This window comes from Manis javanica, chromosome 5 (assembly GCF_040802235.1).
Source record: "Manis javanica isolate MJ-LG chromosome 5, MJ_LKY, whole genome shotgun sequence".
NCBI lineage: Eukaryota > Metazoa > Chordata > Mammalia > Pholidota > Manidae > Manis > Manis javanica.
In genome coordinates this window covers 48,303,878-48,423,949 of record NC_133160.1, presented here as the reverse complement: position 1 = coordinate 48,423,949, position 120,072 = coordinate 48,303,878, and the positions used below count along the sequence as shown (strand labels likewise).

The window sequence follows — 120,072 nt, the reverse complement described above, 5'->3', positions numbered from 1 at the left end:
GAATGAAAGAATATTGAGAGAACTGTGTGACCAATCCAAACGGAACAATATTTGCATTATAGGGATACCGGAAGAAGAAGAGAGAAAGGGATAGACAGTGTCTTTGAGGAGGTAGTTGTTGAAAACTTCCCCAATCTGGGAAAGGAGATGGTCTCTCAGGCCATGGAGATCCACAGATTTCCCAACACAAGGGACCCAAGGAAGACAACACCAAGACACATAGTAATTAAAATGGAAAAGATTAAGGATAAGGACAGACTGTTAAAAGCAGCCAGAGACAGAAATAAGATCACCTACAAAGGAAACCCCATCAGGCTAACATCAGACTTCTCAGCAGAAACCTTACAGGCCAGAAGGGAGTGGCATGATGTATTTAATACCATGAAGCAGAAGGGCCTGGAACCAAGATTACTTTATCTGGCAAGATTATCATTTAAATTTGAAGGAGGGATTAAACAATTTCCAGATAAGCAAAAGCTGAGAGAACTTACCTCCCACAAACCATCTCTACAGTCTATTTTGGAGGGACTGCTAAAGATGGAAGTGTTCCTAAGATTGAATAGTTGTCACCAGAGGTAATAAAACCACAGTAAAGGAAGTAGAACAATGAATTACTAAGCAAATGGAAAATTAAATTAACTATCCCCAAAGTCAATCAAGGGATAGACAAAAAGTACAGAATATGATACCTAATATATAAAGAATGGAGGAGGAAGAAAAAGGAGAAATAGAAAAGAACCTTTATATTGTGTTTGTAACAGCATACTAAGTGAGTTAAGTTAGACTCTTAGATAGTAAGGAAATTAACCTTGAACCTTTGGTAACCACGAATCTTAAGCCTGCAATGGCAATAAGTACATACCTTAGATATTCACCCTAAATGTAAATGGACTGAATGCACCAATCAAAAGACAGAGTCACTGAATGGATAAAAAAACAAGACCCATCTATATGCTGCTTACAAGAGACTCACCTCAAACCCAAAGACATGCACAGACTAAAAGTCAGGGATGGAAAAAGATATTTCATGCAAACAACAGGGAGTAAAAAGCAGGTGTTGCAGTACTAATATCAGACAAAATAGACTTCAAAACAAAGAAAGTAACAAAAGATAAAGAAGGATATTACATAATGATAAAGGGCTCAGTCCAACAAGAGGATATAACCATTAGAAATATATATGCACCCAATACGGGAGCACCAGCATATGTGAAACACATACTCACAGAACTAAAAGAGGAAATAGAATGCAATGCATTCATTTTAGGAGACTTCAACACACCATTCACTCCAAAGGACAGATCCACCAGACAGAAAATAAGTAAGGACACAGAGGCACTGAACAACACACTAGAACAGATGGACCTAATAGACATCTATAGGCCTCTACATCCAAATGCAACAGGATACATATTCTTCTCAAATGCACATGGAACATTCTCCAGAATAGACCACATACTAGGCCACAAAAAGAGCCTCAGTAAATTCCAAAAGACTGAAATTCTACCAACCAACTTTTCAGACCACAAAGGGATAAAACTAGAACTAAATTGTACAAAGAAAGCAAAAAGGCCCACAAACACATGGAGTCTTAACAACATGCTCCTAAATAACCAATGAATCAATGACCAAATTAAAATGGAGATCCAGCAATATATGGAAACAAATGACAACAACAACACAAAGCCCCAACGTCTGTGGGATGCAATGAAAGCAGTCTTAAGAGGAAAGTATATAGCAATCAAGGCATATTTAAAGAAGGAAGAACAAACCCAAATGAATAGTCTAACATCACAATTATCAAAATAGGAAAAGGAAGAACAAATGAGGCCTAAAGTCAGCAGGAGGGACATAATAAAGATCAGAGAAGAAATAAATAACATTGAGACGAATAAAACAATAGGAAAAAATCAATGAAATCAAGAGCTGGTTCTTTGAGAAAATAAAATAGATAAGCCTCTAGCCAGACTTATTAATAGAAAAAGAGAATCAACACACATCAACAGAAACGAGAAAGGAAACATCATGATGGACCCCACAGAAATACAAAGAATTATTAGAGACTAGTATGAAAACCTATATGCTAACAAGCTGGAAAACCTAGAAGACATGGACAACTTCCTAGAAAAATACAACCTTCCAAGACTGACCAAGGAAGAAACACAAAATCTAAGCAAACCAATTATCAGCAAAGAAATTGAAGTGGTAATCAAAAAACTACCCAAGAACAAAACCCCCAGGGTAGATGGATTTACCTCAGAATTTTATCACACATACAGAGAAGACATAATACCCATTCTCCTTAAAATTTTCCAAAAAATAGAAGAGGAGGGAATACTCCCAAACTCATTCTATGAAGACAACATCACCCTAATAACAAAACCAGGCAAAGACCCCACCAAAAAAGAAAACTACAGACCAATATCCCTGATGAATGTAGATGCAAAAATACTCAACAAAATATTAGCAAACCGAATTCAAAAATACATCAAAAGGATCATACACCATGATCAAGTGGGATTCATCCCAGGGATGCAAGGATGGTACAACATTCGAAAATCCATCAACATCATCCACCATATAAACAAAAAGGACAAAAACCACATGATCATCTCCATAGATGCTGAAAAAGCATTCGCTGAAATTCAACATCCATTCATGATAAAAACTCTCAACAAAATGGGTATAGAGAGCAATTACCTCAACATAATAAAGGTCATATACGATAAACCCACAGCCAACATCATACTGAACAGCGAGAAGCTGTAAGGTTTTCCTCCGAGATTGGAAACAAGACAGGAATGCCCACTCTTCCTACTGTTATTCATTCCTACTGTTATTCAACATAGTACTGGAGGTCCTGGCCACGGCAATTAGACAAAACAAAGAAATACAAGGAATCCAAATTGATAAAGAAGAAGTTAAACTGTCACTATGTGCAGATGACATGATATTGTACATAAAAAACCCTAAAGACTCCACTCCAAAACTACTAGAACTGATATCGGAATACAGCAATGTTGCAGGATACAAAATTAACACACAGAAATCTGTGGCTTTCCTATACACTAAGAGTGAACCAATAGAAAGAGAAATCAGGAAAACAATTCCATTCACAATGGCATCAAAAAGAATAAAATACCTAGGAATAAACCTAACCAAGGAAGTGAGAGACATATACTCTGAAAACTATAAGACACTCTTAAGAGAAATTAAAGAGGTCACTAACAAATGGAAACTCATCCCATGCTCTTGGCTAGGAAGAATTAATATCGTCAAAATGGCCATCCTGCCCAAAGCAATATACAGAGTCGATGCAATCCCTATCAAATTACCAACAGCTTTCTTCAATGAACTGGAACAAATAGTTCAAAAATCATATATATGGAAACACCAAAGACCCCGAATAGCCAAAGCAATCTTGAGAAGGAAGAATAAAGTGGGGGGGATCTCACTCCCCAACTTCAAGCTCTACTACAAAGCCACAGTAATCAAGACAGTTTGGTACTGGCACAAGAACAGAGCCACAGACCAGTGGAACAGAATAGAGACTCCAGACATTAACCCAAACATATATACTCAATTAATATATGATAAAGGAGCCATGGACATACAATGGGGAAATGACAGTCTCTTCAACAGATGGTGCTGGCAAAACTGGACAGCTACACGTAAGAGAATGAAACTGGATCACTGTCTAACCCCATACACAAAAGTAAACTCAGAATGGATCAAAGGCCTGAATGTAAGTCATGAAACCATAAAACTCTTATAAAAAAACATAGGCAAAAAATCTCTTGGACCTAAACATGAGCAACTTCTTCATGAACATATCTCCCCGAGCAAGGGAAATAAACGCAAAAATGAACAAGTGGGACTATTATCAAGCTGAAAAGCTTCTGTACAGTAAAGGACACTATCAATAGAACAAAAAGGTACCCTACAGTATGGGAGAATATATTCATAAATGAGAGATCTCATAAAGGGTTGACATCCAAAATATATAAAGAGCTCATGCACCTCAACAAACATAAAGCAAATAATCCAATTAAAAAATGGGCAGAGGAGCTGAACAGACAGTTCCCTAAAGAAGAAATTCAGATGGCCAACAGACACATGAAAAGATGCTTCACATTGCTAGTCATCAGAGAAATGTAAATTAAAACCACAATGAGGTATCACCTCACAGCAGTAAGGATTGCCATCATCCAAAAGACAAACAACCACAAATGTTGGTGAGGTTGTGGAGAAAGGGGAACCCTCCTACACTGCTGGTGGGAATGTAAATTAGTTCAACCATTGTGGAAAGCAGTATGGAGGTTCCTCAAAAAGCTCAAAATAGAAATACCATTTGACCCAGGAATTCTACTCCTAGGAATTTACCCTAAGAATGCAGCAGCCCAGTTTGAAAAAGACAGATGCACCCCTATGTTTATCACAGCACTATTTACAATAGCCAAGAAATGGAAGCAACCTTAGGTCCATCAGTAGGTGAATGGATAAAGATGTGGTACATATACATAACGTAAGAAAAGAAATCTTACCATTTGCAACAACATGGATGGAGCTAGAAGGTATTATGCTCAGTGAAATAAGCCACGTGGAGAAAGACAAGTACCAAATGATTTCACTCATATGTGGAGTGTAAGAACAAAGAAAAGCTGAAGGAACAAAACAGCAGCAGAATCACAGAAACCCAAGAATGGACTAACAGTTACCAAAGGGAAAGGGACTGGGGAGGATGGGTGGGAAGGGAGGGATAAGGGCAGGGAAAAAGAAAGGGGGCTTATGATTAGCACGTGTAATGTGGAGAGGGGCACGGGGAGGGCTGTGCAACACAGAGAAGACAAGTAGTGATTCTACAGCATCTTACTACGCTGATGGACCGTGTCTGTAATGGGGTCTGTGGGGGGTACTTGGTGAAGGGGGGAGTCTAGGAAACACAATGTTCTTCATGTATTTGTAGATTAATGGTAACAAAATGAATTTTAAAAAAAGGGATAGACCACTCTGGCCTTGGTAAGAATCCCTTTATGGATTGCCAAAGGTAAGTGGGGGTAGTTTCTGGGACTCAGCTAGGCTGACATGCTAGTGTCCCTTCAGCCCATGTTTGTAGCCTGCTCAGTTATGTTGCCTGTGTGGTACCTATGCACAAGTAGCCACTGCATGAATCCCCTTCCCCATCCCTAACCCTGGAGTAATACTGCTTTTAAGTGATGGGAACACCATCCAGTTAAGGGGACAAGCACTCATTTGGTCTCAGAAATGTCCCTTGTATGGCACGGTATGGAATTTAACAGGTTAGAATTTGTAACTTACGCTCAAATTTGTTGAATTACCACCTACAGCAAAACCACATTTCTGTTAAAATCACCTGTAAGAAAGATTTTTCCTTACTTTTTTTTCAAACTTGGTGTGACACATTTTAGTAAAACCAAAGGCAGCAGAGCCCTCTGGAGTTTGGGCTGAGTGTGTTTCCCACATTGGGAAGGTCTGCAACACCTCCTCACCAGTCTTCCCTGATGCTCTGGAGCAGGCCTAGCCCCAGGGCACTTTGCTTATCATGGATTCAGGACCAACATCATAGGGGAGCCTGCCTTTCTTTCCCAAAGGAAGGCTGTACTTGTAATGAGAAGCAGGCATCACCCCACAGATCCCTCTGTAGTGAGTCTTGTGCGGGGCCTTTGGAGTTCTGTTCTTGGGCAACAGAAATGGGCAGAGCTGGAGAAGAAGTGTCTGTGTGGCATATTTTAATGTTACTCTGAAGAAATGTGCACTTCGTGCAGCCCACGACACCAGCCACCATGGATTTCTGCGTGAGCAGAGGCCAGTGTGACTCATCACGGGGCCCTTTGGGTCTCAGTAAATGTGCGATTATAAGTAGAGCAATCCTAGAACTGTAGACCCTGAGTTTAATGTCATCATCCATGAAATTAAGGAAGTTATACTATTTCTACAGAACCTACATCCTAATAATGCAAGTAAACTTAGACTGACAAAACTATTTTTACTAGCAAACATTTATTAACACGTTAAACAGTTTTTTGTAGAATTTCAAAAGAAATTCAAGACATAAATCTTCGAATAGGTAACAAAATAATCTATTTAAATTCCTTATTAAAATGACTTTATTCTTTGAAATAGTACATCAGCTGGGCAGGTTCATTCTATTATCAATAATAAAGTGGTTGTGTGAAGCCTCTATTTTGTTCTTTGTAAACACAACTAGGATCTGTTGTCACAACTAAATTTGAAGTAATTCAGTACTGCTTTCTTCAGTTACAAGTGTGAAACATGTTAGCAGCACCTAAAAACCATATAGGAGCTTTAGCATTTACTTTTAACATGTTACCAGTTAGAACAAAATCAGTGGTAGGAATAGATCCTCCCTCTTAAAAGTTTCTGGCATATGTCTTCATCCTGTAAGTTACAGATAAAGTACCTACCTTTCTCTAGGAAAATGAAAGTGTTTCACAGCAAGTTTAATAAATTAACAACTAGTGAACAAAAATTCCTCATGTTTCTCTTTATAAATTAATGGGTTTAGGGTCACACATGAGTCAAAGCACTTTGCATGGTGCGACATAACCAAGCCACGGAAGCCAAGAATCAGGCTTGGCAAACACAGCAGGATTATCTTTTCATTGCAAATTCATTTTGAGCACAAGGCAGCCCAAGGAGCAGTTAGAGCAGGCTGTTGGTTCTTCAGTCCCCTCTTGAACATAATCAAAGATAAGTATGCCATGGCTCTTGGTCCCTTCTGCTATATCCCCATGTGCTCCCAAGAAATTAGTATGAGTCAGTTACTTGTTTCCCATCTTGATGTGAAATGAGAAATTCTGGGTTTCTAAAAATTATAGGATTTGAAAAAGTCTAGCAAAAATACTCATAATCTGTGTTCTAACATTACCTACCTCATTGTTACTTGTGAATAAAATGACAATGTTTCAAGTGTTCTAAAGCCTCCTAATTTTTCACACCTCTGTAAAAACTATGCTGTTTACAGCTAGAATCTTTGGTAGACCAGCTTTTTACCTCATCGGATTTTAGAAATGAAACCTAACAGCCACATTTTATTTCAGAAGTTAGGACAAATTTGCTAGCTGCCTATATGCAGTGTGAATAGAGATTATATAGGAAGGTATTTTGCAAAATGGTAAATTTGTCATTCCTGTTTTAGTGCCTAAATTGGGAAGGAGGAGAATTCAATAATTCCATTTCTTTCTGAACCTTGGGAGGGTTCCCTGAGCAAATCTAATTTGCCTCAATTTGAGAGGAAAATGGCTGACAACACATGGTCTCAGCTTTATTTCAGCTCAATAGAAAAATAGCTTCAAAGTATCAAGAGAACTAAAACCACACAGAATCCTAAGATGGCTGAGAGACCAGGGAGACTGTTAACAGTGACTTCATGAGCTGGGTCAGTGTTCTGTCTAATACAGTTAAGCTAAGCAGTTGTCCAGTCTAAACAAGGTAATCAAGCATTAGAATGATGAACATAACACATACAGCCTACACCAAAATTCAGTGAGGTTATGTTAACTGCTTATTGGTAAAATGTAGCCGAGACCATGCAGATCAGGATTTTTGAGGAAAGGCTTTAAAAATGCTTTGAAAGAAATGTGCAAGTTAGCAGAAATTGAGGAAAATCCTCAGAAGCCATTCTTGCCCACTTTGTTGCCCAGAGACAACTTCCTCTTAGCCCCTAACATTCTCACACAGCTGTCACACATGAAAACAGAGGGACTTGCTTGGCAGGTAACTTCAAGCTCTTACTCCGTGTTGGTTAAGGACTGAAGCTGCGGGGACATGGAGTCAGCCTGTGGGGTCAGCTCACTCAGCTCGCTGATAGCAGTGGCCAGCAGTGTGTCCTGGGACACCACAGAGGCATCTGACTTACGGACTGTGTCTGCAGAACTGTTCTCGTGCATGGCAGGTATTCTGCCTTGGACTGTGGCCAGGCTGTGAAAATGGCCACTTTCTGCAAAAGACAGCAATTTATCTGAAAGTTTAGATGATGCATATTCTTCATCAGGCTGTTCAGTCTTGTGCCCTTCATCATTCTTGGGTGAGCCATCTACAATAACAAGGAAAGACTTCCATGGAGTATTCTTATCATGTATCTACAAATCAAACACAAAACAAGGGTCACTGCATGTGTGTCTGAACAAGTACTTGTAAACCTCCCAAATCATGGGCTACCTGAGTACATCTTTTAAAACAAGTTTTCTTCAACTTGTATTAGTTTCTACTGTAGCAGAACACCCTTTAACTAATGATCAGATATCCTTCTATAGCCACCACCACTCCCATGAAGTATTTATCATGGCTCTTCTGTTCTGGGCCTTGAGACTGGATTCTTCCCTGCATTCGTGTTGTGAATATACTCATTGCGGGAAAACCTGACAAGAGGGACCCAACTTCTGTAACCACCTCACAGGAGGCTGATGGGCATGTTTGACTAGGGTCACATACCCAGGGACCAGCAACATGTCACTGTTAAACCACCACTGCTTACTGAGGTGTGCCGCCGCAGAGTGGATTTGTCCGTGAACGTTCGTCCGCACGCGTTGCACATGAATGGCTTCTCTCCTGTGTGGATCCGATGGTGGCGCTGGAGCGCGTTGAGCTGGGTGAACTGCTTACCACACTGGTCACAACAGTAGGGACGCTCCCCTGAGACAGGAAGAGAAGAAATACTGGCTGATCTCTTCAGCTGACTGTACTGAATTCTGATGCCTCACCGGAACGGTGTTGTCTGTAAGCCACTGCATTTGCACCATAAGGAAGGCCATGTTGGGAACAACTTGAAGGTCAACTGCCAGGCCCAGATTTATACCTACACCACCCGCTTATGGCCCACAGCAAGAAGGGCCAATGCCAAAGCTGGTGTTCCACCTATAGCAACTTCACCTCTTCTCCACAGTAATGGAATATGAAACTCCAGTTCTCATAGTAACTGAATTTGCATGTGTGTGTGTATGTACATGGTAGTAACATGGTAGTTATCTAACCTGAAACTAAAATGTTCAGATATCCACGTATATATTCAAACATACCTTTTAGAGCCTTTTCAAAAACTCAAGAATTGAAAAGGCTATTTTGACACAGTAAAGCTAAGTTCCAAATAATTTTCTAGTAGATCTAAAACCTTTAAGAAATCTTTCTTGCCACACTGAACTCCATTCTCTGGTGACATTGCAGCCATACCTGTATGGACTTTAATATGCTGATAAAGTGAATTCCGCTGGGCAAAAGTCCTGAAACAAATTTCACATTTAAAAGGTTTGGATCCAGTATGGATTCTATTGTGGTGTTTTAGATACTCCTTAGAAGCAAAACTCTTGCCACATGTTTCACACATAAAAGGTCTTTCACCTACATGAAAAGATGAAACAAAGTTAGCAACTGAGCTCCTCAAAAGTGCCTTGGCGGGTAGGTAGTGTTACATTCTCTACTTAAAACTATCATATGACATCTAGTCACCTGAGGTGCTTGCTACCTGCTGAAAGATGATAGAAAATATCCTTGGAAATCCCAAGAAGGATTCTACTGGACAAAAGAGCATTCAGCCAGCTCGTATGTTAGAAATTGAGTCATTCTGAAACAAAATAATTTTCTAACTTGTTTGGAGGAATTGTTGGATTTCTTTAAATGAAGCACTTCAGTGAAACTTTATGAGAATAAAAGTCCTTGAAAGGGAATGTATACTGAATGCACATATATGCCTGTTCTAAATCAGCAACTCCCAGTCAGTTTGGGTCAGATTACAGGACAAAGATATGTTCACTTCATGTCTGTAGTTTGAGTCCTTTAATCCCACAAGTCAGACTCATGTGATTGTTAGGTATGCCCTTGATTTCACAAATATCAAAATAATACTGGCTCTAATAAAATCTGGGTATGTTAATACTGTCATCAAATGACCTTAAAAACTTAATTTCATCCTTTAATGTGACCTGAATTCTGATGCCTCGCTCCATCCCCAGTCTTCCATTTGACACCACTTCTCATTTTACAGTCTGGTAATTCACACTGTTAAATGCCTCATCTCTGTCTTGCCTGCATTTGAACTTGGTGTTCATATGACACTGCTCAGAAGTATAATTTTTTAAATGCAAGCAAATAATGAGGTGGGCTAGAATATAACTAGCATACAACAGATTCTGTATCGGGTTACTGTGCTGAATCAAAATAAAGCCAACCTAAATTTTCTCCCTCACATAATCAGCACAAAATTTTGCAAAACAGTAGAGATAATTCCACCTAATACATGTAACAATTCATTTCCTTCTACTCTTATGTGCAGGTTGTCAATATAGTTGTCAATTAATCGTGCATTATTCAAGTCGACAGCCAAGCCCAGGTGTTTTTCATGACATTCAGAGCCATGGCGTGGCTGCGTCATGAGCCGAGACACAGAGCATTTATTAGCTTACTGAACCACTTCCTTGTGGTTGGACAATCTGGTTGTTTCCAATGCTCTGTTATTAGAAATAGCAAAAAAGGGGAATAATAGCATATAGCTTTTCCCATATCATATCAGAACAATTTCTTTAGGACAGGTTCCTGGAAATGCAATATGGGGCTAAAACGACAGGAACTGTTTCACACCTCCTGATACATGAGACTCAGTGGAGCCTAGGGTGCAAAGGCCGTCACCTCAATACAGCACTGGAGGCACCGGGTATATCTTTTTATTCATTTTTGCTCATTTACTAGATGGGAAAGCTATAACATGACTTTGGTCTCCACCACTGTGGTAGATGCCAACTTCTAAATTAATAAATTGCAGGTTCCTTCTACACCTAAAAAAGACATTCAATCACAACAGCATGAGTATTTACCTGTGTGACACCTTTTATGATAAATCAGCATGTGGTTCTGAGTGAATCTTGCACCACATTCATCACAGACAAAAGGTTTTTCCCCTGTATGAATTCTGAAAGTACAACATTCAGATGATAACTCAGGATGTATTTCAAATCTCACTTTCAATAAAATTTTCACTCTAGTCTGAAAAAATAGTTTACTCCAAGAGATCTAATGACAACAGCTGAAGTGAAAGGAAAAGAGACCAATAATCTCCACCCCCAAATCCGCTTCTACACCAGACCATGAGACAGGCACATCTCCCCACAGGACACTGAGGGTCCACCCACATCTGCCCTCTGGTGTACACTGTATGGCATGTGCAGGCAGACACCACCATGCCTTTGCACATTTTTGAAAACACTAAATAGCACCATGCAGTATTTGTAAAGCTTCCCCATTCTGAAAATCTACCACAAACACCTTAGGAACTATTGCTGACAAAGTACTACATGATTGAAAATGTTACCATCATTATCTAATACTACATAACCATAGTCTCAACAATTCTCAAAATGCTGAAGCCTGGTTTCTGAGGAGTGTGCATAAGCTGTAACTGCATGAGGGTGAAGCAACCATCAACCACGATTTACGGAGCACTTGATAAGCCAACGCTGTAAACTCACTATATGTGAGCAGGTGATGAGCGTGCTGCCACCCAGAGACTGGTTCCATTTGAGGGTCGAGAACAGTATAAAAATGCTTGTCTGGATTTCAGGCATAAATACCAAGCACTGAAAGGACACTTACTTAAAACCTGAATGTCACCTGCCTATGGTTCAAAAGTTTATTAAAAGAAATGTCCTAATTCTGGAGTTTATACTAACCTATGGCACACTATCCAAGCCCAGAGAATGAACAGAGAGAATGAGAGAAGTGTCCTAGAGCCCTAAATATCATCTCACTGAGGTCATTAATAGACTGCGAGACCTAGATGGTTGTAGGTCCAAGTTATAAACAAAGAATCAGGAAAAGGTAGATGCAGTTAAGGAGCCTCAACTTAAGGATGGTGCAAAATGGAAGCACCAGGGGCTGTTCTGGGAGGGGACAGCCTAGGGCCTGGTTGCCCAGCCCTCTGCCCAGGCACTGGGCATGGTATAGGCATCCTCCTTGGCCTGAGGCTGCAGGACCATCACAGGACTCCCAGAGCAGAAGAGCAGCATCACAGTAGCAGGACCCAGAAACAATTCAAGGATGGCTTGCAGTAGCCTCCTGCCTGCTAGGGGGACACAGTAACCAGTGAAGCACAGAGAGAGGCCACCGCGTGGGTCCAGGCCCTAGAGCAGCAGTTCTCCCTGGCATTTCAGGAGGGAAACGCACCTCATGTGGGTCTTCAGAGCTGAGGGCTGTGAGAAGCGGGCCTGGCACTCAGTGCAGCTGTAGGGCCGGTGACCCGTGTGTGTGCGCTCGTGCAGGCGCAACGCTGTCTTGGAGCTCAGGCCCTTGCCGCACTGCTGGCATTGGTGCCGCTCGCTGCCCCCTTCGTGGACCTGCACCACGTGCCGCTTCACATCCTTTTTCCTCTTGAACTTCTTCCCACACAGTTCACATGGGAAGTGGCGCTCGCTGCTATGCACGTGGCGCTGGTGGCTCTTAAGGTTGCAGCGGTTGGCGAAGGTCTGGCCACAGGTGTCGCAGCGGTGAACCACCTCAGTGACCACCCCGTGGTGGTGCCTGATGTGCTTTAGGAAGCTCTTCTCATACAGAAAGGCTTTCTCACAGACAGTGCACTTGAAGTTGCTCTTCCTCTCCTCTGCCTCCTCATCCTCCCCAGGCACTGCTTTCTGCAGAACCTCCTCCAGCTCTGTCCTAGTGCTGCCATCCTCACTTTTTGTGATTGGCTCCATCTCTGTGCCTGCAGGCTCCAGGCTGGGCTCCTGGGGACCCCAGTGGTCCACCACATCATCCTCGGCACTTTTCTGCTGTTCTCGGAGTCTTCTTGTGTATTTCTTCTTAGGGATCTCCACAAATACCTTTCTTCCAGCCAGCCTTCCACTAGCTCTTCTGATTTTAGGGTAGGGTGGCTTGACTACATCTTTTTTCTTGTCTGGTTTCTCCTTGGACTTCCTGGGGGGCGTATCTGGCAATATGCCATTGCTGATTCTCCCCATCAGGGGATCTGAGGAGTCTGCAAGGCCATTGGCGAGAGGCCTGTCCACAGCACCTGCTCTGGCAATAGGAGCAATGGTGACTTGGGAGCTACTGCTCCCTTCTGCCTCCTGAGACTCAGAGAAATTCTGCAACTCCAAAAGTACTGACTCCAACATCTGTTTCTTTAACTGAAAACACGTTTCCGATAAGTCCAAACATTTTAGTTTTTCAGCCATTTCCAGCATTCGCTGCACCCGGTCTTCTTCCACCTGGACCTTTGCGGTATACACAAACTCGAGAAATGAAGCAAAGTCAACAACTTGCACTTCATTCAAGTAGACGTTAGTCCTCGTACCATCCACAGTCTCCTCATTAAGGAACATCTCCTTGAAAAACTTGCTAGTGGCTGCCAGGACTGCCTTATGGGCCATGAATTCTTCACGGACTCCCTGGTACTCCACACTGACAGTCACGTCACACAGGTGACCAAGAAGACGCAGTTGGTGCATTTCATGCAGAAGGTTAAACGGTGAGGATTTGGATTCTAGCAGAACTGCACCACTTTCCATGTTTCTTCTTTCCGAAAGCAGCTTTGAAAACACAAACTAGAATTATTCATGCATGAAAAACCCCTGAAGTAAAAGGATTAAAAATTATGATGATTACTTCAGTTCTTTAGGGGATATAAACTGATGAATAACCTAAACATTACTTTTCCCATAAAGATTCAAATTAAAAAAAGATTCAAATCACACTTCACTTCTTAGAAGTTTTTCTGAAGTCCTTATGCATATTCACAATATTTTCATGAAAAACAAATGTCACTGAAGTTTTCTGTGATGATAAATATACATGGTTAAAGTTATGATTAATGAAATGCATTAAACAGTAATTACTTATCTAGGTCATTTTCTAATTTGCTTAAAGACACAGACCATAGAACTGTCATAGAATTTATAGCAACAATAACATCTCGTTCTTTGATCTGGAAACCAAATAATTGAAGCAAAACACATGGCTGGCCCTGGGTGCAAGCCTTAGAGAGTCTGCCTTTCAAACACAACTGAGGAGCTGTTTTTCCATGAGGAAAAGTTCATGGAAAGTTCACCATCTAGGGCCATTTCTAACACCCTTAAACGCCTCACCGTTTGAATCGCCATCACACTACTGGATTAATCCAAGTCCCACAGCTTTTATAAGTAATTTCTCTGTAGAAGGCTGACAGTGAGGCTTCAGTGAGTGCAAACATTTCAAGTGCCTACTGCATTGCCTGACACTTGTCAGCTAGTTGTTACTTGGCCTAGGGGCTATGATTATCCCCATCTCATAGATAAGGACTAACATAGTCAATGGGACCTGATCCTGAGCCTGGTGGGATCCAGGGAATGTGCTCAGCACACCCCTCACCTCAGCCAAATGTAAAGAGCTGCCCTCACTCCCCAGATCTTCCCACAGAGTGGACACTGCAGACCAGCCCCGTCCTGAGCTCTCCTCTCGTTGGCTTCCATGGCACTTCACACCATCTTGGGTCACTTCTTTTCTACTGGCTCTACACTCTCCTCAGACTCCCTAAGTACGTGCTTTCTCCTCCCATGAACCCCAACCATCTGCTCTTCAATCTACCTTTCTTTTCCAAGTTGACTTGCTTCCTAAAACTAACCCACCCATCCAAAGGTCTCCCCAGAGTCTGCATGTCTAGAGCACAGCTCTTCCTCACCATCCATAGAACCCCAGTCTCACCCATCTGTACTTCTGGGGTACCATCAGTGATACTGCTTTCTGTACCTGGGGCTACAACTGGCTCCCCACAACCACAGAGCCCCCAGACGAGAAAACATTGCCATCTGAATCCAGAGTTCAATAGCAAAAACCTTATCTACGAGGCCTAAGCGGCGTCCGCTAGCGGCGACGACACGTCGACTGAACTTACCAGGCGGCCTGAGGACACACGCTGTGGGGGTTGGGGTGGGCCCTGAAAGTGGGCGGCGGCTGATGCGGCCCCAGCCCCGTGAAGGCTGCAGATGGCGCTCGGCCCCAGCGTGTACTCACCAGCCCCCACCCCCAGACCGCCGCCCGCCGGCCCTCGCAGCCGTGCGGACTTGCACGCGGCTTCAATGCTTCCAGAGTCAACCCGCACAGTGGGGTCACTTCCCATCCCGCCCGAGCCCGGAGAGGGAAGGCGCGCGTCATGGCGACAGGAAGCGTGCGGCCGGGTGACAGCTGCATTCTCCTAACTGGCTGGCACCTTGGCCACACCGCGGCGCGGGGCATCGCCCACCGTCCGCCGTCCTCCGCGGGCTCTCTACCCTGCGGGGTGCGGCCTCCAACCGGGCCTGCGCCGAGCCGGCCTAGCGCTCCGACGGCGCCACGCCCAGGCCCCAGCCACGAAACCACCGCTTGCGGACGCGGGTGCAGGCTGGGCCGCCCGCGTGATCGGGCCTGGCCCTCCGGCCCCGGCTGCCCCCGGCTCATGCAACCCCGGGGCCCGCCGCTCCCCCGGAGGCGCCGTACGGACACACGGAGGCAGCGGCTGCAGCGAGGGCCTCGCCCGCGGACCGCGCACTCACCTCCCAACCGGCACCACAACCGCGCGTTCGCCGGACCTGACCCACGGGGACCGATGGCCGGCTAGGCGGGGCAGGAGCCGGCGGAGGCGCCGTCGATTGGCCGGACAGGACTCGTTCCGCCCCCAGAGGCCCCGCCCCCAGCGGCGCCTCGGGGGCCGGTTGCACCCGCACGTCTGACTGCGGAGGCCATTCAGGCAGAGCCAGGTGATCCCACGGAGGTTGGGACTGCACGCCCCGCCGGCGTTGCAGGATTGCGTCATCCGCCGCGAGCCAGAGGCTGCGCTTGCGCAGGAGACAGCGGCGCGGTTCTACTACTCGCCGTGGCACGGCAGGGGCGGAGCTGACCTGTCCTGGAGGTCACGTGTGCGGCCGTCGCGCTGTCACGTCCGGCTGGCCCGCCGCTGAGAGGGGCGGGTGAATCTGCGACGTGGGGTGCACTCTGACCGGGTGCTGGCGCCGGCGGACAAAGCGGTCCACCTGTGGCGGTCCCGGCCTGTTCCGGAGCTCCCAACCCCCGGGGCTAGCCTGTTCGTTCCGGAGCTTCCGGAAGGCCCGCGGCCCTTTCCTGGGAAACACTTGGCCCTCCGGTCCGAGTCCTCGGCTACTTGTGACCGTGACCGTCGGCCCCGCCGCGGCCATAGCTCTGCGAGGGCGGCGCTGCCCGACCGCCTGCAGCGCGCTTAGCTTCGTCATGCCTACAGGCTGCGCTCATGATATTCGGAGGGAAAGGCAAACACATTTAAAATAAGCTTAATTATATCTGTAAGATACTTTCTTCTTCCCCTTTTTCTTTGAGCATTTACTTTAGAAAACTGGTCTTTGTGCTTTATCCTCTTTCTGAAATGTGCGTAAATCCTGTTTAAGACGAGGTGGGCCTTGTTTCAGCTCCTGGAACCTGTAAGTCTGTCTCCGGGTCTGGGAGCTCTTCAGAGTATCAGCCCCAGGGAGATGGCTCCTCTCTCCCAGTTTCCGGAGGACAGGAGACTAACTTCAGTAGATGCCTTGTTATTCCAAGTTTCAAAACTCTTCTCATAAAGATATGAAGTGTGTTTTTCCTCTGGATAAACCACATAGCTAACCTAGATGGTCATCCGGGTCTTCCAATTACCGGGTAGAGTTAGGATCAACTACTTAACATCTTTTTAGTACTTACATGTCCTCTTCCTGGCGTACTAGTTAACTGTGTACATTGAGAATATGTGTGTAATGGGTTGTACCTGGTTGGCTACGTGAAACGGTGAGATATATTTCCACCCATTGATTGTTATGTTCATGGATTTCTAGTTTAATACTAATAACACAAACTTTATTACCTTTGTGGAGAGGATATTGGGGTTGGGAGCTTTTGTTTTTAATTATATTTCCCCACCAGGAGCCAGCTTCTCTCACGTAGTAGGAGCGCAATCAGCATTTGAAAATGAATGGTAGGCGTCTTTGCTTAGGCACTCTTTCATTACAGATTCCAGAAAATTGGAATGAACACAGCTTTGTTTTTGTTTTTTTTTGAGAGGGCCTATCTCATATTTATTGATCAAATGGTTGTTAACAACAATAAAATTCTGTATAGGGGGGTCAGTGCTCAATGCACAATCATTAATCCATCTCAAGCCTAGTTCTCGTCAGTCTCCAATCTTCTGAAGCATAACGAACAAGGTCTTACATAGTGAACGAATTCTTTCATAGTGAATAAGTTCTTACATGGTGAACAGTACAAGGGCATTCATCACAGAAACTTTCGGTTTTGATCACGCATTATGAACTATAAACAATCAGGTCAAATATGAATATTCGTTTGATTTTTATACTTGATTTATATGTGGATCCCACATTTCTCCCTTTATTATTATTATTATTTTTGTTTTTAATAAACTGCTGAAGTGGTAGGTAGATGCAAGATAAAGGTAGAAAACATAGTTTAGTGTTGTAAGAGAGCAATTGTAGATGATCAGGTGTGTTCCTGTAGACTATGTGCTAATCCGAGCTAGACAAGGGCAATAAAACATCCATGGATGCAGAAGCTTTCTCTCAACACAGGCGGGGGTGAGGTTCTAAGCTTCACCACTGTTCCCCAATTTCTCACCTGATGGCCCCCCTGCGACTGTGCCTGTCTTAGCTTGTTCCTCCCTTGAGGAATCTTACCCATTTCTGGCTAACCAGTTATCTTCCGGGGCCATACAGGGAAATGTAAAGTTGGTGAGAGAGAAGCCATATTGTTTGAAAAGGTTAGCTTTTTACTTCTTTGCAGATTTATGCCCTGTGGCTTCTATGCCCAGCACTTGTCTCGAGGTATCTTTACCACCTGGAGGAATTATGATACTCGGTAAATTCGATATGAGGCACGAATTCTATTTAAGGGTTGTAATTAGGAAGGGATGAACACAGTTTTAACTTGCGGCCCCAAAAGGTCCATAATCATTTTCTTAATTTATGATTTTGTTTTGCATTACTAAAAGGTGATTTTCTTCCTCACTTAAGTGCTTGTTGGCCATCTGTATGTGTACTTTTGAGAAATTTCTTTAGATCCTTTGCCCATTTTTTGTTTTTTTTTCTTAACTGAGTTGTAAGAGCTCTTTTTATATTCCAGGTAAAAGCCCCTTATCAGATAATATAATTTGCAAATAGTTCTCCCATCCTGTAGGTAGTCTTTTCACATTGATGATGGTGTCTGTTGAAGCATAAGAGTTTTTAATTTTCATGAAATCCAACCTGTTCTTCTGTTACTTTGGGGAACTATTGTCTAATCCAAGGTGAAGGGCCCCCACCAGTAAGATGGCAAACTTCCGGCTTCTCTTCGGGGTCCTCAGTTCCCGCCGGCGCCACCTGAAGCTCAATCACCTCTCGCCCCCCTCCCAATCCCAGCACCTAGCCAATAGCCACCAGCCCCTTAGAAGTGACACCTCAATCAGCTCAAGCCCCTTCCTATATAACCCAGCACCTTTCCCTAATAAAGCGGAATTCTCCGGTGAATTGCTGCTATGTGTCGCTCCTTTCCTTTCATTGGTGCCGAAACCCGGGAGACGGGACACCCCACTGGGCCCCGTCTTCCCCCCGACACCAGCAGCAGCTTGCCGTCGTCCTCTTTTTCTGGCGCTGGCTCATCACACTCACCACTCCTCTCTGGCCTTTAGGTAAGTTTTCCCCCCCGAGTGGGCCACTCTTCCCCGAGCTATTGCAGTGCCATTGACGGTGATCCAGTCACCGTCAGGTCCAGTAAGGCCCTGACGCTCGGGGATGAGGAAGGAACTCTCCCCACCTCAGGCCTTCATGGCTGCGGCAGGCCCTCAGGTCCCCCCTCCAACAGCCATAAATGAGGTGACTCCTTTGCGGATGAGAATGCTCCCTTCCCCCTCCCTCCTGTTCCGTCCGCCGAAATCCATTCTGTCTGCCGAAAATATCTAGCACTAGGTACCTCGTGACTCCGGCAAACTGCCTTCTTAGGGAAGTCTGGGTGATGACCCACACTTCCTAAGAAATTCCGACTTGTATATGAGTTTCCGCAGACCACCAAGGATCACCGGGGACGCCCTTTGTCTCCTTGCGGTCTGCTTCCAGTCTGAGGATCTCCGTTCGTCTTCCCCTGTTTGTCTCCTTCTCTGTACTTTAGCCATGGGGGCCTCCTCATCCCTCCCTGAAAGTTCACCTCTTGAATGCCTGCTTAAGCATCTGGCTACCCTCTCCCTGACGCCTGATATAAAACCAAAACTTCTCCATAAATATTGCTCCCAAGATTGGCCGACATAACCCCTAGACAATAACAACCAATGGCCCGCAGGGGGAGCTCTTGATCCTAACATCACTCGCAATCTCTTTAACTAATGCCAGCGCCTGAAAAATTGGAAGGAGATTCCCTATATGGAAGCTTTCTGCCTCCTCCTCCCCCCACCCCCTCCCAAGTTCTCCTAGCCTGCAAGCCGTCTCTCTCCCCTCCCCACACTCCCAGTCCCTCTTCGATTATCTTTGACCGGGCTGACGAGCCTCCGCCATACAGGTTTACCCCTTTGGCCCCTCCACCGCCGGGGCTGCCTCTTTCCCCGCGGAAGCCTCCTGTCCTCTCCCTTCCCCTTCTTCTACAACAGCCCCTCCCCCTTCTTCTATCGCCACTTCTGCCTCCACACCCAGAGAAGCCTCCCATCCTCTCCCTTCCCCCTCCTCCCCTCCCTCCACCACCATCTCCTCCCCCACCTCCCCCCCTCCTCCTCCCTCCCCCCCTCCCCCCTCCCACAGATCGAGCCTGAGCCTTTCAGCCCCCCTCTAACTAAGTTCCAGGAGCCTCCTCCGTCTTTGCACCCTTAGACTCAGTCCCGAGGGCCTCCCAAAATTATCCTGGCTTTGCCGGCATCACCTGATTTCCCCGCACAGACTGAGCCAGAACCCTTCAGTCCCCCTCAGACTCGGTCCCGAGAGCCTCCCAAAATTATCGCCCCCCTCCGGGAAGTAGCACGATCCGAAGGCATGGTGCACGTTCACTTCCCTTTCTCCTTAAGAGATTTAGCCCAACTAGAGAAACGCCTAAGTTCCTTTTCCACTGATCCCACGACATACATCAGGGAGTTTCAATGGACCCTCCAGTCTTACAGCTTCACACATCATGACATTTTCATGCTCCTAGCCAATACTCTCCTCCCTGAAGAGTGTAGACGAGTTTGAGACTTCGCCCAAACGCACGCTACCAAAACCCACAGGATTGACCCCACCTATCCCCCTGGCCCCACTGCTGTCCCGGAACAAGACCCACACTGGGATTATAACACCACCATGGGTCTCTGCTCTCGAGATATTTTTGCCTCCTGCTTAATAGCAGGTCTGAAAAAGGCAGCTCGTAAAGTAGTCAATTTTCAAAAGCTCCAAGACATAATTCAAAAGAGAGACGAAACCCCCTCCGAGTTCTTAGACAGACTCACTCAAGCCCTATTACACTATACCAGCCTGGACCCAGAAACACCTGAAAGAAGACATGTCCTTAAGACATACTTCCTAGATCAAAGCTGCCCCGACATTAAAGCTAAACTCCAAAAGTTGGAACAGGGCCCCGCTACCCCACAGACTGAGATCCTAACAGTGGCCTTTAAAGTCTTCCATAACCGGGAGGAGGAGAAAGAACACCGTAAACAAAAGGCTGATCAGGCCAATTTCCAAATGTTGGCCCAGCTGATAAAACCACAACCTGGGCGCCCCTGTACAAACAAGCCCCCACCAGGAGCTTGTTTCAAGTGTGGAAAAGAGGGACATTGGTCAAGGGTGTGACCCTCCCCCAGATCTCATACCACCCCATGCCCCAGATGCCACAAAAAGGGCCACTGGGGGTCTGATTGCCCAACCATCCAAAGGGGAGGCTGGACGAACAACCCCCATCCTAAGCCCACCGAAGTGGGGCTGGCAGAAGAAGATTGATGGGGCCTGGGAGCTTCTCGCCCGACCATTTCCATCACCAAACAGGAGCCCAGGGTTACTTTAACAGTAGACGGTTGCCCCATCTCCTTCCTCATACATACAGGAGCCACCTTCTCAGTCTTGTGAGAATACTGGGGCCCTACCACGCCAGCCATTACTCCTATAGTCGGGGTAGGAGGTAAACAGATTTTCCCATTAACCCCCCCACCACCTTTTATGCACAATCCAAGACAATCCCATACCTTTCTCCCACTCCTTCTTTGTTATGCCCCAGTGTCCCATCCCTTTACTAGGACGAGACATCCTTTCCCTCCTCCACGTTTCCATAACTATATCCACTCCCACAGCCCCCAGTACTCCCTTTCTGATGGCCCTCATAGCCGATGACCCCCCTCTACCCAATGAAAGCTCCGGTTCCGCTCTCATACACCCTGTAAATCCCAAAGTTTGGGACATTATAAGCCCCTCCGTGGCTTTATGTCCTCCTGCCTCTATCAAATTACGTGACCCCTCTCAGTATATCTGTCAGGCCCAATATCCCCTAACCACTTCAGCCCTCATAAGCCTCCAACCCATCATTCAAGATTTCTTAAACAAAAATTACCTCCGACCCACTCACTCCCCATTTAATACCCCCATATTAGCTGTTAAAAAACCAATGGATCTTTCCGCCTCATCCAAGACCTTCGCCTCATCAACATAGCCGTTGTCCCTATCCATCCCTTAGTTCCAAATCCAAACAGCCTTTTATCGCAGATCCCTGCCTCGGCATCCCACTTCTCAGTCCTAGATCTCAAGGTCCCATTTTTCTATCCCTCTAGACCCCTGCTCCCAAGATTTTTTCATCTTCACCTGGACGGACCCATACACAAGACATTCTGAACAACTCACTTGGCCAAGATAGTCCCCATATTTTTAGACAGGTCCTAGCTCAGGAGCTCAAACAGTTTCATCATGATCACTCCAAGTCTACCTTATTACAATACAGACAATCTTCTACTCTGCAGTCCCTCGTGGGAGCAGTCTCAACTTGACACTGCCTCCCTACTTAACCTTCTAGCTTCCAGAATTTACTGAGTATCCCCCATCAAAGCTCAAATCTCTTCCCCTCCTGTCACTTACCTCAGATTCCTTCTATCTCAACAAAGAAAGTCCATTACCTTTGACAGAAAATGGCTCCTCTCTGACCTGCCCGTTCCCAAAACCAAGACGGAAATCCTTTCCTTTCTAGGCCTGGCTAGATATTTTAGAGCGTAGATCCCTAACTTCTCCCTGTTGGCAAGACCCCTATACGACCTCAGCAAGGGCCCCCCTAAAGAACCACTATCCTCATCACCCCGACACTCCTTCATTAAGCTCCGTCAAGCCCTTGTGGAAGCACCAGCTCTCCATCTTCCTGATTTGTCGAAGCCCTTCTCATTATACATTTATGAGAGGTCCAGTCAAGCTCTAGGAATCCTAGGCCAATATTATGGCCAATCCTTTGCCCCAGTAGCTTATCTCCAAGCAATTAGACCCCACAGTTCGGAGATGGGCCCCCTGCCTATGAGCATTAGCCATTAGACAGCTCTTGCAGAAGGAAGCTCATAAACTGACATTCAGGGCCCCCCTTACCATTCTGTCCCCACATCACCTAAAAGATCTCTTAACCTACAAAAGTTTACAGACTCTCCCTCCCTCCAGACTCCTGACCTTAGTGTCCTCTTTCCTCCAAAATCCCGTTCACCTCCTTTGCCATCCATACCCGAATCATGACTTTTTCCTCCTTTACCGCTCTCTCGCCTTTTTTTCCTCATTCCTATTGTCTTCCCCACCACCCCAGCCTCCTTTGTATGGCAATTCAAAGTCAGAGAGACTTACACACAGCATCAAACAAAAGTTACTGCCCTCATTGCCACACCAGACTGCCCTCTAAAAGGCTTCTCTGAGCCTTTATACCTCCACTTTCCTCCCTCCACCGAAGTGTTCCCTCTATGACCAAGAACAAGCCTATTGCAGGCAATGGCCAGACACTTACAGGAGATGTCCCTACTGGTCTTGTGCCATTCATTCACTACATGGGTAATTTCCAGTACCCACAGTATTACTCCTCCAACCATTTCATGAAATATCCCAATGGCTCATTCTCCTTATCAATCCCAGATCCCTGGGACTCTCGATAGGCTGCCAGAGTCACAGCCTCAGTTTACTACGGGGGGTCCTTGACCCCCCACGGTACCCTTCATATCTCTCGAAAGTATGTTCCCTCTCATTCCCAGATCTCTCAAGTTGCATCAGATATCGTACATTCCGAAAAAGTCATTATCCAAACTCTTGACGGCGCCTCTTCATCTTCTTATCCCCGCCCCTCTTCCCATTTCTCCTACTCTTCGTTACAGCTCATTCAGGACACCACCATCTTTCTCAACCACACCCTTAACACCGCCAATTGTTTCTTGTGTGCATCACTACAGCGCCCACTGCTGGCCGCCATGCCCCTTAATATTTCCAACTACTCCTTCCATGCAGAAAGACAACCCCTCTGCCCCCTGGCAGACATACCCCTATGGGAACCAGAATACGCAGATAATCTCACCATCCACCACTGTGTAGGCCCAACTCCAACCCCCTCCAGCGCACTTCACTGCCTCTCTATCTACACCCCTACCTCCAGCTCTAAGACTTTTACGCAACCGGAACACTTCTTTTAGTGTAATGGCAGTCTTTTCAACTCACTGCCTCTCAACTCCATTACACCCTGCATTCTCGTCACCCTAATCCCACAGCTTACACTTTACAGCATGGCAGAATTTCTTGAGCTCCAACCTCCCTTGCCCTCGTGCACAAAAAGAGCTGCTTTCCTTCCCATCATGGTTGGTATCTCTTTGATCACCTCAGCCATTGGGGCAGGGTTTTTGGGAGAAGCCTTGGGTCACTCTCTATGGGCAGTTAGAGATCTCAATGCCAAACTTGAGAGAGCCCTGACATCCACTGCTGATTCCCTAGCCTCTCTCCAAAGACAGGTCACTTCGCTAGCTAAAGTCACCCTTCAAAACCGGTGGGCCCTAGATCTGCTTACAGCCGAGAAGGGCGGCACCTGCGTCCTCCTCCAGGAAGAGTGCTGCTATTACATCAACGAATCCGGCATTGTAGAAAGTGATATCGCCAAACTCACTGACCTTGCCTCCAGCCTCCACTCTGCTTCCAATTCCAACCCATTCTCTTCAATACTAACAAACCCCCTCCTCACCTAGCTCTGGCCCATTACAGGCCCCATAATAATCATTCTTCTCGCCTGTCTCTTCTTACCCTGTATAATAAAGTTCATCAAATCCCAAGTCAGAAAAATCTCTAATCAAGCTTTCAACCAGTTTTTACTCAGGAACTACCAGCTTCTAGCCACAGAAGATCCCCTCACCCTCACGTGACCTCCTCACCACACGCTGAGATGGACCCCTCTCTCCACTGGAAACTGTTCCTGGAAAGAATGGCCGCAGACGCCTAGCTCCTGACACCCATATCCTCTTGGCACCATTGGAATCAACAGGTCCTCGACCTATGGTTACAGGGAACCTTCACTGATTTCCAACCTGAAGAAGTCCACATCTACTCGTCCTTACTGTAGAGAGTCCTATCAACCCTTTCCTCCCAATCCTCAAGCCCTCACTCCCTTCTCCGCCCCCGTTCAGCAGGAAGCAGCCAGAGAGAAAGCAACGTCCACAACCCCATAGAGGAGAAAGGGGGGAATGAAGGGCCCCCACCAGTAAGATGGCAAATTCTGGCTTCTCTTTGGGGTCCTCTGTTCCCGCCGGCGCCACCTGAAGCCCAATCACCCCTCGCTCCCCTCCCAATCCCAGCACCTAGCCAACAACCACCAGCCCCATAGAAGTGACACCTCAATCAATTCATGCCCCTTCCTATATAACCCAACACCTTTCCCTAATAAAGCGGAATTCTCCGGTGAATTGCTGCTGTGTGTTGCTCCTGTCCTTTCACAAGGTCATGATGATTTATGATCGTTTTCTTCTAAACGTTGTGTAGTTTTAGCTCTTACATTTAGGTCTTTGATCCATTTTGAGTTAATTTCTGTATATGGTATAAGGCAGGGGTTCTACTTCATTCTGTTGCATGTGATTATCCAGTTGTACCCACATCATATGTTGAAAAGACTGTACTTTCTCTATTAAACTTCTTTGGCCTCTGTCAGAAACCATTTGACCTTGTCTGTGAGCATTTACTTCTGGACTCAACTCTTTACAGTTTGATCCATTTAAGTATCCTTATGTCAGTACCATACTGTCTTAATTATCATGCATATCTTTCCTTTTTCACGGATAGGTTTTAAAGTTTTTGATAACCATTTGTGGGTAAATTTGCAATATTTCCAGAATATCTCACCTGGCTTTAGTACATCTGCATATCAGGAGGCATTCAGGGGTGGAGAGCCGTATGACTTTAGTTCATTTGCATATCCTCACGGGTGGAGAGAAGTTCATCTACATATCAATGGGTAATTACCTGGGTAAGGGAGAGCTTATCTGAACCTGAGAGGTTAGAGGGAGGTCCTTGCTTGCTTCTGCCGGAGCAGTAAAGAGAGACCGCCGCAGACTGCAGTTTGTAAGCAATAAATGGATTTTAAACTTTATTTCTCCCTTTGACTAATTTTGGTTTTAGAGGTATTTTGCCCTGGGATTTCCTCTCCCCGGACTCAACACTGTTTTTTTTTTGGAGCGGGGGGGGGGGGGTTCTTCTGATTGTAAACTAAGAAAATACTTCTAAATGTAAAGAAGAGATAATAGGGAGGAGGTAGAGAGATTATGCCCTGATAACTTACAGTGTCCAGAACAAGCTTCAGACTTAACTGAGATTTCTAGTGGCCAAAGAGAAAACGACTATGAATCTTTGTCTCCCAGGAAAAACAAAAAATGTCGTTTTCTCAGAGGAAGTCTCAAATACATTGTGGGCAAAATTTATCCCAAAGAGCATGCTTAAAATGAACTGACCTTCAGGTTCTCCTCTATCATCATTGACATCTTTTCTCTCTTCTTCAAATTCTGCGTGAAGTGAACTTCCTGTCTCCTCCCCACGGCCTGAACTCTGCTGGTGAGTGGGACAGTCACCCAGGACAGTGGCCGAGGTTTCTATCTTGTCCAGATTCATGTATTTTTCTGTAGGAAAACAAGATATAACTGCAGTGGATAAAAACTCATTTTGCAAGAACAGTGTGACTAAAAGAAATGTGGCAAATGTCAGCATGAGACACATTACAGAGCTTGTGCCCCTAGCTGGGGGGACTACGTGGGGAGGAAAGAACTCAAGGGGAAAGCAGGCTGATCAGATACTCATGGGTTCCATGTCAAAAATGCCACTAAACCATGTAATTTTGGAAAAACCCTCACCTAGTTTATCAATACATACCTCTCTAAAAGCTGCTAGACATAGTGGAGACCATGGAGACGGCCCACATCTCCAGTTAACCTCATCCTCTGTTTCCCCATGGTGGCCAACAAGCTAAAAGAAATGCTTTAGTGGGTGATGGTGCAGGCAGTTCTTGGTGGAGAGCCTCGAACACACAGAGATAGGCAGAAGTAGAGTATGCGATTTATAGACCTCCTGGGTGCAGAGCAAGTGATCTGGGATGGGCTCATGGCAGGATGTGGAGTGGCTGCTGAGTGATTTCTCAACCTGGATGGTGGTTACAAGAGTGTGTAAAGGAGTGCAGAGAGCATTAAGAGTCAGGAAAAAGAACTAATAAAACTTAGCTAAACCTTAACAGCAGACCATTCCGGAATAGTAAGAGATTCAATGTCTAAACTTAGAGAGAGACCAGATCAAAGGAAGAGAGAGCGAGAGGCCTGCCAAGGGCTATTTGAATCCTAGTTTACTAAATCCCCATGGTTTACAACCCTGATATCCACCCTGGCAGGGCCCTTGCTTATTTTTATACTGCTTCTCACTTTAGGTCTCTGTATCTTAAACCGGCTAATAGCCTTTGTTAGGGAAAGAGTGAGTGCTGTTCAGGTGCTAATGCTGAGACCGCAGTATCATTCACTCACACAGCAGGAAGAAACAAACATTCCATGATTGGAATGGTCAAAGGAAAGTGGGGAAATGTAGAATCTAAGCATTAGTAAGATTAGTAAATTAACATAAGCATAGCCATCTTAGAAACCTAGAAACCATTTTCTGAGAGTGTGACTCAGAGGAAAAAAAAAAAAAACAAAAAAAAACAAACCCTGGGCCTGGGTAAGGCCTTGAAAAACAAGTTAATCATGAGCACCGGGTGGTGGGCAGCTGTGACCCTTGGTCAGCTAACCTTGGTCAGTAAATCTTACATACCAAGCTTATCGTGCAGAACCTCCCTAACCATTGAGTAGTAGTCTTACCCTGCCCTTGCTTAACCCCAGGATATATGTCTTGCAAGAATAATGTATAGTTATAGAAAATTGCTATGAGTTAAGTGCTTTGAAATTGCTATATAAACCCTTGGCTCAGAGTGCTCGGGGTCCTTGTTGAGACCCGCTGCGTCGGGGCTGACTTGGACCCCAACTAGTTGGCTGAATAAAGACTTTGCTTGAATTTACATCTCTATGCCTGTGTAGTTTGTTCTCTGGGGAAGCCTCGGAAGCCTGCACCCTAACATTTGGGGGCTCGTCCGGGATTCGAGCGGCTTCCCTGAGAACAAAGGACAGCTGGAGGCAAGGTCTAATTGTCCGGACGGGGCAGTGTAATTCGAGGGTCGCCCCCTCGTGTCTGCATAAATCCATTATAAAGCGGGAGTCGCCATCCCGTGTATGGTCTCGGGTTAGTGGTCCCGAGTGAGGAAGTCCGGGCTGGTAGTCCCGGCCCCCAGGTTAGTGACCCTGGGTAAAAGTCCAGGTAACCAATCCTGGCCCTAGGGTCCGAGTGACTCGGCCTTAGGAAGGCAAATCCGATCGGCAGAAAACTGGCACCCGAGGAGGAAAAGATCGAGCTCGTCACCCTGCGGCAGTCCGAGTGGACGCCCTTCGGGAGAATTACGAGAGTTTTTGAGGACCCTGAAAGTGGTGAGTGTGGTGCGCACCAGAGTGAGAGAAGGACCGGTCCGAATGAGTGCAATCAGATGTGGTGTGTATGTTTGGTGTTATCATTGATTGTTTTACTGTGTTTTGGTTTTGGTTTATATTTCTTTTTGCACTTCTCATTTTAAGTTTCCTTGTTCTAAGGTTCTCCTGCTCTCTCCGTTCCTCCTTTCTGCCACTATATCATTCCCCGCGGGCACGGGTCGGGCAATTAAGAGCCATTAGGGCGCCCGCCGCTAGAAGACTCCCGTGACAGGATAAGGGGGTCACAGCCGCGAATCCCAGATAAATTCGCGTCCCCCGCGGAAGAAAAACTGTGCAACGACAGGCACTCGTTCACAAGCACATACAACAGTCATTTTGTTTGTCTGTTCCTCCTTTCTGCCACTACATCATTTCCTGCGGGCACGGGTCGGGCAATTAAGAGCCATTAGGGCGCCCGCCGCTAGAAGACTCCCGTGACAGGATAAGGGGGTCACAGCCGCGAATCCCAGATAAATTCGCGTCCCCCGCAGAAGAAAAACTGTGCAACGACAGGCACTCGTTTATAAGCACATACAACAGTCATTTTGTTTGAAGTGGCATCTTCATCCTTCGCCTTTGTCTCCCTCATATTCTTTTTCTTCTTCTTTCTCACCATGGGTCAGACTCAGGCTACTCCTAAGAGTCTGATCCTCTCCCATTTCCCCAAGGTCAAGGAACAGGCCTTAAGTATGAGCCTTGGCATCAAGAAGGGTAAGCTCGACACCTTTTGCTCAATCGAGTGGCCTTCCTTCGGAGTAGGCTGGCCGGCCCAGGGGTCTCTTTCTTTGGACCTTATTGGCAAGATCAAAGCCATTATCTCCCGGCCAGGTCCTGAGGGCCACCCTGACCAACTTCCCTATATTCTTGTCTGGGAAAATTTGGCCGAGAATCCCCCTTCCTGGTTGGAGCCCTTTTTGGTGGAGAAACCTCATACTGACCCACAAAAGACCTCCGTCCTAGTTGCCCAGGAAAAATCAAAGCCCTCTGATCGCAGGGCCAGAAATCCTGTGCGCCCAAGTGCGCCGCCTGTCCTCCCCGACAGTTCTCCTCTTTACCCCCTCCCGTCGATTGAGCAGCCACCCCCGTATGCAGAGGAGAGGGGTGAAGCTGCCGGGGGGATAGAAAATGCGGCTAGGGAACCCAGCGGGAACCAGGCGGCTGCAGCTTCCCCAGATTCTTCAGCAGAGGGAGGCGGGAGGCCGGAAAGAGCTTCCTCACACTCTCCCGCCCTGGCCCCACGCTGGGCGCCAGGTAGAACTGGAGGAATGCAGCTAAGGTCTAGAGGGGCCAGGGAACAAGAAGGGGAGGCTCCCTCCTCCACCTCAGAAGGAGCAGTGCCAGTTCTGCCTGTGCGTGCCATCGGTACCGGCATTGCTCAGCAATATCAATATTGGCCCTTTTCATCTAGTGACCTTTATAATTGGAGGACTCAGAATCCTCCCTTCTCAGAGGACCCCAAGTGTCTTATAGGTTTAGTGGAGTCCATTATGTTTACCCATCGTCCCACATGGGACGACTGCCAGCAATTACTCCGCACTCTCTTCACAACTGAAGAACGAGAGCGTATCCTCAATGAAGCCAGGAAAAATGTCCTCGGAGAAAATGGAAGACCCACTACCCTCCAGCCCATCATCGACGAGGCGTTCCCACTTATGCGCCCAGATTGGGACTTCGGAACTGCAGAAGGTAGGGAGCGTCTCCGGGTCTACCGCCAGACTCTGATGACCGGTCTCCGGGCGGCCGCCAGACGGCCCACTAACTTGGCTAAGGTAAAAACTATTGTTCAGGGGGAAATGGAAAGCCCAGCCGCGTATCTGGAAAGGCTGTTTGACGCTTACAGGCAGTACACCCCCATAAACCCGGAAGCAGAGGAACATAGGTCAGCTGTAGTCCTCTCATTCATCAACCAGGCAGCCCCCGATATCCGGAGAAAACTCCACAAGCGGGAGGACCTAGGGGAGATCTCTATTAGAGAGCTGCTGCAGCAGGCAGAGAAGGTCTTCAATGCTAGAGAAACTCCGGAAGATAGAGAAGAAAGGCTGAGGAAAGAGAAATGGGTAATGCAGGAGAAAAATAGGAAGGAAGACAGGGAATTTCAGAAAAGGGAGAACAAGAAGCAGAGGGAAGAGATGGCCAGGATATTCCTGGCCGGAGTGAAGGAAGGCCCTAGGCCACCTCAAGGAACAGGACCCCGTCAATCCCGACTAGGACAAGATCAGTGCGCCCTGTGTAAGAAATATGGACATTGGAAGAGGGAGTGCCCCCAAAGGAGGGAACAAGGGAGAGGGAACCCTGTTAAGACCCTGCACCTAGGAGAGGAGGATTGACGGAGACGGGGCTCGGCACCCCTCCCCGAGTCCTGGGTAACCCTGTGCGTGGAGGGGACTCCCATTGGGTTTATGGTAGATACTGGGGCACAGTATTCAGTTCTCAACCAGGCCCACGGCCCCCTAAACCCAGGACGCACAAGTATAGTCCAGGGAGCGACAGGGTCCAAGAAATGTGCCTGGACTACTAACAGAAAAGTGGACCTAGGAAGGCATCAGGTCTCTCACTCATTCCTGGTCGTACCCGAAAGCCCCGCACCGTTGCTGGGCAGAGACTTATTAACCAAGGTCGGGGCTCGCATTCATTTTGAACCTGAAGGGATAAAAATCATGGACAAAGAAGGGCAGCCCCTACAACCGGCGCATGTGTTAACTCTTTCCCTGGCCGATGAACATCGTCTGTTTCAGGCGGATCAAGAAAAGGGGGGCCAGGGAGAGATAGACTCTTGGGTACAGAAGTTCCCTTCCGCATGGGCTGAGACCGGAGGAATTGGTCTCGCTAAACACCTATCCCCGGTTGTTGTTCAACTCAAAGCCGCAGCTCTACCCATCCGGGTCCAGCAATATCCAAAGCCAGAACAGGCTAGGGAAGGGATAGCACCCCATATCCATAGACTGTTAGAGACAGGAATCCTTAAGACCTGCCAATCTGCATGGAATACGCCTCTGCTTCCAGTGAGGAAGCCTGGCAGTAAAGATTATAGGCCAGTGCAAGACTTGCGGAAAGTCAATGAGAGGGTAGAAGACATCCATCCTACAGTGCCCAACCCTTACACCTTACTCAGCCACCTGCCACCCACGCATGTGTGGTATACTACTCTGGACCTGAAAGATGCCTTCTTTAGTATTCCACTCTCTGAAGTTAGTCAGCCTTTGTTTGCCTTTGAGTGGCAAGAGCCAGGGGGAGGAAGAAAAGGGCAGCTTACCTGGACTAGACTGCCTCAGGGCTTCAAGAACTCTCCCACCTTATTCAATGAAGCCCTAAGCCAGGACTTGGAGCCCTTTCGCAGGAGCCACCCCCACGTGACGTTGTTGCAGTATGTAGATGACCTGTTGCTGGCCACAGAAACCCGTGAAGAGTGCGAAGAAGCCACGGGGAACTTGCTGGCTGAACTAGGTGAACTGGGATATCGAGCCAGCGCCAAGAAAGCCCACATCTGTCAGAGGTCAGTAGTCTACTTGGGGTACACAATATCTAATGGGGCCAGGTGGCTAACACAGGCCATGAAGCAAACTGTCCTGGCTATCCCCATCCCTTCCTCACCCCGGGGAGTGAGAGAATTTCTTGGCTCAGCCGGGTTTTGCAGGCTCTGGATTCCAGGGTACGCAGAAATAGCCCGACCACTATATGAAGCAACCAAAGAAGGGCCGGGCTGGCAATGGATGCAGGAACAACAAGAGGCGTTTGACAGACTAAAAGAAGCTCTCCTCCGGGCCCCCGCCCTATCTCTGCCAGACCCAGAAAAACCCTTTATCCTGTTTGTAGATGAAAAGAAGGGAGTAGCTAAAGGAGTTCTGGCTCAGCAGCTGGGCCCGTGGAAGAGACCTGTGGCTTATTTGTCCAAGCGGCTAGACCCAGTGGCCTCCGGGTGGCCACCTTGTCTGCGTATCCTAGCAGCCATCGCTCTACTGGTAAAAGAGGCAGACAAGCTGACTTTTGGCCAAAATCTGAGAATAACAGCCCCACATACCATGGAGGGGATCCTCAAGCATCCTCCAGGCAAATGGATGACGAACGCAAGACTCACCCACTATCAAGGGCTCCTACTAGATTCTCCCCGAATCACCTTCTCTGACCCGGTAACCCTAAATCCTGCCACCCTTCTGCCGGACCCAGATCTGACGACCCCCATCCATGACTGTAGAGATATCCTTTCCGAAATTATCCAGGTGCGAGCAGACCTGAAAGACACACCGTTACTGAACTGTGAGCTAAATTGGTATACGGATGGGAGCAGCTTTGTGCAGGAGGGGGTCAGGAGAGCAGGGGCAGCAGTAGTAACCCACGATGGGGAAGTTGTCTGGAGCACAGCTCTGCCCCCTGGCACCTCAGCACAGAAGGCGGAACTTATTGCTCTCGCTGAGGCCCTGGAAAGAGCAGAAGGAAAGCGGGCCAACATTTACACAGATAGCAGATACGCCTTTGGCACTGTCCATATCCATGGTGCCATCTACGGAGAAAGAGGATTCCGTTCCGCGGAAGGGAAGGGACTGAGGAATCTGCAAGAAGTCCAAAGACTATTAGCTGCTGTCGAAAAACCTAAAGCAGTAGCAGTTATACATGTACCGGGCCACCAATCAAAGAAGACACCCGAGGCCATCGGCAACAGCCATGCAGATGCAGAAGCTAAAAGGGCAGCCCTCTCGGACTCTCTTGTGCTTGCGGCCCTCGAAATACCCATACCTGAACTGCCCGCACTGCCGCCCAAACCTGAGTATTCCCCTCAAGATCTTGAATGGATTAGGAAACAAGTCCCGGGGGAAGTGTTTGGAGAGGGACATTGGGGTAGGGACCAGGAGGGTAGATTGATCTTGCCAGAAGCATTAGGACAGTACCTGCTTGCTAATCTGCATAAGTCCACCCATCTAGGTGGAAAAAAACTGCTCAGCCTTTTCCAGTCTGCGCAGTTGGTGTTTCCCCACCAGAATGAGGTGACTTGCCAGATCATGAAAGAATGCAGTAGCTGTGCAATGCTAAGACCAGCCCCAAGAGGGCTGCACCCAGCAGGTACCCGGGAAAGGGGGAGGGCTCCAGGGAGGAATTGGGAAATAGACTTCACCGAAATAAAACCAGGGAAGTATGGATACAGGTATTTGCTAGTTATGGTAGATACTTTTTCTGGGTGGGTGGAGGCCTTTCCAACCAAGCATGAGACTAGCCAGGTAGTAGCAAAAAGATTAATTGAAGAAATCATCCCCAGATATGGGGTCCCTGAAGCAATAGGTTCCGATAACGGCCCGGCTTTCATTAGCAAAGTCCTGCAAGGACTAGCCCTAGCTTTGGGAGTAGATTGGAAGTTACATTGTGCTTATAACCCACAAAGCTCTGGGCAGGTAGAGAGAATGAATCGGACCTTGAAAGAGACCCTTTCTAAATTGGTATTGGAGACTGGTGGGGACTGGGTGACTCTCCTTCCCTTAGCCATCTTCCGCGCTCGGAACTCCCCCTATGTACATGGTTTAACTCCATTTGAGATAATGTATGGGGCCCCTCCACCTATAACTCGACGAGTGCAGCTTCCCGATGCAGAGGACCCGGCCCCTGACTATCTGAATGTGTTGCAAGTTCTTGCTAAAGTGCAGCAAGAAATCTGGCCCCTGATCAGAGCATATTATGAGGGCGGGAAAATTCCGAGCCCGGAACATGGCATAGTCCCAGGGGATATAGTATGGGTCAAAAGACATCAAGTGAAGACTCTCGAGCCCAGGTGGAAAGGACCTTATGTTGTATTGTTTACCACCCCCACTGCTCTCAAGGTTGATGGTATCGCTCCCTGGGTACACCACACCCACGTTCGAAAAGTCCTGCCTCATAAAGACCCAGGGGTGTTGGCAGCCGCGCTCAGAAAATAGCGCCCCATGCAGGGCAGCCGGAAGGCCCCGAACTTCCTAATGACAAATCATCCCACACCACTAAACTACATGCTAATTGCGCCTTGGCATAAGGACCAATGAGACCCACCAAATGGTTATGCTAATAAGGCATATGGAGCCGCACCAACCAGGTCAGAGCATGAGAACTATATAAGCAAGCCTCTCCTTCCCCTCTGGGTCCTGCCCAACTCATTTGTTTCACAAAGAGCTGAAGAATAAAGCTTTCTGCAGAAGAATCCTGCTGTTGTTGCATGCTGTTCTTGCCGGCGAGGACAGGGCACGCGACAAGTGGTGCCGAATCCCGGGAACCAGAACATCACCGGCACAGGGAGGACCCTTCAGACATCTGGAGAGGATTCAGAACTGCAGGTCAGAAGAAAGCCCGGAGGGGTAAGTTCCGAGAGGCCCCTGCTTTTTAGGATGATGGTTGATGGTTCTCTGTAAATAAGGAGGCACCATGGGGAATGCACCGTCATTAGTCACGGCGCTGCAGACAGCTCTCAAAGAGCGAAACTTGAAGGTCTCCAGCAAAGTCTTAGGATCTTTTGTGAAGGAGATAGACCGTGTGGCCCCCTGGTTCATTTGTTCAGGGTCCCTCTCAATCCCGAGTTGGGACAAACTGGGGAAAGATCTTGATAGAGAGGAGGAGGAGGGTAGCCTGAGGGGAGGCACCAGGCCCCTCTGGAAACTGATTAGAGCTTGTCTGCAAGATGAGAGATGTGAAAAGGTAATAAAAGAAGGTCAGAGAGCATTGACAGATATCCAAGAGAGCATGTCAGAAACGGAACGGGAAACAGAGAGCGCGCGCGGCCGAAAAAAGGCCACAAAAACGAAGGTAAAGAAACCTCAGAGTGAGGGAGAAAGCCCGCCTAGGGCAAAAGCGAAAGAGCCCCGAGAAGCGAGTGACAATCGCCTCGGAGAAAATAGTAAATACCCCTGGAAAGAGTTGAGGGACCTCCAACTCTCCAATAGGGAATCTGAGGAGGAATTAACGTCCGCAGAGGAAGGGGAAGAAAATAAAACCGCAGAGTGTAGAAGTAAGGGAACCAGCAAAGTTGAAAAGCGGACCAAGGAAAAAATGAAAGCAGGGTGTCCCCCGACGCCCTTTGCCCCGCCACCTTACGTGAGTGGCGCACTCTCCTTTTGCCACCCAGATACTCTTCAGGCAATTAGACAAATGTTTCCTGTATTTGAGGATAACGGTGTACGCTCTCACCAGCCCCTGAGCCATAAACAAGTTAAGGAGTTAGCAGAATCCGTTCGGGCTTATGGAGTCAGTGCTAACTATACCATAGCACAAGTTGAGAGATTAACAGAGACAGCCATGACACCCGCAGACTGGCAATATGTAACTAAGGCATGCCTTTCTAGTATGGGGCAATACATAGAATGGAAGGCATTGTGGCATGATATCAGCATGACCCAGGCACGCGCAAACGCGGCCGAAGGACAGCCTGCATGGTCATATGATATGCTGACGGGCCAAGGACAGTGGGTAGCCGACCAGACCGCCTTCCCCTTACAGGTATATGCACAAATAAACATGTGCGCCGCCAAGGCATGGAAAGCCCTCACCAACAAAGGAGAAGTATCAGGCAATTTGACAAAAATTATTCAGGGGCTGAGTGAGCCATTTTCTGACTTTGTCGCTCGTATGATAGAGGCCGCAGGCAGAATATTTGGAGATCAGGAACAAGCAATGCCCCTAGTGGAGCAATTAGTGTTTGAACAATGTACCAAGGAATGCAGACAGGCGATAACACCCTGGAAACAAAAAGGGATACATGCCTGGTTGAAAGCCTGTAGAGGTATAGGCTGGGCCATTGTCTGTTTTCAGAATCTGTGGTAACCCCCATGCGCTCCAAGCCTCAAGGCAGTGCTGGATGACATGGGAAGCTTTCTCTCCTGACAATGGGGAGGCAAAGATGACTCCTGAACAAGTATCCACGGATACATGTACATATTTCAGTTTCCCAAAAGACGAAATATGCGTCACATCCATTTGCCAAACTTGTAAAGGCCTAATACCTCTGGGGTTGATCCCAACATGAGGTGTGGGAAGGAAGCTGCAGCAATGTTGGCAGCTAAGGACAATGTTCCTAGCTTCGGCCCTGGTTATGCTAAACCGCTTGCGCAGTGTTTCGGCAGTGACATGAAATTGTGTATGGAATTTTGAAGCTGTGGTGATAGGGTCTAGCAGGGGAAAAGCTATATTTCTGGTTGACGAGGCCTGTCGGTGGAATTGTTCCTGGGAGAGTGTACAAATGTGCCATTGATCCAGAGAACCATCTGGTGGATAGTCATGTTCTTATAGGACGGGCTCCCTTCCTTATTAGGCCCTTCAAATTTAGCTGACATAACGGGGAGGCTACTGGCCTCTAGAATTATGTCACTGAACCATCCGTATTTCCTCCGTTTCAGGGAGATACAGCCAGCTAGATTCTGAGTGGTGAAGCATAATGACCCATTAGTTACGAAGGATCGGTTTTCTCCCAGGGGAGCTACTAGGGTGTCTTTAACTAAGTAGGGCAAGTTCATACTAGTATTGGTAGTGAAAAAGCGCGGAAAAACGGCTGCATTGAAACGGACAGGCATAGGCTTAGGAAAGGCAGACAGGATTCCCCATCTCAATACTCCCTGAGTCGGGGTCTCCAGTGTCAGGAGCAGGGTCAGGAGGTACAGCGAAGTCATCTCCTTTGTTTAGGACTTTCCTCGTTAGGCGCTCCGGGATCCAGAAGGGATTTTCTTCACCCTGGGGGAAAACACACACAGCTCCCCTGGATCTGATTATGATTGGATCCGGGCCCTTCCATTGGTTAGATAACACGTCCTTCCATTTTACTAGTTCTTGTGGGTCTTTTGGCCACTGATTATGGCGATCCGCTGCTGTATGGCTTTGAGCATCCAGATTCAAAAAATTTATAGTGAAAAGTGCTAGGGCTATGGCAGTTTTTGGTGTGGGGGGTATATCTTCAATTCCCCCTTTTTGTTTAAGTAAATAGGATTTGAGCGTGCGGTTCGCGCGTTCCACAATCCCTTGACCCTGTGGGTTGTAGGGAAGGCCAGTGATATGTTTTATCCCCATGTGATGACAAAATTGAGCAAATTTTGTAGAGGTATAGGCTGGGCCATTGTCTGTTTTCAGAATCTGTGGTAACCCCCATGCGCTCCAAGCCTCAAGGCATGATGATGGACATGGGATACATCCCTGGCAAGGGGCTGGGGAAACACCAACAGGGACACATAGAGCCCATCCTGCCCAAAGTAAAGAATGACCGTCACGGCCTGGGTTTTTCATAGGGGCTATTGAAGATGCCATGCCCATACCTTGGCTCACAGAGGAGGCCGTATGGGTTCCTCAGTGGCCCCTATCCTCTGAAAAATTAGAAGCAGCTCATTGCTTAGTGCAAGAGCAGCTCCAAGTGGGACACCTAGAACCCTCTGTGTCCCCATGGAACACACCCATATTTGTAATCAGGAAAAGGTCAGGATCATGGAGGTTGCTTCATGATCTGAGAGCAGTAAATGCTCAAATGAGAATGCTTGGACCCGTACAACGGGGACTGCCACTCCTCTCTGCCTTACCCAAAGAATGGAAAGTGCTCATAATAGATATTAAAGATTGTTTCTTTTCTATACCTCTAAGCTCCAAGGACAGGGAAAGATTTGCTTTTACTTTGCCAGCTATTAACCATGAACAACCCGATGCCAGATTTCAGTGGAAGGTCCTCCCTCAAGGAATGGCAAATAGCCCCACCATATGTCAACTGTACGTTCAGCGAGCGCTAGACCCAATTCGTAAGACCTATCCCACGCTAAAGATCATCCATTACATGGATGACATCCTTCTTTGCTCCCCACAACCAGCGGAAATAGAAGAAGCATATATAGATCTCACTAGATCCCTAGAAAATTGGAGACTGAATATAGCAAGCGAGAAGGTCCAAAAATCTAGTGTTAGCAAATTCCTAGGAGCAACCATTTACACAGATGTAATTTGCCCCCAAAAGCTTGAGATAAGACATAATCAATTGCGAAATTTGAATGACTTCCAAAAACTCCTAGGGGATATTAATTGGTTGCGCCCATACTTAAAGATACCCACCACTGAATTGACTCCACTATTTAAAACCCTAGAAGGAGACCCACAACTAACGTCACCGCGCTCCCTCACACCTGAGGCATTACAAGCCATTCGCAAAGTAGAACAGGCTTTGATGACAGCACAATTAAATAGAGTGCAATCGAATGAACCCTTTGAGTTGTGTGTCCTTCCCACCCCAGAGCTGCCAACAGCAGTCTTATGGCAGCACGGCCCACTGATCTGGATTCATCCCCAAGCCTCTCAGGCTAGGACAATAGAGTACTATCCAGCAGCCGTGGCCAAACTTGCTTTGAGAGGAGTAAAAACCTCCATGACACATTTCGGAGAGGCTCCAGCTAAAATTATAACCCCTTACAGCGTAGAACAGATACAAGTATTATGTGCTATGAACGATGATTGGGCCATACTTGCTTACAGTTTCTCAGGAACCTTTGATAATCATTTCCCTAAACATCCCCTCATCAACTTCGCCAAAAATCATCTCCTAGTATTTCCTCGGGTCACTAGCCTAACCCCGCTGCCTCATGGAAAAACAGTTTACACGGACGGGTCTAAGACAGGCACAGGTGCCTATGTCCATGATGGCAAAGTTGTGACAAAAGGCTACACGCCTGACACTCCACAAATAGTGGAATGTCGCATAGTCTTAGAGGTCCTACAAATCTTTCCTGAACCTTTAAATATTGTGTCTGACTCCTGTTATGTAGTTAATGCAGTCAAATCTCTAGAAGTGGCCGGGCTAATCAAAGCGTCCAGCCCAGTAGCCACTTTGTTCAAACAGATACAATCAGCACTACTTCATAGGCAATCTCCTTTGTATATAACTCATATCAGAGCACATTCAGGCCTTCCCGGGCCTATGACCCAAGGCAACCACCTGGCAGACCTCGCAACCAGAAATATAGCTTTTCCCCTGCTAGACCCTATCACCACAGCTTCAAAATTCCATACACAATTTCATGTCACTGCCGAAACACTGCGCAAGCGGTTTAGCATAACCAGGGCCGAAGCTAGGAACATTGTCCTTAGCTGCCAACATTGCTGCAGCTTCCTTCCCACACCTCATGTTGGGATCAACCCCAGAGGTATTAGGCCTTTACAAGTTTGGCAAATGGATGTGACGCATATTTCGTCTTTTGGGAAACTGAAATATGTACATGTATCCGTGGATACTTGTTCAGGAGTCATCTTTGCCTCCCCATTGTCAGGAGAGAAAGCTTCCCATGTCATCCAGCACTGCCTTGAGGCTTGGAGCGCATGGGGGTTACCACAGATTCTGAAAACAGACAATGGCCCAGCCTATACCTCTACAAAATTTGCTCAATTTTGTCATCACATGGGGATAAAACATATCACTGGCCTTCCCTACAACCCACAGGGTCAAGGGATTGTGGAACGCGCGAACCGCACGCTCAAATCCTATTTACTTAAACAAAAAGGGGGAATTGAAGATATACCCCCCACACCAAAAACTGCCATAGCCCTAGCACTTTTCACTATAAATTTTTTGAATCTGGATGCTCAAAGCCATACAGCAGCGGATCGCCATAATCAGTGGCCAAAAGACCCACAAGAACTAGTAAAATGGAAGGACGTGTTATCTAACCAATGGAAGGGCCCGGATCCAATCATAATCAGATCCAGGGGAGCTGTGTGTGTTTTCCCCCAGGGTGAAGAAAATCCCTTCTGGATCCCGGAGCGCCTAACGAGGAAAGTCCTAAACAAAGGAGATGACTTCGCTGTACCTCCTGACCCTGCTCCTGACACTGGAGACCCCGACTCAGGGAGTATTGAGATGGGGAATCCTGTCTGCCTTTCCTAAGCCTATGCCTGTCCGTTTCAATGCAGCCGTTTTTCCGCGCTTTTTCACTACCAATACTAGTATGAACTTGCCCTACTTAGTTAAAGACACCCTAGTAGCTCCCCTGGGAGAAAACCGATCCTTCGTAACTAATGGGTCATTATGCTTCACCACTCAGAATCTAGCTGGCTGTATCTCCCTGAAACGGAGGAAATACGGATGGTTCAGTGACATAATTCTAGAGGCCAGTAGCCTCCCCGTTATGTCAGCTAAATTTGAAGGGCCTAATAAGGAAGGGAGCCCGTCCTATAAGAACATGACTATCCACCAGATGGTTCTCTGGATCAATGGCACATTTGTACACTCTCCCAGGAACAATTCCACCGACAGGCCTCGTCAACCCAAATATGCCTCCCATTGTGTGGGCGACTATGAGGGAGAGCTGTGGCCCTGGACTGACTGTCAGTCAACTGTAGTAACGTGGGCAACTGAGAGGCAGGAGTTTACCATCTCCCCAGATATGGAGGGACGGCCAGCCAATGAGGCTTGGTGGCCAGTAAAGGTGCTCGAAGGCGAGTTTCGTCAGCAGCTGAGCATGAACCCCTTCCATAAATGGATGCTGTGTGGAGTCAATGGCTCGTGTACCGACCTCTCCCCCTTTTCCGCCCTCCAGGGTGGGGGAATCGGTGTAAAAAATATCACCTTTTGGTGCGAGAATAACCACATGCGCGCACACTGGAACATGATCATGACCCATAACAACGAGAACTACACGTGTTCAGCAAAATCAGGTCCAGAGTCACCTAATTCCCTTTTTCCACCTTCTCCAGTATGCGTATACCCCCCATTTCTGTTTATCTTATCCAATAGTAGCTTTGACTCCTGCTCCAATGAAACCTGCTTTCTGTCTCAGTGTTGGGATGCGCGTAACTTTACCAATGCTTTGGTAGTCCGCATCCCCCGTTGGGTCCCTGTTCCCGTAGACGCCCCTAACACCATGACTCTGTTTCGAGAAAGGCGCGATTTCGGTGTTACAGCCGCCATAGTGCTCCTGATCTCCGCAACCGCGGTCGCAGCCACCGCCGCTGGTATAGCTTTAGACACCTCCATCAAATCGGCTACAGAGCTCAATAACCTTGCAGCCTCAGTAGCTTCTGCCCTGGACCAACAGTCCACACTTGATGGCAAACTGAAAGGAGGAATAATGATCCTCAATCAACGCATAGATCTCGTGGAGGAACAAATGGAGGTGCTCTGGCAAATGGCCCAATTGGGATGTGAGCGGAAATATCGTGCCCTCTGCATCACTAGCATTCAATATAAAAATTTTACACGGGCAGCTAATCTGTCACGAGACCTGTCCCAGTATCTTTCAGGAAACTGGTCCCAAGACTTCGATGGGACACTAGAAGAGCTGCGGCGAGAAATTATCCACATCAACTCCACCCGTCTAGATATCTCCGTAGCGGAAGGACTCTCTTCCTGGTTCCTCAGAGCTCTCTCCCACGTCAAGGAGTGGGCGGGCATGGCTGGGATGGGCGTGTTCCTGCTTGGAGGTCTCATGCTCTTACTCTGGTTGTTATGTAGACTCCGCAACCAACATAAGCAGGACAAGGTGATCCTTGCTCAAGCCCTAATGGCGATAGACATTGGCGCCTCTCCCCAAGTGTGGCTCAACATGCTTAAGAAGGAAGCTCGGCTTTAGCTTGAGGTAGCTCTTGCACCCTGAGCCCATGTGGCACTGCACCAGGCCCGAGTACCTCAATGCTTAATCACAGCTTTCTTTAAGAAGCTCATGGTGCAAGAGGGTTGAGAAAAAGGGTCCAAACCCTTTGTACCAAGCGGTCCCAACGCCAGCCAGAGGATGCGAGGCAAAGCACTGCAAGAGGTCTTGGACCCCTCTGAGAGGCATGCCTGACTGCATAGGGGTAGATGCCCAGAACCCCTCTCCAAAAAGGGGGCATCAGGAAGTATGATGGAGGTCAGGCCTCTGTCTCCGCCTCTGCTGGCAAGTTCCGCCTTGAGCTTCTGTTAGACAAAAAAGGGGGAGATGTTGGCAGCCGCGCTCAGAAAATAGCGCCCCATGCAGGGCAGCCGGAAGGCCCCGAACTTCCTAATGACAAATCATCCCACACCACTAAACTACATGCTAATTGCGCCTTGGCATAAGGACCAATGAGACCCACCAAATGGTTATGCTAATAAGGCATATGGAGCCGCACCAACCAGGTCAGAGCATGAGAACTATATAAGCAAGCCTCTCCTTCCCCTCTGGGTCCTGCCCAACTCATTTGTTTCACAAAGAGCTGAAGAATAAAGCTTTCTGCAGAAGAATCCTGCTGTTGTTGCATGCTGTTCTTGCCGGCGAGGACAGGGCACGCGACACAGGGGCCTGTAAGGAAAAGTGGAAGGTGCAGCAGCATCCTGCCAATCCCCTAAAACTACACTTAAGCCGAAGATGAAAGAGATCCTGCTAATAAGCTCCTTAGTATGGATCTTCACGAGAGCCACATCTGTGGGGATCAGAGGCACCAACCCCCATCAACCAAGGAACCTGACCTGGATGCTGATTGATAGTGACAATGGGGAAGTCATCAACTCCACACAACACAGTGCGCCAATCGGAACCTGGTGGCCTGACCTGTATTTCTGCTTTCGACAGATCAACCCCGTTTACCGATCCATCCCTCCAAATTTGGCTCGCTCCCATGGGTTTTATGCTTGCCCAGGAACAGGTAAAGGAAGGCACTGTGGGGGGGGGCATGACTTCTTTTGTGCCAGCTGGGACTGTGTAACCTCGAACGATGGGGATTGGAGATGGACAGTTACAAAAATCGATTCTGTCAAATTTACTTATGTCAACAAGGGCATCCCTCGTCACCAGCCTATGACCCTTTACAAAACCAAGGCTTGTGACAAAACGGACCAGGATTGGGTAAGAGTTCAATTCACCGAGACAGGCAAAAACACTGAGGTATCGCGCTGGATAAATGGACTAGCGTGGGGAATAGTGTATTATAAATATGGGGGGCATGCTGGCTCGACCCTCATCATTAAATTAACCGTGTCAACTCCCACCGCTGCCGTAGGTCCCAACTCGGTTATAAATCCCCAGAAACCTTCAATCCAGGACAAGGGCCTGAGCAAAAAGGATGAGAAAATGCCAACCAGAACGCTTGCTCCAGAGCCCACGGGAGGACCGAGTCCATCGACCTCTGGGTTATGGGCCCAGCACACCCCCTCCGGGTTAGATAATCCCATGTGGGAAATGGTGCAGGCAGTTGTAGAGACTCTTAACCACACCACTTCCTCCCTCACCGATCCCTGTTGGCTATGCTACCCAGGTTCACCCCCCTTCTATGAGGCAATTGGGATAAATGGCTCCTACACTATCAACAACTCCCATCCCACTTACTGGGACGGGAGACCGTGGGGACTTACAATCGCTCAAGTCTCAGTCGTTGGTACATGTGTAGGCACAGTCCCGACGACCCAGAGCCAGTTATGCTCCTCCTATAATAACACTACGTGGGAGCAGGGAAAGTGGATTATACCCTCCTCGGGCTGGTGGCTCTGCTCAAAGACAGGCCTCACTCCGGCCCTATCCACCTCTGTGTTCAATGCTAACAGTGAGTTTTGTGTGCTGGTGGCCCTTCTACCTCGCCTAATGTATCATTCTCATGAATCTCTCCTTTCTTATTGGGAAGAAAGGCTGAACCCCCACCGGAGCAAGAGGGAGGTTGTTACCGCCCTGACCATTGGAACCCTCTTCACCCTAGGGATGGCAGGGGCAAGCACGGGGGTTGCAGCCCTTGTAACTCGAGAAAAGGGGCTCACAGCCCTGAGGCTGGCAATCGACAGAGACCTAGAACAACTCCGACAGACAATATCAGACCTAGAGCAATCCCTCACCTCCTTGTCCGAGGTGGTCCTACAGAACCGAAGAGGCCTGGACCTCTTGTTCTTAAAGGAAGGTGGGTTATGCGCAGCCTTAAGAGAAGAGTGCTGTTTCTATGTAGACAAAACAGGTGCAGTCAGAGATTCCTTGGCCAAACTGAAAAAAGATTTAGAGAAGAGGCGTAAAGAATATGAAAGTAGCGAAGGCTGGTTTGAGTCTTGGTTCAAATACAAGCCTTGGTTTGCTACCCTTCTCTCGGCCGTTGCGGGGCCGCTCGTTATCCTGCTGTTGCTGTTTACGATTGGCCCGTGCATAATTAACAGGCTTGTTAAGTTTGTGCAGGAAAGAATTGACACTGTCCAACTCTTAGTCCTTCGTCAAAGGTATCAGGACCCAGATGCCGCTGTGGAAGATTCCACAGTCTAATCAAGAAAAGGGGGGAAATGTAAAGGAGTGCAGAGAGCATTAAGAGTCAGGAAAAAGAACTAATAAAACTTAGCTAAACCTTAACAGCAGACCATTCCGGAATAGTAAGAGATTCAATGTCTAAACTTAGAGAGAGACCAGATCAAAGGAAGAGAGAGCGAGAGGCCTGCCAAGGGCTATTTGAATCCTAGTTTACTAAATCCCCATGGTTTACAACCCTGATATCCACCCTGGCAGGGCCCTTGCTTATTTTTATACTGCTTCTCACTTTAGGTCTCTGTATCTTAAACCGGCTAATAGCCTTTGTTAGGGAAAGAGTGAGTGCTGTTCAGGTGCTAATGCTGAGACCGCAGTATCATTCACTCACACAGCAGGAAGAAACAAACATTCCATGATTGGAATGGTCAAAGGAAAGTGGGGAAATGTAGAATCTAAGCATTAGTAAGATTAGTAAATTAACATAAGCATAGCCATCTTAGAAACCTAGAAACCATTTTCTGAGAGTGTGACTCAGAGGAAAAAAAAAAAAAAAACAAAAAAAAACAAACCCTGGGCCTGGGTAAGGCCTTGAAAAACAAGTTAATCATGAGCACCGGGTGGTGGGCAGCTGTGACCCTTGGTCAGCTAACCTTGGTCAGTAAATCTTACATACCAAGCTTATCGTGCAGAACCTCCCTAACCATTGAGGAGTAGTCTTACCCTGCCCTTGCTTAACCCCAGGATATATGTCTTGCAAGAATAATGTATAGTTATAGAAAATTGCTATGAGTTAAGTGCTTTGAAATTGCTATATAAACCCTTGGCTCAGAGTGCTCGGGGTCCTTGTTGAGACCCGCTGCGTCGGGGCTGACTTGGACCCCAACTAGTTGGCTGAATAAAGACTTTGCTTGAATTTACATCTCTATGCCTGTGTAGTTTGTTCTCTGGGGAAGCCTCGGAAGCCTGCACCCTAACAAGTGCTACTAAGCTTAACATTTACTTAGTGTGACTTTCTGTATCTGTTTTATTTTTCAGTAAAAGGAAAAGAAAATTAGACATAGAAAACACACTATTATCCTCTACCAAAGGCATGTGTGCTCAGCAATTATACATGTCCTGTTGTTGACTACAGACCTGTGGTCAGATGACCAATTTTTCTTTGGTCTTTTGCTTCACACATTGTGATGACAGGGTCCCTGAAATCACTAGCCAGGCTCTTCAGTTCCATTGTAGCCCACTTTGCTGCTCTGAGCAAAGCAAAAGGAACGGCACGGGTCACCTTCAGGTGCTGACCCAGCCAGGAGCCATAGACCTTTCCCAATTTAGATCACAGAGATAAGATTTGAGGAATTCCAACAATACAGCCAAACTACAAAATAACTTGAAAACCTTCCTTCTATAAACACAGAAATGGAAGCTTAAATATTACAAATACCTTTTTGAATTGCATGGTCAGGTTGTAATTTGGGAAATACCTAGAGTTAAAAAATGAAGAGGTAGGCCGACATGAAGTGAGCGAGCTATGCTGCTCTGGGAGGGGGTTGTAGTTCTGGTCTTGATAATCTAGGAGCCTGGATTTCCATACTCACACACAGTCTGGAAAGTGAGACCACTGCAACCCTTGTGTAAATATGACACCCACAACCCAGTGAAAGAGTAGAGTAGAAGGAAATCTACCCACTAGCACTGAAAACTAATGAAGCTGTTAGGTCTACCCTGAAGACATAACTATGGGCCTGCCTGACATACCAAGTTGCTGTTCAAAATTACACTACCTATGAGACTTGTGACTCCTGAGCTGGATATATGACCATAAAACCTGGTTTCTGGCCAGAAACATCCCAGGGCGCCAGTAGAAGCAAATGCAGGACTGCTCTGGACTGGGGAGGGAGGTGCTCCTGGTTCAGGTTTCAAGGGGTCAGCTTAAGGGATAAAGCACAGCAAGAACAAGCTTCCACAAGTGAGTGGAAGCCAGCAGTGGAAGAAACAGCAGATTAGATCCCTAAGAATTTAAGTACAACTCTCAGATTATAAATAATCATGTTTACATTCTTTAAAACAAAGAACTTAAAACATATTGCAATAAGAATAAAGAGCAAGCAGGTATGAAAAAGCACTATTTAAAACTTCTGAAAGTTCAAATGTACTCATAAATTAAATGCTCCATTGATGAGTTAAGCAACGGGAGAGGCACAGCTAAAGAATTACTGGGTTGGAAATAGAACTGAGGAAATTCCCAAGAATGCAGTAGTAGAGACATAGGATGGAACATAAAAGAGGTTCAGAAAGGTGGAGGAGAGAATGAGAAAGTCTTCACTTAACAACAGTTCAGTGAAGTTCAGGATGGAAAAAAATAAACTGAAAGGCAATATTCAAAGAGATAGTGGCTGATAATTTTCCAGAATTGAATAAAGAAAAAATTCTCAGATTTTGGAATGATAGATAAAAATAAATTCACATCTAGACACATTGTAATGAGATTGCAGAACATAAGAACCAGAGAGATTTAAAATTATCCAGAGACAAACCAGAGAGAATTGATTAAAATTCTCTTAAAGAGAATAAAAGGAAATATGTGATCTATATATAAGATTTATGGGAGGCTCAACAGGTAAAAAAGAAAATACAGGCATCCATGAATTCAACAGCAGAAGTGCTGATGAGCAAAGAGCAGCCTTTGTTATAGAAATAATGGAAGATGAAATTACACAGGAAAACAAAATCCCCAATTTAAGAACTGACATTTCTCTTCCCCTCAATTTTCTAGCCTCCACGTGATGGTTAATTTGATGTTGACTCTCCACAGCTTTCTCCACAGGAGCTCTTGCAGCTGGGAAGCTGCCCCCATCTATCTTCTTTGTCCCTGGTCCACAGACCTAAGGCCCCACTGCCCTCACTACCTGTTGCTTTGTGGCACCCCCCAAGCCTGCCATCTGCTCTCATTTCATCACACAGATCTGGCAGGCCCTGGAACACATCTCCAGCCACCCCTCTCATTTGGTGCAATTTTCCTGGTTCAATCTGTGAAGCATAGACAAATTCCAGAAATGCGGCAAATTCTTCTTTGCACATGTCACCTGAAACAACCTCCCGGCTTGTGTGTGATGTGTCATCTCTGAGATGGTCCCTTGAAGCAATTGCCTTAAGCAGCTAAGATGTACTGTGACCAGATGCTCCCTGGATGCCCAGTGAGCAGGGTGGGGCATAACCAGGGCCTGCTAGCTGGTAGGGGCATCCAGGATGCTCACAGGCCTAAGGCCACTCTCCCTCTTGTGACCAGTTTGCTCTTTGCTGTCTGGTCAGGTAGGGAGGGAAAAGGAATAACCAGAACTGGAACAATTGAAAGTTACTTTTTTTTATATTAAGGTATCATTGGTATACACGCTTATGAAGGTTTCACATGAAAACCAATGTGGTTACTACATTGACACATATTAACAAGTCCCCCCATACCCCACTGAAGTCACTGTCTATCAGTGTAATAAGATGCCACAGTCACTACTTGTCTTCTCTGTGCTACACTGTCTTCCCTGTGACTGCGCCCCACACACCATTTGTAGTAATCACAATACCCTTCAATCTCTTTCTCTCTCTCTCTCCTTACCCACCCCCCCCACCCCTTCCGCTCCCCTTTGGTAACCACTAGTCCCTTCTTGGAGTCTATGAAGACTGCTGCTATTTTATTCCTTCACTTTTTCTTCATTGCTATCCTCCACAAATGAGGAAAATCATTTGGTATTTGTCTTTCTCTGCCTGGCTTATTTCACTGAGTGTAATACCCTCTAGCTCTATCCATGTTGCAAATGGTAGGATTTGTTTCTTATGGCTGAATAGTATTCCATTGTGTATATACACCACATCTTTATCCATTCATCTACTGATGGACACTTATGTTGCTTACATATCTTGGCTATTGTAAATAGTGCTGCGATAAACATAGGGGTGCATGTCTTTTTGAATCTGAGAACTTGTTTTCTTAGGGTAAATTCCTAGGAGTTGAATTCCTGGGTCAAATGGTATTTGTATTTTTAGTTTTTTGAGGAACCTCCATATTGCTTTCCACAATGGTTGAACTAATTTACATTCCCACCAGCAAAGTAGGAGGGTTCCCCTTTCTCTGCATCTTCACAAGAATTTGTTGTTCCTAGTCTTTTGGATGTTGGCCATCCTGACTGGTCTGAGGTGATATCTCATTGTGGTTTTAATTTGCATTTCCCTGATAATTAGCAATGTGGAGCATCTTTTCATGTGCCTATTGGCCATCTGAATTTCTTCTTTTGAGAATTGTCTGTTTAGATCCTCCTCCCATTTTTTAATCGGGTTATTTGCTTTTTAGGTGTTGAGGCATGTGAGTTCTTCATGTATTTTGGATGTTAACAACTTATCTAAAAAAAGTCATTTACAAATATATTCTCTCATACTGTAGGATGCCTTTTTGTTCTGCTAATGGTGTCCTTTGCTGTACAGAAGCTTTTTAGCTTGATGTAGTCCCATTTGTTCATTTTTGCTTTTGTTTCCCTTGCCTGAGGAGATGTGCTCAGGAAAAAGTTGCTCATGTTTATATTCAAGAGGTTTTTGCCTATGTTGTCTTCTGCTGGGAGCCATGCTTCTCAAGCTGTGTAGCAAAGCTCAGGCTGGAGGAAGACCCCCACAAATCAGGGGTCTTCGCAGCTGGCTCCCTCTATTACCCACCTTGATTTTGTTATTTTCCATTATACTATTGGCTTTGTTTTTACTTGCATTGTTGCCAAAGACTAAGCTAACCTTTGCTAAGCAGCACGGAAAAGATGAGAACATAAACTTCCCAAAAGCTTTTCAGGACAGTGCTCCTGAAGAATAGAACATGCAGGGGCCAAATGGTGATCTTAGCATAAAGTACTGAAACCTGCTGTTAGTTAAACATTGACCACCCCTTGTTTATACTAGTGAAACTAGTGATGGAAAGTTTTCTACAAATCAAGTTATGAGAGAATATTGAATAGAATAACCCTGCTGACAGGGTTTTCTTCCCTCTACTACTTCTATAGTTTGTTTTTCTTCTTTCCTAGTCACAGCCCTTTACTAGAATTTGTGCCTCATACGTGAAATTACCAAGTACCATATTCCAGGAAGTAAAGATACCTCAAAACAAGTGCTGGGCATAGAAGCTATGGAGCATAAATCTGCAAAGAAGTGAAAAACTAACCTTTTCAAAGAATATTACTTCTCTCTCACTTACCAGCTTTACATCTCCCTGTATGGCCCCCGAAGATGCTGGTTAGCCAGAGACGGGTAAGATTCCTTAAGGGAGCAACAGCCTAAGGCAGGCACAGTCACAGGGGTGCCATCAGGTGAGAAAAAGGGGGCCAACAGAGGTGAGGCTTAGAACCTCACCCCACCAGTTTTGAGAGAAATCTTCTACACCTGTGGATGTTTTGTTGCCCTTGTTCAGCTTGGATTAAGACCTGGTCTGTAGGCACAAACCTGATCATCTATACCTGCCTTCTTACAGTTCTAAATCATGCTTTCTATCTATATCTTGCATTTACCTACTACATTAACATTTTATTAGATTCACATATAAAGTATAAAAGCAAAATGAATAATCATACATTATCGTGATTGTTTATAGTTTAAAGTTTGTAGTTAAAACAGAAACAGTTTCTATGATATGAATGCCCTTGCATTGTTCACCATGTAAGGATTGCTTTGGCTATTCAGGGTCTTTTGTGGTTACACATGAATGTTAGAACTATTTACTCTAGTTAGTTGAAGAATGCTGTTGGTATTTTGATATGGATTGCACTGAATCTGCATATTGCTTTAGGCAGGATGGACATTTTGACAATATTAATTCTTCCTATCCATGAACACAGGATGTATTTCCATTTACTGGCACCTCTAATTTCTCTCATGAGTGTCTTATAGTTTTCAGGGTGTAGGTCTTTCACTTCCTTCATTAGGCTTATTCCTCATCAGGGATATTTACTCTTTTTGATGCAATTGTGAATGGAATTGTTTTCCTAATTTCTCTTTCTGCTAGTTCATCGTTAGTGTATAGAAATGCAACAGATTTCTGTGTATTAATTTTATATCCTGCAACTTTGCTGAATTCAGATATTAGTTTTAGTAGTTTGGGAGTGGATTCTTTAGGGTTTCTTATGTGCAATATCATGTCATCTGCAAACAGTGACAATTTAACTTCTTCCTTACCAATCTGGGTGCTTTTTATTTCTTTGTTTGGTCTGATTGCCGTGGCTAGGACCTCCAGAACTATGTTGAATAAAATTGGGAGAGTGGGCATCCTTGTCTTGTTCTTAATCTTAAAGGAAAAGCTTTCAGCTTCTCACTGTTAAGTATGATGTTGGCTGAGGGTTTGTCATGTATGGCCTTTATTATGTTGAAGTACTTGCCCTCTGTACCCATTATGTTGAGAGTTTTTATCATGAATGGATGTTGAATTTTGTCAAACGCTTTCTCAGCATCTATGGAGATGATCATATGGTTTTTGTCCTTTTTGTTTATGTGATGATGTTGATGGATTTTTCAAATATTGTACCATCTGTGCATCCCTGGAATAAATCCTACTTGATCATGATGGATGATCTTTTTCATGTATTTTTGAATTTGGTTTGCTAATACTTTGATGAGTATTTTTACATCTACGTTCATCAGGGATATTGGTCTGTAATTTTCTTTTTTTGTGGTATCTTTGCCTGGTTTTGGTATTATAGTGTTGCTGGCCTCATAGAATGAGTTTGGAAGTTTTCCCTCCTCTTCTACTTTTTGGAAAACTTTAAGGAGGATGGGTATTAGGTCTTCACTAAATGTTTGATAAAATTCAGCAGTGAAGCCATCTGGTCCAGGAGTTTTGTTCTTAGGTATTTTTTTGATTACCAATTCAATTTTGCTGCTGGTACTTGGTCTGTTCAGATTTTCTGTTTCTTTCTGGGTCAGCCTTGGAAGGTTGTATTTTTCTAGAAAGTTGTCCATTTCTCTAGGTTACCCAGTTTGTTGGCATATAATTTTTCATAGTATTCGCTAATAATTCTTTGTAATTCTTTGTATGGTGTCCATAATGATTTTTCCTCTCTCATTTCTGATTCTGTTTATGTGTGTAGACTCTTTTTTTCTTGATAAGTTTGGGTAGGAGTTTATCTATTTTGATTATTTTCTCAAAGAATGAGCTCCTGCTTTCATTGACTCTTTTTATTGTTTTATTCTTCTCTATTTTATTTATTTCTGCTCTAATCTTTATTATGTCCCTCCTTCTACTGACTTTGGGCCTCAATTGTTATGCTTTTTCCAGTTTCATTAATTGTGAGTTTAGACTGTTCATACGGGATTGTTCTTCTTTCCTAAAGTAGGCCTGTATTGCAAAATACTTTCCTCCTAGCACACCTTCAGTGCATCCCACAGATTTTGCGGTGTTGAATTATTGTTTTCATTTGTCTCCATATATTGCTTGATCTCTGTTTTTATTTGGTCATGGATCTATTGGTTATTTAGGAGCATGCTGTTAAGCCTCCATGTGTTTGTGGGCCTTTTTTGTTTTCTTTGTGTAATTTATTTCTGGTTTCATACCTTTGTGGTCTGAGAAGCTGGTTGGTACAATTTCAATCTTTTTGAATTTACTGAGACTCTTTTTGTGGTCTAGTATATGATCTATTCTTAAAAATGTTCCATGTTCACTTGAGAAGAATGTGTATCCTGCTGCCTTTGAATGGAGTGTTCAGTAGATCTGTTAGGTCCATCTGTTCTAATGTGTGGTTCAGTGCCTCTGTCTCCTTATTTATTTGCTGCCTGGTTGATCTGTCCTTTGGAGTGAGTGGTGTGTTGAAGTCTCCTAAAATTAATGCATTGCATTCTATTTCCCCCTTTAATTCTGTTAGTATTTGTTTTGCATATGTAGGTGGTCCTGTGTTGGGTCTATAGATATTTATACTAGTTATATACTCTTGTTGGACTGACTCCTTTATCATTATGTAATGTCCTTCTTTCTCTCTTGTTACTTTCTTTGTTTGGACGTCTATTTTGTATGATACAAGTACTGGAACTCCTGTTTTTTTCTCCGTATTAGTTGCATGAAATATCTTTTTCCATCCCTTTACTTTCAGTCTGTGTATGTCTTTGGGTTTGAAGTGCATCTGTTGTAGGCAGCATATAGACGGGTCTTGTTTTGTTTATCTATTCAGTGACTCTTTATCTTTTGATTGGTGCATTCAGACCATTTACTTTTAGGGTGATTATCAATAGATTTGTACTTACTGCCATTGCAGGCTTTAGATTCATGATTACCAAAGGTTCAACTGTAACTTCCTTATTGTCTAACAGTCTCATTTAACTCACTTAGTATACTATTAAAAACACAATCTAAAGGTTCTTTCTTTTTCCTTTTTCTTCCTCCTCCATTCTCTACATATTAGGGATCATATTCTGTATTCTTTGTCTATCCCTTTAGTGATTTTGGGGGTAGTTGATTTGGTTTTGTATCTGCTTAGTAATTAATTGGTCTACTTTCTTTACCGTGCTTTTATTTCCTTTGGTGACAGCTATTTAGCCTTAGAAACACTTCCATCTATAGCAGTCCCTCCATAATACACTGTAGAGACAGTTTGTGGGAGGTAAACTCTCTCATGTTTTGCTTATCTGGAAATTGTTTAATCCTTCAAATTTAAATGATTATCTTGATGGGTAGAGTATTCTTGGTTTGAGGCCCTTCTGCTTTTTTGTATTAAATATATCACACCACTCCCTTCTGGCCTGTAAGGTTTTTGTTGAGAAGTCTGATGATAGCCTAATGTTTATGTGATCTTTTTTCTCTCTCTGGCTGCTTTTCATACTCTGTCCTTATCCTTGATGTTTGCCACTTTAATTATTACATGTCTTGGTGTTGTCTTCCTTGGGTCCCTTGTGTTGGGAGATCTGTGCACCTCCATGGCCTGAAAGACTGTCTCCTTCCCCAGTCTAGGGAAGTTTTCAGCAGTTAGCTCCTCAAAGCTTCTATTCCTTTTTGTCTTTCTTCTTTTTCTGGTACCCCTATAATGTGAATATTGTTCTGTTTGGATTGGTTACACAGTTCCACAGTTCTCTCAATATTCTTTCATTCCTAGAGATCCTTTTTTCTCTCTGTGCCTTAGCTTCTTTGTAGTCCTGTTCTCTAACTTCTATTTCATTTACCATCTTCTGTACATCTAATTTTCTCTCTGTGCCTTAGCTTCTTTGTAGTCCTGTTCTCTAACTTCTATTTCATTTACCATCTTCTGTACATCTAATCTGCTTTTAAATCCCTCCATTTCAGATACTGTATCCTTTAATAATTGAGTCTCATTCCTGAATTCTTCCCTGAGTTCTTGAATATTTTTTTCTGTACCTCTGTGAGCATGCTTATGATTTTACTTTGAAATCTCTTTCAGGAAGATTGATGAGTTCAGTTTCACTTGGCCCTCTTTCTGGTGTTTGTGGGATTTGGGTTTGAATCAGGTTCCTTTGATGTTTCATATTTGTGTGTGGTGCCCTCTAGTGCCCAGAAGCTCTACTCTGTGGTGCTGCTCTGCCCCTGTAGCAATGGCAGGGGTCACAGGTGAGGGACTCTGGTGCCCTGTTCCATGAGGTCTGTTCTTTTCTCCAGGTTTATGTAGTCTGGTGCAGCCTTCTTTCTTGTTGCTCTTTCAGGATTCATTGTATTAACTATATTTTCATATTATATGTGGTTTTGGGAGGAGGTTTCTGTTTCACCTCTCACGTCACCATCTTTAATCCCCCTCTCCCAATTGAAAGTTATTTTAATTATCATCATTTAGTTTTTTGTTTAGGGATATAAGTTCTCAAGTCTATTACAGAGTGCAAGGGACTCGCCCTTATGGATGGGTGTGTTACAGTGGAAAAGGCACATGGGGTCAGTGAACATGGAAGCTGTGTGACTTGTGACAACCACTCTGCTTGCCCAAGCCCCTCCTCCTCCATGCAGGGTGCATCCTACTGGCCCTGGAAGCCACTGTACAGAGACATGTGGAGCTGGGCACACCTGCTCACTGGCTGTGGACAGGAGTCAGTGACTGGGGGAGGTGGGTTAGCTGCTGTGCACAGTGAACACTGAGCAGCAGCAAAACAATTGTACCAACTGTCTCCGCCCAGCTTCCTAGCTTCTGATTTGGACAAACCTAAACATAATCTCTGCTATCTTTTTTGCAACTATAAAATATGGCTGGACTCTGACCAGTTCAACAGATGCCCACTCGCCCTACACACCTTTGGCTGGCTCTCCTTTGGCTCCCTCTCTGCCTCCGCCTAGGCATTCACCCTGAAATGGATCCCGCAGTTGATCCCTCCCTCAGGATTTCTTAATGCCATCCCACTTCCTAGAGGAGAGGGTTTACCCAGGTACTCATGCTGAGAATTTGGTCCTTCTGCAATTGAGATCTGCTTCTGCCCCTCTCCCCACCCAGGACTCCTGCATTCCTCCTGCAGTTTCCCCCAAACTGGTCCCAGGTATAATGAAAATAAGAACAAAACTTTTTTTCATACTTATAATGACTAAGCCACCCTACTGGCATTACACATTTCTTACAAAATTCCATGATGTGGTACTATTAACCCAACTTTACAGATGAACAAAGTGAGGCACAGGGAGAGTAACAAACTTACCAAGATGACACAGAAATCAAGCTCACAGCCCAGATTCAAACTGATCAGAGCCAGGGTCTCCCCAGATAAAAGAGAACAAAGGAGCTGTCTCTTGTCAGATCAGGTAAAAATCAAAAGGGAACTAGAGAAGGTGTGATTAAATGCCATCCTACAAGTGCCATGTCTTTGGTTTGCATGAATCCAAAAGTGAACAGTGAGAAGTGTGATTTGTAAGATACTGGTGGTGGAGGTCGGGGGGACAGCCCAGAGGTTGGGCTTTTACCTGCCTGACCACATGACTGTCATCTCTCACTTTCACACTCTCCTGACTGCACCAGAGTGGCTCAGGTTTAGGAGTGGCCACCTGTGCATCCAATTCCTGTTTTACGTCTACCTGTGGGTAATCCCTACATGTCACATCAGCCTCTACTCTGCTGCTTCCTCAACAGGAAAGCCAGCCCCAGATCCTGACTGGAACAGAGCAAGCCCACTCCCTAAGTTTACAGATAACACTCAACAATTACACAAATGATAGATGTGACACTGTACTTTTTTGGTGATTTTTGGATTAAAATCTTTCTCCCTCCACTAGGCTGTGAGGTGTATGAATGCACAAACAGGTGAATCCCCAGCCACTAGCTCTGTGTTCTGGTACATACGTACTTGCTTAATGAATGAATAAGTGAGTGAATAAATCAAAGAATGGACACTCATTTGTGTCCTGCACAGGGTCTCCAGGCTACTGGGCTGCTAGCTGCATCCACATAATCAGTTTCCTGGAAACCATACCACAGGCGACGTGCACCCTCCCAGCCTTTCCTATCTTCTCCTGCAACCTATAATACTATAAAAGTAATGACAAACCAATTCTATGACAGATTGGCCTGAAGTTAAACATAATACTTGATGCAGCATAAGTATACATGGGAAATGTATTATCAGGAACAGTTAGAAAAAATACATGTTCTTTATATCCATGTAATGGACCTACCTTTAACTATACTGAAGAACTAAGAGGGAGTGAACATTTCCATGTGAGGAGTTCACTGAAGTGCACTTATATTAGTGAGAATTTGGAAACAACACTCACCCATAAGGAGAACAATGAATAATTTATACCGTATCCATGCATTGGGTATATATTTTTACTAGGCTGTCATTAAAATAACGGTTTAAATTGTTTAATGGAACTCGTAACCATTTCACAATGTATATGTAAGACTGTCACGCTGTACACTTCACAAACACAATTTTGTCATTTACATCTCAACAAAACCGGAAAAGACGTATAATGGCTTGAGGAAATGCTCACTGCATCATGAGTAAAGAAGGCTACGCTATTTTACGTAGGAAACACTATGACCTAAAAACAAATCGATAAAACTGGACTGGAAAGAACTGTATCAAATTCTAAACCGTGCCAAAAGGAGCGCAGAAGCCCAACTCCAACGCCCTGGCTCGAGCCTCGCGCCCCATTTCCTGACAGGCTGGACCACGCCCCGCACGCAGGCGCCGGGGGACCGAGATTGACTGTTCAAGCTCCGTTGTACTCACCGCCCACTGACTGGAGGGGTGCCGGCTTTCCAGGTCCAGAACTGACCGGGTAGGTAGGTCACATGGTGCGCCGCACTGTTCGCGATCAGGTAGTGTTTCAAGCGTTCCTGGGCGGTCGCAGGATGGTGACGTCGGCCGCCAGCCTTGAGACCCGGCTGTAGCGAAAGGGCGCTGGTCCGGGAGGGTTGGACGTCTCCGCCTTCGGCTGGTAGCCGGTGAAATATGGGGTTCCAGCCCATACCTCTCTCCTGCAGAAGTGCCCCCAGTTCCCGGATGTTCCCTCTCGCCGGGCAGCCCGGCATACCGTTAGTGACGCTGGGAGCCGGCGGCGGGGCGCGTGGGTTCGGAGGCCGTGGTAGCCTGTCGCTGCGGCCTCGGGGCACCTACGAAGGGGAGCCAGCCCCGCCGGGCCCGCGGCCGCAACGACCGGGAGCCCCGGCGGGGCGTGAGCTCTCGTGCAGGAGCGACGTCGCCGGCTCCTGGGTAATTTTCCTGATGTGCGGATTCCAGGGCTCTGGAGTGCCACAAAGTAGGAGACATTCCAGAAGATCTGATTGAGCATATTTGGGGCACCTGGGGTGGTCAGTCAAGAGTCTGAGTTTTAGCACCTGCCTTAAATTTGGTCCAATTATCAGAACTTTCCCACAAGGTTAGTTGGTAAAATGTGTATGTTTTTGAGAGACCCTACCCAGTATGTCTCATCTACCTGGAGGCTTCATTGCTCAGGTCAGGCTCAGATCGGCTGTTCTGTGGGAAGAAGTGAGGCCACCCCTTGCGGATGCCTGAAACTTTAATGCTCTTTACTTCTGGCTGCGGAAACATAGTCCTAATTCCTAAATGAGATTTTAAGTGAAAAAGCAAGGTGTGTGTACACTGTATAAAAAATGGAATCAGCATAGAATAGCAAATGTCCTCACGTTAAAACCCTACAATACAGTCCCTTAAGGACAGTGTGGAGAAAGTGAAGGTTCCTATGGCCAGGATTCTCACCTGGCCCTCGTGGGCTTGCTCGTTACACTCATGTGGGCAATTCTTTGCTGTGACTCTATAAAGGGTTCCACCCAGTGCTCTGGGCTACTGCAGAGCTGCAGGAGAGCAGAGGCTGAATTGGCAGCACCAAGGACAGAGAGGCCCAGAGGCAGATACCAGCTTGCTGCATGCAGACTCGCTCTGAGTAGACAGGATTCTAGTGATTGACCTGTCACCATGGTAATAAAGTTGGGTATGAACCCTTTCACCCCAAGAATGTTCCACTGTAATTTTTTTTTTTTTTTGGTATCGTTGAATCCATAGTGAACTTGTCCCGGCCTGAAACCCATTGGCAAGACAGCTATCCTTAAATTTTACCAATCCTTAAAGAAAGTCTGTTCCTATAGTGCAAGCCTACATGGAATCTTACCATTTTTTTTTTAACACAAATCAATTTCATCTATAGAATGAGGTTGAAAATAGTGCAAAGTCCATGGAACAGTTCTTGGGATGTTGATCACCCTGCCAGTAATAACTTAATATTCTAGTTTAAACTTTTCTGACTACCTGTGAATCTCAAGGATTGTTTCATATCACTCATACCATGGGCACGTCTGCCTCTTGTTTTCAAGGCTGCACAGTAATCCTTTTTTTGGAAATACAATTTGCTTGATCTCTTAGTTGTGAACATTGGGATGTTTCACTGTTACTACTGTGATGGATTATCTTGCATGAAGGTGTATGTGTTTATGGTCCACTGCAAATGCAAAATGCATGTATATAGAAATGGAACTATAGGGATAAGGAGTATGACTTTTTAAATGTCACTTGCCCTTAGAAGAGCTTACACCAGTCAACACCCTCAACAGCTGGGCAGGAATGCTCCTTTTCATGGACCCTGGCCAACATGGGGTACAGCAAAATATGGTCCATTATCACTATGATGAATGAAAAGTGGTGATTGATAGCAGTTGGACAGCTTTGACTTCTTGCTGAAAGACCCATCAAATTCTTACACACCAAAGGTGTTTATCGACTTTCAGAAGACTTGGAGGTGGGGCCTGTGGGCTTCATGCCTAGATTAGTCCTGTGGGGATCAAAGCCAAGCCCAGTTTCCTTTTTTCCCCTCTGCTCTTCAGCACTGTTGGCTGGGCCCAGGCCTCTGCACCCGCTCTTCTTGCAATTGCAATAGGATTAGTCTGCCTGAGACCCATTAGGAGGTCAATTCGGAGATAAGCAGGAGTTCAATCCCCTGAAAATCTGTTACAAAGTGGAATTCTAGGAAAATTGCTGCAATGTCCACCACAATCCTCCTTTGTATTTTGCATTTTTAAAATGAAGTTGGGGTGAACATCTTGTCTGATATCAGTGGCCATCTGTATTTCTGGGATCTATTTCTGGAATCTGCACATATGAATCTTTTTCCAAGCATTCCATTTTGCTAAGCCTTTTATCAATTTATGGATGCTCTAAATGGTAAATTATCTTTGTCCTGTATAGCAAATATTTCCCTCTGTTAGCATCCTTTTGTAAGCTATGAACATCTCTTAATCTGAGGCTGAGGATTGTTTCTGTTGGTTTTTTAAATGGGGCTGAGACTAGGTAAGGTGAGTGGATGTCTAAGGCATACAGTGAAAGGAGGAACTGGCTCCTAGGCTTGTTCAGATGCTGACCTTGCACAGGCATGGCCCTGAGAGCAGTGCCTCCGTTAAGTTTTGCACCCCTAGGCACCCTGTCTCACTCAGACCCGGGCCTGTGTCTCCAGTTCAGAGAAATCTTCTGCAGTTATCTGTTTGCTCTTTACAAAGGAGAGAGTGTACTAGAATTAGAAGTATTGTGGGGAAGGCATGACTGGTGTTTAAGATCAGCTAAAACAGCATCTAAGTTCTGGTCTTCTCCCAAAGACCCTGGACTCTAAAAGCAGCTCCTCCAGACTCTTCTTTCTAATCCAAAAGAATAAACTCATCTTGAGGTGATTATTGGGGAATTTAGGATTCTTTGCTTCTGTTGCTCTGGTCAAGTCTCAGCTTCAGGGTCAGACCCTTAAAGGATACCCTTCCCATCTTGCCCCAGATGCTTTAGGGGTTGGCATAGATTGTATTGTTGGTCAGTGGTCTCAATTTCTCACCCCCACACATGTCCATCCTCTCCCCCTTGCATCTTAGCTTCTTCCATAAGTGGTAGTCTCTGTTTCCATATCTGTTGACTGTGAACTCAGCAATGTGACTTGATGAGGCTCATGGAATGTGCAGAAGTGCCAGTGTGCTGGGTTCAAGCCTTGGCCTCGGGAGTTCAAGCCTGTTCCTGCTTGCCCTCTTGCACCTCTTGCATCACCATGAGCCTGCCCTGAGGAAGCCCTCTTCCCCAGGAGGAAGATGAGGACTTGGGGAGCAGAGATTTGCTGGCTAAGGTGAACCTGCTCAGGTTAGGCTAGAAGCAGCCCCGGACGACTTGCAAATGAATGAGATCCCCAGGCCTCAGCCTTGTATCCACCTGAAAAGTGTCCTCTGTATAGAAGAAGCTTCTGTGCAGCTGAGGTTTTGGGAGTGTTTGTTTCCTAGCATTACTGAAGCTGTAGACAACCTGTACAACCTCACAGAAACCTGTGCAGCCCTCTTCCCTTTGTATTTTCATGTTGATTCCTCACGTCAGGCAATAAACTGCCAGCACACAGATTCCAATTTATGGATGTATGTTATCTCCAAAGACTAACAACGCATAGACATCATAATCTTAGCCAAATTCACAAATATTTTATTTTGCTGTAACCTATGTTTTATTTTAGCAGAGACACAAGATGTTTTAAAGTATTGCTATACTCCTTTGTTGGGAAAGCGCTGAAAACATTAAGTTTATCCTTAACAGTGTGGGTAAAATTAATTAAATTTTTGCCTGGTTGTCCTTAATCTCAGGAATGGTGGGGACTAAAGGACTAAAACCTGGACTCATATATGTAGGCCTCTGTTAACAACCCAGGACCCTCAGAGACCCGTCTCTGGCTCCTCTTGCCTCCCACCCAAGGTTAGGCAGGGTTTCTGCCCAGAGAACTGCAAGGCAGGAGGCTCTTAAGGGTCTGTGGTCCTGCAGGCTTGACTTTAGGGACTGTAGGGAAAAGGGAAGTTCCTACAGCCAAGATCCTCACTTGGCCCTAATCTACTTGATGATGTAATTGGCCTCCTGCTAGGCTAATGCTTACAGGCAAGTTGGCACTTAAGCCAATATTGCCTGTGTTGCTATATAAAGAGCTCCGCCCAGTGCTTGGGGCAGACCAAAGGCTGGAGAAGAGGCAGAGACAGAGACAGACTTCCTGAATGCAGATGTGATTGTAGCACTCAACCTACCACTGTGAGAATAAAGCTTGGTATAAATCCTTTTAACTACAATGTTCTGTTGTATTTTGGTCTCACCAAATCCAGAGTGAACTTGCCGGGAACCCCTTCCAGCCGGGAGCTACAGGAGTGAAGCACTGGTCATGGGTGGGCTCGCTTGGCCTTGCCTGGTGCTCCAAGGCAGACCTCCGGCAGGAATTTCCATTCACAAGACAAAACCTTATATAGCCGACCTTGGTGTCCACCCCACAGGCCAGGTTCTTTCCATGCTGACCTGAGCTGTTCTCTCCTGGGGGCCTGTCTCTGGTCAGAGGAGGAGGAGAGCTGCCCTGTGGGTTGCTCAGGTCTCTCTTGGCACTTGGGTTATGCCTGGCTGGCTGCCTGCACATGGGTGGGCACTGCCTGATCACTGCCAGTGGGGCATGGAGGAATGAGGGACCTGCTGGAGGCTGGCAGTCCATGGCCAAGGTCTCTGCACACAAACTTGGCCCCGAGTGAGGTGAGTGGCCCATGTCCTCCCTGCCCAGCACACATATTGCATGCCTGCCATGGGAATAAAGCATGGGACCTTATTAAGAATAAGGTCCATGGTCATGGCATCAGGTGGTGGCCCAGCTAGCCACCACCACAGGATAAGGACAATAAACATATAGCCAGCCAGAGGTGAGGCACACGGGGCCAGAGGCAGGGTGGCCGAGGCTTGCTCTGAGTAGGAGGGTGAGCTCTGAGCAAAGCCCAGGAGGTGTGGGCACAGCAAAGGGTCTCCAGACACCCAGAGGAGGTGAAAGGAAGATGTGGCATGGATGGGTCTGGTTAGACCCCCAAGTATGCAGGGCTGGCAAAGAATGTGCACGGGTCTCCACTCCCCATCCAGCCCACTCCTATGGTTCTAGGATGCCACCAGATAGGGCTCTGGGTGCCTGCTGCGGAGCCTTGCAGCCTGGGGAGTGGGTGGTGGCTGAGCAAAGCTGGTGGGAGCCAGGGAGGGTTCCTGAGCCCAAGAAAAGTGCGGGATTGGGATGGAAAACACCCTTGTGATGCTGGGGTTTTTGTTTGAGGAGCTGAAGAATGAGTTTCACAAAGTCAAGGTAGGAGAGTAAGGTACAGGCTTTTATTTAGAGACAGTGAAAGGACAGAGCTCCGGGCTCACTCCAGGAGGGGACAAGAGAGTCTGTAGTGGTGCATTGTCTAGGGGGTTTTATAGGTAGCTGAGGATTTTTCGAAAACATGAAAAAAACTTAGGGGTGTGGACTTGTTAAGTGGTCTCTGAATATTTAGAATTAACACAAGCGACTTCTGATGATGATTTCTCCAAGATACCAGCATCTTGGTCTGGGGGCATATGAAACAAGGCCACCTGCTCAGCCCCCAAAGTGGGCTGAGAAATTGTTTGCTAAAGAGTAAGTGAAGAATTGCTAACGTTTTAACTTTTTCGGTATTAAAATGCAATCTTATCTTTAAGGTGTAATCCTTCTTGCCTTTTACCGTGTTGTTTATGCCTGGGCTTACTTGCTAAATTAGTTGCCCAGTTTGCAAAATCACTTCATTAGATCTGAAGAAGGAAAGACAGCACATAGGCCTGGGCCGTTTAGTATGCTAAAGTGAACTTTACACATGATTATAAATGGTTAGCATAATAAAACATGTTACTCTTCTTTATCTGGGGAACATTAACTGATTTCACTTTAGAATGATTCTAGAGCTCAATGCTTAACATAGAGTTTTAGCAGGGGGATTTCCTTGCATGTAGTTACATTGCTCTGACTGTAAATATCCCACCCTGCACCCTCCAGAGGCTCTCACCCTACTCTGACTACATCCACCATCCCTGTCTCACTTGGGCCCCTGTTCACCCCCAGCCTCCATCATTCCTGCGATTACAGTGCAATCTGACAGTTTTTCAGGAAGTAGCACTGAAAAATATGAATTTTAAGTGTTTCTTTGTCCCAGACAACTGCCTTCATCCCAGTGATGGAACCTTGAAACAAATGTCTGTAGTGTTTATACTTGTGATGCAGGGGTTCTTGTTCACGAAGCTGAAGAATGACCTTCACAGTCAAGGTAGTGAGACAGGGACCATGGATGTAGTCAGAGTAGGGTGAGAGCCTCCAGAGGGAACAGGGCAAGATACTTGCAGTCAGAGCAATGTAACTACATGCAAGGAAACCCCCCTACTAAAACTCTATGTTAAACATTGAGCTCTAGAATCATTCTTCAGTGAGATCAGTTAATGTTCCCCAGATAAAGAAAAGTAGCACATTTTATTATGCTAATCATTTGTAACCATGTGTAAGATTCACTTTAGCATGCTAAAAGGCCCAGGCCTATGTGCTGTCTTTACTCCTTCAGATCTGACAAGGTGATTTTGCAAACTGAGCAACTAACTTAGCCTGCAGACCCAGCTGTAGACGGCATGTTAAAAGGCAGGAAGAATTCCACCTTAAAGATAAGATTGCATTTTAACACCCAGGAAGTTCCAGAGGCAGGATTCTTTAGCCAATAGACAATACCTCAGCCCACCTTGGGGGCTAGGCAGGCAGCCTTTTGATGTGCTCCCAGACCAAGGCGCCAGTGTCCCAGAGAGAAATCAAGGCAGGAAATTCCTTATGTTAATTTTTAATATTCAGAGACCACTTAACAAGTCCACACCTTTAAGTTTTTTCATGTTCTCGAAAAATCCTCAACTGCCTGTAAAACCCCCTAGACAACGCACCACTACGGGCTCTCTTGTCCCCTCCAGCGTGAGCCGGGAGCTCTGTCCTTTCACTTTATCTCTAAATAAAAGCCTGTACCTTGCTCTCTTACCTTGACTGTTTATGAAGCTCATTCTTCAGCTCTGCAAACAAGAACCCCAGCATCAGTAGGAGAGCAAGGTACAGGCTTTTATTTAGAGATAAAGTGTTAAGAAAGAGTATAAAACCTAAATGTGATTTATTCCCACTAGGATGTTTAAACATTTTAACAGTAAAGTATGAACAAAGGGCCACATGGTGGAAGCTGCTCAGGCTGAGAGTGGAGGTGGGGGAATTGATAAGGGCCTGGCAATACCTGTTTGAGTTTTTCAAACCTACCCATAATAAGACAAATGTAAAAGAAAGATATAACCGGCTTAGGCGACGTCTGGGAAAGAATGTGAACCCTGTAGTCCTTGGCTGATGAAGAATCAGGAGAGAGACTCACATAGTAGGAGATAAATTATTGGCGCCAAACTCCCCAAGTGTGCCTGCCCACCAGACACCCGATCTTGCAAGACCGTCATTAAAGCCTCGCTCTGCTGTTCTCTTTGTCTCCGTGTTCACTTATTGAATTTAGACCAGTGAGTGTGTTTCTCACAATTTGGGGGCTTGTCCAGGATCCTCTTGCCTGTGCGAGGTGAAAGCCCAAGTGGAGTGGGAAGACGCGTCCCGCCCGGCTTTGGGCGGCCCGCTGTGTCTGGGCATCTCACCTTCGCACAGAAGCTGAGGGGAGACTCGAGACTGTTGTGTGGAGACAGCCTGACCGAAGCAGGGGAGAAAATGCAGGCACCGCGGCAACCAGGCAACCTTGTGCACGAGCCAAGGTGGGAAAATTGGGCCATAAGTACTGCCTTGGTGGTTGGACATTTTTCAGAGGTCACGTGTGTGTAGCTGAGACGCGTAATATCGGGGTATGTGCAAGAAACTTCCATTATGGGGAGTTGAGTACACAGAGATCTCAAACACAGGGACCTTTTGAAGGATGGGAAATACAAATTCTAGGCCTAAAGAAGCAAAGAAAGAGAACCAGATGAGCTCTCTTGGAATTCCCCCCAGATAGCCTGCTGGGGTAAAGGTTATGGTACTGGGGGATGCCTTCTGTACCAGGTTAAGGACAAACAGAAGATGATCAAATTTTGCTGTTTTGTCTAGATTAAAGTTAGATCAGATGAAAACTGGCTTTGCCAGGTTTGAGTTATTTTTTGATGGTAATAAAGCCTCCAGTTCACCTGAAGATGTTGGTTACCAAAGGCACTTCCCCTATTTCCCCTAACACCAGAGAAGAGAAAGCTAGGGAAGAATTACAAGAGACCTCCCAGGACAAGCCCTGGTGTTGAGAGAGCATTGTGTGTTTTCCTCAGTCCCTTTCCCGCCGAGCCCAGTCGCCATGGGGAGTTGAAAGGCGGAGACACGGTGGTGAGGCAGAGTGAGAGTTTTGTTTGGAGTTACTCCTGGAGAAAGTGAGGCTGCCGCAGGAGAGAGGGGCACCCTGGGAGGTTAGAGAGAGAAAGTTTTAAGTTAAAAGGTTGTGCACTTTGAGGGTGCTGGTGGCCTCAGAGAGAGGAGTGCCCCAGGGGTTGGGGGTTCCCTCTTTAAGAATTCTTTAAGAGTGTGGCCGGCACCTAGAAGTGTAGACTTGTTAGGTGGTCTCAAGTATCTTTGATGAGACATTATATTTCTTATCAGTCCTCTGGGTAATTCTACAAAATTAGCTTAACCCAAGAAATTTACTGTTTTTAGTCCCCGCCCAGGATGGCAGCTTCCTGGTTTGGGAGCGTATCAGGACTAGCTGCCCTTCTTCCAAGGGGGGCAGAGTTATTGTCTGTTTGCTAATAAGTAAATTGAGAGTCTTATTTCTTGACCTCCTGGGTATTAAAATGCAGTCTGAGGTGGAATCCTTCCTGCCTTTTGCTATGTTGTCTATGGCTGCGCCTGCATGCTAAATTGATTTCCTGAGTTGCAGACTATTTAGAGTCAGAAAAAAAAAAATAGCACGTAAGTAAAGTTAAAAGAAAAGAAAAGAAGTATGGCTTTAGTGCATTTGCAGCTTTCCTCAGGTAGAAAGAAGTTCATCTCCATATCAATAGGTAATTACCTGGGCAATGGAGGGCTATTCTGTACCTCAGAGGTGAGGGGGAGGGCCGGTTTTTGGCTGATGCTGGTGCCTGAGAGAAATGGCTCCAGACTGCAGCTTGTCAGTAGTAAATAGATTTTAAACTTTATTTCTCCCTTTGACTGATTTCAGTTTAGAGGTATTTTACCCCAAGATTTCCTCTCCCTGGACTTAACAATGTAAGAAAGACTTAGAGTTTCCCCTTGCCTTGTGAAGAATCCATCAGGAATCCCAAGACGTTTCCATTGAGAGAGGTCCCACTAGGACAAGGGGAAATTTGTTAATGCTCCCCTCACGGGTACTGAAGTGACAAGTTTTAAGCATTGCTAGAAAATCCCCTTGGCCTAGTAAACCAACTAGATCAATTCCTGAGATCTGTGAGAAACACACTCACTGGTCTAAATTCATTAAGTGGACACGGAGACAAAGAGAACAGCGGAGCGAGGCTTTAATGATGGTCTTGCAAGATCGGATGTCTGGTGGGCAGGCACACTTGGGGAGTTTGGCGCCAATAATTTATCTCTTAGTACGCGAGTCCCTCCCCTGGTTCTTCATTGGCTGAGTACTACAGGGTTTACATTTTTTCTTGGACATCGCTTAAGCCAGTTATATCTTTCTTTTACATTTGTCTTAATTTTATTGGTAGGTTTAAAAAACTCAAACAGGTATTGCCAGGCTCTTATCAATTCTCTCACCCTCACTCTCAGCTTGAGCAGTTTCTACTACGTGGCTCTTTGTTAATACTTTACTGTTAAAATGTTAAACATTTTAGTGGGAATAAATCACATTTAGGTTTTATACTCTTTCCTAACAGTTCCCCCTCTTTTTATTTAAGAATTTCTGATTATATTCTCAGTAATGTATTTTAATTTACGCTTGGTCCTTTCTCAAATTTCTCTAATAGCTTTTTACTCTCTTTCTCATAGTTCAAATTTTCTTTTAATAAGATTATTTTGGGTATAGGTCATAGATATTTGCTTCTTTATTGCTGCTTTTATAAGCTTTTGAGTCAAGCTTCTCACACAAGGGATGATACAGCATTTTACAGCAGTTAAGTCTCGCAACTGTAACAAGGGATGTTAAAACAGAGGCAACTATACTTTTCTATTTTCTAAACTATTTTTCCAACTAGTCTATAAAAGGATGCTAGTTTTCAGCTAATTCATTAGCAAAAGTGGTGCCTTGTAATGATCTACAATTTCTATGAAAAAAATTTTTTTTCACTGGGTGTGGAGAGAAATGCCAGGATAAATGGATGGCCAATTGGACTAACGCACAAGTCAGTCCAGGTGGGTGGCAACAAGTAGAGCAGGTTCCCCTTTCTCCAGTACTACTAAACATTCGCTCTGGGGATGCATAATTTTGAGAAGTTGCCATCTTTAGACACATTTAGGACATGGGTACAAGTCAGTAAGTTCAGCACGGGAGATTTGAAACCTTCCCCTTGCCTAGAGAGGCATGAGTGATTCATCTTCCCTATAGAAAAAGAGGGGATTGCTCTTGGGTCTGACTTCTTTAGTGCATGAAAGAGTAAAGACAAGCTCTTGCAAGTCTCATTTCCTCAAGCGTCTTTGTCCTGGTACAGGGCTAACATGCAGTTCATCTCAGTGGGGTCTGTGTCTCAGCAGAGAGGGAACCGACTACTTGCGCTTGTGGCTACCCAGCAGCACATGTGTAACAATCGCTTTTATTCAAAGCGAGTGAAAGGAAAGGAGCAACACATAGCAGCAATTCACTGGGAGAGTTCCGCTTTATTAGGGAAAGGTGCTGGGTTATATAGAAAGAGGCATGAATTGATTGAGGTGTCACTTCTATGGGGCTGTTGGCTGTTGGCTAGGTGCTGGGATTGGGAGGGGGGCGAGAGGTGATTGGGCTTCAGGTGGCGCCAGTGGGAACTGAGGACCTTGAAGAGAAGCTGGAAGTTTGCCATCTTACTGGTGGGGGCCCTTCATTCCTCCCTTTCTCCTCTATGGGGTTGTGGACGTTGCTTTCTCTCTGACTGCTTCTTGCTGAGGTGCATAGAAGGGAGTGAGGGTTTGAGGATTGGGAGGAAAGGGTTGATAGGATTCCCCACAGTAAGGATGAGTAGATGTGGACTTCTTCAGGTTGGAAATTAATGAAGGTTCCCTGTAACCATAGGTCGAGGACCTGTTGATTCCCATGGTGCCAAGAGGATATGGATGTCAGGAGCCAGGCGTCTGCGGCCATTGTTTCCAGGAACAGTTTCCAGCGGAGAGAGGGGTCCATCTCAGCGTGTGGTGAGGAGGTCACGTGAGGGTGAGGGATCTTCTGTGGCTAGAAGCTGGTCGTTCCTGAGTAAAAACTGGTTGAAAGCTTGATTAGAGATTTTTCCGACTTGGGATTTGATGAACTTTATCATACAGGGTAAGAAGAGACAGGCTAGAAGAATGATTATTATGGGGCCTGCAATGGGCCAGAGCTAGGTGAGGAGGGGGTTTGTTAGTATTGAAGAGAATGGGTTGGAATTGGAAGCAGAGTGGAGACTGGAGGCAAGGTCGGTGAGTTTGGTGATGTCAGTTTCTACAATGCCAGATTCGTTGATGTAATAGCAGCACTCTTCCCGGAGGAAGACGCAGGTGCCGCTCTTCTCGGCTGTAAGCAGATCTAGGGCCTGCTGGTTTTGAAGGGTGACTTTAGCTAGCGAAGTGACCTGTCTTTGGAGAGAGGCTAGGGAATTGGCAGTGGATGTCAGGGCTCCCTCAAGTTTGGCGTCGAGATCTCTAACTGCCCATAGAGAGTGACTCAAGGCTCTTCCCGAAAACCCTGCCCCAATCGCTGAGGTGATCAAAGAGATACCGACCATGATGGGAAGGAAAGCAGCCCTTTTTGTGCGCGAGGGCAAGGGAGGTTGGAGCTCAAGGAATTCTGCCATGCTGTAAAGTGTAAGCTGTGGGATTAGGGTGACGAGAATGCAGGGTGTATCGGAGTTGAGAGGGAGTGAGTTGAAAAGACTGCCATTACACCAAAAGAAGTGTCCCCGTTGTGTAAAAGTCTTAGAGCCGGAGGTAGGGGTGTAGATAGAGAGGCAGTGAAATGCACTGGAGGGGGTTGGAGTTGGGCCTACACAGTGGTGGATGGTGAGATTATCTGCATATTCTGGTTCCCATAGGGGTATGTCTGCCAGGGGGCAGAGGGGTTGTCTTTCTGCATGGAAGGAGTAGTTAGTTGGAAATATTAAGGGGCACGGCGGCCAGCAGTGGGCGCTGTAGTGATGCACACAAGAAACAATTGGCTGTGTTAAGGGTGTGGTTGAGAAAGATGGTGGTGTCCTGAATGAGCTGTAACGAAGAGTAGGAGAAATGGGAAGAGGGGCGGGGATAAGAAGATGAAGAGGCGCCGTCAAGAGTTTGGATAATGACTTTTTCGGAATGTACGATATCTGATGCAACTTGAGAGATCTGGGAATGAGAGGGAACATACTTTCGAGAGATATGAAGGGTACCGTGGGGGGTCGAGGACCCCCCGTAGTAAACTGAGGCTGTGACTCTGGCAGCCCATCGAGAGTCCCAGGGATCTGGGATTGATAAGGAGAATGAGCCGTTGGGATATTTCATGAAACAGTTGGAGGAGTAATACTGTGGGTACTGGAAGTTACCCATGTAGTGAATGGCGCAAGACTAGTAGGGACATCTCCTGTAGGTGTCTGGCCATCACCTGCAATAGGCTTGTTTTTGGTCATAGAGGAAGCAGAGGTAGGGAGAATAAGGGTAGCTGCTAGTGAACACTTCGGTGGAGGGAGGAAAGTGGAGGTATAAAGGCTCAGAGCAGCTTTTCAGAGGGCTGTCTGGTGAAAGTGGAGGTATAAAGGCTCAGAGCAGCTTTTCAGAGGGCAGTCTGGTGTGGCTATGAGGGCAGTAACTTTTGTTTGATGCTGTGTGTAAGTCTCTCTGACTTTGAATCGCCATACAAAGGAGGCTGGGGTGGTGGGGAAGACAATAGGAATGAGGAAAAAAAGCGAGAGAGCAGTAAAGGAGGAAAAAGTCATGATTCGGGTATGGATGGCAAAGGGGGTGAATGGGATTTTGGAGGAAAGAGGACAGTAAGGTGAGGAGTCTGGAGGGAGGGAGAGTCTGTAAACTTTTGTAGGTTAAGAGATCTTTTAGGTGATGTGGGGACAGAATGGTAAGGGGCGCCCTGAATGTCAGTTTATGAGCTGCCTTCTGCAAGAGCTGCCCAGTGGCTAATGCTCGTAGGCAGGGGGCCCATCCCCGAACTGTGGGGTCTAATTGCTTGGAGAGATAAGCTACTGGGGCAAAGGATGAGCCATAATATTGGCTTAGGATTCCTAGAGCTTGACTGGACCTCTCATGAATGTATAATGAGAAGGGCTTTGACAAATCAGGAAGATGGAGAGCTGGGGCTTCCACAAGGGCTTGACGGAGCTTAATGAAGGAGTGTCGGGGTGAGGAGGATAATGGTTTTTTAGGGGGGCTCTTGCTGAGGTCGTATAGGGGTCTTGCCAACAGGGAGCAGGGAGAAGTTAGGGATCTACGCTCTAAAATATCTAGCCAGGCTTAGAAAGGGCCTAGAAAGGAAAGGATTTCTGTCTTGGTTTTGGGAATGGGCAGGTCAGAGAGGAGCCATTTTCTGTCTAAGGTAATGGACTTTCTTTATTGAGATAGAAGGAATCTGAGGTAAGTGACAGGAGGGGAAGAGATTTGAGCATTGACGGGGGATATTCGGTAACTTCTGGAAGCTAGAAGGTTAAGTAGGGAGGCAGTGTCAAGTTGAGACTGTTCCCACGAGAGACTGCAGAGCAGAAGATTGTCCATGTATTATAATAAGGTGGACTTGGAGTGATCATGATGAAACTGTTTGAGGTCCTGTGCTAGGACGTGTCTAAAAATATGGGGACTATCTCGGAAGCTTTGTGGCAAAACTGTCCAAGTGAGTTGTTCAGAATGTCTTGTGTATGGGTCTGTCCAGGTGAAGATGAAAAAATCTTGGGAGCAGGGGTCTAGAGGGATAGAAAAATGAGTCCTTGAGATCTAGGACTGAGAAGTGGATGCTGAGGCAGGGATCTGCGATAAAAGGCTGTATGGATTTGGAACTAAGGGATGGATAGGGACAACAGCTATGTTGATGAGGCGAAGGTCTTGGACAAGGCAGAAAGATCCGTTGGTGTTTTTAACAGCTAATATGGGGGTATTAAATGGGGAGTGAGTGGGTCTGAGGTAATTTTTGTTTGAAAGATCTTGAATGATGGGTTGGAGGCCTATGAGGGCTGAAGTGGTTAGGGAGTATTGGGCCTGACAGATCACTGAGAGGGATCACGTAATTTGATAGAGGCAGGGGGACATAGGGCTACGGAGGGGCTTGTAATGTCCCAAACTTTGGGATTTACAGGGTGTATAAGGGCAGAACCGGAGCTTTCATTGGGTAGAGGGGGGTCGTCGGCTATGAGGGCCATCAGAAAGTGAGTACTGGGGGCTGTGGGAGTGAATATAGTTATGGAAACGTGGAGGAGGGAAAGGATGTCTCGTCCTAGTAAAGGGATGGGACACTGGGGCATAACCAGGAAGGAGTGGGGAAAGGTATGGGATTGTCTAGGATTGTGCATAAAAGGGGGGGGGGTTGAATGGGAAAATCTGTTTACCTCCTACCCTGAGTATAGGAGTAATGGCTGGCGTGGTAGGGCCCCGGTGTTCTCGCAAGACTGAGAAGGTGGCTCCTGTATGTAGGAGGAAGGAGATGGGGCGACCGTCTACTGTTAAAGTAACCCTGGGGTCCTGTTTGGTGATGGAAATGGTCGGGCGAGAAGCTCCTGGGCCCCGTCAATCTTCTTCTGCCAGCCCCACTACAGCGGGCTTAGGATGGGGGTTGTTCGTCCAGCCTCCCCTTCGGATGGTTGGGCAATCAGACCCCCAGTGGCCCATTTTGTGACATCTGGAGCATGGGTTGGTAGGAGATCTGGGGGAGGGGCACGCCCTTGACCAATGTCCCTCTTTTCCACACTTTAAACAAGCTCCTGGGGGGGGCTTGTTTGTAGAGGGGTGCCCAGGTTGTGGTTTTATCAGCTGGGCCAACATTTGGAAATTGGCCTGATCAGCCTTTTGTTTACGGTGTTCTTTCTCCTCCTCCCGGTTATGGAAGACTTTAAAGGCCACTGTTAGGATCTCAGTCTGTGGGGTAGCGGGGCCCTGTTCCAACTTTTGGAGTTTAGCTTTAATGTCGGGGCAGCTTTGATCTAGAAAGTATGTCATAAGGACATGTCTTCTTTCAGGTGTTTCTGGGTCCAGGCTGGTATAGTGTAATAGGGCTTGAGTGAGTCTGTCTAAGAACTCGGAGGGGGTTTCGTCTCTCTTTTGAATTATGTCTTGGAGCTTTTGAAAATTGACTACTTTACGAGCTGCCTTTTTCAGACCTGCTATTAAGCAGGAGGCAAAAATATCTCAAGAGCAGAGACCCATGGCGGTGTTATAATCTCAGTGTGGGTCTTGTTCCGGGACAGCAGTGGGGCCAGGGGGATAGGTGGGGTCAGTCCTGTGGGTTTTGGTAGTGTGCGTTTGGGCGAAGTCCCAAACTCGTCTACGCTCTTCAGGGAGGAGAGTATTGGCCAGGAGCATGAAAATGTCATGATGTGTGAGGCTGTAAGACTGGAGGGTCCATTGAAACTCCCTGATGTATGTCGTGGGATCAGTGGAAAAGGAACTTAGGCGTTTCTCTAGTTGGGCTAAATCTCTTAAGGAGAAAGGGAAGTGAACGCGCACCATGCTTTTGGATCCTGCTACCTCCCGGAGGGGGGCGATAATTTTGGGAGGCCCTCGGGACCGAGTCTGAGGGGGACTGAAGGGTTCTGGCTCAGTCTGTGGGGGAGTGACGTGGTCTAGCCGTGCTTAGTCGAGCAGGTGCTGAAGTGCAGAAGGGGGGCAAAGAAAATAAAGATAGAATCGGACCCACGTGTCACCAGCTAGCAGCCCAGCTGCTTGCCTCTGCCACTCTAGTTGGGCTTGAACTCATGACTCTGAGGTTAAGAGTCCCATGCTCTACTAACTGAGCTACAGCAGGACTCTAGTTAATTGCTTATGGAATGCGTAAACAGAATGTTCTTTGTTCTCCATTCCTGCCACATTGGCAAGTGGGGAAAGGGCATATCTAGAAGCAGGGGTGGTGTTTTTACACATCTTCAAGGTCTCCCTATTTTCAGAGTGAGGAGTCTTGGCAAGATATGTTTTTGTGGACAGATAACTTCTAAGGACTGCACTGGTTGTTCTCTAGCTTGTGCTTTCCCATGCTGCATTCAGACATGGGGGAAGGTGCTTTCCCATTCTCCCTACAAACATGTGAGAAGACAAAGGCGGTCCCTAACAGGGGAGAAACAGGTGATGAGGGCAAAGACGGAGGAGGCCCCTGGGACCTAGTTAAAGGGGGGGCTGAAAGGCTCAGTCTTAATCTGCGGGGGAGCAAGGCGGAGGAGGTGAGATGGGGGAGGAGATGGTGGGGGAGGAAGGGAGAAGGGCTGTTGTAGGAGAAGAAGGGGAAGGGAGTGAACAGGAGGCTTCTGCGGGGGCAGCGGCTTGCAGGCTAGGAGAACTTGGGAGGGGGCGGGAGGAGGAGGAGGCGGAAAGCTTCGATATAGGGAATCTCCTTCCATTTTTTCAGGTGCTGGCGTAGTTAAAAAGATCGCGAGTGATGTTAGGATCAAGAGTTCCCCCTGCGGGCCATTTGTTGTTATTGTCTAGGGGGTATGTCGGCCAATCTTGGGAGCAATATTTATGGAGAAGTTTTGGTTTTATATCAGGCGTCAGGGAGAGGGTAGCCAGATGCTTAAGCAGGCATTCAAGAGGTGAACTTTCAGGGAGGGATGAGGAGGCTCCCATGGCTAAAGGACACTGAAGGAGACAAACAGGGGAAGACGAATGGAGATCCTCAGACTGGAAGCAGACCGCAAAGAGACAAAGGGCGTCCCCGATGATCCTTGGTGGTCTGCGGAAACTTGTATACGAGTCGGAATTTCTTAGGAAGTGTGGGTCGTCACCCAGACTTCCCTAAGAAGGCAGAGTGCCGGAGTCACGAGGTACCTAGCGCTAGGCGTTTTCGGCAGACAGAACAGATTTCGGCAGACGGAACAGAAGGAGGAGGGGGCGGGGAAAGGGTGCGTTCTCATCTGCAAAGGAGTCACCTCGTTTATGGCTGTTGGAGGGGGGGGGGCTGAGAGTCTGCTGCAGCTGTGAAGACCTGAGGCAGGGATTTATGGCTGTCAGAGGAGGGACCTGAGGGTCCGCCGCAGCCGTGAATGCCTGAGGCAGGGAAAGTTCCCTCCTCATCCCCGAGCGTCAGGGCCTTGCCGGACGATCACCGTCAATAGCACTGTGATAGCTCGGAGAAGAGTGGCCCACCCCGGGGAAATTTTGCTTAAAAAGTTTCAGCACTGATGGAAGGGACGGTGAATGCATTTATGACTGTCGGAGGAGGGGCCTGAGCATCCGCCGCGGCTGTGAAGGCCTGAGGCGGGGATTTATGGCTGTCGGAGGAGGGGCCTGAGGGTCTGCCGCAGCCGTGAAGGCCTGAGGTGGGGAGAGTTCCCTCCTCATCCCCGAGTGTCAGGGCCTTGCCGGACAATCACAGTCAATGACACTGCGATAGCTCGGGGAAGAGTGGCTCACTCCAGGGGGAAAACTTACCTAAAGGCCAGAGAGGAGTGGTGAGTGTGATGAGCCAGCGCCGGAAAAAGAGGATGAGGGCAAGCTGCTGCTGGTGTCGGGGGGGAAGACGGGGCCCAGTTGGGGTGTCCCGTCTCCCGGGTTTCAGCACCAATGAAAGGAAAGGAGCGACACATAGCAGCAATTCACCGGAGAGTTCCGCCTTATTAGGGAAAGGTGCTGGATTATATAGGAAGGGGCATGAATTGATTGAGGTGTCACTTCTACGGGGCTGTTGGCTGTTGGCTAGGTGCTGGGATTGGGAGGGGGGCGAGAGGTGATTGGGCTTCAGGTGGCGCCAGTGGGAACTGAGGACCTTGAAGAGAAGCTGGAAGTTTGCCATCTTACTGGTGGGGGCCCTTCAGCGAGTACTGAAAATTTAACTCACTCTACTCAGGCATTGGTGTCTTTATAACTTGTCTCTATTTCAAGAGTCTGTTTTAGATATTTTATTTCTGTTACAGTAATTAGTCTAGGGTCTTTTTTGGGAAGCTCTGGCTCAATATTTCTCTCAGGATTGGGGGTGGCCACTATGGGTGAAGTCTTGCCTTTGATTAAGACTAAACTTTCTCACAGGATTTACTCTAATGACATCTGCACTGAGTCTGTCTTGAGGTTTATGTATAGTTAATAAAAGGGGTTTATACTGTCTATCTTGGCAATTGTCAGGAGGAATTTTTTTTAGCTAAGTAGAGCTTTCTTTTTAAAGATTTTTCTACTGCATGAGGGGCTGTCTACCTTTGAAACTGGGTAGTATACTAAACACTGCTCCACTTTGGACTTGGGGGGTTACTTGCTTTTTTTATTTTATTAAGATTTGTCCATTCAGGACAGAGATACTTATCTCTAGAAAGCTGTTTTTGGTCATTTAGGTCACCACAAGAGAGAACTTGACAAGCATCAAACCTAATGGTTTGGGGGCTTGATGTTTTAGTAATATTGATTACCAGTTTGATAGGATAACTAGGAGTTCTTTCCCATTTTAGGGCTCTCTGCGACTTGCCTGTGAAATACAGAGTTAGGATAAAAGTTAACATTTTAGGTTCTTTTTAGTTTCAGCCTTGGGACAGTTAGCTACTTGGGACACTTGCCAATTCTATTTTGTCTCTAGATCTCCCAGTCAGTTTCTTTGGTGTAATGAGTCCAACTCTTTTCAGCTATCTTCACTGCAGTCTCCGCAATCAGGAGCACTTGGTAGGGGCCTTCTCAGCTGGCTGGAGTCGATCTTCTTTCTAGGATTTAACTAACACCAGGTCTCTAGGCTGGAAGCAGTGAGCGAAGAACTCAAGTGGGGGAGTCTGGGTCCTTTCAGCTTGAAAGAACGTAAGTTAGAAGACATGGCTAGCACATATTCCATCCTCTTCAAGTAAACTTGCTTCACATTTTAAGATTTGAGAATTTATTAGCTAGTGCCCAGCCTACTGATTAAGTAAGCATGACCCGAACCTGGTGAGGAGTACTGACCATGAGGGTCTCTCTGAGTTAATTTCCTGCTCTCTTCTACTAGTAACGCCATGGCTGTGATGGCTTGAACGCATTCAGTCCATCCTCAAGAGACAGGGTCCAATAGTTTAGACATAAAGGCTACTGGTTGTTTCTTTCCTCCCCAGGCTTGGGTCAAAACTTTATAGAGAACTTTGTTCAACAGTAACAAACTAGTGAAATGGCTTATCTAATGATGGTAGTGCTAGGACTGGGGTAGTGACTAAAGATTGCTTTCAATTTTTCTAGAATTTGCAGTTCTACTGGGTCTATTGGAGAGGGTCTGGCTCTCCCTCTAACAATTTGAAATAGAAGCTTTTAGCCTTTCTTCTAACACTTTTTGAGCTTTTCTCAGTAATTTTTCTAGGTTTTTCATTCCATCTATCTAAATTCTGTAATTAGATATATCTGGCCAATTTTTGGTTACAAAATTGACTTTTAAAAGACCCTGTCCTACCTGAGCTTCTGGGCCAAATCTTGAATACTTTCTCTTCTGGTCTCTGAGTCTCTATGAAAATGCAGTCGGGGTTTCTTCCTTTTCTCATTGGACTTCAAACACCTTAGAAACACTTTGCGTTCTTGGGGCTAATTCCCTAATTCCCTTTATAATTAGCCCTCGAAGATCTTGCATTTTAATTCTATCCCCTAGATTATTATTATCTCATCTAGGATCTACATTTGGGAACTTTTGTTCTGCTGACTGGACACCCTAGCCCAGTGGGTGTTTTTGTTCCCAAATGGACACAGCAGCTCTCCTGATCACCCCCCTCTCACTACTAGGGAAAGGATATTCATGAAGGACATCAGTTCAACTTAAGTATATATATATATTAGGTCCTAGGAATTGATCTAGTGGGTACACTTGGCCAAGGGGATCTTCTAGCAATGCTTAAAATTTCTTACCTCAGTATGCATGAGGGGAGCATTAACAAATTTCCCCTTGTCCTAGTGGGACCTCTCTCAATGGAAACATCTTGGGATTCCTGGTGGACTCCCCAGAAGGCAAGGGGAAACTAAGTCTTTCTTATATTGTTAAGTCTAGAGAGAGGAAATCTTGGGGCAAAATACTTATAAAAACTGAAATCAAAGGGAGAAATAAAGTTTAAAATCTATTTACTACTCATAAACTGCAGTCTGGGGCTGTTTCTCTCTTTCAGGCTCTAGCATCAGCTAAAAACTGGCCCTTCCCCTCACCTCTCAGGTACAGATAAGCCCTCTGTTGCCCAGGTAATTACTCACTGATATGGAGATGAAATTCTTTCCACCCCTGATGCAAGATGCAAATGCACTAAAGCTATATCTCTTTCCACCTCTGTAGGCTTGTTGATATGAGATATGAGTGGGGTGGAAAGAGAAAAAGGCCAGGAAAATCTACTAAAAAGACCTAGAGTTAATTAATTAGAGCTCAAAAAGACAGGAGCAACTTGGCCTGGAATGTTTGAATATTCTTCAGTAAAGAAGAGGGTCTCTCAGCATAGCCTGTCTTTATTATGTTAATCATACAGGCCCAGCTTCTTCTTCTTTTTTTTTTAACTTTACTTATATGCTATTTTTTTTTCTTTTTGAACTCAAATAGTCTGCAACTCAGGCAATCAATTCAGCATGCAGGTGTGGCTGTAAACAACATAGCAAAAGGCAGGAAGGATTCCACTCCAAAGATTGCATTTTAATACTTAGGAGGTCAAGAAGCAAGACTCTAAACTTACTCATTAGCAAACAGACAATAACTCTGTCCCCCCTTGGAAGATGGGCAGCCAGTACTGGTATGCTCTCAAACCAGGAAGCTGCCATCCTGGGAGGGGACTAAAAGCAGTAAATTTCTTATGTTAAGCTAATTTTGTAGAATTACTCAGAGGACTGATAAGAAATATAATGTCTCATCAAAGATACTTGAGACTATCTAACAAGTCTACACTTCTAGGTGCCAGCCACACTCCTAAAGAATCTTTAAAGAGGAAACTCTTAACCCCTGGGGCGCTCCTCTCTCCGAGGCCACTAACACTCTCAAAGTGCACAACTTTTTAACTTAAAACTTTCTCTCTCTAACTTCTCAGGGTGCCCCTCTCTTTTGAGGCGGCCTCACTTTCTCTCTCTAGGAGTAACTCTAAACAAAATTCTAACTCTACTTCACGGCCCTGTCCCCGCCCCTCAACTCTCTGCTGCGATTGTGGCGGGGAAAGGGACTGAGGAAAACACACAATGTTCTTCCAAAACTAGGGCTTGTCTTGGGAGGTCTCTTGTATTTCTTCTCTAGCTTTCTATTCCCTGGTGTTGAGGGGAAATAGGGGAAGCGTTCTTGGTAACCAACAGATTCCTTAGGTGAACTGGAGGCTTTATTACCATCGAAAAATAACTCAAACCTGGCAAAGCCAGTTTTCATCTGATCTAACTTTAATCTAGACAAAACAGCAAAATTTGATCATCTTGTGTTTGTCTTTAACCTGGTACAGGAGGCGTCCCCCCAGTACCGTAACCTTCACCTCAGCAGGCTATCTGGGGGGCATTCCAAGGGAGCTCATCTGGTTCCTTTTCTCTGCCTCTCTAGGCCTAGAATTTGTATTTCCTATCTTTCAAGAGGTCCCTGTGTATTCAACCCCCCATAATGGAAGTTTCTTGCACACACCTTGAGATTACACATCTCAGCCATACACACTAGACCTCTGAAAAATGCCCAACTACCAAGGCAGTACTTATAGCTTCATTTTCTTACTTTGGCTCGTGCACAAGGTTGCCTGGTTGCTGCGGTGCTTGCGTTTTCTCCTCTGCGTCAGTCACACCGTCTCTGCACAACAGTCTCAGGTCTCCCCTCAGCTTCCGTGCAAAGGTGAGATGCCCAGACTGAGCAGGCCACCCAAAGCCGGGCGGGAAGCGTCTTCCCACTCCGCCTGGGCCCCCACATCGTACAGGCAAGAGGATCCTGGACAAGCCCCCAAATTGTGAGAAACACACTCACTAGTCTAAATTCAATAAGTGGACACAGAGACAAAGAGAACAGCAGAGTGCGGCTTTAATGATGGTCTTGCAAGATCGGGTGTCTGCTGGGCAGGCACACTTGGGGAGTTTGGCGCCAATAATTTATCTCTTAGTACACGAGTCCCTCCCCTGGTTCTTCATTGGCTGAGTGTTAGGGTCCGGGCTTCCGAGGCTTCTCCAGAGAACAAACTACACAGGCATAGAGATGTAAATTCAAGCAAAGTCTTTATTCAGCCAGCTAGCTGGGGTCCAAGCGTCAGCCCGACGCAGCGGGTCTCAACAAGGACCCCAAGCACTCAAAGCCAAGGGTTTATATAGCATTTTCAAAACACTTAACTCACAGTAATTTTCCACAGCTGCACATTATTCTTGCAAGACATACATCCTGGGGTTAGGCAGGAGCAAGATAAGACCACTCCTCAATTGTCAGGGAGGTTCTGCACCATAAGCTTGGTATGTAAGATTAGCTGACCAAGGTTAGCTGACTAAAGGCCACAGCTGCCCACCACCTGGTGTTCATGATTAACTTGTTTTTCAAGGCCTTACCCAGTTCCAGTTTTTCTTTCTAAGTCACATACTCAGAAAATGGCTTCTAGGCCTTTAAGATGGCTATGCTTATGCTAACCTATTTCTATTCTTACACTGAGTACTACAGGGTTTACCTTTTTTCTTGGATGTTGCTTAAGCCGGTTATATTTTTCTTTTACATTTGTCTTAATTTTATTGGTAGGTTTAAAAAACTCAAACAGGTATTGCCAGGCTCTTATCAATTCTCTCACCCCCACTCTCAGCTTGAGCAGCTTCTACTACATGGCTCTTTGTTAATACTTTACTGTTAAAAATGTTAAACATTTTAGTGGGAATAAATCACATTTAGGTTTTATACTATTTCCTAACAGACCTAATATATATACTTAGATTGAACTGATGTCCATCATGAATATTCTAGTCCCTGGTGGTGAGAGTGGGTGGTGATCAAGAGAGCTACTGTGTCCATTTGGGAACAAAAACACCCACTGGGCCAGAGTGTCCAGTCAGGGGAACAAAAGTTCCCAAATGTAGATCCTAGATAGAGTAATAATCTAGAGAATAGAACTAAAATGCAGGATCTTCAAGGGCTAATTATAAAGGGAATTAGGGAATTAGCCCCAAGATCTCAAAATGTTTCTAAGGTGTTTGAAGTCCAATGAGAAAAGGAAGAAACTCCGACTGCATTTTCATAGAGACTCAGAGACCAGATGAGAAAGTATTCAAGATTTGGCCCAGCTGCAAATTCTAGAGAAACTGAAAGCAATCTTTAGTCACCACCCCAGTCCTGGCACTCCCATCATTAGAGAAGCCATTTCACTAGTTTGCTACTGTTGAACAAGGTTCTCTGTAAGGTTTTGACCCAAGCCTGGGAGGAAAGAAACAACCAGTAGCCTTTATGTCTAAACTGTTAGACCTAGTCTCTTGAGGATGGACTGAATGCGTTCAGGCCATCGCAGCCATGACCATACTAGTAGAAGAGAGCAAGAAATTAACTTGGAAGAACCCTCACGGTCAGTACTTCTCACCAGGTTCGGGTCATACTTACTTAATCAGTGGGCTGAGCGCTGGCTAATAGATTCTATTTGAAAAAGATGACCTGATCTTAACCACAGACACCTGTCTCAATCCGACCAGCTGCTTACGTGCAGGAGAAGCTGAAGGCCAATCAGAATTGAGCCATAGTTACATAGACCTCATAGAATATCAGACTTAGAGTAGTCCATACCTTTGGAAAAATTCAGACAGAAAGAGGCCTCATACACAGTAAAAGAAAAGAATTAATTCATAGGGAATAATTAAGGAAGTTCTGGAAAATCTTGTACTTCCAAGTGAGATTTCTATAACGCATGTGAATGGTCATCAGAAAGGAAGTCCTTATGAAGCTACAGGTAATAAGATTGCTGATGTAGCTACTAAAGAGGCTGCATCTGAGGATGAAATTAGATTTTTGAACCTCACCCCAAAAATTCCTAAAATCTCATTGATCCCAAAGTTTTCCAAGAAGGAGATTAAGAAGCTACAGGAGGTGGGGGCATCTCGAGATGAGAAAGGGCGGTAGACGTTACCAGATGGGAGAGAAATGATGGGCCAGCCTATTATGAGAGAACTGATGAACATGTTACATAGGGGGAGCCATTGGGATCCTCAGGCGATGTGTGATGCTTTGCTAAAGGTTTATGGGTGTACTACTATTTACACCATTGCTAAACAGGTTTGTAAGAGCTGCATAACGTACCAAAGAATTACTAAGAAGTGTATGAGAAAGCCAGTACCTGGGGAGAGACTCCTAAGAATAAGATCATTCCAAAGTATTCAGATTGACTTTACTGAGATACCTAAAGTGGGAAAGCTTAAATATTTAGTAGTGATTGTTGACCATTTCACTGGATGGGTGGAGGCCCACTCATTAACAACTACAATGGCAGGATCAGTGATAAAAGTACTTTTAGAGCAAGTTATTCCTGAGTTTGAGTTACTAGAAAATGTTGATTCAGATAACGAGAGTCATTTTGCTTCAAAAGTACTAGAGGAAATAATTATTATATGAGCTACCATATCTGGGAAGAGCAACAGACTTGCCCACTATGGAAACAAAAGATCAGTTTTTAAGAGAGTATGTGCTGGCCATGTCTTCTAACTTACCTTCTCTCAAGCTGAAAGGACTCCTCGCCCAGACTCCCCCACTTAAGTTCTTTGCTCACTGCTTGCAGCCTAGAGACGTAGTATTAGTAAAATCCTAGAAAGAAGATTGACTCCAGTCCAACTGGGAAGGCCCCTACCAAGTGCTCCTGATCGCAGAGACTGCAGGGAGGATGGCTGAAAAGGGTTTCATTACCCCAGAGTAAAGAAACTGACTGGGGGATCTAGGGACAAAACAGAATTGGCAGGTGTCCCAGGTGGCGAACCAACCCTTAAGGCTGAAATGAAAAAGAACCTAAAAATGTTAATTTTTATCGTTCTAACTCTGTATTTCACAGGCAAGTCGCAGGAAGCCCTAGAATGGGAAGGAACTCCTAGTTATCCTGTCAAACTGGTAATCAATATTACTAAAACATCAAGCCCCAAACCATTAAGTTTGATGCTTGTCAAGTTCTCTCTTGTGGTGACCTAAATGAGCAAAGATAGCTTTCTGGAGATAATAAGTATCTCTGTCCTGAATGGACAAATCTTAATAGAATAAAAAAAGGCAAGTAGACCCCCTTGTCCAAGGTAGAGCAGTATTTAGTGAACTACCCAGGTTCAAAGTTGGACAGCCCCTCATGCAGTAGAAAAATCTTTAAAAAGAAAGCTCCACTTAGCTAAAGGAATTCCTCCTGACAATTGCCAGGATAGACAGTGTAAACCCCTTTTATTAACTATACATAAACCTCAAGACAGACTCAGTGCAGATGTCATTGGAGTAGATCCTGTGGGAAGGTTAGGTCTTAATTTAATCAAAGGCAAGACTTCACCCATAGTGGTCACCCCTAATCCTGAGGGTAATACTGAGCCAGAGCTTCCCCAAAATGACCCTAGACTAGTTACTATAACAGAGATAAAATGTCTAAAACAGACTCTTGAAATAGAGATAGGTTATGGAGACACCAATGCCTGAGTAGAGTGAGTTAAATTTTCAGTACTCGCTTTGAATAAAAGATATTGTTATGCATGTGCTGCTGGATGGCCACAGGCACAGGTGGTCCCGTTCCCTCTCTGCTGGGTCATAGACCCCACTGGGATGAACTGCATGTTAGTCCTGTACCAGGACAAGGATGCTTGGGGAAATGAGGCTTGCAAAGGCTTGTCTTTACTCTTTCATGCACTAAAGAAGTCAGACCCAAAGGCAATCCCCTCTTTTTCCATAAGAAAGATGAATCACTCCTCATGCCTCTCTAGGCAAGGGGAAGGTTTCAAAACTCCGATGGAGAACTTACTGACTTGTACCCATGTCCTAAATGTCTCTAAAGAGGGCAACTTCTCGAGATTGCACATCCCCCTAGCGGATGTTTGGTAGTACTGTAGAAAGGGAAACCTGCACTGCTCGTTGCCACCCACCTGGACTGGGATTTGTGCTTTAGTCCAATTGGCCATTCCATTTACCCTGGCATTTCTCTCCACACCCAATGAAAAAAATTTTCATAGAAGTCAAATGTATACATTGACTCAGTAAGAATCCCCAGGGGAGTCCCTGGTGAATTTAAAGCTATAAACCAAATAGCTGCAAGATTTGAGTCAGCACTATTTTGGTGGTCCACCATCAACAAAAACATAGATTAGATCATTAACTATACCAGAGATGCTCTTCAAGAAGTAACTAGTCAACTAGATGCGACCAGCAAGATGGCCTGAAAAAAACAGAATAGCATATGTTAGCAGAAAAAAGAGCCTGTGTTATGTTAGGAGGAAAATATTGTACTTTTATCCCAAATAATACTGCCCCTGATGGTGCTATTACTAAAGCCCTACAGGGACTCACCACTTTAGCTAATGAATTAGACGAAAACTGGCATCAGTGACCCTTTTACAGACTGGTTGGAAAAGTAGTTTAGAAAATAGAAAAGTATGGTTGCCTCTGTTTTAACATCCCTTGTTATAGTTGCGAGAATTTTAACTGCTGTAGATCCTGTATCATCCCTTGTGTGAGAAGCTTGACTGAAAAGCTTATAAAGGCAGCCATAAACAAGATTAGAGAAATTTGAGAAAAGACCAAGTGTAAATTAAAATACATTACTGGGAATAAAATCAGAAATTCTTAAATAAAAAGAGGAGGGAATTGTTAAGAAAGAGTATAAAACCTAAATGTGATTTATTCCCACTAGGATGTTTAAACATTTTAACAGTAAAGTATGAACAAAGGGCCACATGGTGGAAGCTGCTCAGGCTGAGAGTGGAGGTGGGGGAATTGATAAGGGCCTGGCAATACCTGTTTGAGTTTTTCAAACCTACCCATAATAAGACAAATGTAAAAGAAAGATATAACCGGCTTAGGCGACGTCTGGGAAAGAATGTGAACCCTGTAGTCCTTGGCTGATGAAGAATCAGGAGAGAGACTCACATAGTAGGAGATAAATTATTGGCGCCAAACTCCCCAAGTGTGCCTGCCCACCAGACACCCGATCTTGCAAGACCGTCATTAAAGCCTCGCTCTGCTGTTCTCTTTGTCTCCGTGTTCACTTATTGAATTTAGACCAGTGAGTGTGTTTCTCACATAAGTGAGAGAATAGAGCTCCTGGCTCACGCCAGGAGGGGACAAGAGAGCCCATAGTGGTGTGTTGTCTAGAGGGTTTTATAGGCAGTTGAGGATTTTTCGAGAACATGAAAAAATTTAGGGGTGTGGACTTGTTAAGTGGTCTCTGAATATTTAGAATTAACACAAGCAACTTCCTCTGATGATTTCTCTCTGAGATACCAGCATCTTGGTCTGGGAGCATATGAAACAAGGCCACCTGCTCAGTCCCCAAGTGGGCTGAGGTATTGTCTGCTAAAGAATAAGTTAAGAATTTCTAACATCTTAACTTCTTGGGTATTAAAATGCAATCTTATCTTTAAGGTGGAATCCTTCTTGACTTTTACTGTGTTGTTTATGTCTGGGCTTACTTGCTAAATTAGTTGCCCAGTTTGCAAAATCACTTCATCAGATCTAAAGGAAGAAAGTCAGCACATAGGCCTGGGCCTTTAGTATGCTAAAGTGAATCTTACACATGATTATAAATGGTTAGCATAATAAAACATGTGCTACTCTTCTTTATCTGGGGAACATTAACTGATCTCACTGAAGAATGATTCTAGAGCTCAATGTTTAACATAAGAGTTTTAGTAGGGGGGTTTCCTTGCATGTAATTACATTGCTCTGACTGCAAATATCCTGCCCTGCTCCCTCCGGAGGCCCTCACCCTACTCTGACTACATCCATGGTCCCTGTCTTACTTGCAGCCTATAAAAACAGATAATAAGGAACAGAATTTATAAATATGGTCCAGAAAATTAATTATAATGCAAATCCAGTTGAACAGGTTTACTATTTTGTTATTTTACTAGTTTTTCTTATTTTTGCAACTTCTGTAAATTTTAAATTATCCTAAAACTAAAGTTTAAGATACTGGTTGTGCTAAGGAGTGATCTGAAAATAATTGCTTGTGGGTTCTTCTGTATTCTGGCCCAGGGCCACAAATCTTAAGTGTGCAGAAGAGATGGGAAGGCATTCCACTTTCTCTGTGATTCACCCCCTCCTGGGTCACAAATGTCTACTTCCAGGTCCCCAAGGCAGGTGGGCTCAGAAGGAGCACAGCAGCTGGGAGGTGGCGACCAAGCAAGGCCTGTTGGTTTCTTTCTGTGCCTCTGGTTTGGGTTTTTAACATCCCTTGTTATAGTTGCGAGAATTTTAACTGCTGTAGATGTAGCAGGTCACTGTGGTGGAGCAGAGATGTGGGCAGGCAGAGCAGAGCGAGGAAGCAGACAGTCTGAGGAAGGAGTGGTGAAGCCCTGACAGGACTGAGGTGGGAGGGACAGGAGCTAGGGCCCAAGAGTAGAAGGGGAGAGTGACTGGAGCATTCTGACAGAGGAGAAATTTGTGTGTGTGTGTGTGTGTGTGTGTGTGTGTGAAATGGACAGTGAGCAAAGCTGAAGGTGCCCTCGTGAACCATTTTGACTAAGACTAGGTATCATTGAATGTCAGGAAGCCAAGAAGCTTCTGAATGCGGTCTGTCCCAAACTTGGAAGGTGTACTGGTTTGCTCACTTTTGTTGATGGTGTTCCATGTGGCAGGCTCTGTCCTAAGAACACTGCACACACTTGTGTCAGGTATTATACTACCACACTGTGCAGAGAAGGAAGTAGGCATGGAGATGCTGAGCAGCTGAAGTTTGAGCCCAGTTTATGTTTCAAAGCCCAGTTCTTCTGCCATACTTCTCTCACAGATCATAGTCATCCAGCAAGAAAGGAGGGATATTCCCCTAAAGCAGTGGCCCTTGTTTGATGAACACAGCTTGTTTGGCTGTGGTGGGGCCTAAAAAATCTGTATCTCTAGCAAATGCCCAGGTGATGGTCCAGAGAGCCACTGCCCCAGGTCTGCAGAGCCCATCTGGAAATAGCGATCAGCATTTACCATTGCTTATCTCTTGCTTCTTCCAGGATGCAGTTCCTGGTGTCCTAAAACAGAAGCTTTTCTGAGGTCACCTTATCCTGCACCCAAGATTGTGATTTCTTCCTTATATTTCAACAACTGCCACAAGCCCACGCAAGACTACCACCAAAGCTTGTCTGTATTTATTGCACCACCAGCGTAGATAAGAAGAGGGACCAGCTGTCCCTGCTGTGCGTGGTGGCCACGCTGATGTGGGATGGAAACCGTCTCTGGGCAGAAGGCCCTGGGCAAGTGTTTCAGCTCACTGTCCCCCTGCTCGTTCCATGTCAGCAAAGTCCGCTGCCAGCCAGGAACACCCAGAAGCAGAGGGGCAGACAATGGTCTTTGCTGTGGCCTGTGGGACGGTAAAGTTTGAGGTCTACCTGCAGTGCAACCCTCTCCAGACCTTCCTTCTGAAACCAGTTGCCTGGTCACCACACAGATAGGAGGCCATGCAGGATCACACCTGGTACAAGTCAACAGAACATCCTCCAATGTGGAGGTCAGTTTCCCGTGGTGGGTGGGGCTGCCACCTGCTCTGCTGTACTGAGTTCACAGCTCAAATACCAGCAGCCTATCTGCTGACTGATTTGCTCGTTGCTATGGTTCCCTTTTAATGAACCTATTCCTTTTCTTGCCCTATAAAAGGCCGTGGTTCTGAAATTCTGAAAAGTAAAATTGCAGTGGAAATGTTGCCAGGTTCATGTGTTTGGGGTTGGGGGGTGGTTGGAGGAGTGTTCAGATGAAGGGACATGGGTGGTGGGGATGGGGACTGTTTTAGCCCTGTATGCCCAGTTCACACTCACATTCACACACATGCACACCATTCCTAGAAAGCAAAACAGCCCATCTTCAGGCAAAGGCTTTATCCTTTCTGCTTCCTCCTGACACTTGGTGGATGTTCTCGGAATTGGATCACCTTAGTCATTTCATGCCAGTTAAAATAAGCTGACTGATCACCTGGCTGGCCTTGCTCTCTGAACTGGGAGATAAAAACTCAATGGTCATTGCAGAGCCCTGAGCAGGCGGCAGGGCATGGGCAGCAAAGGGTTCTTGGCTGTGAGGGAGCACGGCTTTGCCAGGAGATGCTTCATGACCACATGCACAGTAGGTTACATCTGCATTTACATTCACTGGTTTTCCTAGAACAGTTTCAAGCCCATCTTGTGCTGCATTTCAAGGAGGAAATGGGTATGGTTAGTGATGGGAAGCTGAGGGTCAAGGGCTCTGCAGCTGGGCCTCAGTGGAGCCTGGTGGGCAGGAGAAACTCCTTAGGAAACAGAAGTGGGTGTCATGTCCTCTGGAGCCCCATCTGGCTCTGTGACAAGAGTCCAGCTAAGCTCTGTTCCCTCTGAACACTCCAGCCGTGGAGACCACAGTGCTCCCTCATTTCTGGGTTACCCGCTAATCTCCAGACCAGCAGTTCTGTATTCAGTGTGCTGTCCAATGCCATAGGAACCAACCACATGTAGTATTCATATTTACATTAATTAAAATAAAGACCCAGGAGACACAGCAGGAGGGAATGTCTGCCCATGATAGCTCTACTAGACACCCTGATGCCCTCCTGCTCTCAGTGCTTATGGCTGCAGACCCCTTCTCTATCTCCAGAGACTGAAGTGCAGTTTAGAGTTCACTGGTCTGCAGCATAGATTGGGCTGAAAGTAGGGTAACCAAGTACTCCCAGTTTCTCTGGGACTTTCTTGATCTCAGCACCAAAAGCCTATGCCCAGAGCCCCCTCAGTCCTGGGCAAATGGGATGGTCAGTGCACATGGCTGAGACCCACAGGGCAAGTGACATTTGACGGAGCTATTAGTGGGATAGGGTCAGTACTGAGAAGCAGCTCTTTCCCAGGAAACTTGTCGCCACACCCAACTCCACCTTCCTGTATCTCCCATCTTATGAGGCAACTGTCACTTCCACCCAAGGTCTCACCCTGACAAGCACTGGAGAGTTTGGGGTTTCTTGGCCATTGCCAGTCTGATGGGGTGGGAGATGGTACCACCACTTAGGTGCAAATGGAGGGAGAGGTGGATGTGGGAGCAACACCAGTGTCCACTGCAAACCCTGCTGAATTCCACTACAATAAATTTAGTTTCTGCATCATATCCTTTCTTCTTCCCTCCCTCCCTCCCTTCCTTCTGCTTGTATTTTTGTGATTTACCTGTTCACTTTTCTTGTGCTATTGTTTTTTTCTCTGATTTTTTTTTCCCTACTGATTTTAAGGCTTCTTTACATAGTAAGGACATATGCCTGTCTATTGTGGCACATGCTTTTCTCCAGTTTGTCACTGAGGATCATGTTTGGTTGCATGTAAAAAGGCTCCCAAACAACAGTGGCCTCAGTAAGATGCAATTGTAACTCTTGCTCCTCTGGAAGAAGCCAGAGGGGGTCATCCAAGGCTGTCGAGGGGCTCCATGAGGTTGACAGGGACCCTAGGGGTTCTTTCCATTCCTCCATGTGGCCAAATGGGCCTTGTGGCCAGTAGGGTTGCTAGAGCACTCACTCTTATGCCTGTTTTCCATGGCAGGATGGCATTAGGTTGGGAGGGGAAAGAAGGGAAAGAAAGGAAGATTGGCTGCCCCATCTTTCTAGCCTTCCCCAAAGTGTCTCCCAGCCCTTTGTATCTCTCTGGCCCCTGGCATCACAGGCCACCCTAACCATGTGGTCTAGGGAAGGCAGGTCTTTCATCCGAGAGCTTTCCCAACCAACACCACTAGGCCTTGTTCCTGAAGGGGCGGAGCAGGTATTGGAAGGCTACTTGTGGCCAGCTTAGTGCCCTGCAGGATGCCATCTACACTTACTTCCCAAGCCTATTGTCCCATAGGGACACCCACAGTTGCTGTCCTGAAGGTTCTTAGGCCAATGTGATATAGATGCTTGGGAGTTCATGTCAAGCTCTTTGAGGACCCAGTGGGACTCATGCCCTCTACCCTAGCCTGAGGTGAGGTAGGTGGTGTCCCATGTCACCCCTTAAGGGGACTTTGAGGTTTGAAGCCCAGCAGCACTTCCCTCCCAATCAGTCTTCGTACCAACCCTCACACCCCATTCTCCTCCCCCATGGGACAGAGCTGCAGGCTTCAGAAAGAACATCCTGTTTTGGAGCCTCATGTTCCTTTCTCTCATGTATTTTACCAGCATCTCAGCTGAACTGCTTGTCTCGGCTTGCTATGCACACATCTGTGTGACTGATCAGGTCACTCTTTAGATGTGGCTTTGAAACTCAGCTTACCATTTCAACATCTTGTTCCCCAGTTAGGCTATGAACTCAAGGGCAAGGAACATACCTGGACCTGCTTTGGGTCCCGAGTGCCATGGCAGAGCCATCCTCTTGCACACAGGCACTGTCTGTCCCTGCTGCAAAACTTTTTCCTCACTTGGGATAAGTTTTGCTACAGTAGGTGATAATATGCCCCAAAACAATGACTCAAAGATAGGATGTATGTATCTCATTTAAAAAGTCTGGGGGTAGGTGAACTGAGGCCATCTTGCTGGTTCCACATAGTCACCAAGGTCCAGGCTCCTGCCGGCTTGATGTAAGCCAGCCTCTAGAGTATAACTGACCTGTCCTTGTGGCCAAAGACAGGCCAGAGACAGTGGTCCGGCCATCATAACTGAATTCCAGGTAGCAGGACAGAGGAAGAAGAGTCTATTAAAGCCAATTCCCACCAGCCCCACCCTTCTGCTTCTACACCACTGGCCAGAACTTAAGTCATATGTCAAACCTTGCTATAAACCCAGCTGGGTAATCACCTCGTAGGCCCACTAAACGGCAGGCCTTAGTAACTGAAGAGGAGGGTACTGAGAGGAACTGCCATCTGTGCCGTCGTGCACATCAGGGTTCTCTTCCTTCTCCAATGGCCCCGTTCTGATGTCTTGGCCCACAGCCCAATCCCAAACCCAGTACTTTTGTCAAAGAAAATTTAACTAGGGAAGAGAAAAGGCCATAATACCTCATCTACTGGTCAAAGGATGATAGAATCTTCTAGTTTTCTGTTCTTTACATTAGAGAAATGCAATTAAGAGTTGGTTAACAGGGTCCATAAAGCTAGCTTCTGATTCTGCTGCCTCCCCTCCTTCAACAAGAGTAATTCCTAAAAGCAGTTCTTTACCTTCTCTTTACAAGAGTTAATATAGATGCTTCATTTATAAGCAATCATAATTGCTTATAGTTATTAGTTGACTCCTGAGTATTTCACCTGTTCTCATTCATAGCTCTTAGCTTAGTTTCTAAGGTAGGGACCAGCCACCTGCTGAGTGACTGGTGTACTCTAAAGAAAGTGAACTACACATTAAGACACATAGGGTGCTTCTGAAAAATGCCAATGTCCACCCTACCCTCAGAGATCTGGGGATAGTTTGGTATATGGGTCTGGGCAAAGGTAATTTAAAAAGTGCCTCAAAGGATCCAGTGTGCAGAGCTGTGCACCCCAGCCCCAGCACATCTGAGTACATACCTGAGCCACGGCAGGTGCTCAACCTGGACCTCACATCTCTGCCAGGGCTTTCTGTTGTGCTCCCTGCTTTTAACCACCACCTCCTTCCCTCCTCAAGATCTAATCAAACACATCAAGCCAGGAAAAAACAGCCAGTATTTGTATTACTATTTTATTTGCCAGATATTCCAGACCCAACGTCTCTACTGGGCAAGTAGAAAAATAGAATAGTTTACTACTCTGAAAAGGCAACTATGACAAACAAGTATGTGCTCAGTCAGAAAGGGGCTCCTTGAACCAGAGCAAATGCAGAGGTAAGGCTGATGGTGCAGCCTGCGACAACAGAAGGGAACTGGTGTCCCCATGCTATGGACTTGTGTTGCCCCAGAGCCATGGCTGAAGCAGAGCCCTTCCTGCCCACACTAGCTGGCCCAGTCTTGGAACCGGAAGCAGTCGCTAGCTATCTTCCACACTGTGTTGCTGGGCGAGGCCTGAGCGGTCAGGATAAAGCTCTGGTTAAAGTTCCGTTGTTTGCTGCCTTCAAACTTCACTGTTCCACAGATCACAACGAGGACTGTGGTCTGGCCTGGGGTGGCTTCATCATGAACAGGCTGACAGTCTGCCACGTTGACTTGGAACTCACTGGAAGGCAACATTTCAAAAAACTCACTCAAGGACTCTTGTCCCGAAATGGCGTTCCCGTTCCACACGAGTGTGGCAGTGCCCATGTAAAGGCGGGGAAGCAGGCGCCGCCGCTTGTCCATGGTGGTGTAGTAGACATTGACAAACTCCTCAGCGGCCCTGCAGGCCTGATCCACGTAGGTCTTGAAGTCCACCGACGCCATCTTCACTCTGCTGAAGGGCGCCTCCACCCAGTGCTACCTGCGCCTGAGGGACTGAGTCTGTGGGGCAGGTATTGAAGGGAACCTGTGTGAATGCCTACATTTGTTCTGCCCAACAACGGGACAATCCTCCTTTTCTACTGATGGCAAAACACTTACACAGTGTAGAGGGATGACTCTAGGCTCAAACTGTTGCCAGATGCCTAATCTAAGCCTCAGTGTGCTCGTTTTCAAATGAAAGGTCACTTATAATGTGAGAATTAAACAATACAGTGTATACCAAGTGCATAGTGAAAAAGCCCGATACTTAGTATGTGGTCAGAAAATAGTGGATGTTACTGAATTTTGAAAATATCATTCTATAAAATAGTACATTTGACCCTTGAAGGCCACTTTTTCTTGGCAGATAGAACAGATGTGACTGCCTCTAGAGAAGCCAGGAAACTGTTTATCCTGGGAAAAGACAGTGGACCATGTAGAAGGGAACTGTGGTTCAATTAAGGCCAACTGGATGGCAAGTGGTTGTCAGCTGGTGACAATCCAGGAAAGTAAAACAGAGAAGGGAGATTTAGGAAAACAAATGCCATGAGGACAGGACCGAAGAGGCAACCACCATTCTCCTGATAAGCAGTAAGAAGCAAACCTGTGGCTGCCTAGGAAAATGAGGATACTACCTAGCTTCTGGGAGCACAGATACCCATGAGGTAAGTCCTGTGAGCCACAGTGGAAAGACAAGTTAGACTCTAAGAAGTTCTATGGGACTGGGGTGGGGATAGCAGCAAAAAATTTCACATTTCCTTTAAAAAAGTGAACAATTATCAAGAAATATTATTTGCTTTTTTGTCAGGATAGAGTAAAACTGCTAAGGTTCTCTGTTGTTTTCTGCATTATTAAAATATTTCACTTAAAAAATTCATTAGAACCCATTACTGAAAGACTGGATGTATTTAGATTTACAAACTTTTCATTTCATTTCAAACATCCTTTTTAAAAAATATCAAACTTATGAAATATAAGATAGGTTGGGAAGGATTCACTTACCCTTAAAGACCAGTAATGTGGAGGTCTCTGCTTTGAGCTATTAAGAGCTGGGAGGAAGCTGGGTCCTAGAAATGAGCAGTTCAAGGACCAGGTACAGACAGGTCTCTCCGCTCCCTCCAGGACCGCAAGTCAAGCTTCAGAACACTCAAAGTGCTTTTGCCTGCAGGAACAGACGAGAGAGCACTACTAAAACAACGTCACAAGCGAGAACAGGGACCTCAGGTCTGGATCAAGGCCCTGACAGTAACTGCACTCCTGATTTATCACTTGTAAGAGCGTGTGGGGTCTTTGAAGACGCTGTCAAGTGCACGCCGTCCATAGACCTGCTCATCCCCTAGGTCCCTGCAGCTATGGAGTAGTCTCAGAGAACAGCTCCAGGGCGGCTAGGCTGGAAACCTTTCTGGGCCCCAGCTGTCTCCGGCTGGGCTTCGCCGCTGCATGTCCACCCTGCTCCTCACGAGGCCCCGACCCCTCCGCCTCCGCTCCCGCGTCGGCCAGGCCGCCTTCCCAGCGACTCCAGGCAGATGGACGACCGCCGCCCTCCCTGAGGTTCGGTCACCTGCAGAGCTGCGGACTGCGCGACCCCAGCCAACCGCACGGAGCGTTATGGGCCGAGGCGCCCCAAGGCTATGAAGGCCGCACCGCACCACCAAGCTCTTCGCAGCGCGACCACAGAAGGCACAACCGGCTTCCACCCCCAGCCGGGGGGGGGGGAGTGGGAGGGAGGGGCTCCGAGAGAGGGCCCGGAACGCCCGCGCAGCACCTACCTAGCGCGCGGCGCACCAGTCGGCGCTGAGGGCCGGCCCCTGAAGGTCCGGGGGGGGGGCGCCTGCCGAAGTTCCGCGCTCCTCGGCCGCTCGCCTCAGGACCGGAAAGAACCGCCCTTGTTCCCGCCTCTTCCTCCACGGAGCCTCCGTCCAGGGGTCCGGACCTCAGAGCCCTGGTGCTCATCGGCGTTATCCGCGGCTCCGCGCGAAAAGGAGTGCCTCCGGTCCTGCCCGCCTCTACCCCTGACGGACAGCTGTACCAACCAGTGGGACGGCGGGCCGGGAGGCGAGCTCCGCCCAGTGTGGTTCAATGGCTGCTTATGGCTTCCGGGAGAGGCGTTTTCCCAGAACACCCAGGCAATTCCGCACTCGAGCGTTCATTGGTTTAATCGTGTCTTAGAAACAGGCCCGACCGGTTAGGTGGAGTTCCTGATTGGGCGAAGCTTTCCAGGCCCCGCCCCGGCTCGGGGCAGGTATCTGCCCGCGGCTTGAGCCCCCTCGGCAGGAGCGGGTGGAGAGGTGTGTGCTGAGTGTGTCGAGTACCGCTCTGCGTCCGCACCCGAGTTGCAGTCGGGCTCATTACGCCTAAACGGCGAGTGAAGCTTCGCGACGGTGCAGCCACGGAAACCAGCAGCCGTGGCTAGCTGAGGCCGTCAGACTCAGCACATGGGGCGCGGGGAACAGCGGCTGTACTGAAGTGCGGCACCCGGCCAGGCCCTGCTGGGCTCTACCTGCTGAGGTGACCTCTCTCCGTTATAACTCGTCTGTTAGGATTGATACCCAAAGGGCACAGAGAAGAAAGCCCGTTTCAGTGAAGGGCGGAACAACTAGAAGTGAGAGAAGAGTTAAGAATGGGATGAGGTGCAAGTTCGGGAGGTGACAGAAGTGTGCAGAAAGGGAAACACGGTAATTTTCCGAAGAGGGCGTCTGTCTGAATGAGGGGCTCGTAGCAGAGCCGCCTGGCCCCAGTTCTGGCCCACATAGCACTTGGTATTGTGATTCTGTTCACTCCTGAAATTAGGCACATTTCAGCTAATCAGGAACTTTGGCTAGGGTTTTGTTTAAAAGAACAGGTTACTTAGCAGAGTGGAACCAGTTAGTGTGGAGTTTGGGAAACAGTTTACGGTATACATTTTTTTTAAGTTGATTTCTTCAGACACAGGATTCTCAGTTCCATCTGTAAGATAAAGTCTAACTGAAACAAGCAGGCAACAAAAGGCAACAAAGGGCCAGGCAGTTTATTTGAGCGCAATCCCGGGCAAGGTTCACCAGTCTGAAACACAGGCTGGAGAAGTTGCGCTCAGCAGGGCAGGCAGCGAGTTTTTAAAGAAGCTAGGGGGGAGGCAGAGCTTAGATTTACAGCACGTGAGGATTGGCCAGTCTAAGGCACATTTTTCAGGTTGGGACGGGGCAGCAGCCGGGGACTTTGGCACATCAGTGTCCGACGTGCTCACCCCTCCCTCCGGTGCCTCTAGCCTTATATTCCAGCCTTTTGGTTATAATGGGTGCCAATTCAATCTGGCTACTTCCAGCTGAGGAGGGGCGGCAAGGGTAGCGTTGAGCCTGGTGGGAGGCCAGAGGCGGCTTGGAGGGAAGGGGCAAGTACTGATGTACCCACATGGTCTTGTGCACTTCTACTGTCCAACCTCTCTATCGGTGGCCGGAGGTTCTAGCAGATACGTTGCCTTCGTCTGCCAGGACAAATATGTCTAGCATGATCACTCAGGCTTTGCCCCATCTAATACTGCAGTCTGGATGGTGAGAGACAGACTGAGGCTTGTTTGTAGCAGGCAGCCTGGACGAAAGAATGGAAAGGCGAGCATTGGGCAGGACAAGGGGGTATCTTTCTTAGGAGTGAGAAGTAAGGTAGGTAGGAGAGGTGTCCAGGGGAACTTGAGATAAGAGAGTATAAGGGTTAGGGATGACCAGGTGAAGAGGGACTACAGCTTCATTGATTATCTGCAGGTCTTGAACAAGCTGGTAGGCCCCTGATGGCTTCTTGACAGGAAGGATTGGAGTGTTACAGGGAGAATTAGTTGGTACCAGAAGCCTTTGGGAAAGAAGATAGTTGATGATAGGTAGGATGCCCTTGCGATGGGCTTGGGAAATAGGAAATTGGGGTCTAGGAGAGGAGGATGGGTCTTTGAGGTGAATGAGGACTGAAGCATGATGGCTCAACACTACAGGAGTAGAGGTGTTTCAGACTATCGGGTTAACGCCGGTCGATGGTACAGGAGGGTCTGTGGAGGGCTCAGGGCTACAATTTTATTGGCTAAGATGATGAGTGAGCTCGGTTGGGATGACTAAGAGGCAGGGATATAGAGGCACTAAGCTTGGAGAGGAGATTTCTCCCTAACAAAGGGATGGGACAGGACGGGATGACTAGAAATGAGTGGGTAAGAGGATGGCTCCCAAACGTGTAGGCTACTGGACCTGTCTCTAAAGGCTTACAGGGGGTTCCCATGACACCCACGACTGAGACCTGAGAAGGATGTAAACGCCCGTGAAAGGAAGGTAAAACAGAGTAGGCAGCCTCTATGTCCACTAAAAAGGAGATGGACTTACCTGCTACCCACATCATGGCCCTGGGCTAGGCAAGGGTGATAGGGGTGTTCAAGTTTAGGCATCTTCAGTCTTTGAGTAGGCCCAGCAGGTCTGGAGGAGAGTCCCTCAGGGGGGCCTGCCTCCCACGAGACTCTGTCATGGGGGGATGACTTTCCCCAACTGGGCTCTCTAATTTCCAATGACCTCTCTGAACGCAAACTGGGCAGGGTTTAGTCGGCTTGTTGGTCAGGTTGGGGCATCTCTTTGCCTAGTGGCCTTCTTGGCCACACCGGAAGCAGGGTCCCGGAGGCTCACAAGCTCTGGACCAGTCTTTGGTGTGATGAGACCCCTGTCCTGCTGGCCACAGGGCCACCACGAAGGCTCAGGTTTGGGACACTGTCTTCCTCTCATGTTCTTCAACACGGGTATTAAAGACTTTAAAGGCCATGGTTACCAGGTCACGGAGTGGAGTTTGGGGTCCCTCTTCTGCCTTTTTAACTTACGTCTTATGTAACTAATACTTGTTCTGGTGAAATCTAGTTCTTTACTAGTTTAGGAGTAATAAAACAGTGACTATAAATGACAAAAGACTTACAACTGACAATGGTTAAAGATCTGATGAGAACTTACTGTAAGACAGTTGACATAAGGAAATTTGGATATTTCATTAACAAAAAACATTCAGTAACAAAGTTTAGCATTATTTTCTTTGACAGTGCTTTCTAGGTAATTAAGCAGGTAATTTTATATCAGATAAACAAGCCAAACCAGCCAAATACTTCCTCTAATGAGAAAAAAAGTCTAAATTGGCTAAATACTATCTCTAATGAGAAAAAATTCCTCTGACGTGTTCCAGGGGCCCTCTGGAAAATATCAGAGTTAACTAGAGGTAAAAGCACCTTTTTAAATTTGATTTTGGGAAGCTGTTAAAGTTTTTTTTAAGGCATTTGTCTAAATAGAATCATAAGTTACTATGAAACAATACTTATGTATTTAACCAGAATGACAACAAAAGATTTTAAAGGCAAATACAGAAGGTTGCAGTTATTGGCAAAGCTTAGCTTTTAGTTTTTTCATATTAAGATGTCATTAACTTAAATATTCAGACAACTCATCGAGACTTTAAGCATGAGAAACTGTTTTGATTAAACAATTAGAGAACTCTTTGCAATCTTTTAACATTAAGAGCAGACTAACAGTTAAGAAAACTTTCTTTTTAGCTGAAAACAAAATTCTAATTTTGCTGTGCTGTGTAATTGATACCGAGACTCATTTGCTTTTATTTTTTGTAGCATGACTATATTAAATTCTTCCACAAGCTTTCTACAACTTTCCTTTTACATTCAGTGTTCTCCCTTTTAAATAAATAGCTGTACTTTAGAATAATTACCTTCTTATACCCTCAACAAAATGAATTTCCATTCTTTATACTTTCTCTTATTAAAACACATCTTTTTAGCAAGTAGAGATGTTCTCTTCTTTAAATAGCTTTAATTAGACCTCAAAACCATTAGGAACTTTAATTTTCAGTGAACACTGAGAAGTGGGCTATTGCAAACTATTGCACTAGCATTCTTTAGATTAACAAATTCATGAACACTTTATAATTCCTGACACCATGTGCTTTACAGCATAATGTCTAAGCACAAAATATGTCTACTTGGCAAAACTTTCAAGATTCTAGGTCACTACAAAAATTTTCAGGCTGCAGGCAGGCACACACACTGCAATACACAATCACTAAGATGTTCACTTGCTGTGCCTAGCTCACCTACTCTCAACAACCATGTCAGACCACTTACAAAACGGTGGGTGTGGGGAGGGGTGTATGGTCGGGAGAGAAAGGAGGCAGATCTGTGCTGGGAGGAGTCTTGTCTGTGACTTCTGGAACCAGAGGGCAGGAGGAGCGTGTTCTGGTGGGGGAAGAGGGCAGTGAAGGTGGAAGGAGAGGGGGAGGGGTGGTGCAGCCACCGGAAGAGGAGAGGAGCAGGAAGATGGCATGGTTGAGAATGTAGGACTTTAAGATGGCAGCCACATGGGGGAGGACAAAGAACTTAAAGATGGTGGTGGAGAGGGGTGAGGGTAGTGAGCTGAGAGAGGTGGGAGACTAAGGTCCTCCATTGGATCTGAAAAGGAAGAAGGACTAGGCAGAGTAAGAGGCTAGCAATCTTTAACTGGAGATTGGGCCAGGAGAACCTGGGTCATTGAACACTTAACATAAAGGTCTGGGTAGGAGCACAAAGTCCAAAAAGCCTGCACATATGGGATTTCACCCCACTCTCTGCTCCGGTGGCAATAATTAGTCAAGTCAGTGAGGAGGCCAAAATCAAAAGTTCCCTCAGGGGGCCAGTGAGATTGGTTGTCCAAGGGATACTGAGGCCAGGCCTGAGAGCAAAGTAAGACCAGCTTCCATTTGCAAACTTCTTGGGAGAAATACAGAGTAGCCAAATTAGAAATGAGACACTGCAGCAGGGTCTGAGCCTCTCCTTTTGAGGGCTGGTTCCCCATGTCTGCGCCACTCCCCAACTAATCCCACTGAGAGGAGTGCCCAGTATCCCAAGTGCGCCAAGTCAGGGGAGACGGCCTGGGAACCTGGGTAAGGGAAGTCTCCCACACTGCAGGGCCAGGGGCGGGTATCCCCGATGCCCACAGTGGATGGGTCAGATGCCCCAACCTGGACGTAGCTACGATTTTGAACGGACCAGGTGAAACGGAGTTAGGAAGGGAAACAGACCAGGGGAAACTGAGGGACTCACCGGAAAATAGTCTATGCAGCAGAGAGCAGGCTGAGGTCCTGGGTCAGAGAAGGAGGGGTCAGGGCCGCTGATGGCTGGTCAGGGCCCCACACTCACGCTCCTTCCCAGGTTTTTTGGCACCAAATATAAGATAAATTCTAACCGAAATAAGCAGGCGACAAGAGGCAACAAAGGGCCAGGCAGTTTATTTGAGCGCAATCCTGGGCGAGGTTCACCAGTCTGAAACACAGGCTGGGGAAGTCACGCCCAGCAGGGCAGGCAGTGAGTTTTTAAAGAAGGTAGGGGGAGGCAGAGCTTAGATTTACAGTGGCATGAGGATTGGCTAGCCTAAGGCACATTTTTCAGGTTGGGAGGGGACAGCAGCCGGGGACTTTGGCACGTCATCAGTGTCCGATGTGCTCACCCCTCCCTCCTGTGCCTCCAACCTTACACCATCCACTGAGAGAGGGACCATGGTCTTAGAGCAGGGTGAGGGCCTCCAGAAAATAACAAAGCAAGATAATCCATTGTGGGACTTGGTTTGGCCTGCTGGGGGCCCCAACTTGTTTTTCTGACTTTACCCAGGTGCTGCTTTTCTTCCTACAACACTAATAAAGTGATTTGCCACCCAGCAGTTTAACAAGCAGGCCCAAAACAAACAGGAAGGATTCCATCTTGAAAATAAGATTGCATTTTAAAACCCAGTTAGTTAAAAAGTAAGTTTAACATACTCTTTAACAAACAGACAATAACTCAGCCCACCTTGGGAGCAAAGCAGGCAGTCTTGAGCAATATGCTCCCAAACCAGGAAGCTGCAATCCTGTGAGGAAATCAAAGCAGTATATTTCTTGTAAATAACCAGAAAGACTAGTAAGAAACTTAATGTCTCTTAAAAGATAAACATTTTGGGACCACCAAGCAGGTGTACATCCCTAGCCCTTTGTCTCTCAACCGCCTATAAAACCCTTAGACAATGCACCATCCTGGGCTCTCTTGTCCCCTCCTGCTGCAAGCCAGGAGCTCTTTCCTCTCACTTTTATTTCTAAATAAAAGCCTCTCACTTGCTCCCCTGCTTTGAGCATTTGTGAAGTTCATTCTTTGACTCCATGAACAAGAACCCCTGCATCAGCAGCAGAGCCAGCTATAGGAGGGTGGGAGGGCAGGAGCTTTTCAGGTTTGTGTCTCCAGCATCTAAAATCATGTCTGATCTACAGCAAGGACTCAGTAAATGGTGTTTAAACAGACAGGCCTGGGATCAGATCACTGTGCCACAACATTCTAATTGTAATCACTCCTCTCTTGATAGTCACTCCCCAAATCTTGAAAACAAACCTGGTTTTTTCCCCTGCTGTTCTTGAGTTTGGGCTGTTAGAGACATCTCTGGCTCTAAGGGGCATGAAAGTGGCAGTGTATGCCCTGTGCATGGTCCTAGGGTGATGGGAGGCCTGATTAAGGCCACTGAGCCTGGAGAAAGTGTGTGCTAGGGGATTTTGGGAAAAATCCTTCTTTTCTTTCTGCACATGAGACATGTGGATGGTACCGCTGCAGCTATCTTGCCACCCTGAGTGGAGTCCCTGCACAGTGAGGCAGAGAGGAGACATGGGGAGGCATCAGGCCTTTGATAACTATGTTTAGAGTCAAGTCAGCCCTGAAATTTGGAGTTTACAGTTTCAAGAACCAGAAAATTCCCCACCCCCTTTTGTGACTCTTTAAAGTTGGGCATAAATATAAAAGTAATTGTAACTTAACTAGTGTGACTTGGTGCACCAGCAGAGTGTGGCAAGTGAGTTAACCTCCCTAAGGATCAGCTTACTCATAAATGGAAGTAGGACAGTAACAATACCAGTTTTCTTTGGTTGAAGTAAGAAGCAAATGAAATAATGCCGGTACACGCTTAGCACAGGCCAGGCACTAAATGAGCATCCAGAAGATCAGTATGCTTTGGTATTTTCCATTGACAGCAACGTCCTTACTTGCCAACAATTCCTCCAACAACTGGCTTTTAAATTGGGATAAGTGTACTGATAAATTCGGAGGATTCATCACCACATCACATGGGCATCTTCTGGAAGATGGGCCTGGCTTAAGCAGTGTGGAGCCATTGGCCCCATTTGCTGCGTGAAGTCCATCTGGTGGAACGTGCCAAGCCTCTGGCAGATGTGATGACACACTAAGCTCACAGATCTTTAGGTCTGTAAACACAGGAGTGAGCTTTTCTCCGTTGTTAGCGTAGTTCTGTGGTGCAGAATCTAACAGCATTTATTTCATGAGAATCAGTGTGACCTAGAGCTGGGTGGTAATGCATTACCATCAAAATCAGATGTGTGTTGTTTTTTCTCCTGCCCTAGCAGAGTCATCTGACCTGCTGCTGGACCCAAGTGAGCTGGGGCTCCATTCTGGAAGGTCAGTAGAGGCCCTGATTTTTGGGGAGATTCTTGGAAGGCAGGAAGAAAAGCATACATGCTTAGGAGCTGAGGTGTTGCTGTGAGCACAGGGAGGACAGAACAAAGCAGAGGGGAAAGCTTTGCAACCAGAGAGGGTGACAGGGAGAGCTAGAGGAAGGCACACGCTCACACACACACACACACACACACACACACACACACACACACACACTCATGTGCCCCAGAGGGTGGTTGCCTTGACACACACACACACACACACACACACACACACACACACACACACACACACACACACACACACACACACACACACACACACTCATGTGCCCCAGAGGGTGGTTGCCTTGGCCCTCAGTGCCTTCTCATTCTTACTGAGGCAGATTAACCAAAAGTGAGCACACATGTATTTCCATCCTGCATGCTGGTCCAGAATGTTGCCTTGCTGCCTATCAGGAAGAGGCTGTAGGACCCATCCATGGGCTCGGGGGGGCCGATGAGAATGAGTGAGGCAGTCCTCAGAGGAAATAGTGCTGTGTTAACTTCTGTGAAACCCAAAATTCAGGTGCTGTCCAGAAAATTCCTGACTGGCTACATTTCTGGGGGAGGTGGAAATTGTGATTAGATGTAAGTATTAGGCCCTGGTGTGGTGACTTGGCCCTGCAGAAGTGACACCATGGTGAGCCTGTGTGTTTCTTTTTTAACACTTCTGAGATACAGCCTCTGCCAGGCTCTTTCGGCCCATGCTGTCAGAGCCCAGCCACCATGCACAGGACCTTGTGGAGAGGAACTCTGACTGCCAGCAGAGATGCCAGCACCCTGCCTTGGAAATTGTCCTCCAGTGCTGGGTTGGGCTGGAGTGGCTCAGAATAGAAATGAGCCTTTATTGTGTTAAAAAGAAAAATCTCAGGCCCATAATTTTTAAAGTTAGGGCCCCACACCGAATTTTAATACCCAGCCTAATTGCAGTGCCAGTCCCCTCAGGAATATAACCCTTTCCCAGCCAAACAGCTCACTGGAGGTAAGCCCCCTAGGAAACCTTTCCCCTTTTCCCTTCCCCCTCAGGAGGACCGTCTTGTCTGAGCATGTAGACTTTGCTAATCGGTGCATTTCTTTTCTTGCTTCCTTCCTCCCTCCCTCCCTCCCTCCCTCTCTTTCTTTCTCTTTTTTAAATGCTTTTTCAGCCTTTCCTTAGCCCTTGGGAGCACCCTCTATTTGCTAGAGGGGATGTTGTCCAATTCATGAATTACTTAATAAAACCAATTAAATCTACATATTTACTTGGTTGAATTTTGCTTTTTAACACCTGCCAGCCCCTGCCTAAATTGCAGATTTGTGTGCAGAATACATGATTGTTGCCCTATTAAGCTGCTAAGATTCATGGTGGCCACTTACACAGTGAGAGAGCCAGAGTTCTTGCCCATCACCCGTGGCTCCAGAAGGGAGACCTTAAGTGTCAGCTCCTCCCTTTTTTGAACTGATCTGTATGAACTGAATTTATAACTTGCTGCTAAAGGAACCTTGCAGATGGGGCCCCCCAAGGCCCTATAAGGTGATACTGAGGTAGGGCAGCAGGGATATGGGGCAAACATCATGGTTAATTTTTCCTGCCTATGATGAGATATAAATAGCATAGTAAGAACAGTAGGGACTCCATCTTAAGGCTAGGATTCCATTTTAAAAGTCAGGGAGTTAGGAGGTAAGATTCCTATGTCACCCTATCTTAAGGCAGGGCAAGCAGTTCTAAGTGATATGTTCCCAGTGCTTGAGGGTAATTACTATCTTGGAGAAGAATGGGATCAAGAAATTCCTTGTGTTATCTTATAGAATATCTAGAGACTGTGAATAGTGGCATAATATCTCTCACCAGAGATACACATCATGAGACCACAAATCAAGCCTGCACCACCCCCGTCCCCCACTGCCTTTGTCCCATTCTTGAAAGCCTTAAAAGACAGAATCCTGAGTCCTCCTCTCTGAGGCTGCCTACACTCCCCTTTCTTTGAGTGTGTACTTTTTGCCTTAAATAAAGACTTCTCTGCTCAACTGTATTTTGCCTTTGTACTCTTCCAGTGGTGAGCATCTTTGTTACTTCGCTATTTGGTTAAGTTTTCTAGACTTAAGCACTAGTCTTCTCTCTCTCTCTGTTCTAATTCAGACAAGTAGGGAAGGGCTACTGAGAACTCTTAGGCTTGCAAGTTCCCATCACTGGATGGGACTTCAGCTGTAAATTATGCTTTTCAGTAGTCTGCCCAAAGATCTCCTGTCTTTGCCTTTGGGAAGTTCTCAGAATATCATCTCACTCCACTCAAAGCTCTGTGGCTCCCCCAAATCCTGGGGTGGTAGGGTCTCAGTCCCCATGCTGTGCAGATTCAAGCAGACACTGGACACCAAGTGACCCTGGCTTCAGGAGTGGGCAAGGAATCTGCCCTGTGCCGAGCAGTTCAATGAGCTTCACTTTCCTCCCTCTGCTCTTCCTTACGCTCTGCTACCTGCACAGCTGATGCCATTTACTCTACTCTCATTTTAATGAATTCCTTCCTTATCTACACTCTTGTGGCCTGTTGGAGAATTTCTGGATCAGAATCAAGAACCCTCCCCCCATCCAGGTTGAGGTTTCACTAGTGCACAGGGAGGTTACCTTCCCAGAGGCAGCTGCCCAGCAACAAAGGTGTGAGCTGGCAGGTCCTGAAGGATCTATGCTCCAGGCAAGGAAAGTGCCACTAGGGGTGCAGGACACTGACCACCACTGAGTCTAGTGAGGTGACTCCCTCCTACCAGCACTGCCCAGGTGTTGGGTAAATGGGAGTTTTCAACCAGAATTTCTGCCTGGCCTTGATAGTGGTATGCATATAAGGGCCTATTTGCACATCAGTGGGATATTACCAGGCAAAGCTGCGGTGGGGAGCAAGGGGTAGAAATTAGCAGCCATTCCTTCCTCTCCTCTGCTCTTGGTACATTGGGCAGGTGCCACCATTCACCAGGGATCCGCCCATGGAGTTCCTACTAGAGGAAAGAGAAGCAGGCTCCAACTGCCCCTGGAGTTGGGAGAGCTGGAGCAGGGAAGTGGAGAGCCAAGTAAGAGAGGGTGAAGAGCGCCTTGCGGCCAGAGAGGGAGGACAGAGTGTGCCGGAAGAGAGACTGAACCCTGAGAAATAAAAGCCTCTTCCCAACCTCTCACCCCTGTTTTCCTTTGGTCTTACTAGATTCATAGTTAATTTGGAACCCCCACCCCCTGGAACCACAAAACCAGGCTTGCGCCTGTTTTCCCCACTCCTTCAGGGTTTTAAGCACTCTGCTGGTTAAGTAGCTCAATCTGTTTACAGACCTCGTAGCCTTGGAGGCTGGGAGCCTCCTTTCTCTTAAAGATGACATTGCATGTGTCTGCTCTGACCCTTGTCTTGCTGACTCTCAGGGCTGTCTTACTTCTTTTTTTCTAAGCAGTTCCATGAATTAATGTGTATAAAGTACCTGGTGCATTAGATGTCAGTCTGGATTGGTTCTCATGGAAGCAGTGTAAATGGTTGGCGTGGGAGGCACAGAATAATTGGGGAGTAGAGAATTACTAGAGGGAGGGTAGTTGTTACACTGTGATGTCTAATAAGTTTGCATCCCTTCTTCCTTTCCAGGCACTCAAACTTCAGAATTTCCTAAGTGATGAAAGGCATGAAGGTGTTAATTAAGGATGTTCTGTTGTGTTAAGAGGTGATTTTGTGAAGATCCCTAGGTTAGTGAGGATAATGTCTGGTTACCAGGGGAACCAGCTGTGTGATTACTGGCTTGGAACTTTCTATCTTCCAACCCTCACCCCCCACTCTTGACCTCAGGGGAGGGGAGAGGGCCTGAAGATTGGGACCAATCACCAATGGCCAATGATTTAATCATTCAGGCCTATGTAATGAAGCCTCCATAAAAACTAAAAAGTACAGGGCTCAGGAGCTTCCAGGTCTGTGAACACTTGGAGTTGGAAAGAGTGGTGTGCATGGATAGGCATGGAGGCTCCATGACTTTTCCCCAGACTTTGCCCTGTGCACCTTCCCCATCTGGCTGTTTCTGAGTTGTGTACTTTTGTAATAAACTTGTGATCTAGTAAGTAAAATGTTTCTCTGACTTCTATGAACTGCTGTAGCAAATTATTGAAACCCAAGGTGGGCGTCATGGGAACCTCAGGTTAGAAGCCCAGGTGACAACTTGGGCTTTTGATTGGCATCTGAAGTGGAGGGCAATCTTGTGGAACTGAGCCCTTAACCATTGGAGTCTGATGCTATGTCCAGGTAGATAGAGTTGAGTTGAATTGTAGGATGCCCAAATGGTGATGGAGAATTTTTTGTGTAGAGAGATAACCCACACATTGGAATTGATCACAATCAGAGTATTAGTAGATTGCTCAGCCAGCTTCCACTGTGGGCAGTGGAGCCTAACTTCTACAGGACTTGACTTAGAGCAGCATAGAACACAGATTTCAGGATGATCTGGAGGGCTGGGGACAGGAGGGAGCTGGGGTGTTCACACAACTCCTGAGAGTTGGGTTGCTGCAGAGGGTGTCATTTCCCTGCTACTTCTGGCCTGCTGGCAAGAAGGGCCAAGAGGTCCCATGTCCCTTGTCCTGTTCCCCGTTTCCAGGGTTGTGGGTGGGACGTCTGGAAAAAAAGCCCTCAGACATTTAGAAATCAGCTGGAGCCCTTTTTTTTTTTTTGAGAGGGCATCTCTCATATTTATTGATCAAATGGTTGCTAACAACAACAAAATTCTGTAAAGGGGACTCAATGCACAATCATTAATCAACCCCAAGCCTAATTCTCAGCAGTCTCCAATCTTCTGAAGAATAACCAACAAGTTCTTACATGGTGAACAAGTTCTTACGTAGTGAATAAGTTCTTACATGGTGAACAGTGCAAGGGGCAGTCATATCACAGAAACTTTTGGTTTTGATCACACATCATGAACTATAAACAATCAAGTCAGATGTGATTATTCATTTGATTTTTATACTTGATTTATATGTGAATCCCACATTTCTCCCTTATTTTATTTATTTATTTTTTAAATAAAATGCTGAAGTGGTAGGTAGGTGCAAGATAAAGGTAGAAAACATAATTTAGTGCTGTAAGAGGGCAAACGTAGATGATCAGGTCTGTGCCTATAGACTAAGTATTAATCCAAGCTAGACAAGGGCAACAAAACATCCATGAATGCAGAAGATTCCTCTCAAAACACAGCTGGAGCCCACTCTTAAAATGGAGACAGCAGGCACAAAATGGAGTCACTGGTGCTACACCCGTTAGCAAACCAAGATGTATACGTAATCTAATCGTAGTTTCTCTTCCCCCCAATGTGACCTTCACCCTGGTCTGTGGAATTACGTGGTCAACACTAGTGAGATAATTTGCCTGATAGACCCTTTCTTTCCCCTTAGGGAGATGACCTTAATTCCACCGCCCTCCCCCACCCGTCCATTTCTGGCTTTAAAAAACCTTTCTTTCGTCCCGGCGGCGGCCGTGCGGGGTCCCGCCGGCTCCGGGCTCCGCTCCGCCGCGATGCCGCGGGCTCCGGGCTCAGCCCCGGGCCCGCCCCGCGCGCAGACGCCCGCGGAGCCGCCCGTTGGCCCGGGTGCCGGTCGGAGCGGGGCGGGCGCGCCGGCCCCGGTCCCGCTGCCCGGCCGCGACCCCGGGCGGCGGCGGAGGAAGCGGAGCTTTGCCCGGGGCGCGGCGCTCAGGGCCGCACGGCCGGGTCGGACCGCCGAGCTCTGCGGCGCCGGGGGAGCGCAGGTCGCGGGCGACCGCAGTGGGAGCCGCGGGCCCCCAGAGTCAGGACGGGTAACCTAAGGGCGGCAGTTCCTGGTGTGAGCGCTCAGGAAATGCATTGTGGAAGGCGTCTTTGTTAATCATAAGCTTGAAATCGGGCTGAAAGGATGAAGCAGGTTTTCAACGTTTTTCAAGCAAGCAATAAAGCAAGTGAAGAAGTTAAAAATACCTTTGCCAGAGCAAGAAATGGAAAATACAGACTTCTGAAGATATCTATTGAAAATAAGAAACTTCTGATTGGATCATATAGTCAGCCTTCAGATTCCTGGGATAAGGATTATGATTCCTTTGTTTTACCCCTGTTGGAGGACAAACAACCATGCTTTATGTTATTCAGGTTAGATCCACCAAATGCCCAGGGATATGAATGGATATTCATTGCGTGGTCTCCGGATCATTCTCATGTTCGTCAGAAAATGTTGTATGCAGCAACAAGAGCCATTCTGAAAAAGGAGTTTGGAGGCGGCCACATTAAAGATGAAGTATTTGGAACAGTAAAGGAAGATGTATCATTACATGGATATAAAAAATATTTGCTATCACAGTCTTCTCCTGCTCCATTGACTGCAGCTGAGGAAGAATTACGACAGATTAAAATCAATGAGGTGTCCGACGTGGGTGTGGACGCTAAGCCTCAGACACTACAAGGAGTAGCATTTTCAATTTCTCAAGAAGCTTTTCAGGCTTTGGTGAGTAACAGACAGCTCAACCATGTGCAATTGGAAATAGATATAAAAAATGAAGTCATAATTTTGGCCAACACAACAAATACAGAACTAAAAGATTTGCCAAAGCGGATCCCCAAGGACTCAGCGCATTACCATTTCTTTCTGTAGAAGCACTCCCATGAAGGGGACTATCTGGAGTCCATAGTTTTTATTTATTCAATGCTGGGTACACGTGCAGCATAAGGGAGCGGATGCTCTACTCCAGCTGCAAGAGCCCGCTGCTGGGGATTATGGAGAGACAGCTACAAACGGATGTTATTAGGAAGATCGAGATAGACAACGGGGATGAGCTGACTGCCGAGTTCCTTTATGAAGAGGTGCACCCCAAGCAGCATGCTCATAAGCAGAGTTTTGCAAAACCAAAATGTCCTGCAGGAAAAAGAGGAATTCGAAGACTAATTCGGTGTCCAGCTGAAACTGAAGCCACTACTGATTAAAAGCTGCGTAGTATGATACTAATTATTTTAAAAGCCCAGCTTTTAGTGCAGGAGAACTGAAATCATTTCATGTTGACATGTAGTAGAGTAAAAATTGTACTTTTTGAAAAACAGCACTTTTCACTTCTGAGTGTTTTTAAAACTGATGTTATAGAAGACTCATGATCTCTATTCTTGAGTTAAAGCTACAAAAGGTTTTGACATAGTGATGTTTATGTTGTCGCACTGTTTTCATAGAGTGATGATGCCACAATTTCACATGATTCTTTAAATTTTATACAGTTGGGCCAATTCCAGAAAGTCTAATGTCTCAAAGTAAGATACACTTATCACTCTTAGTGAGACAGCATATTTTTTTTCTGTAAAGGAGAAAGATATTAAAACATTCATATTACTTAATAAATTTGTTAAGGACCAGGTTAGATTATATTCTAAGCTGAAAACTTAGTGTGCCTGGGAGGAGGTGAGAGTTTGCTAACTCTGAGGAGCAGTGCCGGCACCGAGACTGTGGACTCTTGCTCTGCTTTTATTGCAGCAGTGTTTTCTATTTGACTTTTTGGTATTCTAAATGGTATTAATATTTCAGAAGATTAGCTCACTCTGAAATTTAAGGGTACCAGATATTTTCTGTACTGCAGGATTTCTGATGACATTAGTGTTTAAACATCTTTACTACATTCTCTTCCTAGTGCTTTAAAACATTTCCATTTCAAAAGTAGTTATTTCATTATGAGTAGTGTGGGGCCAAATATTTATATTCAGGTTGAATATTAAGTTAATATTTAGAAGAAAACTAAACAATGTTGAAAAGGTTTTAAGTAACAAGATTGATTTCTCTCCAAAATGATGTATTTATAGGCCGATTGTGTTCTTCACAAATACTCAGATTTAAGAAGACTTTGAAAGTCTTGGTACTTAGTCAACCTAGTACGGATTAAACCATCTGTATCTTTTTCAAAACATTTTTAGCTCTATTCTAAAGGCTTGCATTTTCAGGGACAACCTACAGAAGTTTTGGACCTCATTTTTCTTGGATACTTGAACTAGAGGGAGCTGAGCACTTCATCGTGTTAAATCTGTTAACCTGCTGCAGGAGCTGTGACTGATGAGTTTTCTAAATGAACTGTAGGAATCCAGGATTTAAAATTTCTTGATCTAAACTTTATGCTGCATAAAACAAATATGAGAAATGCACATTTCATAGTATAAAATACGAAATGCTCATTTTTACACCTTACTAGCTAAGGTAATATATGCACCTTTCAGAAATTCGATGTGTGTTCAAGTAAAGCATATTAGTATAATTATGGGTTAATGGTTTTTTTTCTAGAATTAAGAATATTTGTGTGAGGTTTTGCTTGTTTACAAATAATCAGACTGTAATATTTAAACATGCAAAATAATTGACAATGTTGCACTTGTTTACTGAAGATAGACTTTAAGTTGTTCATGGGTGCACATGTAGACACACACCACATTGAGATCCCTGGGCTGCACTGCAGGCCATAGCTGAAGCTGTTACTTTTAGTCAAAAATAATGTTAACCCAAGGGTATAAAATAATTTCACAGTGAATGTTTTTCTGTACCATCAATGTGCAATTATACTTAAATTCTACACTACATGAAAGTAAATAAACATTCCAGAATATAGATGGGATGATAGAGTCTTTATATTAAATCAACAATTGCTGAACATTGGTGATGCACTTAGTGTAACATTGAGAGTGTGTCTTAGGTGGTGTCGTAACAGTGGGAGGTGAATGAAGCATTCCCAGTACATTTATATAGCAGTAGAGAAGTACATACCTTCTGTGGACATTTTATAAGTGCATTTTATATCACAATAAAAATTTTTTCTCTTAAAAAAAAACCTTTCTTTTTCTTCAGCTCGGAGGAGCTCCTTTCTACTTGCTGTATAGGACACTATCCAACTAATGGTTCACTGTTAGACCTGAAGATGTAAATTAAATTTAGACCTTCATATGTACTCAGCTAAAGTTTTATTATTTAACAGCACTAACATGGGATGCCCCAGCCCATGAGTTGGCATGATGGTCCTGGCTAGCGTGGGCTTTGAGAGGTAGTGTGCCTGGCACACTCAGTGTCCTTCCCAAGCCCTCAGGGATGTTGGATGCAGCCTGTGAGGTTCCAGTGTCACCCCTTGCAGATGCACAGACTTGTGGGCCAATTGCAGATCTGGGTGCAGGTCACCAACCCCTGTGTGCATCTCCATAAGCCATAGGGCTCCCAGCTGACCTCACGAGGAGACAAGCCCTCTTCTGATCCCCTACTCTCCATGAGCTGAGGGGATGAAACTTATCAACATAAGGGCCTCAGGGAGCCATGGATGACCTTGTGAAGTGGCCTGCCCTGGAAATGCACATCAAAACCCCAGTGAGGCCCCACTTCATACCCTGCAGGATGGCTACCATAAAGAACAACAGAACAAGTGCTGGAGAGGATGTGGAGAAATCAGAATCCTCACACGTTGCTGGCAGAGATGTAAACTGGTGCAGCCACCATGGAAAACAGTTTGGCTGTTCCTCAAAAAGAATATTTCTTAAATACAGAGTTACCATGTGACCCCACAGATTTCACTCTTAGGTACATACTCAGAGAAATGAACAGCAGGTACTCAAGTATATGTACACGAATGTTCAAAAAAGCCAAAATGGGAAACAGTCCAAATGTGGATAGACAGACACCGAACTGCAGTCTGTCCATATAATGGGATATTATTCAGTTAAAAAGGAATGAAATGCTGATAGGCTACAACATGGATGAACCTTGAAAACATTATGCTATGTGAAAGAAGCCAGAGATGAAAGGACACACATTAGCCCATTTATATGAAATCTGCAGGAGAGAGAAATCCACAGGGACAGAATGCAGATTGGTGTCTGCTGGAGCTGGGTGTCAGGGGAGAGAGAGATGCTTCAATGGGTGAAGGTTTTTACTTTGGAGTGATTTGAGGATATATAAGCTGTCTCCATGTGCACTGCTCTGTCCCTCCTGACTTGACCATACTTGGAGAGCACAGGCCATGGTCCAGGGGGCCTTTCCCGCTTGCTCTGAGGCCCACACTTCACTTGGTCTCTACCAGTACTCCTGCCCCTGCAGGTCCTATGTAGGTCCTGGAAGTATGGCTCAGCCATCTTTTTCTGGAAACTTTAGAGAATCCAGGTAGATGGAGCAGAAAGAACTTGAAGCCAGATAGACCTGAGTGACCTAACTCTGAGGGCTCAGTTTTCTCATCTGTAAAATCAGGATGCAAGACCCCTAATGCTGATGGGGGATAGACATGGGTGCCTGTCCCTTGTGGGCACCACAGCTGCTGCTCCCATCTTCCTTTCCTTACAGGGATACTGGCTTTTCTGGTCAGAAATTCAAACATGCTCCTCCAGGGGATTTGCTCTCAGGGCAGAGCTCTCACCATGCAATACCCTTCTCATGGGCTTCCCTGTCTCCCAGATTTGCATTCTGATTCCCCAGCCCCTTGTGGAGGCACATGGGGTCCCTTGTTAACCTCTACCATCCTAGCTCCAGCCACACTGAGTCCTTGCTGCCCTCCATGCTTCTCGCGCCTACACTCATGGCCTTGAGCACCCTGTCCCCATATCTCCACGGGTTCCTGGCACCCCTCAGGTCAGGAGCAGATGCCCCCTCCACTGCCAGCTTCCTCAGCTGTAGTACTTCCCCTGCCTGAGTGTTTCCCTTAACCCTTCAATTCCCTTGCAGTGTTCTTTTCCCATGGTCTCATCAGTCCAAATCATCTGTGGAAGGGTACTCTCCACTGTAAGGGCTCTGCAGGTTGTGTGGCCGTGCCTTGCCCAGAGTCAGCAGAGGTCTTCTGGGGTTGGTCTGTGTGTCCCAAGAGGCAGGTCCTGACCTGAAGATGCTGAAATATTCAGGGAAATTGGGGCTTGAGAGGCCTTGATTAGTGAGGGGGATTTGAGTACAGAACCATAGAGTCTTAAGAGCTCAGAAGCAAGTTATAAGAATGTTCCAACTCCCTGGAAGCCTGGGAAAGCTGCATGGAGAAGACAGTAGGGTGTCCCCCACTCTCTGCTTCCTGCATGAGGGTCCTCTGGCCACACTCTGGCCTCACCCAGGACAGGGTGTCCTAGGGGTCATCACCCAGGAGCTACGTTCAACAAGAAAGGTAGTGGGTAGAGGATAAACACCTCTGCTTCCAGGCCCCTGGGCAGGACATCTCCCAGCAGGCCCCACACACTCCCTACAGCTCCTCAGGGGCTGCCCTTGTCACCGACAGTGCCACCCTGCCCTGCTCCTGCCCACGCTCCAGCAGGTGCATCCTGGGATCACCTCCCCAGAATATTGTTGCACTTAAATGGTGGTCTTGGTCTGGTACTGGGGGAACCCATACTAAGCCATGAGCAGGAAGGTAAGAATTTCAACATTAAAATGCCTGGGGAATCTCCAGAGGGTTCTCCTGGTCCTTTGCAGGGCCAACACCTTGGTGATAAGGTCTGTGTCAGTGACAGGCAGTAATAAACCCAGCCACATCGCACACTGACAAACTAGGCAGAGGTTCCCAAACTTTGGGAGCACTAGAGCCTTCTAGAAGGCTCAGCGCATGGATGCCTGGGCCTTAGCCTTGGAGTTTCTGCTGCAGTAGGATAGGGTGAGCCCAAGATTTGCATTTCTAGCCAATTCTGAGGTCATTCTGGAGTTGATGGTCCAGGGACCACACTTTGAGAACCACTGCTCTCAACTAGAGGGCAGAGAACCCACAGATCAGGGCTTGAGATGCTCCAAGGTGAGGCTGGTGGGAAATACCTGTTGAACCAGAGGTTTCCTAGTTTCTGCTGATAAAAATGACCCCCCCGCTGCCCCCGCATCTCTGCCATCCACACCTGGAATTTTTATGTCTTGTGATTTTAAATTAAATCAAGCATATTTTCCATGCAATTAGTTCAAAGCAATTAGTTCAAAGCATATTTCCAAGCAATTAGTTCAAACCTGACTCCAGCATAGTTTTCCCACTTCTGAACCTGTCTGGACTTGTCCTCAATTCTGAGTTGCTATTCAAAGCAACGGCCACACGAGTGTGGTCTACACTTTGGTAAGAAAGCTGTTCTCATCACGCAGTTCTGAGCTGACATCTCTGGTTAGCTTGTCAGCTCCAGGGCTGTGAGGCTCTTATCAGTAACAAAGTGCTGCATTCTTAGGTCAAACATTTGAAAATACTGCAAAGTCCAAGAATGTCTGTTTTGACTTGACAGGTAGCAGTACAGAAGAGCTTTTTGATTTGTCTTCCCAGGAGGAAATTTCAAAGCTTTTTGAGCAAGTAGACACCCCTTCGCCTTCCGGAAGCAACAGGGCTTTTGTCTGTGGCTGGCTCTTCAGAATCTCTGAGGCATTGTCTCAAAATGCTGCTTTGTTAGCTTTTGGATCAAATGTTTGGCATTTGAATTTCATCTCAGGGTGGTTTTAAGGTGATGGATGAACAGTGTACAGTAGGACAAAATGACAGAAAGGACAAGTGGGGGAAGGATCAGCTCAGTATGACATGAAGGTCTCCCAGCTTGTCAGCCAGGTGCCCATGGTCAGGGAAGAGTGCTAAGAAGACACTGCTCCTCCCCATGGGGTGAGATGGTCTCTACAGGCAACACAGCCAGTCTGGTCTTCCTGCTTCAGCATGGGTGGAGGTGCTGGGGCAGTGAGGGATGACATCCCCTCTCTGCTGGGGGCTCCTGGGGCCCACGCACCCCAAGCTTCCCTAGTCCTTTCTCTGTAGACCTTGGAGGGGCAGCTGTTGGCCAGTGGCCAAGTGGTTCTAGCCACCTCCAGTAACTCTGTCGTCCACCCTGAGTAGGAGCAGAAGCTGCCTTTAATTGAATTTATAAATTTAAGTCGAAGTTCTGGCATATGGTACAGTTATAAAGAATACAGAAGAATTTATAAAGAAAAGCTAGGACCTCCTGTCCTGCCCTCCTCCCCTGCCCAGTCAAGGTCCTGGGGCAAACACTTGCTACTGTTTCTATTTTGGTTTTCCTCTTTTTTGTTTTGGTTGGTATCTCTACAAATCTAAATAATAAGCTTATAATTCAATTGTTTGATTTATCAACTTTACACATCTCCAATGACTCCGTTACAGGGAAAAGCTAGCTTATGAGGGATTCTTAGTTCATTTCATTGTTTAGTTTTAGTGGTGACCTTTGCAGCTTTTAGTAAATAATTATCCATTTGCTTTGTTTTCCATCAGTGATAAGGAGTGTCATCTCTCTGCCCTCCCAAGTGAGGTTAGCAGTTCTCCCAGCTGTCTCATCCTTTCATCTTCATACACAGTCAATGAGTTGCTGTCAATCCCAGGCTCTACTGCTTTAGTAACAGAATCATGATCTGTAATGTCATACCTGGGCACCTTGCCTGAAGACCATGCTTCCTAGTTTCTCTTATAAGTAGCTGTGTTTCATGACTCCTCTGGTTGATGATATACAATTTGAAGTGTTGTGTGGGACTTCTTAAGAGTAAGGTAGCTGAGTCATCTTTCTCCCTTTATCCATTCTCCTACCTGAAATACAGGTGTGATGGCTGGTGCTCTGGCTTCACTTTTGGACCAGGAAGATGTAGGCTCTATCCTAGGGATGGTGGAGTGGAGGTGGAAGGATTTGGCTTCCTTATGATTTCATGTAGCTTCCACAAGAGTTCTGGATTGCTTACATACAGACTTCTTTTAGGTGACTGGGGAGTACAAGTCTATTTTGTTTGTGTCATTTTGGGCTCATTTGTTAGATGCAATGAAATCTAATCCTAACTAATATAGTCAGAAATCTTTGCATTTACAGTGTCAAGTTTAACTACATTTACCTTCCATTCTACAACAATGATTATATCTCTTATCCATCATCTAGATTGAATCTAAATACTAAAGATGAATAACAGAGTTCACATCACGGTGACCAAATAACTGTTGACCACTACAGAACCACACAGTACGTGAGGAGTCGCTCTGCTCTCTCAGGACATTCGTGCCACTCCAAGGATGATGTTCCCAGACTCAAGGGCCAGTGCACTCCCTGTGCCATCCTCCTCATGTCATGTTTCCTTTACTTTGCTTCCTACTTGGACCATGTCTTTATGGTGCAGCATTTTGTTTTTCTTGGAGTTTCCAGTTGTTTTCATCTCTGTTGTTCTTCCTGTCGACAAAATAATGTGCATTAATCACATCCTATAGTCTTCCAGACTTTCAAGAACATAGTTCATTGCCTGAAACACCTTTTACCCCTCAAGCCATTCCTTATGGAATCCTGATTGGAACCCTCTTTCCAATCCAGATGGGCTTTCTTTAACTCTGGAAATGTTACTCTATTTTTTTGCATGACTTTCTCCTCTCTATTTTCACTTCCCTTACTTTTGTCTCATAATTTGGGTCTCTCTCTCTCCCTGTATATATATATACATATATATATATATGTATATATATCTGCCCCCCACCCCCAAACACATCCTTTTGTTTTCCTGTGCCCTGGTGTGATGGTTAATTTTATGTGTTGACTTGACTGGGCTATAGATGCCCAGAGAGCTGGTAGAACATTGCTTCTGAGTGTGTCTTAGGAGGGTATTTCTAGAAGAGACTAGCATTTGAGTTGGTAAACTGGTTAAAGAAGAAAAGAGTGCCCTTGCCAGGATGGGTAGGCATCATTCAGTCCACTGAAGGCCTAGACAGAACAAAGAGGCAGATGAAGGGCAAATTCAGTCTTTTTGCTCCAGTGGGGACACCATCTCCCATCCTCAGACACCAGCTGTCTTGGTTGTCAGGCTGTTTGGCTTAGGCCAGGAATCACCATCAGCCCCCAAGGCCTTTGGGCTCAGACTGAATTACAGCACCTGTAATTTTAGTTTACCTGGTGCTCCAGGAAGCTGACTGCAGATCATGGGACTTCTTGGCCTCCATGATCACATGTGCCAATTCCTATACTGAGTCTCTTCTTATATGCCATATATCTCTATATGGCCTCTTTGTTCCTTCCCTCTGGGGAACCCTAATACATTTGGGAATTAAACAACAGCAGCAAATCTTTATCTTGTACCCTTTCCATTGATTTATTATTTGTCTTATTTTGTTAATTACAGCCTTACTTTCTAAGATTTCTTTATGGTGTCATGTTCTCTGACTGGTCCTTTCTTCTAATATGGACAGAAATTCTTCTATTCTACTTTCTTCTTTCCTTCCCCTTCTTCCCTCATTTCCTCCCTACCTCCTTCTTTCTTCCTTCCTTGTAAAGCTTGCAATGTCTTCTCAAATTTCCTAAGAAACATGGTTAAGTTCGTAGAACCCTCAGTGCACCTGCTGCTTACTAGCTGCCTAATCTTGGATCATGCAGTTAATTAACCTCCCTGGGCCCAAGTCCATCAACTGTGTAGTGGGGGAGCAACAGAAGCCCTGTCAGTGTTGTCACCTGCATGTGCTTCTGGTGAGTGCTGTGGTAGAGGGCATTGTCACAGGCAACACTATAAGTCTCCAATGCCACCAGCTTTTACATGACTGATGCTCCTTCTGAGAGAGGTGGCATCTGTGTTCTGTCCTCTGGCATCTGGGCAGAGGTGAATTCCCAGCCGGGTCATGAAAGGTGAGATGGCTTCCACCGGCTCACTCTCCTTCTCCCACTATCCCTGTGTCTGTCTCTCTCCCTCTCAGGACATTCACCCTTGAACCCAGCTTCCATGCTGTGAGAAAGCCTAAACGAGGCCCGACCAGAGGAGGATGTGGAGAGGCCCCTCAGGGATCTGCTGGGGTCCACGTGACAGCCAGTCTTGACCATGAGGCATGTAGTGAGCAAGCCTCCTGCTCTTAGTTTTCTAGCTGAGGTCCCAGATACTGTGAAACTGGAACCAGCCACCCTCACTAACCTACTGAAATCCCTGCCCCACAGAAATGGTGAATCTGATAAATGGTGGTTTTGTGCCATTGAGGTCCAGGCTAATTTGTTGCCCAGCCAGAGTAACTGCCACAAGAGGCAGTAAAGCAAGAGTGATGTGTGATGGGCAAGACCCAGGCTTGGGCCGCCTCTGTGCCTGGTGGGATTGACTTGGACCCCAGGTAAGGGATGACTGCTCAGCGGGCAGGCCAAACCAAGGCAACCCCTCAGCACCAAAGAAGAAAAATTGTTCTGGAAAGGGCTTGTGGAATATAAAAATGAGCAACTTCTCAGTATTTGGTGGAAGAATCACCAAGTGAGAGAAAGTGAAGAGCTGAGGTTCATGGGGTCATTGTTCTGCAGCCCCTGGTGCCCCTTGTGAAGAGCAGAGGCCTGGGGAAGGACACACACCCAAAGCCTTTCCAGGCAGCCATGCAGGCAGCCACATAGACAGCCCATCATGGTTGGTGAGCACCAGCCAGGAAGCCTCGGGGAAGAGCTGCCGTGCAAGTCACGGGTCACTGGGGGCATTTGCAGAGTGTGGACCCAACAGGGTCCCTGCCCGGAAGCTCCGTGGCAACCTCAGCAGTGGTGGGAGCCCAGGGCATGGGGCAGCTGTGACGCTTCAGAGGGTCTGGAGCACTTGAGCATGAGGCTGCTGTCCACAGGTTTGGTCCTGGAGAATGCAGGGCTCCAAGAAATGGGCTGCACCTACCCTTGGACCAGCTTGCCTTCCCTTGGAAAGCTCTCTTCCATTCAGGGGAGATGGAGACCAAGAGGCCTTTTGCAAGTGGCCCGTGCTCCGTCTGGTCTTGGGGCCTAGTGACAGACCGGGAGCCTCCAGCTCAGCACCTGCTGTCACCTGCAGCTATCTGCACCTGCTCCTGACCCCACCAGCCTGTGTCACTTTGCTGGTAAGCTTCTGGGCAAGTTTGTCCTGAGCCGTGAGCACAGTAGGAACGGCCAAACCTGCAGTCAGGGGCCTGTCTCAGGAAGTGGATCACGAGTGGCTGCAGAGCCGAACTGTCACCCTGGCCATGATTCCCCATGGCTGGCTTTCAGGCGGTTGGGCCCCATGTCCTCTACCAGGAGCATGGAGAATGACATCGAGGGGCACACAGGCTGGCATCCAGGGCATAAGATGTTAGTGGACATAGTGGTGATGAAGAAGATAAATACAAAGATTTAGCATTTCTCAGGGCTTTGCTGGCTACACTCATTCCATCTCGGGTCCTCATGACAATACTATGAGGTATGTCTTAGGCTGGGCTCTTGGAAACAGATGCTGAGATGGACATCTGCCTGGAGGGGCTGTGGGGACCATGCTCTCAGGAGCTGCACCTGGGAGCAGGGAGCAGCTAGGCCAAGATGCAGCTGCAGCAGAGGCGTCTGCTCCCCAGGGGCCCTGGAGCTCTGGGTATGTGCAGAGATATCCAGTACTGAGGCAAGAGCTCCCCATGCCCCCCCACCTGGTCATTCGGGCAGGCAGAGAGCAGGCCTTTGGGCAGGCAGCTCCTAGCAGCAAGGGCAGTGAGCACCTGGCCCTGGGGGAGGTGGGTGACTCAGTGGCGTCCCTACACGTAGGTACTCTCAGGGCCCTTCAAGAGCTCAAGAAGCAAGCCAGGAGTGTTCCTAGAGGACAAACCTCCTAGGGGGCAGCACTCTCACAGGGACCCAGGGATCCTAACCACATGGCCAACCCACCTTCTGCTTTTCCTGCTGTGACAAACGCAGTTACAATGAAGGCCTGAGTTGCCACTGTGAGTGGTGGTCCATCTGGGTCCACAGGAGATGTGCTGATGCAGGAAGCAGATTGGAGAAGTCATGCTGGTAGGTGGACGCACACCATGCTCATCGTGGGGCACACCACCCAGTGCCTGTGTGTCAGGGCAATCCTGCTTCTCCTTTAATGCATGCTAGCCACTGTGGGCTGGCTGCCGTGGGTGGGCCCCCAGTGCACCCCACCCTCTCCTGCACACTGTCTGGCAGGTCCTCTACAGGCCTATAAGTGCAGACGCCCATGAAGACACCACCTCGGGGAGCTGGGTCCCCAGCTTTTGCTGCAGCCTCTCTCACTGGTCATGAACCAGGTCTTGTTCATCCTGTGGAGGCCAGTTAAAGTTTTGGCTCCCCATGACACTTACTCAGTGAAGTCCAGGCCACCAGTTCAGCCTTTGGAAAGCATGGATTCATGCCTCTGACATTCAGCGGGCCTCTTTCGTAAGCTGGGCATGCACTGGTGATGCGCTGGGGGCAGAGCCCAGACCCTGCTAAGTATTTCAGGAATGTGTAGTCATTGAGTGCTCTGCACATGTGTCCAAGAGAGGTTTGTACATCTCCAGTTTAGAGAGAGTAATCGGACACTGAGAAAGGTTGTACTCAGCTATCTGGTATTCCAGCCAGTACTGCATATTAACTCGGGCCTCCTCCACCCAAGAACATACCCCCAACCCAATATAGAGCCATATCTATAGAGGGGCAGAGAGAGAAGAGGGAAGGAGGTAGGGAGCAGCCAGGGGCAGCTGTGTGCCCTCCAGTGTCCTGGTCATGGCAGTCAGCAGAGCTCCCTTGCTGTGGGGGGATGGGATGTAGACTTGAGTGGCCATCTTGGGAGAGCACAGCCTTGCACCAGCGACGTGGCCTGAGTAGGCCTGGAAGTGCTTTGGGGTCACCAGACAGAAGTAAGAGGACAAGTGGAGGCAAGGGCTCTATGGCATGCAGGAGCACTGGGGGTGGGAACAGTGACCTAGGATAACGTATGAGGGAGAAAAATCCTAAGAACAAGGACTGATTGCAGGTAGTGGGGAGAGCGAGGAATGAGGACTCCTTAGTTGGACACTTCTGTATACAGTGAGCCCACTAGATGGAGTGGGAAATGCAGGAGGAGAGGTGTCTAGGAGAGATGGGTGTGGTTTGGGAATACTGTGTTGAGGGGGATGTGGGTGTCCAAGGTGGGGGGCATTTGCCATTGGGGCTGGAGCACAGGCAAGATTCTGGCTGATGGTACAGATTTGGGAATCTGACTGCAGGTGGAAGACAAAGCATAGGCTTAGCTGGCCTGCTTGGTCCTGCATGGTGGTACAGGTACAATAAGAAGCAAGAAGGTCCCAGTGTTGACATACCTGGCATAGTGGAAGCTCTTAGTAAACGACAGCCAGCATTATCATATCATATTGGGTGCTTTTCTGAGGGTCTCTCATGTTGTTTGCATCAGCCAATATATTAGCTGTACTATACTCTTTCCATTGGTTCTGTATCTGTTAAATATTAGAATTTATTATACTTCTAGTAGGTGAGAAAAACAGAGCTATTTTCAGAGCAAATTGAGCTCAAGAAAGATTGCAGAGGTGTGATGACTCAGAGCTCACAGTCGCCTAGGTATGCTTAAATCATTTAAATACTTGGACGTACAAAAAAGGTGGGTGATTCATGGAGAAAAAACATGAGGGAGAGGTGGGGGTGTTTGGAAGGATTTAAGTGGGAGGGACCTTCAGAGCAGTTCTAGGGAAGGACAGTGGTCGGGACTGAAGCCACTTGGGAGGTGGGATGAAGTGCTGATCTGCGAGCTATAGCAACTGAGGGGCAGCCTGGGGCCAGAGGGGACTGGAGGAACCTGGCACCCTGTCTTGGGCTTCCCTGGATGGAAGCCACTCTTTACACCCCTGCCCTGGAGGGCTCTGCAGCACTTTGTAAATATCCATGGAGCACCTTTTCGAAGAACTTCTGTGCAGGCTTGTGTGGGGAAGTTGGGGATCCTATGGCCAAGATCCTCACTGAAC

The 120,072-nt window shown here is 46.5% G+C and overlaps 2 protein-coding genes, 1 long non-coding RNA gene and 1 pseudogene across 12 annotated transcripts; 2 read left to right on the top strand and 2 right to left on the bottom strand.

The window, feature by feature from the left end:
• Positions 1-6,002: 6,002 nt before the first annotated feature.
• Positions 6,003-56,405, bottom strand: GZF1 (GDNF inducible zinc finger protein 1). 8 transcript variants are annotated; one of them, XM_037022414.2, is made up of 7 exons: positions 56,275-56,405; positions 25,904-26,068; positions 12,193-13,553; positions 10,848-10,942; positions 9,211-9,378; positions 8,519-8,676; positions 6,003-8,123 (listed from the first exon to the last, which is right to left on the bottom strand). In XM_037022414.2, exons 2-7 carry the CDS (start codon positions 25,931-25,933, stop codon positions 7,773-7,775), a joined length of 2,163 nt encoding a protein of 720 aa, XP_036878309.1. In that variant the 5' UTR covers positions 25,934-26,068; positions 56,275-56,405; the 3' UTR covers positions 6,003-7,772. The 8 variants fall into 8 exon arrangements, with proteins under 8 accessions (XP_036878309.1, XP_073093092.1, XP_017512334.2 ...); XM_073236991.1 differs by lacking the exons at positions 25,904-26,068; positions 56,275-56,405 and adding an exon at positions 25,299-25,406; XM_017656845.3 differs by lacking the exons at positions 25,904-26,068; positions 56,275-56,405 and adding an exon at positions 15,531-16,646.
• Positions 56,051-87,503, top strand: LOC140849544 (uncharacterized). Of its 2 annotated transcripts, none has more exons than XR_012131548.1 (3): positions 56,051-56,323; positions 67,560-67,697; positions 85,679-87,503. It is a non-coding gene; the product is annotated as an uncharacterized lncRNA (long non-coding RNA). The 2 variants fall into 2 exon arrangements; XR_012131549.1 differs by having other exon boundaries at positions 56,053-56,323; positions 67,560-67,678.
• Positions 87,504-90,260: 2,757 nt separating this feature from the next.
• On the bottom strand, positions 90,261-92,932 carry NXT1 (nuclear transport factor 2 like export factor 1). 2 transcript variants are annotated; one of them, XM_017675946.3, is made up of 3 exons: positions 92,758-92,932; positions 91,991-92,150; positions 90,261-91,009 (listed from the first exon to the last, which is right to left on the bottom strand). In XM_017675946.3, the coding sequence occupies exon 3, from the start codon at positions 90,950-90,952 to the stop codon at positions 90,530-90,532; it is 423 nt and encodes a 140-aa protein (XP_017531435.1). In that variant the 5' UTR covers positions 90,953-91,009; positions 91,991-92,150; positions 92,758-92,932; the 3' UTR covers positions 90,261-90,529. The 2 variants fall into 2 exon arrangements, with proteins under 2 accessions (XP_017531435.1, XP_017531439.1); XM_017675950.3 differs by lacking the exon at positions 92,758-92,932 and adding an exon at positions 92,550-92,706.
• Positions 92,933-93,108: 176 nt separating this feature from the next.
• On the top strand, positions 93,109-114,561 carry LOC108406918 (twinfilin-1 pseudogene; annotated as a pseudogene).
• Positions 114,562-120,072: the final 5,511 nt, after the last annotated feature.

What these genes read in the sequence shown, in the direction of transcription:
- NXT1 (XM_017675946.3), bottom strand. Translation starts at nt 90,952, where the DNA reads ATGGCGTCGGTGGACTTCAAGACCTACGTGGATCAGGCCTGCAGGGCC.
- GZF1 (XM_017656842.3), bottom strand. Translation starts at nt 15,118, where the DNA reads ATGGGAAGTGACCCCACTGTGCGGGTTGACTCTGGAAGCATTGAAGCC. An exon ending in GCTCTGAAGACCCACATGAG is followed by an intron (nt 10,943 to 12,192) that starts GTGCGTTTCCCT and finishes TTGTACTTTCAG; the next exon opens with AATTCATACAGGGGAAAAAC. An exon ending in TCATAAAAGGTGTCACACAG is followed by an intron (nt 9,379 to 10,847) that starts GTAAATACTCAT and finishes CTTTTCATGTAG; the next exon opens with GTGAAAGACCTTTTATGTGT.